Source organism: Xenopus laevis, chromosome 1L, assembly GCF_017654675.1.
Source record: "Xenopus laevis strain J_2021 chromosome 1L, Xenopus_laevis_v10.1, whole genome shotgun sequence".
Classification (NCBI taxonomy): Eukaryota; Metazoa; Chordata; class Amphibia; order Anura; family Pipidae; genus Xenopus; species Xenopus laevis.
Genome location: NC_054371.1, coordinates 183198635 through 183342813, shown reverse-complemented (window position 1 = coordinate 183342813; position 144179 = coordinate 183198635). Strand labels below are relative to the sequence as shown.

Below are 144179 nucleotides of genomic sequence, written 5' to 3'. Positions count from 1 at the left end.
GTCATGTATGTAACTTCCGTATAAACCTAGATAGAGTGTGGGAGGCAGCAGATTTTGAATGCAAAGTGCAGTTTATTATCTTGACTGAAGGACATTTACTAAAGAAGAGAACAAACATTCAAAAGGCTCAACCATTTATGACTTATCATATTATTACTGCCCCAGAAGATGTGGATCCCAGACCAGACTCTTCGTGTCAGTTTTACTCACCCTGGCATTCTAATGGATGGGTGGTTTGTTGGAATGAAAGTGAGCCTGACAACAGATAGATATATAATATTCTTATACAATACGAGTTTTCTACCAAAAAATAAAAGGGAATATGTCAGGACTGCAAAAGCATCATTACTAAAGAACTAAGAAGGAAACTGTTACTGGGAAACAGGCCAAAAAGAGCTAATAAAAGCTATAGTCTGAATTCAAACACAAGTCAGGGAAGGCAGCAATTGTCAGGTACAGTTGCAGGTAGGAGCCTATGTGTTTTTTTATGTGATGTTTCCATGTTAGGTGCTTAAAGAGGAAACAAGAATGCATAACTGTGCATGCTAAATGTTTTAATTAGTAATTATAATGAGACAGACTGAAAATGAAGTCCAAGTTACAGAATTAGAGGATACAACCCATGAGACAAGTCCATATAACAAGCCAGTATCTGAAGCAAACAGCAGGCTGAAACAAGTTAGAATAATCAGGAAAGTGGTCTAGGCAAGAAGCAAGAAATATAAGTCTGTGCAATTAGGCGAAGGGTTAAAATCCAGGAGATCAAATATGAAGGATAGGCAGCAGAAACCCAGGAACAGGGGAAAAATGGCTTAGTGATCCAGTACTAGGAGACAGGAAGGAATTGGCTTAAATAGGTTCAGGAGCTGGTGTAAACAAGCAGATGTTTTATAGTGAAGCAAATTATAACCACACATGTCAGGGTTCAAACCCTGATGAGTCCTGACTAGGGATGGGCGAATTTTTTTGACATCCATAGACTTTAATGGGCGTCTGCAACATTTTGTCAGCGGTGAATTTTTGGCAAAACCAAACGAGTCAAATTCGCCCATCCCTAGTCCTGACAGCAATAAGGATAAGTCAACAGACCAGAAAGAACTGTTATATATTGCAGTCAGCAACTTAAAGGAATTGTTCAGTGTAAAAATAAAAACTGGGTAAATAGATAGGCTGTGCAAAATAAGAAATGTTTCTAATATAGTTAGTTAGCCAAAAATGTAATGTATAAAGGCTGGAGTGATTTGATGTATAACATGTCAGTCAGATCACTATTTCCTGCTTTTCAGCTCTCTTGGTTTACACTGACTGGTTACCCTGGTTACCAGGCAGTAACCAATGAGAGACTAGAGGGGGGGCCACATGGGTCATATCTGTTGTAATCTGAGCTGAATGCTGAGAATCAATTACAAACTCACTGAACAGAAATTTACCATATGGCCCCCCTTCAAGTCACTGACTAACTCAGAGTTATAGAGCTGAAAAGCAGGAAGTTGGATTCTGGCTGTTTTATTAGACATCTGTTCACTCCAGCCTGTATATATATTACATTTTTGGCTAACTAACTATTTTAGAAACATTTTTTTTTGCACAGACTATCTATTTACCCATTTTTTATTTTCACACTGAACTATTCCTTTAACGCAGAATAGATCTGCAATTGGACAACCTGTTGGCATAAGTGGGGCCTCAATATTTTAATATGTAATGTATACCAAATGTATCTTAAACACATCCATGTCATATTGCCTCATTTGGTGAAAATGTTTTTGTCCTCACAATAAATACTGATATTAAGGGACAGATTTATTAAGGGTTGAATAGAAAATTCGAATTCAAATTTTACATTTTTTTTATGGTCAATACTCTCAAATTCAACTAGGAAATTAGCCAAACTTGATTTGAGTTTTTTTACGCCACCTAAAGTCTGACAATTACTGTATAAGTCAATGGGAGAGGTGCAATTACCAATCTGTAGTTGTTTGTAGCCTTCCTGACATTCGAGTTTTTTTCAGAGAAAAAACTAGAATCGAGTTTGACCGAATTCGATTCTAATTTGGTTTAAGATATTCGCTTTTCATTATAAATAATCAAATATTTGAATTTCGCGTAAAATCGAATTCATGTGAGTTAAAAAAAACTCACATGAATTTGAAATTTGAATATTAATAAATGTGCCTTCCAAGTACAAATATTGATTAAATATGATTGTCTGTAATAATGTAGAATTTATTTGTATTATTACTTGAAATATCTAGATTTATGGGTAATCACTGGTGAAATGACTACAACTCTGCCTTTATTCAGCATTCATTCTTTTGACTTAATACATTGGTAAAATAAGGCCTTTTGTTTACAACAGGATATCAGTGGGCCAATTATAAATATTATCAAAGGCCAGCATTTAACACCACCGGCAGTGTGGGCTAAAATGAAATGTCAGTCACAGTCTATAAAATTTCATAGAGAATTGTGTCAGGGTTGTCACTTATCAACAATAATATTTACTTTGTGTATTGAGCTGCAAGCAAAGCAAGTAATAAGCCATCCAAACACAAATAGCTTTCTCGTGGAAGGCAAGGAAAACAAGAAATGATTTTTATGCTGACAACATGCTGTGCAATTCAACAAGCCTACTTATAGCAATTCCAAAACTCATAACTCACAATAATGGGTTTGGATACTTATTGGGTCTTGATGACATTTAAATGATGGCCTAAATGTGCAATAATTTCTTTAACAACAACAATAACACACAAAAACATTGAATATGTAAATACCTGTGTTAAAAACGCTTATGTGGTTATATTTAACATTATAGCAAACAGATGTATAAACAACACTTGCTTTTGTATAACAACACTATTTCCGTAAAAATAACTACACCACAGATGATGAAAGTTATCATTAATAGTGTAGTAATAGGATTGTGTAGATATCCCTTACTCAAGTGATCTAGTTTTCATAAAACTACTTATATGAAAAGTTTAGGCCTTATATTTTCTGATTATGTTGGCTTTGAAAAAGCCAACATCTTGATCTACTAGTTCAGCTCGTTCTTATTCTTATTATTATTATGTTGGCTTTGAAAAAGCCAACATCTTGATCTACTAGTTATTATTATTAGCGCCCCCCGGTTTTCTAAACGCTACTCCTCCTACAGTTTTAGGGGTACAAGCGCCAAACTTTCCACACCTATTCGCCTTATAGCAAAGTACGTTGCTTGTGCTTTAGTAAGCGATCCCACCCACTGCGCCCGTGCGGCGGACCACCGAAGACGCCGTTTTTCGTATTGACTTTGACAGGGAAAATTTTCAAATCGCTGCCGTTCATACAGTTTTGAAGCTACACTCCCCAAACTCGGACCGCATATTGTTGGTGCCACCCTGAATAAAAATATGTATTTTGGGGGGGCACCCCAAAGTGGGCGGAGCTACCAACAGCCAATGAAATTTTAGCAATTTTCTAAACTCCTCCCAGAGTTTTAAGAGTACAATTATGAAACTTTGCACACTTGTTGGGCTCATACCCGAATAGGTTGCTTGTGCTCTGTTAAGCAATCCCACCCTCCGTGGCCCTGTGGCGGCCCCCCAAACACCCCATTTTTTCCCATAGACTTTCATTGGCAAATTTGAAACTTTTGCCACTCGTACAGCATTAAAGTTACACTCACCAAACTTGGGTCACTTAGTCATGGGGTCAACCTGAAAAGTTCTGTCACATTTTGGGGACTCCAAAAAGTGGGCGGAGCAACAAACAGCCAATCAGATTTTCCCTATTGACTTCAATGAGAAAATGTCAAACACTGTCATTCCCACAGTGTTAAAGCCAGAGACCCAAAACTTGGCACCATGGGTCACTGGGGTTAAAATTTGGAAAAGTGGGCAGAGTCTACCACAGCCAATCAAATATTAGCCATTTGTTTCAATGGGAAAAGTTAAAGCTGTCGCCGCTCTTAGATTGTTCATGGGAGGGTCCTCAAACTTGGCACAGTTGGTCCCTGGAGGACCGGGATCAAAATCTGGAAAAGTGGGTGGAGCCAAAAACAACCAATCAGATTTCTTTGATGATTTAAATGGGAAAAATTAAAATTGCTGCCATTTGCACGTTATTGATGTCATGGACCTCGAATATCACAAATGTGGTCACCTGGTGTTTGCACTTCAAAGTTAGGAAAAGTGGGTGGAGCCACCAACAACCAATCAAATGTCATTCATTGATTTTCAATAGAAAAACATAAAATTGCTGCCATTTTTACATGTTAAATGTCATGATTCCGAAACCTTAAAGTGTTAGTCACTTGGTGACTCTGGTTCAGAATTAGGAAAATATAGGGGGTGGGGCAACAACAGCCAATCGGATTTCAGCCATTGACCTTAATGAAAAACGCCAAATTGCTGCTATTATTACGGCGTCCATGCCAAGTGTCCCAAACTCTGCACAATTACTCACTGGGTGACTGTGGTCAAAATTTAGGAAAAGTGGGCGGAGCCAATAACAGCCAATCAGATTTTACCTATTGACTTCAATGTAAAAGTTTCAAATACTGCCATTCTCACAGTTTTAAAGCCAGAGGCCCCAAACTTGGTACAAATCATGACTGGGTGACTGGGGTTAAAATCCGGAAAACTGGGTGGAGCTTAAAACAGCCAATCAAATGTTACCTATTGCTAATCAATGTCAATATATAAGTTGCTGCCATTCTTTCACAGTTAATGGCAGGGACATCAAACTTGGCACAGTCGGTCACAGGGGGACTGGGATTCAAATTTTAAAAGTGGGTGGAGCCAAAAACAGCCAATCAGGTTTTTGGATTGATTTTAATGGTACTATTTGATCTGCTTCCATTTACACCGTTTTAAACCAGATTCTACCAACTTTGTGTACTCTCTATGCACCAGGGGCGACTGGCCCCAACACCTCTTGCGTTTCAAAGCCAACATCTTGTGGTTTCTTCAGAAACGACACCATCTAGTTTTATTTGTTGTCTTATCTCTCCAACACTTCTTGAATAAATAAACAGGCTACAGAGTTGTAATATAACAGAACAAAGACATTTCAGACACTGAAAGAACTTGAGCTAGAATAAATATTTGTATTTACATCTATACCATCTGTTGTTCTATAAGTTGTTCTCTCCTGTACTTTTATATTTAAGTTAATATCAGCTGTGTTACTTTGAAACAGTGATTAAATACTTTGTAAAGTTGCCAAAAAAGGACAATTGCATATGAGCAAGTAACAGTAAAGACACATATTTGTAAAGGTCTCTTGTTACACCATCTGTTGTTTTATACAGTGTTTTCTCTTGCACTTTTATATTTAATTTAATACAAACTGGATTACTTTGCAGAAGTGATTAAATACTGTGGGAAGAGACTGAATTAATGGCAGAAAAAACATTTTATATTTATATTATTTTATATTTATATAGTTTATATCAATTTAATGAATGCAGGTCTACACATCTCCCATAGTGTCCATTTAAAGAAAAAAATTCTGATATTAACAGTTTCTTTTTTCTTTGTTATAATGTAAATCTACCTTTTACTTGATCCTAACTAAGCTGCCAAAATCCATCAGTTAACAGCTATCCAGAGGCTGACTGGATAGCTGTTAACTGAGATGATTGGCAACTCTTCTGTGCAGCCCTGACGTGGGGTCATCTACAGTATTAATACTGGGCAAATTATCCTGTGGGCGGTAACCCATGGCAAATCATGGCAAACCCATGGCAAATCATTCATTGCATTCATTACTCTACCTGCAGCTGGCTTAAAAAAAGCCAGTCTTTAATTGGATGCCATGGACTATTATGTATGGACACATTTTCCCAGTGTTGATAAATCAGCACCCAAACTCTTATTTGTCTATATCGGTTATAGAGAGTGAAAAAAAGGAGTTTGTAATATTAATATATATTGTTTTCAGCATGTAAATAACTTGCTAAAATATTTTGAGAAAATTGTTGATCTTTGGTGATCTTTAGTGATGGGCAAATTTATTCGCCAGGCGGGCAATTCCCACGATTCGCAGTCGGCGAATAAATTCGCAAAACCGCTGTGAAAATGCAGTTTTTTTGGATGCCGGAGCATTTTCGCCAGCAAATGTGCGCCGGCGTTATAAACGCCCCAAATTCGCCCATCACTATTGTTCTTTACTTATTTTGAACTTTTATAATTTCAAACTTAATTCTAAATTATTTTACTATAATCTTCTTGGATCTTAGTATCTGCTCAGTATAATTATCTGAAAAAATGATTACGTTTTTGTGTTCGCAGATGATGCTTTTTTTTATCAATGACCCAAAACAATCAATATAACAAATATTTGATTTTTTTGGGATTATTTTCTGGGCTTGTTATAAATCCTGGAAAATCAGAAGGTATGACTATATTTGACAATATCCTACAAGATATGCTTAAATCAATAGATGTTAACAAAACTAAAGATTGAATTAAGTACTTGGGCGTTATTCTTTCAGCTGACATATAGATTCTATTATCTAAACTATCCTATCCTCCATGTTCTAAATGGATAAATCTTCCACTGAATCTCATGAGGAGCGTAACTTTCTGATTTAGCTTTTCTAAATAAATTTACCGCTGTTGCTTAAACACAAAGATGTTAAAGAACTATCTATTTTAAACAATTTTATTTGAAAAGGCAGAAAGAAACAGATTTCATTAGAAAATTAAAACAACCTAAATGTTTTAGTGGACTTAATATTCCAGATCCTAGAATATTGATTGTTGCAGACCTTTTGAGAAATTTTATAGATTGGTTATCAGGTATGGATCAATTCACAAATTCTATAATTGAACCATACCTTGATAAGAAAGTAAATGTACAGTGTATTAGCGTGTCTTCGTGGAGAAAACAAAATTTGGAAATAAAACAAAATCCTCTGTATAGAAACACTATTATTACATGAAAATTATTATAAACAATATAATGGCAATTATTAATATACTAATTTACCCCCTTTACAAGCCAATTCAGAATTGATAGCTTCTTTTGGATACCCTTTATATTGTCATGTAAAGCAAACTTATCATGGCAGTCTCTTAAACTTAAATATGCCCTTTAAATTTAAATATGCCCTTTCAGATGGTGATAAATTATCTTATTACCAATTTAGATGGTATTATAAATCATTACCAAATCCAACATGGCTATCTTTAAAACAGCATTCCAAAACTCCAGCTATTGTTAATAAAAGAAATGAAACTAGTAATTTATGGTCTCAGAATACTTACCCTAGTTCTTTTTTTGGAAGACATGACACAGGAATATCCACTTCATACATTTGGCCTACAAAATCTTGAATAAAACTAGAGGTCAAAGTGTAGTCATTTGCCCTAAATTATTGAGTCCTAATACTGATATTTTTCATTTTATATGGTCATGTGCTACAATTATCCACCTATGGTTAGGAATTATTATTATATATCTATTAAGTCTTTCAATGAATATTAGTAAATCTTTTACATTTACTAGGAAAAAATAAAAAACAAATTCAATTAAATTATTCCAACTTCTCTAATTAAAAGGTAATTTTTTATATATTGGATCAGTCTATTACCCCCCCAAAAAAAATGTTGGTGTTTTTACTTACCTGTGTAGCGCTATAATAAATTGAGTGGCACCGTCTCTATTATGAGCTAACTTTCAAATAGAATTGTGCCAAAGATGAGACCTTTTTCTTAGGTGTAAGCCCTCGCAACGGTGTGGAGGCAGGGGGTAGTGTAACTGTAACAATGTGCTTATGTACAAAATTGGGCAGAAGTGGTTCTTTTACGCTTAACCAGGAACTGAGTTTTTTTACACGACAATCCACAATGGAGTACAGAGAACATATAGCATAAAGGACAGCAATATCCTCACAGCACCAAAGAACAGCTTGATCCCTGCAGGCAAGGGAAGAGTTAAAGGAACAGTAACACCAAAAAATGTAAGTGTTTTAAAGTAATGAAAATATCATGTACTGTTGCCCTGCACTGGTAAAACTGATGTGTTTGCTTCAGAAATGCTACTATAGTTCATATAAACAAGCTGCTGTGGAGCAATGGTGGAAATTGAAAAACGGCTATATGGCACAGGTTAACTAATGGATAACAGATAACACCATTAGACAGACAGAGCTTATCTGCTATCTGCTGTGTAACTTGAGCCTTTTCTCATTTGAATGGCTGCCCCCATTGCCACACAGCAGCTTATTTATATAAGCAATAGTAGTGTTTCTGAAGCAAACACATCAGTTTTACCAGTGCAGGGCAACACTGCATTATATTTTCATTACTTTACATTTTTATTTTTTGACGTTACTGTTCCTTTAAAGCTGTAGTTAAGCAGCAATTGAGAATGTACCCCAGCTTTCTGCCTGTGTCCTAAGTGGAACCTAGGGGACATTCTACCATCCATAAGTCTATGCACTTAGTCCCTACTTCTGGGTTATTAGTACCTGGGATCTTAATGCCTTTGATAGATATAACCTATCTATCACTCCTAGAGTGATCTATGATAGAGTATAGCTATCCACTTTACTAGGGCCGAAGCACCTAGGTTCCACTACCCATTCACTTCCTGCCTGTTGGGTAAGGGCTAAAGCAATGGACTCAGACCACATGGTTACCTAGACCTTTATATTATAGCAAAGTGTCATCTACAGTACACTGTGAGAACATCATGGGCTTACATAAGCAGAGCATGGACACAGGTCCATATTAGGACCAATTTAGTTGTCTAAAACCTTTAGGATGTGCCTGGCAATATTATGTGAGGGTGTCGAAATTCATCACATCCCTACACCTGTATCAGCTATTTTCATTTGAGATATACTGTAGTAACAATACATTCAGGAACGATTACATGGCAAAATGGTCTCCCTACTTTAAATCTCTGTGTAACAAAGACAAAGAACACACTTCTTGTCTGAGATTTAATTGTTAATGCACAGAGAGTTCTTGTTTCTTTTTAGTTTTCTTTTAGTTGTTTTACACAGCTTGTACTAATTTGCACAACTTGTATTTACTGACACATGTAGTAGGATCACACATGGTTGTATTGTTCTTGATTTATTGTGGTTTAATATAATGCCAATAAAAATGACTGAAAAGAAATGCAAGTATTGTAATGTAAGATTTTGAAGAAATATGAAACACATTGAAAATAAAATAAGGTATCTATACTAGAATTACATTTCCAGGAAACCTGTAAGATTGCTAATATTTTACTTATTAAGGAAGAACAGCCTTTGACAAAGCAAAGTTTTTCAGACTAAAGACGGTCATTTAAAAATGCTTTCCAGAAATTTTGTTGAGGACTACTTAGGTTGTCTCTTTGACAAGCATACAAATGAGCTGCATTGCTATTTTTTTTTCATTTTGAGTATTGTGTCGTGATCTTCTGACTCTTGTTAATTGACTCTCTTGCACAGAGTATTGATTGCTATTTGCCTGGAGAGGTATTTTCATTTGATTCTAATTCTGGCTTTTAAAAAACACTTCCTATGCTTTAATCAATTGATTGACACATTGTTAATCTTTCAGTAGTCTACTTGCATCTTAAAAGATTTTTGTACAGTTAAAAAATCTCCCTGATCATTTCTGTTAGCAACATTCAATACAGAATATGGTCCATTTATTTGTATGTGCTAAAGTCATATCTAAAATAGTTAAAAGTCATTGAATCAGATATTTGTGCTTTCCATTAATTCATACAAAAAAGTGCCATATGAAAAACAGAGAATTTACTAGCTAACAGTGTGTTATAAACAGTCACACTTTCCTGTGTTCGTATAACAGTTGCTACAGAGGTATGTATTACAGGCTACATGCATATGGTAGGCTACATTCAAGGGTTTTTTTCAGAACTGGCTGGTTTGAGTCTGAGCATTTCACACTTATTATTTTCCAGTTCTCTGTAAATTCATGTTGCTGATGAAGCCGGCCAAAGGTGAGCATTGATCCCCAACATTAAGCCCCAGAATAGCAACCATTCCATGCTCAGCGAAATGAAATGCACTAATACAAATGATCAATTTTGTTATGTGTTGGGTAAACAATTCATGTGTTCCTTTATTCTTTGTATAATCATGTATGCCTTCTTATGTGTCATAAGGGATTAAATAGCTGAGTTCATTTCTAAAGAAGAAGTAAAGCCTAAAAACATTATGGTCAAAATTCTGTATTATATTTACTAAATCTACTGGACCAGTTCAGGCATTCAGCAGCCCTAGAATAGTAATGCTCCATTATTTCGAATCTGTCTACAGCAGATGACTATGTTTGATATAAATAGGCAAGCAGAGTCATGTTGATCTCTGAGCACTACCCATTATTGAAAGCGCAGAATCCCTCATTTATAGTGATGGGCGAATTTGCGCTGTTTCGCTTCACCAAAAAATTCGCAAATTTTGCGCGAAATGGTGAAACATTCGCGAAACGGCGCCGGCGTCTAGTTTTTGACACTGGCGCCCGTTTTTGACGTCGGAGCCCGTTTTTTGACGCCGGCACCCATTTTTGACGCAAATTTTCGCGGGCGTTTCGCAAATTTATTCACTGGCGGCGAATCGCGCAAATTCACCGCAAATTCCCGCCTGGCGAATAAATTCACCCATCACTACTCATTTAACAATAGAGCATGGTAAGGGAAGGCATGACTTTAAGGCGGTCATTGGTAAACCCTGGCCACATTTTCACCTGGGCAGGAATCTGTGTCAACCAATATTCATCCTGCAACCACCTAAAAAAACGTAATCCCTAATTGGTTGCTATGGGTAACTGCCCAGGCGAAAATGTTCTGGGGTGCTGGAAAATGGTTCCTACAAGTACAAGAATATCATGGTTTCCTTTACAGTAGAATCATGTATGTCTATTTAAGGAAAACATCTACAGTATATTTGCTTTTAGAAGTTCAAATAATGTTTATGCACCTTTAAAATTCAAGGTCAAATTAAAATGTTACTGTAATAAGAAACATACCGAATATTTTAACCATTTGAAGATGTGTGTAGCCTTCATGATGCTCAGATTTTTTTTGGTGTTTTTTGCTAGAAAACTTGATCTATTCATTTGATTCGCATTTTTCACTGATAACTCCATTGATTTGGGTATTCCAGTTCCCCCCCCCCAGATTGCATTGATTCGAGTTTTTAACATTCAAGTTTTTTCATAAATAAGCAAACAAATTTTTGAAAAAAGTTTTGAGTTTTTCAGGTTATAAAAACCTCATAAACTCGACCTTTGATAAATAACCCCCAAAATATGTGTATATTTACAGCCCTTAGGAAGAATATCAGTTACAACCAGCACTAGTGCTTAGCAGGTCAACAGGCATTCATATCCCTGAGCCTATCCAACAGAGTGCCTATGCTGGAAATTTACACCAGGGCATTAAAACTTTCTAGCTGCTCCATTAATTGCAAAACCCTATCTCTCGCGCCTAAATAAAGCATATCAACTCAAACATATCTATTCTAGAAATTGACACCAGATCATTAAAACTTTCTAGCTGCTCCATTAATTGCCAAAACCCTATCTCTCACACCTAAATAGAGCATATCAACTCAAACATATCACAGCACAATGCAACCTGATGGAACATAAAGTAACTATCCAGTATTACATCTTTTTGCTTTAATAAGACTGAATTAAAACAAGGTTCATTTCATAGTTAATTTCATAGATTCACATAAAACAATGTTGCACATATGAACCTGACAGAAATTAAAACAATGAAACACAACATAACATAATAAATAGTAAAATATGAAATGTGGAATTAGGCTATTGGAGTCAGTTCTTTTTGGCTCCAAGGATTTGTCAAGACCTGGTGATATTTTTTAGTTTCTATCATGTAGTTCTAATACACACAATTTCTTGTACTTTGCACATACTGTCACCTGAAATTTGAAATTTGATATTTACAGACTGCCTGTTTGCTACTGTATCTCCTCCTGCATAGAACAGTGCCCCCTGAAACTGAACCTCTCTAAAGCACAATTCATTATGTTTCCACCATATCTACCCCTTAGAATATAGGCTCAGTCAATAACATCACCTTTCAATGAACCACACAGGCATGCTGCCTAGAAATGTTCTTAGTCTTCCATCTGTCTTTATACCAAACATCCAAATCCATGCCAAATCATGTCACTTTCATTTGCGCAACATAGTGCTGGGCCAAGTCGGCTGGGCACCCTAGGCAACCTCCCCCCAGGTCGCCCACCCTCATGCGTACACACCAATAAGCTTGTGCGCATGCACGGGCCAGCGCATGTGCTGAAGATGAGTATGTGTGCAAGTTCCAAAGATACGTATTTTTATTCTTCAACGATTGTTTTTATATTATTGTAAGATCCCTGTTTGTTATAATTGTGTAACTTGCTGGTGCTATTTAAAAAAAATTATGAAAACAATAATGATGATGACTGATATCTATATTAGTGTTTTTACTTGAACCTTTGGATTCATTAAGAATATCTGTTTAGTAAGTGGCCTTGATTGTTTCACTGGGGACAGTTAAATACTGCATGTCACTTCTTTTAAGCAAACCACACAAAACATGGATGTACTTCTAAATTATAGAAAGCTGAAAATCATGAAATTACTTAGAGCAATCCTAATTATTGCTAAATGCATATAATCCATCCACTGGCTTTTGAGCATTGTTACAGTTCTTGAACTCTAAATAATTGAAAGAATGCTGAACTGGGTTATATCGCCCATGGTATGTTGTAAGTCAGCACCAGGTTTATGGCTTGTTTGAGCTATTCCCCTATCTTTGTAAATGTTTCATAAACAGCCTTTATGCTTCAATTCCTGAATGCAATCCTGTTAATGGATTTCTTTTACTACATTAGCTTAAAAATATATTTCAATATAAATCTTAGAGTAGTTGTGTAGGAAATTTTAGATTAAATAAACAAATACATTTCTCTTAAATCAGCTATTATAGGCTTGAAGGATAATTGAGAGATCAGTGAGACACAGTTTCAGCTTGAGCAGAAAGGTTATTGATGTGCATGTTGTATCTTATAATCTTCCTTCTTGTAGCCATCAGCATGTATCACCGAGCACAAAAAGGGAATTCCTAGTTCATTTTCTGTTCATTTTCTGCACATTTCTATATTTTTGTGTTGTGAACTGAAAGCACCTTTTCTTTTTTTTTACAGTGACAGAACATTTTCTAGGACGAGGTGTCCCAAGATATTATCACAGGATGCCATTTACTTACTCATGCAAATGATGTTTTAATCTCAATGTTTGTTCCTTTATTCCTATTTCTTCTATCCTGTTCTAAAAGCAATATTGCTTTTATTTTATTTATCTCACCAAAAGTAAAATAAAATTATGGAAATGTCTTTATCATGGTAAAATAACTAACTAACTAACCCTGCCCAGATACAGTTTCGTATCTCTTATACTCTATGTAGTGACATGGGTTAAGAACATTGCCAACCTATCAACCTTTTGATAGAAACCTTATTCACACATTTTTGTTATTGGCCCTTAAATTTAGTGACCACTTCCTGGCACACTTTAATATAGCAATTGAAAGGGCATAATTTTCCTCTTTAGCCTCCATCTTCTGACCTAGAGACGGGGACCCTGTGAATGAAATTTAGGCATATTATAGGACTAGCATTTGTTAGGTGTAGGTTCTTAAAACAGAAAGAATCCAAGGAAAAATTAGAAGTGCAGCTTTATACTTTGTAGCTAGAAGTAGGTGTTCAGTATTACTGGCCTAAAGTACACACGGTACTCAATAGGCATTCAGGCTTAGCTCCCTGAACAATTTCTACTGCAGGGATCCAGACCACTAACTGGTAGCCTTAAAGGGGTGTTCTCACAGCTGGTCCTGGTCTTAAAGTCATTAGGCTCCAGGCCAACAGTTACCAACCAAGCATCTCCACAGTGGTGGCATGAAATCTTTCCCATGCCTGTATCTGACAACAATAATACTGATCTGTGAGCTACACAGCTGGTCAAGAAAGTCCAATGTGACCTATGTTTTACCATCACTAGCTGAACAAGGAACTTTTAACCAAGATTGTCTTTCTACCCATTATTATATGGGAGATACTAATCTTTGTATCCATTATCATATGGGAGAAAATCCAATATTTCTCCACATGTTGGACAAATATAGTATAATGCAGTGAAGTTGGAAGCTGATGAAAGGCTGTTGAAAGGCTGTTGAAAGGCTGTTGAAGTAGCTGTGGTCAAATTTGATTTTGCAAAAGATTTTTAATAGTGGTACACACTGACATATAATTATGTACAGTCAAATGCATGGTTTGGACAAATCTAATTTAAATATTAGATAAGATACTCTGTCTATAAATATAATATTATGCATTTATTGGTAGCGCGAAAATTCACGTCAATTTCCGATTTTCACAATATTTTCGTGAAAACGTTCGAATTGCTAGATTTTTTCGTGAAAACGTTTGAATTTTACGAATTCTTCGTGACTTTTCTGATTTCCCAGAATTTCTCGAATTTTTCACCGTTTTGCGAATTTTGAGGGAAATTCACGATTTTTTTGGCGAATCAAAACGGGAGGGATTCGCCCATCACTATTTATTGGGTTATATAATAAAAGGTACTATGTTTGCCTAGATACAGTAACCCATAGCAACTATTCAGCAAGTTTACTGATCACCTATTTAAAGTAAACATTTTATTGATTGCATTTGGGGTTAGACGCTAAAATATTTATGGTATGATGAACAAAACTGCACAACTTTTCAGAGCGCAATACATTGGAGTCTATGAGCATCTTTTAACATGGTGAAACCTGGTGAAAAAGTTCTTTGTACCCATAATTTGACTATGTTTAGTGAACCGTTGCCAGTCAGAAGTAGTTTAAAGCAGCACGATGTTGGCTTGGATTAACGGGGTGTCGATTCACAGATAAACTATTTTTTATAAAGCATTGGCAAGATACCAACTACAGTCACCAGTTTAGTTTTAGTCATAAATACACAAAAAGGACATTATGGAATTAGAGAGAATACAGACAAGGGCAACAAAGCTATTACAGTGTATGGAGGTGTCGGAATATAGACTGGCCTTCTTAAGGCTGTATACAGTGGGAAGAGTAATTCAAGGTTGATATGATAACTTTGTATCAATATATATATGGGGACCCTGCAAGTTGCTATCTGTATGCTGCTATTGACAGATAATGTAGCTGTACTCTTCAGCTGTTTCATAGTCAGAATATGAAAATAAATATATTTGCACCCAATGACTATCCTTTTCATTTAAAAATGATGGCTTAATCACACTATATTATATATATATATATATATATATATATATATATATATATATATATATATATATATATATATATATATATATATATACATATATATATATATATTTGTCTTTCTCCCAAGAGCCATTTGGGCTTATTCATTATGGTCAAATCCCAGTCTAAAGTACCAAAGAAACACATTGAGCCTAAAAAAACAGTTGGGAAAAAAAACCAGGAGATATAAGTTATAAATAAAACAAAAACCTTTAATAAGCATTTAAAATGTTGCTGTTACAAAGACTAGGAAACTGAAATGCTGAAATATAAGAAGGGTAATTTCATTTGACCACATATACAAAATCAATAAATCAATAACATAAAAAGCAGAACAGGTTTAGGATCCATCATTTGAATAAGTGAAAAAAAGCCATCATTTTTATGTACACATTAGTGAATGTTTTGCAAAATAGTCAGACTTTCTATAATTGCAAAGAGTTGCTTTAACTGATGGACCATTGTAATATTAGTTAATGTAGTTGCCACAGCCAGTTGGTGCAGTTCTGTTGTTTTTATTAAACAAGCTGTCAGGATCTATAATTCACACATCATTAACTGCTTCATTAAAACTGTACAGGCCTGGAGGGCCTTAACTAGTTGAAACAATCTTAAGAACAGAAAAATAATCTTTTCCTGGAATGTGTGTAATGTGTCTCCAACACTCTGTCACAGGGATCACAGTTTTAGAGTATATGTTAAGGATTTAATTTGTGCAAATATATGATAAACCTCCAAGTTCAAAGTTGTAAAAATATCAAATGTTTTCAAATGAAGAGCAACGATGCCAGAAATGTGCTATGTTGCTACCCTTATCACATATTAAAAAACACAACACCCCACACATCTGACTACTATATAATAATTATATATTCGCCAGGCACTGTGTACCTTGAAAGCGGCAATAATTCTTTATCAGCTGCTTGCATACAAAAGCATTGTATTGTAATAAAAAAATAAACTATACACATTTTGATTTATTCTAGAAATGTTCTCCATAATTTCGCACCACCCCAGAACCTTTAAAATCAATGGGTACACTGAGAAATGATTGCATTAAAAGGGGTGCAATAGCAATGAGCAAATGTTTTCTCATTTGATTTAAATTTAGTGGCAAAAATGTTTACTAGTTTGCGCTACAATTCCTCCAGCTGTTTTGTTTCCCCAGAAAAAAGAAGCATGTTTTCACACAGGGGAAAAAATTTTGCGAAGAAAGATACATTAACGCCAATGCATTTAACACAAGAAAAAACTGCCCTTTGACTCCAAAGCATATAACTCTTGAATTTGAATTAGGCTTTCAAAATCACATTTGTACAATATTTATTAAGTGCAGAAATATTTTGGAATTTAAAAGTTGCCAAGGTCGTGTGAAAGTAAAATGAGAGCTGTCTATGGCAAATTTAAAATGTCTTCAAATTTTTCAACCATTGAAAACAATGGTACAAATTAGAGGTATTCTATATATAATTTTTTTCAAAATTATATTAAATCAAATTTTTTACATTCTGTTTTTTTTTTAAACAAGAAATCATTCACGTTTGATAAAAATTGGAGTTTGATATGAATTTTGATCAATACGCCTTCCAGGGTACAGAGTGTGCCTAGCACACCCTGCCCCCCTCCCCCCCCCCAGCGTGAAAATACTTGCCTTTTCTGCCTACCTCTAATTCCATCACTGGGGAGAACATAGCAAATGGGCCAGGGTTGAACCCAAGACCTCCAGCATTGCAAGGAAGAAGCATTAAGTAGTGATAATCAATGGGGCTCATTTATCAACACTGGGCAAATATGCCCATGGGCAGTTACCAATAGCAACCAACCAGTGAGTAGCTTTTTGAAACCAGCTGCAAGTAGAACAATGAATGCAGCAATCTGATTGGTTGCCATGGGTTACTGCCCATGGGCAAATTTGCCCAGTGTTGATAAATGAACCCCAGTAGAGTCATCATACTGTAAGGCACCATTGGACGCAGCAGCGTCTTTGCCTGTGCGCAGGTGTAGGGGTGTGCAGACTTCTGTGCACTCTCTGTGTTTGTTACCTGTGCGCGTGTCCGTTTATTTAGATCCCCGCCCACCGCGTCAGACGCGCACATGCTATGTTTGACGATCAGCGTCATCACACTGCACCCTGATGGTTGGTGCCAAAATCGTCCTTTTAAATAGACGTCTAAGGAAGTAAATGGCGCTTGGTTATTTTCCTGCCTTTGTGATCCTGAACCTTCATCTCACTGAATTCAATCTGGCCCATTATGTGAAAAGGCATACAGTGTAAAACTGGAAACAAACTGTTACCCATTACATTGTAGACACAATCCAACCAATTTATGCCAAGGGAAACAAAGCCGCATTAAAGAACCTTAATTGCCTTTAGTCAATGAGACCTTAACTTAGACCTGAACAAGTAAACAAGCTGGCTCAAGTACAAAACAACAAAACGTCCTACTTGAATTTCCTTAGGTAGAATTATCCTGAAATGACCATAGGTTGATGAAAGTTTATTTTTGTCTGTGGAGTATTCTTTGGCTGAGGCAACACCCACTAGTATCAATAAATGCAGTCATGCATGCAACAACCTCAAATATTCATATATTCCATCAACTAGTTAAAGGGAACATGTCACACTAGACATAGAAAGCTGTATAATAAAAGTCCTTTTTAAATTAAACATGTAACCCAGATTATTTTCTATTAATACAGCTATGCCCATTATAAAGGTATTTAAAAATCTCAGCTGCCTTAAGCATAGAGATGGGGCAGACAATAAGTTTCACTTTCCATTTAGTACTTTGTAGATGTCATTGCATTCCTCACATTCCCCCTCCCTCCTAACCATCTAATTGTGTAGCCAGTGCATGGGTATAGGCACCAGGTGTCCCATGCTGGTAAATAAACAAGATTTTGGCATCAGACAAGCTTGCTTTAATAACAGTTACCACAAAATTGCAGCTGTCTGCATTCTGTGACTGTGTATTTCCAAGACCGAAGGAAACAAAATTTATATAATTTATATAGTGTAAGTTTATTTTGCTCGACTAACACAATAGAAAATAATTAAGATTTTTTTTTTCTTACTGTGACAGGTCCCCTTAAAAAGAAAAAAATGTATATTTCCCAAATACAGCATACAAAATTCTGTAGCTGGACTTCTATATATACAGTATATCTGCCACAGTTTAGAAAAAAGGTTGTCTTGAATGCTTTGAATAAAGTAGCGGTACCCCAATTATTTTAACATTTATGAAAAAGTCTTTATTCCTTCTTAAATATAAATTAATATATTCATTCTAACACTTGATTGTATAATCCTGTTGGTCAAAGTCACAATTGCAATTAACTTCAAATGATTGAGTATTTTTAAGGAATCTTATTAATATGTAATAGCTATACTTTCAAGATTAACGAAAGATTCCAGGTTTTAAAGGATGTTTTGAAACTGGTGACATGGGCATGAACTGAACTGCACAGTATTCTGGGACTAGAACAGGACTTTCCTGTGATAGCCTTGAACATATTTAAACAAAGACCCATTGATTCTGTGTGCTGACATCTCTAGAGAATGCAAGATTTACAGTTCGCCCATTAAAACATTTGTGCATCAGGCCCCATCTATGTCGCACATCCCCTTTCCCTACAGTAAACTGGGGCTTTTATTTCTATGTTGAACCAAACCTATATTTACAGAAATCTATGAATCCTGCTCTTTGCATTACATCAAATTGCATTTTAAGCCTCATTATTATTCCAATTTATTTCTGAGACTTAAATTACCAAACCACATGCTCTCAATAGTCCTTTAATGTATTTCACTCTGAATCATATATTTCACAATTACCTATGCAAAGACATGTTAAAGCAAATGCATAAACAGAAGACTGCAATTCAAACCAATCACTCAGCTGTTCTTGTGCCTTCTAACCTCAAATCATTTTATTTAAACTGGCTTTGTTGATATAAGGGCAAGGGCTGCTTCACACATTGGCGCTGTGTTGTAACTACAGTGCTTAAAATAGAATTAGTTCACTCCTATTTTAACTATGTTTCCTCTTCTTAAAATAACAAAATAAAACTTAATCTGAAGTGACAGTATGTAGTTTAACAAATATTTAATAAAATAAAACTAATGTTATATATAATATATAAACACGCACAATATATTTATCCTGCTTAGTGCAATCTTCCATTGAGCTGGTGTGTGTACCCTCTGTGTTGATTATTTTTTGTGAGTAATTTTTAAATGTTATGTATAATTAACATAGAATTAGTGTGTATTGCCTTCAAGATGAATTTAAGGTGAACTTTACATAACAGGGATACAGAAAATGCACTTTTTTAAATCCAGAATGGGCATAATGGGCCAATCCAGCACGGGCTACTGGAAGAGGCAGCCTTAAATAACCCCACTTGGGCTATTACCTGCAGCTGTGTTGTGGATGTGGGCTAGGGAACACAGAAGAAAGATTCATTGATATAATCTGCCACTTTTGTGGTTGCATTGCCTCCTGCAGGAGGAGCAGTGGCCATTATGTAGCAGGCTCTGGTTCTAGACTACAGAACTCCTGAAATGCATGCTTCTAGTCTTCTTGGGGGGGGGGCAGTGTTCAAAGCCATTGTCTGGCAATCCTTATACAATCTCCTCATCATAAGCAAAACAAGAAAATGAAAAAAGGAAAAGTAACAAAATCTGTCATATGAGCTGCAACCCCCTTAGTCATCACACAGGGTCCCTGCATGTTTACCTGCCACAATGCGTCCCCCTGGGCATTACTTCTATACCATCACTTAGGGGGTCATTTATCAAAGGTCAAATTTTAGAGTAATATGAATTTTTTAAAATTTTATTCACAATTTTAATGGTGTGTTATTTATGAAAAAATTCTAATAGTCCCGACCTGAAAACTCAACTTGAATTCAAATCAAATTTGAATCAAGTTTTCCTCAAAAAAAAAACCCTCAAGTTTTGCTCATCAAATTTTGTAATGCGCAACATTTTTTTTTCTCCCATTGGAGTCTATGGGGCATCATTTTCAAACCGAAACTTGGCAAAAATGTTGTTCATCGCTACTATTAAAACCTTCAAGGTGACCTCTGCCATTGACTTCTTCATGAACTGGCAGGTTTAAGGTGGAGAATTGTCGAATTAGAACTGTTTTCAGGGTCGAGGTGTGATACATCGCACATTCAATGTCAAATTCGAGTTGGTTGTTTGAAATTCGAATTTGTGAGTTTTGTAAGGGTAAGGGCTTATGGTGATGCACCAGGTTCTTATGAACATAAGACAGCCCATGTGTGAGAAACAACTGTTGTGGGGAACCATGCATCACCATGCATCTGAAGGTGGGAAGTATATGACCCTTATTCAGGAAGTGCTTAGCCACTGGTTCTAAAGCCTTGCTTTCCTTGAGGGCTTTACTAATGATTAACTGGTGATTGCCAATGGGCTCCTTGACCATCATAACAATCTTTGCCAACATAGTATAGGCTACATGTACAGTAATGATATAAATCACATAAGAGGATGTGCAACCCAACTTGTGATTGATCTGGCCCACTTAGTAAGCATCTACATGTTGTGCAGATGGGCACCTGTAGCAGCCCTTTTTCTGTGCTGAAACCCTGCTTGTGTTAGTAATAATTTACCCTTTAAAGTACATTTTTTATCAAAATTTCAGGTTTCTATCTCTCCTATATCCCATTATAGGTGCATGGGCAATGATTGGAGACTCATCCAAGTTAATCACGAACCAACTGCATTTCACTTTATTGGCACTCTATTCCTAGTAGACGTGAGCTCTAAAGCTGGCCATAGATGCAAAGATCCGATCGTACGAATCATCGTACGATCGGACATTCCCATCTCCCGACCCGCCACTAACCATTCAGATCAAAGTCTTATCAGTCAGATTAGTTAAAGAACAGATCAGCAATGTTCTGCCCCTGACAGCAATCGTACGATATCTATGTCCAACCAAAGCTAGTGACAGTCTCCCACTGAAAATCGTACGATCAGATCTTTGCGTCTATGGCCAGCTTAAGAGTAATAACAGTAACTCATGAGGTACCCCAGATTATGGTTTCTAAATAAAGTCTCTTAGCAATCAACTATTACATGTTTGTATGGGATAAACCCTCGTTAGGGGTTAATACGTAAATGATTCTGCTAGCTGTGACATTATCTTATCTCTGTAACAGGCATAGTCCAGTAAAACAATTGAGCTTCCCTTCAGAAATAATCACCAAACTGTCATTATTTTACAGGGTTCTAATAGCCTCCCTTTCTGCCTGTGAGAGATTGGGAACAGTATAGACTTTACATGGTAATGAGTTAGCCTCCATATTAAACGACCAGTAAAATCTATTTTTTTTTTTTTTTTAAAAAAAAATTTGTTTCTACTTAACGAAAAAAAAACCCAACCAAGGCAGTTTAAACTTTAAATTCGCAAAGTCCCTGGCTATCTCCTAAAGAAGGCAGGGAGGAGAAATCAAGCACTGCTCAATGGATCGTTGCCGTGTCGCCATTTCTGAAGAGGAGCACAAGCAGAGAATCGGTAAGTAATTTTTTAATAAAAACTTTGCGAATTAAAAATGAAAACTGTCTTGGTGGTTTTTAAAAAAAATAAAAATTGATGTTACTGGTCTTTTAAGTACCTTACTCAAGGTGCAGACTAGTGATGGGCGAATTTGTCCCATTTCGCCGTGAAATTCGCAAAACCGGTGACATTTGACACGCATTTAAATCAATGGGCGTTCGTTAATGTCTAAATTGAATTTTCACTGCAAATTCACAAATGCATTCACTAGCGTCAGAACACGGAAATTTGTTGTGAATTCGCGCCTGGCGAATAAATTCGCCCATCAATAGTGCAGATGGCTGTAGGTGTATTAGGTGGGTCAAAATGGCTCTTGCCCTTAAAGAGAGGATAATCCTATACTGTTGTGTCACTGAAGTGTTCTTTCAATCCTCTAACCTAAAAAATGTCAACCAATAGGTCAAATGTATGAATTTGGGGTTTTTTGGTGAGGCACAAATGATAAACCTTTTTTGGTAGAGAGATTTCACCAGAAGAGAGGACATTTTTGCTTAAAGGAAAACTATACCCCCAAACAGTGTGGGTTTCTATAAATATATATTCATTAAACAGCTTATATGTAAAACATTCATAAAAATATACTTTTTTGATAGTATGTGCCATTGGCTAATCCTACATAGAAAATTGCCATTTTAAGTATTAAGGGTCGTCCCACTGGGATTATACAATTCACAGTGCACACAAACAAACTAAGGGCACACATACTTGCATAGTCACATCAGCCAATTCTGTCAGTTCTGTCGTTTACTCCCATACTTCCTGTTACAGTTAGAGCTACAGAATTTCTGGTCAGGTGATATCTGAGGCAGCACACAGATCATCACAAAATGGTGGCTTAAGGTAAGAGATGTAAATGGGCAATATTTACTGATCACAAAGTTAAGTTCACAGTTCAGGTGTGTCTGGAATGTAGTGGGAGGGCAGGCAGTGAGTTGAGGAGTCTGATCGATTGTGGAAAAAAGCTTTCGCGCAGCCTGCTTGTTCGGGCTTTAATGCTGCGAAAGCGTCTGCCGGATGGGAGCAGCGTGAATAGTCTGTGTGAGGGGTGTGTGGAGTCCAGTGCAATGCAGGAGGCCTTTCTTGCACAGCGCTTGTGGAAGATGTCCTGCAGTGATGGAAGAGCCACTCCAATGATGTTGCCAGCAGCTCTGACAGTCCGCTGTAGACTTTTCCGGTCAGCAGAGCTGGCACTACTGTACCAGATGGAGATGCAGCTCGTCAGGACACTCTCTATGGTGCCCCTGTAGAACACTGTGAGGGAACAGCACTCCATCTTTTGTGTTCAACCCAGGTGCACGGTAAGGAAATCCATATGTTTATGTAAAAACGGCGTGACCTTTCTCAAGGCCTTGAGAACATCACGTCGGTTTTACATTTAAATATAATTACCATTTGATCATGAAAAAACCCCGGAGTTGCTGGTATTTATATATATATATATATATATATATATACATATTCTTTAATGGTTCACTTAATATTATGTAAAGTATCTATTGGTTAAGTATTTATTATAGGAGTATATTTCCTTTAGATTAAAATTTTTAATTTAAAAATTACACTTTCTTGGCCCTGAGTTGTTTTCAGGGCCAGATTTATATAGCGGGCACCCCTAGGCCCACTCATGTTCGATGCCCCTGTCCCCTCCCCTTTGTTCATGCAAATTTTCATCATCGGGACTGGTGCAGTGCAGATTGGTCCACAGGAAATTTAAAAAAATAATTTTCTCTCCAGTGCATCCCTAGTGTTTTTGAACCATTGTGGGTGTTGTTGGGCAGCATGCCACTGCTAAAATCCTACCAGTTGGTGGACTTTCCACAAATCTGGGGATGGTTGTTTTCCACTTGGAATTGTAGCACTCTCCTCCATCTAGTGTATCTTTGCCTTCTTTTTCTTTCTTTTTTTCTTTTTTGTAATGTGTAATCCCAGTCAACCTTTTATTAATATCCAAGCATAAGGGGTGGGTCTGAAATAGAAGTCAGGAATTCAAGTGTGCTAAGTAATGCAATATTCTAAATAAGATAAATACTGAAACACAGTAAAGGAATATATAATTGATAAAGGCCCCGGTGAGGGCCAAAACGTTGAGTATGAAATAAAAAAAATTCTCAGTTTATAGTCCCTGTATGCAACAGCATTTCCTTAATTTTTTTCTATAAATTATTCTGTTAGCACCAGGGCCCAGAACAAGGATTTAGTGTGTGAACAAGGTTTATACAAGTTTTATACATGGCTGGAGTCAAATGTTGGTCTGAGCAAGTTAAAAATTTTAAATAACCAAAAATAAAACCTAATTAAATAAAACCTAAAAGCCTTAAATTGAATCCATTCAGCCCTTTTTTTTTCCCAACTTTCTATATGATAATAATACTTTAAATATTTGCAGGCTGTTTGAAATGGGTTCACAATGTTTTTCTATAATTGAATTATATGGTCACTCAGGTGGCAGTAGCTGTAAGCAAGGATTTACAATTCCTTTACAAAGTCTAGTGCCTGTTTTCCTATAATTAAATCACTGACCAACAGCATGTGAATAATTCAGCTGGGAGGATATTTCAATACCAATACAAACTGTGAGGCACATTTAACAAGATTTTAACTGGGGAATTCTGACTTTCACGAAAATTTTTCTAACATTCAGGAAATTGTTTAATTAACTGACACGTTGAGAGGTAAATTCATCAATGGTCGAATTTTAAATTTTTTAAAACTCTAATAAATTTGTTTTTCCTTGAAATTCGATTGGGGAGTTATTTATTTAAAAAATCAAACATCTAAAACTCTTACGAATTTTACTGCCCCGAAAACTCAGATCAAATTCAATTCAAATTTGACCAAACTTGAAATGAGCCTTTTCTCTGAAAAAAACTGTCAGGATGGCTACTAACATTTTTAAATTGGTCATTGGACCTCTCCCATTGACAGTACATGAATTCTGCAGGTTTTAGGTGGCAAATAGTCAAATTCTAATTCTTAAAAGGCCAGAATTAAATCTCAAAATCGAATTTGAATTTTAGATGCCAAAGTTTTACAGTAGAGTTTTTTTATAAATTTGTTGCACTTATTAAATATGAAATATTTGAATTTAATAAACCATAACTCTAATTAATACATTTTAGAACAGTAGTTATTCGGGAGTTATTTATTAAAATCTAAATGTTGAAATCTTTAAAAATTCTTTTTCTTTTCACAAAAAAATTTAAAATTTCGAGGACAAAACTAGATTTTTTGACATTTATTATACCCCGTTGCAAAAAGCCTGAATCCAAAAATCTGTCATCCCAGACCTGTCAAGGTCCTGTATAAATCAATGGAGAGGCACCTATTTCAATTCAAAGTTTTCGTTTTTGCGATGGGTTTTAGCAGAAAATCAGACTTTTTTTGGGAAAAAAATCAAAAAATTGGAGTAATTCAGGAAAAAGCCAGAAAAAATTGAGCAATTCTTGAAAAAGCCTTAAAAATTTGAGCGATTTGGGTTTTTGCTTGATTTTATCTAGTTTTTCTGTGATCTGATTAAATTCAGTTGTTTTATTAATAAACAAGTCATGGTTTTTTTAATAAAAAATTTGATAAATTCGGATTTTTGTAAATAACCCCCATAACGGTAAACATTTTAATGTGAATGTTGATTCAGCCTCTACATTATGGGGCCGATTCATCAAGAGTCGAATATCGAGGATTAATTAACCCTCGATATTCGACTAGGAACTAAAATCCTTCGACTTCGAATATCGAAGTCGAAGGATTTAGCGCAAATGCTGCGATCGAACGATCGAAGGATAATTCCTTCGATCGAACGATTAAATCCTTCGAATCGAACGATTCGAAGGATTTTAATCCAACGATCGAAGGAATATCCTTCGATCAAAAAAACTTAGGCAAGCCTATGGGGACCTTCCCCATAGGCTAACATTGACTTCGGTAGCTTTTAGCTGCCGAAGTAGGGGGTCGAAGTTTTTTTTAAAGAGGCAGTACTTCGAGTATCAAATGGTCGAATAGTCGAACGATTTTTAGTTCGAATCCTTCGATTCGTAGTCGTAGTCGAAGTAGCCCATTCGATGGTCGAAGTAGCCCAAAAAACACTTCGAAATTCGAAGTTTTTTTACTTCGAATCCTTCACTCGAGCTTCATGAATCGGCCCCTAACTGTAGTTCTTAAGATCACAATAGCCTTAAATGTTATACTTGTTTAAGAAATCATCCAAGCTACTCTAAAAGGCATTAATAGAGTCTGCCATCACAATATCAGGACATTCCAAAACCTCACTGACACAGTTAACAAGCAACTCTTTGAAACCATGGAAGGTAGTTGTGCATGTTTATTGCAGTAATATTTACTTCTTTTTGTTTTGTAAACAGGTCACTTGAATGGCTAGAAATGTTGTACATTTTATTTTGGACGTCTGTACCAGCCCAATGCAACCACAGCCCTTTAGCAGTGCAGATTTGCAACTCCAAAGTAGCTCCCATATTCTTTTCTGCTGATTCATTGCACATGCTCTGTGCTACAGTCCACTGAGCATGTGAGTGTCGCAGACACTTTCCAAGATGGTGACCCACCCTGTGACAAGTTTGAAGTCCTGGATCATTGCTGCTATTAAGAAGCTGAAAATTTATGTTGGTGCAATAAGCTCAGTATATAAAATTTGGTGTTTTTAGTAAAAATTTATTTTTAGGATTTATTTATCCTTGAAGAAAGACATCTGTCATTATTAGAAATAAAACAAGTTTCTTTGTCTAAGAATATGTTATTAGTTATATTGTTTGAAAAGAACAAACTCCCTTTAATCACTGGTATAATATTCCAATGAAAGGGAATATAATTAAATGCCATGTTCAACATTGTCCATATACAGTATAAAACATCAGAATAAAAAAAAGTGTATTTAGACCTTTGTTGGAATATAAAGACTCAATAAAGGTACAGCTGTGACTCGAAAAAGATTATTTTAACTTTGTAACAATTACCTTATTCATTAATTATTTTATGAAATTACCTTTCCTAAAATAGTTCTCTTCTGCATGCTGAAAGACAGATCTTTTTATTCTACAGTGCTTGAGATTTTTACAATAACTGGCACAAGAAAGAAGAAAGGTATCATGTTATCTCCAAAATAAACTCCTGCTATGTTAATGGATAAAACCTCTTTACTGATACCCTCATAGCACCAACAATGGCACTAGTCATGACTGAAAACATTTTGTGGACAATTTTACATAAAATGTTGCAGAAATTGATTAGTGCCAATAGGAAAATTAAATTACATTATGGTTAAGGTTCTTTAATAGCATATCCATTGCCCTACTTTGTTAGAGAAGCTGGTTTGCACTATGCTATTCTACAACTGTACAACATAAGAAAGTCTTCTATGCTCTAATTTATTCCAAACACAGTACTTGGACAGTGACTTAGGTAGAAGGGAAAGGGTTTCAATCCTATTGTGGAAAGCAAGTGGTTGGTAATCATAATATCTACAATCTTTTTCAGGCTCAACAGACCTTGTGTTTTTCCAGTCACCAGACTTTACTTTAAAAAAGTTTGCTCATTCCAGTTCATCACCATTAAACTATCTGTTCTTGTGCTCTGCTTAAGATCTATTTTAAAGACAACCAAAAATTGCTGGTTCAGGAGGGGTGCTTGTGCTATACTGGGTCCCTAGCAATTCAAAGTTCTTCCATCTTGCATACTATCCATAGAAGTTGATAGATTGCGGTGGGGATATTTTAAAGAGAATATATATCACTTCAGGTTACAGTGGCATATTTATAACAAAAACAAACAATCAGTTGCTTATTTACTGACATTAAAATTCAAAGGGCACAACGTAGGATGAAACTGTGGCAACATCACCAAGATCCAAATTTTACTCATTGGTAAAAAGGTAAAAGGTTGCTTAATAGGGTCGTTAACATGTGCCCCAATGTAAAACATATTGGCGTGCGCCCATGTTTTGCACCTACTCTGCACTTTGTAAATGAGCCCATCTTAAGAATCTTTTCATATTTAGTGACATTTATCAAAAAATATATATCTGAGCTCACTATTTATTCTAAAAGGCTTAGTTTAAATTTAGATGTGTCCAGAGACGTTCAGTGTATACTGTATATATTTATGAACATTAACTGACTTAACTCTGATGAAAGCTGTAAAGACACTTTAGAAATTTTTACAATGTCTGTCTAGGAGTCTAGGAAAACATGAACGTTTTGAAACTATACATGTGCTATTGTTGTGAATTAATTTTTATAATTTATTGTCATTTTTTTATTTTTCATAAAGCTCATTAATTAAAATGTGTGCTGAAATTCTGTGGACAAGAACACTGAATTGTGTGAAAAACACAGTTAACTGCACTTCTTTTTGCGCTTAGCCTCATTAAGAAAATAAAATGAATTTTAATTAGCAAAAGGCTTTCAACTATAAAAAGAAAGCAGTTAGGTAGAAAATATTAGCCACTCTTTAGTGGAATGTATAAAGTAAACCCACCAGGACATATGAAAAACAAATTTATATCATTCCCTGACCCAAGCAAGCTTAAAATCTACAGTCCCTATTTCATTCACACACACAAAGGCAAATTTTTATCAGGAGTCACTTAACTTGCCTGTATGTTGTTGGATTTGGGATAAACCCAAAGCAGACATGGGAGAACATACTTATTACTATTTACTAATGTGTAAGAAAAAAAAAATATTTTATTATTGTATAACTGTAGTAAAATGAGTGGCACTTGTACTCTCACTATGAACTTTACCCCAATATTTGCTACAGATGAGACCTCTGATTTTTATGGGGTGAGCCAATGCAACAGTGTGAAGGCACTGTAATCAGTGGTATTTTAAAAGAATGGGCACCAGTGCTCCTTTGAACAATAACCAAACTGATTTATCAGACCAGGTCCATGTAGGAGTATATACCATTGATACAGAGCTGAATGATGGAGTAGCCAGGTACATACAATGACCAATGGCAAAGAAATCCCTCCAATATATCTTGATAGTTGGGTGTATGCAGTGGAACCAGGTGGGAGTCAATCTAGTCCCTGTAACCTTTATCTGGTTCCCTGAGTAGGCAACAATGCCCTTGAGATCCTTTCTAATACACCTTGGTGGAGCCAAGAGCTGCTCATGTAGGCAGCCCTTTGCTGGCTTTCTCTCCTAGAGAGATTTGGGATTGGATTTAGCTGCCTTTTGCTAGCACTGGACTAATGAAGGCTAACAGTGACTCCAATCCACTGAGAGGAGTCTCTTTCAAAGACCTCTGGCAAAAATCCCTGAGACCGCATGGCTTTTTTCAGTATATATAATTACACAGTGCCATTTAGTGACCAAACTTAGGATAGCTAGGGGTCATGCTGTGAGCCAAGAAGGGAAGAATTACTATCTCTATCTGTATATTCTGATTATTAATGAGTCTTGCTGTATCGGCTTCTGACAGATATTATTTAAATTGTGCTCTTTTGATCATTTATGACGATCCCTAAGCAGCCCAGACCACACTGAGCATGTGCAAAGTTTTGATCTTGCAAAGATGTTTAACAAAGTTACAAGATGAGAGCCCCCACTTTTATTTGTGATCTACTGTAAAATCTTCATGTAGCTTTCTCAATGGAAGGGGTTGCTAGTTTAGCATGTAGATTGTGAATATAGACTAGCCAATCAAGTTTCTAATATATTGAAAATACCAATTATAGAATGTATTATACGCCATTAATTATGAGGATATCCATATAACTGTCCATTATAATTCTTTTTATAACAGTATTAACATAAAATCTAAATTGCCAACAATAAATCACATTTTATTAAATATAATTTAAGGATGATGAGAAAAACACTTTTAAATTCAAAATGGATTTCGAATAAAAAAAAATCTACATTGAGTTCTAAGTACTTTTTATTAAAACAAATCCATCTGGTTTTCTGTAAGAACAATTCATTATTCAAATTACCACCCAGGCCATGCCCTCTTTTGTACCGTACTTGAAGATATCTTGAATGTGCTCTAATATGGTTTATAAAAACTGCCATAGCTAGATTGAAAATGTTGTATAACATGCTAGACTTTAGCGTTTTCTAAACTACTGTATATCCTCCAATATCTAGACCTATAAAAATTATACATATAATATATATATACTGTATATATATATATATATATGATCACTAATGCATGGGCCAACATGGGTATGGGATGTTGCTACAGTGCAGACCCGTTATAGTCTCAAGTGTGACATTCAGAACATAATGCAAAATAAAAATACATTGTTATAAAATTGAACATAATAAGAGTAATTTACCACTGCTCAAGAAATGTGCTAAGGGGCACAAATGTGCATTCACCACAAATTCGCGCCTGCTGAATTCCATCACTAATGCCTCACCCTTTCACTTATCATGAATAGAGTACTGACTGGCTTAGCCGGTGCCACATTCTTTCGGAAGAGGCAAGTCTCTGTGCTTCAAAACACCTCTGTGGAAATACCTCTGTAAAAACACCTGCATTGTACTTTGTCTATGAAATTGTGCCTTGAAGCCTTGGTATTTCTATATTTCAGATGATACTTAGGGCCTTTATACATAGGGATTTGTACCTGTTGTCAGGCAGGAGTAAACTTCCCCATTTTTCTTCTTGGGGACTGTACCTATAGGACAGCACTGAAACATCAAATACAGATAAATAAGTTGAATGTTGTAGTTTATACATGTTCTGTATTTCAGTGTGTTCCAGTGGATAAATTGAGTAGTGATGGGCGAATTTATTCGGCAAGCGCGAATTCAGGGCAAATTTGCGGCGAATTCCCGCCAGGAATTAAATTTGCGAAATCGACTTGAAAAATCGCCGGCATAAAAAAAATGGACGTCGGTGCAGTTTCGCTAATTTTTTCCTGGAAATTCGCAAATTTTTCGGCGAAGCAATATGCCCCAAATTCGCCCTGCACTAAAATTGACCATAAAAAAGAATGGAGTAAGTTAATATAGGGGATTGCAGATATGAATGCTTGTGCATAAGGGCTCTCGCTCGAACTATCCATATTTTGTTTGTTTATTTTTGGAACTGTTTGCAGTAAAATAAACAACCACAAACAAATTTGTTGGCCCCTTTCTGTTCCAAAACTTGCACACCGTTTCTATGGGACTTGCGCTGGGAAATCAGAAAATAATTTTACTGCAAGTTAGAAACTCAACACAAATATCTGATTGGCTGCTATGGAGTATTGCACTAATACCCAGTATTTCTATGTGAACCCAGTTGTGTCAGAGCAGAATGAGAAGTTAGAATTAAATAGTTTTTTTCACAATTGCTTTACCTTTCTGTGCTGTGCTCCTGGTCCTTGCTGTACCTGCTACTGACCCAACCCGAGGGACATACTATGATAAGCAAATATCCACTGCCTGATTTTATTTCATGTCCGAAAATGATTTGATTTAAAAAACTAAAATTCAATATATACTGTAGTTTTACTGAGCACTCCATCAAATCCAATCACATCAAAACCTGTAATATCATAGTCTCTGGATATTTATCTATTTAGTATAACATTTAAGAGGGTGAACATCTGTTCTGAAAAAGCAAAATGTCTAAGCCAAGACCCTGAAACCGTGTGTGAACATTTGATTACTTACTTTCCCTCCTAATCAATAATTGTTATAATTAAAATGGATAGCTTCAGTAGCATGACAAAGGACTGCAGCCAGAATCCTGATTGTGTACTTGGCTCAAAGAGCTAGGCAGCAGTACTGTAGAACACTTATTTTCCAATTTGTCTTTAGATGTGTGCAAATTGCTTTAGCTGAATCCAGCTGATTTAGACCTTGCCTGGAGGTGCAATAGATTAATTGGAAGCCGCACATTCATCGCATACAGAATGGACTACGTAATTGGTGAAATCTGTTAGAGCCAGTTATAAAATAAGTAAGTAGCGCTGCCATTTTCTTGCCCTTTTATTACATTTTATTAAATAAACAAAATAAACAGAACAATTGCATAAAGGAGCAAATATTGTCCTGATTTTTTAAATAAGAAAAACTGTATTTTTCATGAAAAAAAAAACCACATTTCAATATATTTTCCAAATGAATGCATGAAATACATTAAAACTGTAAATATTGCTAATGAAGACAGGATCACCCATTAAGCAAAACATTTCCTTTGTAGGATTTTTGTGTTAAAATTTGCTAAAGTGTTATATAGAAACCATTTTTGACAGAGGGAACTAATTGAAGGGATTCGTCTTGCCTATTGACACATCCACATAGTGCCTTATAATCCACATAACTAGAAAACTGAATAGAGTAAAATGTCTTCATTGAATCTCATTTAATAGATGTGGGTTTTGTGAGGTCATCCCTTTAACATTGGCCATATAAATACTCATTTAATATGATTAATTATCATATCATTTAATCCATGTGTATTGAGTGGATATAGAGAAAGGTATACAGTCTGTAATACAAATGGAAAATATATGGAATGTATCAATGTAGCATGAGGATGTTATATGTGCCTAGTTTGAATGGAAGGATTGAGCAAGATGGCACAATTGTTTATTTTAGTATAGACCATCGGTTTCTTTTTATAAGAAACAGCAGCTGATTTAACTTAACTTTTAATATGTTATAGAATGGCCAATTCTAAGCAACTTTTCAATTAGTTATCATTATTTATTTTTTATAGTTTTTCAATTATTTCCCTTTTTCTTTTGACTCTTTCTGGGGGTCACCGACCCCATCTAGAAATAATTGCTCTGTAAGGCTACATATTTATTGTTATTGCTACTTTTTCTTACTCATCTTTCCATTCAGACCCTCTCCTATTCATATTCAAGTTGTGAAGCTGGAACTATAACCATTTGCCAGTCTATTTTTTCTGAATGTTTTTGCTACAATCTAATCTCTATATAACACCTTAGGTGTTATTTACAAGCCTGAGGGCCGCAAGTGAAAAAGCAATAAAAGGAGCATAAACATTAGGAGATGCAGGCCAGCCCTGTCCTTGGCCAGCTATGAGTACAGGGCCCCATGCTGGCCGTGCTGCCTTCTTCTCCTTTCACATGTAAATGATGCATATTAGTGGTGGGAAAGGGGTGGGAGGTAAGGACGCCTACATGTCAAAACTCTAATTTCATCATTATCATCATCATCATCATCATCATTTATTTATATGGTGCCAGAAAGTTTTGCCTGTGCAACTATTTTTGTCACAGGTCACAGAATAGTAATTCCAGCAAGAATCAAGCTTAGAGTTAGCATGGTACTTATAAAAAGATACATAATATCTAGAATGAAACATGTTTAAAGTCAAAAGGCGATTTTTTTTCTATGGCATTAAGGTGGACAAGTCAATACTTTTCAAAGAGGACATAGAGTAATCGTCAAGGAAATTGCCACATGTTCCATTCATTTCTATTCAGCAATAATGACCTTTTTGGCAGGCAAAATATTGATGTCTAAAGTAATGTCCAGTGCTACATATTTTTTGTGAGGTTATGACAGGAGGATCAGAAATTACATACTGGTTCAAATATCTGGTTATAGATATAGAATTAAACATAATAAACAATATTCTACTTCATGATTGTCCAAATATTGGATTTGTGATTGTGATTTGCCAATAGATCTTGAGCTGGTAACCAGAAGCTCAATTTATTTGCATCAGGATCTTCTATTCTTCTATTACATCAGCCTCCTCCTCCTCAATTACATTAGGGGGTCTATAACATACTCCTACAATTGTTCTAACAGAACCTACTCCTTTATATTAGCTTTTAACTCCTACCAAAATGTCTTGAAAAGTGGGAGAGTGACATTTTGTGTTATGCAATGATGTAATAACTTCAGCCTTGATCTGGTTATTCACCAAATCCAAACATTAGATAATGCTAATCTCATGACAAATTCCAGATTTGACCTTCACTTTTGTTTTGTTCAAAACATGTGCAAAGAGATACCAATAGAGTCTTTCTTTCAGCAAAACCATTTTGGTGTTTAGTCTTCTCATGCTTAACCACCAAAGCTTATGTTAGCTCCAAACATAACTTTAAAAAATGTTTTTTGTAATCTTTTTTTTAATCCAGGTAAAGATGAAAAAGTCAAAGCCAGAGAATTCTATAATTTCTATACAAATCAATAAGCAGTTTTATTACACACATGGGAAAGTTAATTTATGTCTTGTAAAGAAAGTCATTAGCTGTGCTATTAATAAAAGCACATTCATCACATGTGTACTTTAGGCAATTACCACAGCCTATGGTTATATTAATTTACTAAGACTGGGGAAATCTACTTATTTACGGAACATGTTTGACCCTGTTAGCTAATAATGACACAATTATATGTATGCTTTTAAGAGATGGTTCATTATGATTGTATTGGTTATTCAGGCATTCAGTATATTAATACCTGAAAGGTGAGATTACTTGCTCTTGAATACATTTACTGTGAAAAAAATCCTATGATGCACATAAACGTAATTATTTAGCTCAGTTGTTGCTGAAATCTGTAATGGCAGCCTTGGTTGGCTGGTAGTAATAATATGTCTCTACCAGAATAATAGCATGTTACGCATCAGTTGTATGTTTTATTTATGCTCAGTGTTAAATATACAGACTGAAGACAATGAGGAAAGACAATATCCTAACCATTTGAAGGTGAATAATGTGAATAATGAGATATTGATGTAGCCAGATGACTACATTCAACTACTGAATGCAGTTAAGCCTAATCAGGCTCTGAACCTAGTTATAACCTTAGCTATGAAATATCAAGCCCATATTTCAAAAGCAGAATATCTTCCCTATATTTTACAACGGGTGGGGGAGGAATAACAGCATGTTACCCCTGAATAACGAACCTTGGATTTCTCATCTGTTGTGTATGTTATACACACAAGAAAACATTACAGGTTTATTACTTACCTATGTTGTATGAAATGCATGTCGAAGACAACAAAAAGTCTTGACCTCCTATAGAGAGGTATAATCTTTTTTAATGCTTCCTCACCATAGTACAACATGAGTAAATGGTTTTAAACCATCCAATATTACTTTTTCAGCTTTGGAATAAACAACAATCCATTCCTACTTCTCCACAAATACTTAAAATAATAATAAAGTAAAATAAGTAGACTGGCTTTCAAAATATTGCATTGTTGCAATATTGCAATATTCATGAAACATATGTCTGAATAAACACTTTCTGCTTCTGCGCAGGGATTTATGGAACACAGCACTATCCTTCATTCATGTTGCATTTCATTGCATTCATTTCAGCAGGTGCACAAAAGTCTTTAGACAATGTTACTTGACCTGGATTTTTTCGTTGTTGGTAGCACCAGTAATGCTCTATTGAATTAGTGAGTTTACTAGTGTGAAGCTGGTTGTCAGGAGACCCTATAATCTAGCAAGGTAATTTAGCTTTCCAGAAATGCTCTTTGGGATTTTGTTCTAAAATCCAGAGAAATTGTATTTGTTAGAAAAAGAGATGTTATTTTCTCCATTATAAGCAAACCTTTGATGTACAGTGCCCAGCATAAATCTCACATATGAGCATATTGATTATTTGTCTAACCTGCACTACATGCTGTCTTTCTTTCATAGGGCTCAGAGGATTCCATTAAATGTGAATGTTTCAGATGCAGCATTACAAAACATTTTTTTTCCTGGTCTATATAATTCTGTTATTTAAGGGTCAGGCCACACAGGGCGTTTTGGGGAGATTTGGTCGACTGGCGACTAATCACCTCGTTTTTGCAGCGACCAATCTCCCCAAACGCCTTCCCTGAATATGCGCCGGCTACAATGAAAAAACACCGGCGCTAATCACACGCTGCGGTTCGTTTTCTGAAGTCGCCCGAAGTTGCCTCACGAGGAAGTGCTTTGCTTGGAAATCATATAATAAATCATTATCAGTGAAAGAACAAGGGGTCACGTTGGCTGTGTATATGCTCACATAACTACAATATTTAGATTTTTGCACAAAAGTCCCGGTGTCTTTTTGTGTATATGTATATGTATATATATATATATATATATCTATATATATATATATGTGTGTGTGTGTATGTGTGTATGTGTGTATGTGTGTATGTTTGTATGTGTGTATATGTGTATATGTGTATATATATTTCAAGCATGCTCAAAGAGCACTGCCATTGAACAAAAGTATATGGTAAAACATGGTCCTGAGAAGGTGTTTAGTTTGTACAGACCTCCTATATGAAACACCTAGCTATGAGGCAAAGGAATAATGTGTACCAGAAAAGCTTGAGAACCCACTTTGTATTAATTTCACTCAATGAGTGAGTGTCTACTTTATTTTATCAGTCTTTGTCATTTTAATTAGTTGTTATTGAAAACAAGGGACATAGAACGGTAAGGGTTTGAATAGAGATATAAAATAATTTACAGAATTGATGGGCTTCTGTGTAAATGTGTGAACACTCTATAAATAATAAAATATTATAATTATAGTTATTAAAAATGTAATATCATATCACCAATCAAAGCCCAGTGGAGCAATAAATGTTTAAAAATCATACTGACAGAAACACCCATATGTCCCTGCTCCTAGCACTGTATATTTTGCTGGAAAACACTATTTGGTGTGTACAAATAAAAATAATGTAAATTGCGAGAAATGCAAATGGCATGGACAATATTCAAGGCTGAAATTTATGGTTGCTTCTAAATACCCCTGTGGCTTCAGAATGGCTGATGGTATCTTAATGGACAGTCTTCACATTTATACTTTATTCAGTTTAGCTAGTAGTAAAATGCACAGAAGAGGGAGGATAAAGCAAATGGTTTACATATAAAGAGGTATTTAAAGCTAAAGTGCTATCTTGCATACCCAGTGTTTAGCATCCTAAATTACAGGCTAACGACAAGATGAAAACACCAAAATGAGAGACGGGGAACACAACTGTACAAAAACAACTTCTTTTATTCTGATTGCCAAATTATTTAAGGCAGGTATAAAAAGAAAGCATTCAATATACATCTTACATAAAATAAACTAGATTACAGCATAAAACAAGTAACCAGGCAATGGCATTAAAGTCTCTTCTCTAAAACTGGATAATTGTAAACATTAAAAAGACTGCAGTACTATTCAAGTAATAGAACAATCACAGATGTCATCTGGTATGCAGGATGTCAGATTATTTGTCATTCAAGATTAAAGAGACATTTTTAATATTCACATATGCTCGTTATTTACTTATTTTAACTTTTTACACTATGTACAATGCAGTTTTTTTGTGGTACTGGCAACCCCCTGCCCTCCATCAGGGATGTAGCGAACTGTTCGCCGGCGAACTAGTTCGCGCGAACTTCGACTGTTCGCGTCCGCTGCAAGTTCGTGAACGTCGCGCGACGTTCGCCAATAGGCGTTCGCGTCAAAATCGTTCGACCATTCGATCGCTAAAATCGAACGATTTTCGTTCGATTCGAACGAAAATCGTTCGATCGAACGATTAAAATCCTTCGATCGTTCGATTCGAACGATTTTCGGATGTTCGAAGTTCGCGAACAGTTCGCGAACTGTTCGCATTTTTTGCCGGTGTTCGCGAACGGCGTTCGCGAACACATACTCGGCGGTTCGCTACATCCCTACCCTCCATATGTATATTTTCACAATACACAATTACAATAAAACAAATTATTACAGTAACATTTTACACTGAAGCATCTTTACTGGAGGCACCAAATTGCTATCTACATTGTACCAAACTGTCTTCATTACAGTCTGTTTCTAATAGAGCCTAGGGCCAATATGGTTAGGATTTTCAAATCTCAGGCACATGGATACTTAACAATATTTACATTTTAAAGGGGAAGGGGGGATAATAATCAGCTATTTGTAAGTAAACACATCCCAACATGACAAATACACTTTGTAGTTACTGTGTGGTTTGCAATTTAGCAGCAGACTCTACATGTGTGCGAGCCTGGTTACCAATACAAAAAAGTAAAGAATATATATTTATTTATATATATTTATATATTTGTGTGCATGTAAATAGACGAACATACTGTTGTGTACATATATATTCATATATATGCTGTACTTGCACACAGACACCTAATTACAGGAACATGTTACTCTGTTATAAAAATCTGCAATTTACAAAAAAGAAAACAAAAAGAAACAGAATTTTCGCCTGCCATATAGGCATTTCAGATAAACACCATGGAACTGATGTCTGCAATAAAGAGCTCTCCCATGTGATCCAGTCACATGAATTAATGTACATTTTCAATATATTCATTCCCTGAAAGAGAGAGAGAGAAAGAGAAACGTTTTAGTATTTTTTTCCATTCTAAAACTACTACTAATCATCAATTTAGTGACTGTATAATAACATTTTTTGTATTAGTCAAAATCATTTCCTCTTTATTAAATCTCACTTGATCCATTTTCATTTACTAATGTGTATTCTCTAGAGATTAGAAGGCCAAAATGTCTTTCTATTAATCTCCAGAACTAGAAAGACTGCTGACAATTTATTTCACGTTATACATATGATAAATGGTTTTACTCATAAAACTGAGGATGATTCTTTAGGGGAGGGTTGGGAACCACTGACCATCTAAATGCTGTTGAGCTACAATTGAAAAAATATGAGGGGTTGCTGGGATTTACTTCATATTGCTGTGTGTTTGTTGTAGAATTTATAGCAATTCAGAGAGACTGTATATAGAGTAGAGAAAAACAGAAGCAAGGACATTTTCCTTTGCATTTCCCAAACACTGTTTACTATGCTCCTTCAGAGTCTCATTATGCCCCATCCTTTCCTGCATAAACACTTTGATGTGCAAGGCAGGAAACCCCAAGAAAGCTTATAGAATTAATAATGGATGGAGGGCACACCAAAATTTTCAAAAAATGATAAGAGGTGCAGAAACAAATGTTACCCCTACTGCCAAGAAAGCTGTCAGGAATTATTATATCTAATCTATTTATGCACTCTTTGTTCTTTACTATTGGGGTCTCATTGGTCGAAGTGCAATTCAGGTATACTACATGCCCTGGTTGGTTAATAGTCTGTGAATTCACTTGACCTACTCCTAGCAGAAATTTGGCCGCTGTTTTATAAATTCATTCTAGCATCCAAACAGCAAGCAGCTTTTTCTAAACAGCATGACTGTTATGACTATTTAAATGTTTGAGGCAGTAGGAGCACAAGAAAATCCAAAATAATGGCAAAGGCCATTAACCAATTTTTTTACAATTGATAGTATAACAAAAATCTATTTTAGGATGCAGTTGTTCACTTGGGGCAGATTTATTAAAATGTGAGTGTAGATCTTAATACCTGTACATACAAACTTACCTAAGATCTATTCATTCCTATGGGATTTTTAAAAGTGTATTTACCAACTGGTGAGGTTTAATTTTCACCCACAAATCTATAAATCCCATAGGAATGAATAGAACTTGGGTGAGTTGTATGTATTAAGCTCTAAACTTACAATTTGATAAAATTTACTAATCAACTTATCAATTTACTAGAAATAAGGAACCTGGGTTTTTAATATTAGATGCATACTTTGAAGTTGTGTATATTATTTAGAATATATAAACGTATGGTATCTTCTGCACAGTTTTAGAGTAAACTCATCTACCATAAAATAACAGAACTCCTAAAACAGTTCCATTAACCTTTATTAATATAGGAATTCTGCACAGCATATGTGTTTGACACAATGGGTGATGTTTCTGCTTGCAGGAGGAATGTAGGAATGTATATCACGCTGATTGTTTGACCATGGTATTCCTGCAAGTGATGCGATTTTAACATTATAATAGAGTAGAGTCAAGCAAAGACAATTTTTTCTAACTCTGACCCAAAGGTTTCATTCAAAACAGAAACATGATCAGATCAGCTTCATGTCAAAGTCAGTTAGTTCTAGTATCAAAATGGGCAGCTTGCTAAAGACAATATGATACAAAGGGCTCGGATAACAAAACAGTATCTTTCAGTGCAGTTGAAGTAAAACAGAGGTAATAAAAAATTAGGGATATTGTCATGATACAATTTATTAATATACTATTCTAAGCATGTGAAAGCATTTTTGCAAAAGTTTTCTGTTGCATGAGAAAAAGGATCTTCCTTTTATTTATAACATGCAATGATTTTAGTTTGTGGGCATTCTCATCTACCCTTTCATTCTAAATTTTTCAGATACATGACAATAAAAGGTAATAGCTTTGAGTACCAGGTAATACAAGACTTCCCATGGCAAGCAGATTAAATAGCCATCATTTTTTTAAAAACATATTGCTAATCTGCATACATATAAACCATTTAGGCACAAAAAATAGCTAGCTATTTTAATATAATGTCATAAAAATCTAAGTAAAATGTTCTAATATTCTAAATGTTTAAAAGACCCCTTACAAGAATCTTTCATTATGCAGTAACCAGCAATGCCATTATATTAGTAGATGTTTATATATGATTTGTGTTTCAATTAACACTACTTGCATATGGCAATATAGATATACCACTGCCAACTATTTTTGCATTTACTCAAACAAATTATAAAATAATACAAAGAGCTCACAAAATGCACACAGGGAACTTTTTAGCATTACATTTTACATAAAGTTCATAGGGATACACAATATTGCACGATGCATGCAGTGAGCATTGGACCTATTTTTATTTTGGGTATGAAATAAAATATATGAGGGTACAAAATAGGTTATTTGCCTGCTATTATTTAATCAAAGTTCAGCAGTATTTGTATATGTCCTTGGTAGCCTGGCTGGCATTCCTTTTTAACGATTACTACTATTGGATCAATTTTATTGGGTAGTATAAGAAGAATTCAATGCAACACATCCACGCTTATTCTTATTTCCATGAAAGTTGACACGGTGCAGTTGAAATGATAGAAATAGAACAGTTTGTGGATATAATCAAATAACACATCAATGAAATTGACTCCGTTGCAATTTTCCTCCCCATTGGTTTGGGCTTAGTGGGCTTGGTTAACTTTATAAAAAAATTGACAATACTGAAAAGTTCCATCATTCACACATCTCTGAATGTGCTTTTATGTCCATAGATGCACTCATTTACCTTCTTTGAGTAGGAAAGATACCGGTTGCAGATGCCTGAGCAGCCACCTGCTGAGTGGCAACAAGGGTAGCAGAGGTCAACCCTAAAGGAAAAGCCCCATGTGAGTACATTCCTCTGAATGCAGTACACATGCATCACAATTTGTGCTGCTTTAGATGTATACAGATCATATAGTGATAATATCCAAAAAGAAAAACATACAGAGAATTCACTGGGGTGGACTGTATGGAACTAATCTGTCAGATAAGGCACCTTTTTGTTTTTGGGCAAGGGCAAATGTGTGGCAAGTGTTCATATATTTATTAGAGAGTGCTAGTGAATCACAACAATATTTTTAAATTAGGGATTCCATAATAAAACAGATAAAAAAATAAGAAGAAAGAGCTAAACATAAGCTAAGATTTTCTCATAGTGTGGAGGCTTATTTATCAAAGTGGTTTTATAGGTTTTTTTTTAAACCAAGACTAAACTCACAAACTCTAAAACCATGTATATGATGACATTTATTAAAAGATCAGAATAAATAAATGATGCTGAATGATGAGCTAAAAATATGAATAGCTTGAAAACCTATAAAAACAATTTTCTAGTGAAAAAAAAAAGGTCCAATAGGATCAGCGCAGCTGCAATTGACTTCTATAGAACCTCACCAACATTTAAAGTTTTTGACATAGTTTTGTATTCATGGTTTTCATGGTTTTTACACTTAAATAAATCTTTTAGAGCGTTTTTTAAAAAAAAATAGGAAAACCACAATTTTTTAGAGATTCGTGGAAAAAAATGTAATTTGATTGTTATTAATGGGCCCCATATGGTTTCCTTGTTGGCTGGAAATATATAAATATAACTAGTATATGTATGATACAGGCAACCTGACCTGAACATAACGCAAGGTCTGTTACTACATTGTCATAGCAATTATAGCGTTTTTCTAAATTCCTTTTTACACACAAAGGGGTTTATTTCTCCACCAAGTTAATAATGTATATAATTATTGTCTCTCTTTAGCAAAAGATGCCCCTGACTTATGTCTTGGAAATGAGAAATGCGGGTGTGCAAGTTAACAAATGACTGCTAATGGATCCCAACAGATGTTCAAGAAAAAAATGCAATATATAAGTGTAAAGTAGAAATTGATTCCACATCGCAGCTATATCCGCGAGTAGCTTGTTTTCAGGGATAACCTATTGCTACACTCTTTTTCTATTAAAATACACACCTGCACTATAGACAAATATGCATGAAGAGGTTGAAAGCCCAATCAAGTACCAAACATATTTTGTCTAACAAGTGACAGCTTATCATAATTATAATTATTTCCCATTCACTTTTTTTTTATACCTTGAAATGGATCGTACTGTCCAGGTATTAGCGGATAGCCCACTCCAACATGTGTGTGGTGGTGGGTATGAAGGTGTCTCTGACCAAATGGGGAGTGACGATCTCTTTCTCTTTCGGTTTCCCGATCCCTTTCAGATGAGGGTTTTTCTGCCAGCTAGAAATTCAAAAAGAATTTTAGAATAAGTTAAACTACAAAAACTCATTTTTAGATACCTGTTAATAAAGAGAACAACTCATAGATGAATACCACAACAACTGCCACATTTTTACATAAAATACTATAAATATTAGTACATTAAATATTTGTGAGAAGCTAGTAGTATATGAGAATAACAAAAGCAGAAATAGGAACACAACATTAGAAGGGAAAATCTTTCAACATGCTAAGAAGAATGTGATTGTTAAAGTCGTATGAGCCAATGCCTCTAATTATGTGCATTACAATACTGTCTGAATATCACCAATTTGTGCAGCTATATACACCGTTGCTACTATCTGACTAGTTAAAACAAATACCAATAAAAAAAAGATGCACATCAGCACAAAGCTGTTGCTGTGTTACTGAAGATGATTATACACAAGCAATTCACACATACTGAGAAATGCGAAAGGAGTTCTAGGAAACTTACAGCAGGGGACTTGGTGCGGTACTGATTTGCATGTTGCTGAAGGAGATCTAGTGCTTTTGATTCAGATGCAGATTTTGAATTAATGCTGGGACTGGTGCTCGATTTCTCAGCTTCATCTCTCCCAGACACCTTCCCATAAACAGAATAATGAGGAAAGCCTGGAGACAAATAAGCTCCTACATTGAAACATAGAAATACAAATTAAAATTTGCTTTAAGGAAATAAACACAAGAGTTAATTAGGTGTTATTGCAAATGTGCTGTGTTTTTGTTTTCCTTTGAAGATTCAGCTATCACAACCGCCAAGATTTCTTATCTTATAAATGTAGAAAAAACACTAAATAACATTTGCCTGTTTTGTAAAACTTAATACAGCCTTATTACAGTGGAAGGTTACAATAACATGCTTTTATCTGAGTTTGGCTTAATTGTTCTTAAAGGGATACTGTCATAGGAAATTTTTTTTTTCCAAAATGAATCAGTTTATAGTGCTGCTCCAGCAGAATTCTGCACTGAAATCCATTTCTCAAAAGAGCAAACAGATTTTTTATATTCAATTTTAAAATCTGACATGGGGCTAGACATTTTGTCAATTTCCCAGCTGCCCCTGGTCATGTGACTTGTGCCTGCACTTTAGGAGAGAAATGCTTTCTGGCAGGCTGCTGTTTTTCCTTCTCAATGTAACTGAATGTGTCTCAGTGGGACATGGGTTTTTACTATTGAGTGCTGTTCTTAGATCTACCAGTCAGCTGTTATCTTGTGTTAGGGAGCTGCTATCTGGTTACCTTCCCATTGTTCTTTTGTTTGGCTGCTGGGGGGGGAGGGAGGGGGTGATATCACTCCAACTTGCAGTACAGCAGTAAAGAGTGATTGAAGTTTATCAGAGCACAAGTCACATGACTTGGTCAGATTTCAAAATTGAATATAAAAAAATCTGTTTGCTCTTTTGAGAAATGGATTTCAGTGCAGAATTCTGCTGGAGCAGCACTATAAACTGATGCATTTTGAAAAAAACATTTTTTCCCATGACAGTATCCCTTTAACAATCAAACTCGCACATGATGACATCGGTATTCATTGCTCAGATCTGAAACCATGACTGGGCACTGATTCCTAGTAGCCATCCATATGTGTGTGGCAAAACTGCATTTGGTCATCCAATGTGTGGTCAGTTCAACTTAGTTAAAGGCTAAATAACATTCAAATAAGGCTTTCTGAATACAACAGATCCCAACAGATCCATCGGCAGGACCCTCTGATGACAGAAGGCCCTTTACGGTGAATTTGGTAAATACAACATACATCATACATAACATGCTGGTTCAACTACTGCACCATAAAAGCAAATTATGACTCTTTCAGTACTTGTATAATTATTATTATTTCAATGTCTAATACTTGTGCCAAAGTTAGCAGAGTTCAATATAGTAATCACATTTTAACTTACCTGGATAGCCATGCATTAAAACTGGAGACACAGCCCGATATGCTGGGTGGTTTGGATCATACATCTGAGTATATGGGTAAGCATGTAAATACTGAATATAGGATTGATGCTGGCTCATTGGTGAAGAGACTGCAACCCGTGCATTCCTTGAGTCTTTCCAGTTTACTGGTGTTTTCCGATCATCATTCTTATTTTTTTCATCTACTGACTGAGAATCTGGACGTTTCACCTCCTTTTCTTCTTTCATGTTTTGTAATGCAGTTGTCATTGTGCTGTCTTTATTTGGAGTTCTGCAGACATTTTCTTCTTTTATTTTTTTCTCTCTTTCCAGTTCATCTGCTTTATGTTGTTCCAAGAACTTTGACTGATATACATAATTATGCCAAGATCTTGAATCAGAGTCCTTCAAACACACAAATGCATTATTAGAAACCCCAATTGCATTTTATATTTTGAATTGTACAGTTTAGATAAAGGTAGATATTACTGTAATAACAATTCAATATATCTGATACCATTCAATAATATTTGTCAGAGAAAAAGATAATCATTTAAAAAAAACAGATTATTTGGATAAAATGGAGTCTATGGGAGACAGCTATTCCATAATTCTGAGCTTTCTGAATAACAGATATCTGGATATCAAACCTGTATAATATGATTGCCATTATTGCTGCCTGGATTTAAACCACTGTAACAGTGTGCAATATTTTTCTAAGAATGCATGAACCCCCGCCCCTATAGACTTTATATGGCCCTCAAATTAATTTTGTCTTAGACAAGCCTAGGTTAACATATTATTCTAACTGATTTGTACAAGAGTGAGTAACTTATGAGAGTATGAATTAACTATTCTTAATATGAGGTATGTTGACAGACAAGACAGGCCATTATATACCATCTTATTTCAATGTTGGGGAGGCCTATTTATCAAAGGTTGAATTTCAAAATCCATGTGAGTTTTTTTTAACTCTTATTAATTTGAATATACTTGAACATTTGATTGGGTGGTTATTTAAGAACAAAATTGAATATCTAAAACGCAAACAAATATTACCGACCCGAAAACTTGAATTGAATTTGAATCGAATTAGCCTAAACTAAGGCTGTCAGGAAGGCTATAAACATCTTCAAATGGGTCACTGGACCTCTTCCATTGACATATACATGGACTAGGCAGATAGTCAAATTCAAATTATTCCGAGGGTAAAGGTTTGATAAATCTCAAAATTCGAATTTGAATTAAAAAATCGAAAAGAGTTTGAATAATTCACAATTTCGACTTTGAGAGTTTTGACCAAAAAAAAACCATTTGAATTTACTATTTGACCCTTATTAATCTGCCCCTTAGTGTCTCTGAAACGTATTGTGTTCTTACCTGCTTAAATCTCATAGTGGGATCTACCCCTGTTTGTTTCATTGAGTCCATAACAGATTTCATTTCTACGGCTTCTTTTATTAGCTGGTGGTTTTCCATTTGCTTTGCTTTAAAGCTGTCACACTGAAGTTGCTGATGATTAGGCAAAACTTGTGATTTCATAGGCTCGTCTGTTCTGTTTCCATTGCCCATTTTGGAAATACTTTTACTTGGTTCTGGTATAGAAGGTGGTTTTGAGATAGTAGCTGATGGAGCGGTTTTCAACTTGTTGTCATCTTTTCCACACTCCTTGGAAACATTATCAGATTTCCTTTCACATTCTCTATTAGTTTGGGAAATTTTTTGTTCAGCCATTCTTTGATCTTCATAGTATTTCTCATATTGTTGTCGGTAGGCAGGGTTTGATGCAATTAAAGACTTTTGATCCATATAAAGCCCATAGGCATATTGTCCATAGTAAAGTGACTGGGCGAGTGCAGGGTGCCTTTGTGTAATAACAGACTGATGTTGAGAAGGAATATTATTGGAAATAACTTCATTTTTCTTACAATCTAAAATGTCTATTTTATCTTTCTTTTCTAATTCATCTTCTGAATCTTTCTTGAGTTTCAACACTTGTGAAGGACTGTTATTTACAGACAAATTATTGGCAACCTGGCCAGAATGCACATAGCTTGGAGAATAATAAGGATCATAACCATGGTAATAAGGAGAATGAGGTTCTTTTGCTTGGGATGATTGTGCCATGGATGTAGAATGCCCTTTAACTATGTTATCTTTATTACAAATAATTTCTGAAGGGGAACTTGTCTTTGACCTTTGTCCCTCAGACCTGCTGTCAGAGCCCCCATCGTCAGCAGCATCTGAAATATCAGAATATGCAGGGCTGTTAGTTTTGGCAGCAGAGCTATCTCCACCATTTTGTGTCAACACATGCAGTGGTGAAATAGAAGATTGTCCATTTATCACAGTGCTGCATTCTACCCTTGAGGCACTTCCAATGGAGGGGCTTGGTGAATTGTCGGTAAATGTATATACCTTATCTGCCTCTGCTTTTATACTAGCCATTCGACTTTCTTGAGCATCTGATATTCCATTAACAAGCACTTCATTTTTATTCACATGTTCTTTTATAAACTGGCTAGACAAATCCTTTCCTACTGCTTTCATGTCTTCTCCTTTAGACACTTTTGAGTCTGCTTTTGGGCTCACCGCCTCTTTACTTTCTTTTTCTCTCTGTTTCCTTTTTTCCTTTTTCTTTTTGTCTTTGAGCGATGTGAGTGAAGGATTTACAGTGTTTGGCTCTCCCATAATTGTGGGCTTTGGTTGGATAGGTTTTAATGGAGGGCTCTTTGGCGTTGCCTGGACAACAGTTGTTGCTAATGAGGGTAATCCTGGTATTGTCCCTGTAGTAGTGTTTGTAAATGCTGTACCAGGGATTGCTATTAATTGAGGAGGGGTAGGGGCTGGAGCTGGAGCAATAGGCCTAGCTGTTTTGAGCTTTGAAATGTTTTTGTCAACTTTACAATTAGTGGCTTTTTTTACCTTTTCTTTTTCAGTTAAATTTTTCTTGTCAATAAGTCCTTCTGCTTCCAGCTTTGGCATTTCTACAGTTAAGCTGCTGTCTATTACAGAACCATTTTCCAGTGTAGCTGCCATGTTTGAAATCACAGGAAGGTTATTTAGTTCAACATTTAGACCTTTCTTTTTACCAGAATGTTTCCCAGATTTTGAACTATTAATTTGATTAGGACTATTGCTTGCCACATCTCTTTTGCCCTTTGGTGTCCCAGGTGTACCTTGTAAACCAGGTGACATAGGTGCTTTTAACTGATCCAAACTTGTGCTTGACTCATTGCATTCAAGTGCCACATTGCTTAGTGCTTCTTCACAGTCAGAAACTTTGTCCTCACTATCCTGTTCAAACTCCAGTTTATTTTCAGGGTCTAAATGTGCATGTGCCTGATGATAGCGTAGCCCATTGATGTGCTTGTACTTTTTGTTGCAGTTTGGATGAGGGCAGTCTATTAAAACTGGAGAAGAGCAGCCTTGGTCCAAAAAAGTAGTTTCACCTTTCCCTTGTGGGGTTGTTGGAGTGCTTCGGGAATTGGTTCGGACTCTTTTTCCAGGCTTGTTATCCTCAGAGCTTGAATTCAGATCCAGCTCCATTTGAGGCTTGTTTTTTCTTTTGCCTGCAGGAGAAGGGCTTGCCTTCACATCCTCAATAGCACAATTTGGGGGAGTTCTGCGTCCACTTGCATTAATGTATCCCCGTCTCCCTTTACCATTTGCACCACCCCTGTTTTTATTTTGAAGTCCTCTTGTTTCTGTAAAATTTGCATCACTGCCTGGTGCTGCAGCTGCTGTGGTATTTGCTGCTGATCTTGCTCGCTTCCCTCGGCCACGACCTCCACGCATTTCAAAGTCACTTGTTGGCGAATCACAAAATCTGCATAGAAAGAGGCAGTTTTTACCCATATTGCATATAAAATATTACTATTAGTCAAAGGAATTAAAAACAAATCAGTTTATGTAAATTTTAGAGATTTAATTGCTGCTCACCTTGGAGGAGCCCAGTCATGCTTTGTACAGTCCAACAAAGTCCCCACATATGTCTTATTTCGCCATGTAACATTCACAACTAGAACACCTGGAAATACATAAAAACATCAATTCAGTTCATATATTTTCTCCACTTTGAAAAAATTGGGAGATTCAGTTAAATTTGTTTTTAATAGCTGTGGTCGGCATCCTTCCTCTTTTGGTTTTAGTGACCTCAAGTTAAAACCCACAGGAAAGTGTGTGTGTATGCACAATCAAGATAAAACTGACAGCAGGAAATTATTTTTGCCATGTAGTCCTGTAAAACAAAACACCTTTTAATGCTGCCGTTACTATACCTGGCATCAATTGCTAAGAAAGCCAGCAGAAAATAAAAATCATCAGTTTGTATAGATTAAACCAGAAAATAACAAAAAATACAACATGCCTTAAAGCAAATGTTTAAGCTTGTAGCTACAAACTCTAACTTAGATTGTAAGTAGTGATGGGCGAATAAATTCGCCTGGCACGGATTTGTGGCAAATTTACACTGTAGAGTAAATCTTTACATTGCTGCATGTACAAATAGTGCTTCATAAATACTGTACACTTATTTACAAAGCAAAAGGAAAAACAAATTATCAAATGTATTTTCATATAAATCCATTGAGTTGTTTTACCTTATAGCACATACAGGAAATATAAATTATTATTATTATTATTACTAGAATTAAAAGCAATTCTTGGGTCATCATTTGGAACTGGAATGTTATTAACGGTTGCATATTGAAAAGGCAATTGCCATTTATGTCAGTGACAGTTGATGTCAGACATTTCACCTTTAATACGTTGTTGGACAATACTTTGTTCTTATTCTCACTGGATGGGTTTACCTGAGAAACATGAGCATACACAATGAACAATACTCATTGCTTGAGCAGCCATTCCCAGTGAACCTGAACCCAAATTTGAGCATCTTTCCCCTCATATTTAAAGGCACTCTGACCGTAAAAAAAAATATTTTCTTAATTGTACTATACTTGCTATTTCTAGACGCAAATTTTAATTTTAATGTAATGATAGTTTTCCTGTAACCTTTACCAACATAGTCACTCCTTTATATATCAATAGAATAGTTGTTTAGTCGAATGTTACTGCCATTTGAGATCCAGATGCAGTAAACAGCTATGTAGCAAATTCTCTGGGTGCAGCTCATATGTATAATTAAAACTGGTTGAAAGGAAACATAAAAGAAACAACAAGCTCACCATTCAAAGACTAATAAAATTAAAAACAGGAAAGTCTGCTCAAGTACTTAAAACAAGTCCCCAGTGAAAACCCTTTGCCATTTCCTTTCCCTAGTGTGTTTTCAGTTCTCCAACATAAGGCAACAAGAAATTGGCAAATGTTTGCTCCTAAAAGCAGTGATGAATAGATGAATGTAAAGAACAATCAATGCTTGGTGACAGCTAAGAGAAAGCTTTATGCATGCACCATTTCCCAATTTTGTCAAAATAGTAAACGCATTTTACTTGCTTTTCAGGAAGCTGGAAGAACAAGGTATTTAAAATATAAGTAGAAGAAGCAGTCTAACAGGATATGAAATGTAAAGCTTTTGAGGTCTTATTTTGAGCTGATTGCCTTTTTAGTCATTATTTTTTTACAGCTGACTGCATTCACTTAGGTGCAACCCTCTGACACATATACAACAATTGTTTGTTACATACAGTAGGCGCATGATGTGAGCTTGTAGGTTGAAAGTGGCATAGAGCATGGGATTTCTATCTTGGTCAGTGAGTGAATTGAGAATTGCACATTTGCACCAAATGTATGGCATATGAATACAAGTGCTCTATAGTCCTATAAGAGCTGGATGCAATTTTATATGCAAACAGTCAGAACAACTGCTCTATATCAAAGCTATCAAACTTGCATTGGCTGTTGTATACATGGTTTATTAATCCATCAATTAGCAATTAGCTTTGAACAGGCTATGAGTTTGAAAAAAAGGCAATGGTCTGATTGGTTGCTATAATAATAGCACTGGTACCAATCAGCCTTTTTATTTTGGCAACAGTTAAAATTGCTAATTTCTACAAAGAAATTGGATGGAGATCATTTACAATCTAAATGAATGGCTTTAGAAGTCTTCTGGGGACTTTGAAAAACTAATCGATCCAAGTGCCATCCAGCCGGTGATTTAGATTCTAGCCAGCGGGGAGGCAGTTCGTGGAGATTAGCCACCCGAAGAAGAGGCGGGCGACTGAATCTCCATGAATCTTCCTGTGTGCCTCTGCCTTCAAGAAAATGTGTAGGCTTTATTTAACATCAAAAGGTACTGTAAGGTGGAGTGAGGTGTGAAAAAACGAAATTTTCCAGGGTGTGTGTGTATGTGTAGTAACTGTGTCATGCAGGATCACTTTTATCAGTGAGGATTGCTAGCCTTCAACTGGTTGTAGTAGGATAGAAACGCATGACTATACATTGTTCCCACCATTGATCTGTACAAATAGGGAATGAAAGCACCCTTAAGTATTGCTTTCTAGAAAGCATGGCTTTTATATAGGTGCCGTTTTTAAGATTATGCCCCTTTTAGGGAAAGAGTATGGATATATATTTATATATATGTTTTTTTCTGAACTCAAAAGTAAAGGCGGAGCTTTGTTTAGACAGCTTTTAGTTTTTACAGCTACTAAAGTTTTTAAAAAATTTAAATTAATTATAAGCCATGTTAAAACAATATTTTTTTCTTAATTTGCCTTTACTTGTCCTTATATATTTATTTATTTGTAAGGGTGGGAGGGGGATTTGGATATGCATTATGTGATTGTGGCTGTGACAGTCAGGGGTCAAATCACAATCAGTGACCATCAAGCAATAGCAGTTCATTTCATCCTAGACTTTTTATAAATTATACCTAAAAAATGTCCACCTTGTAATAATTGTAAATTGTAAAAATTTGTACACATTTCCTTGAAAACTATTTCAGGAAGGACAAATTGTTGTGGTTTTGAAAAATGATGTGACAGTTTAAAGGACATAGTACTTAAAGGAGAAGTAAAGTCAAAAATCAAATAAAGCTCTAACTGCTGACCATGAAATAAAAGTATCCTTACCAGTAAGCATTCCCTCATTCGTTTTTCTACTAAGGTTTGTGCTGTCATCGTTTTTGAAAAAAGCTCAAAGCTGTATATGGAAGCATTCCCTGGCTGCAATCTAAAAACGAGTCCTATTAGGGCACACGCATGCGCAATCATTCACAGCAGTGCCCTGCACATGCGCATGAGTATATTGTGGCTTTCCTTTGAAGAGCTGACGTTGCAGGCACGTGATTTAGCCTTTCCTCATTCCTGACCTCTGCCCCCGCCTGCTTTCACTCAACCGCCAATCGTGATGCTTCTTCCCTGTTGAAGCTTACATGCTCCTGCGCTCACTCCGGTTTTAATTTACAGCTTGGCAGTGAGCACAGGAGCTAAGCAACGGAGGTCAGCTAAATATTCCCAGCGTTTTGGTCTGTCTGACAGAGGTCTGTCTAAATACATGTCTAATAAAAGGAAAACAGCTCAAATTAAAAAGAAGCCTTTATTTTAACTTTGTTTTAATGCCTCCTTGTTTAGAGGCTGTCGGTCTGAAATGAGGCGCATGCGCAGTACAGTAGAGGCGGAAGTGAGGTGCCGAATGGAAAATGGCGGCGCCAAAGTTTGAACGGTGGAGAAACTAACGAACAAGGGTACACAAAGCCACTACTAAATAGACACTTTTTAATATGGCGTTTCAGGAGGGGGGCTGCTGGTAAACAGAAAGAAATAGGTATCGTTTTTTAACTTTACTTCTCCTTTAAACCACAGATACAGATGTGCACATTACTTAAACATAAACTGCAACAGAAAACTTTGTGCTGGCAAACTCAGTCTATGAAGAATAATTACACCGGTCGACTAAAAGGTTTTGCAAAATTTAGTCAACTTGTATTATTCCAAAATCGATGTAAAAATCAATGTTTTGACCTACAGATAGAATGTAAAAGAAACAACGTGTGGTGCAATACTTGTGCAGTAGACTATTTTCATCACTAGATGTTAAAGGTTGTTATATATATTTTTTTTAATTTAAACAACTCTTCTGTCTGGTTCCAAAACTACTACTTTAAGAGTCCTGGGTCCAGTTTTGTCTAAAATAATATCTGACTGTATTCAGTATTTTATTGCCCTTGTTTAGTTTTATGCAGCTGTTTCAGTATCCTTCCTTAGGTTGACTGACTTCTTGTTAAACTGATCCCTTTGTTTGTATAGATAGGGAAATTAAACTTTAAAAATACCTGAGATGCAAATATAATTAAAAAAAAGTCAAATTCCCTTTAAAGAAAATATAAACCCAGTTACAAAATGGGCACGTTTAATCTCCAAATCCACACTTTATTTTAAAATAAACATTGAAATTTGAAAAAGTGAAAGTCACAACTGCTGCTAAATATATGCATTTCTGAATGATAAGAATGAATATAATTTACTATTCCCATTTTTGGTGAACATTGCTGATATCTTGAAAGGTGTTATCACCTTATAATGGTCTTGCAGAAATGCCTCTAAAATATGAAGACAAAAAGTTGGCTATAAAGAAATTGTGCCAGGTGACCAGAAACAAAATTACAGATTTTTTTAAGAGCTCCACTGCTGAGCCAAATGTTTGAAGAATCCCTTTAAGCACATCCTGTAATCAAACCATCTGGAACACAGATCTGTGATTAGTCACCCTGAACATTGAGCTTTATCTGAACAAATAATGAACTGCAATGAAGCTCAGGAGATAGGGCATTGCTACAAAAAGAAACATAATGAAACACTTTATGCCCTAGTGAGTTGTTGCTACTACAGTCATAAACCTTTGAGACACATTTCTCTGGTGTTAATGTACTAAACACAGATTAAAAGGGTAGAAATTGGTGGTTTAGTTATGTCTGCCCTGCAGGTGATTGGGCTGAGTTGATTGCTATCTTTTTTTTGTTGTTGTCGTTGTTTAAATACCCCCCCCCTAATTGAATTCACCCAACCAGAGATAGTTTTTTTATATTAATGATCACTGAAAACATGGGTTGCTTCCCTATATGCACATAATCAAGATGCATTGTAAAAATAAGGAGACGAAAAGACAATACACAGCTTGACTTGCCAGGCTTTATGCATTTCAAGCAAAAAAGAAAAGAAAAAGGAAAACAGATCTTTGAAGACCTTCTCTGAAAGTAGCACACAGAGAGAAGGCAATGAAAAGCATAACGCAGACTTAGCTTTCCCCTGGGCCTGCCTGCTCTTAATCACAAAAGAACCTATCACCACCTCAATCGCTGTCGCATCCCCCGCAGCCTTTGTTCTGAAGCCTGATGAGCTGTATTGATTTGGGGAAATCATTCAGCTTCTTGGAAAACTAGACTCAAGCTTATTCACTACCATCTATTTCTTCCTACTGAAAAGACAGTTGGTCAATATTCAGTTGACTGGTCAGCTAAAAGCATCACTTGCTGCGTTCCTATTTTTCTTGCTTCCATAGTAACTGTATCCTTCCCTAGATGACATAAATTACATTGTGTCAAATGGCAATGTGGCTTGGTGGATAAGAAGCAGTACATTCTAAAGCACATGTCAATTTATGGTTGTTTATGTCTTACTTAATAAAATGTATTATTTCTAGGTAGCATCAACGCAACCACTTTAACTTGCTATTTTGACGAGTAGTAGAAAACAAGCTTAATATTTATCAAGGATATCATATTTATTTCCAGTGTGCCCACAATGCGATATGTAAAATATATATAACAATAATAAATATTGTCTTTGTATCAAAGTCCAAGTCCCAGCAGAATCATTAATGAAAACATTATGCTTCCTTATGTGATAGTGTAGAATATCAAATATAGGAATATTTCTTTTATCCACAACAGTTTCAGATCTTTAATAGAAAAAAATATATGGCATACAACAAGGTGAGTATTAAACACAGTGTCTTGCCCACACAATGCCACTTTGTTTCTAATTACCCAACAAACCATTACATTCAATGGGAGTTTATCTAATTGTCAGCCCATACAATTTAGATGCAATTCTGGACAGAAAGCAGGGACAGTGAGATTGACTGGGGAGCACTTTGAGGCTTTTTATGACATGGAGAATTGTTGGTAGACCGAAAGCATACAAATTGACTCATGAGAGAATCCTCCAACAAAACATGTTATCCACAATCCAACAAAACATTGGGTTGGAATTTGACACATTAATTTCCCTGCACTATATGTAGCTAGTCTCCAACCATGGCATGTAACCTTGATATTACATGTGATCCATTGTGGATATAATGTCACATGTTAAAGAATGATCAATATCTGTCCAGCTTTTATATACACAATGAATCCTTGGGTGAAAGATTTTGCAATATACAATATATTTGCTCTATAAAAAATTACAGCACGCGGTAGCTTTTTCTGCTGCAGTGCTGTGTAAGGCCTGGCTTGGAGCTTCTACTGCAGAAATAGGGGGAAAGGGGTTCTGCATGTACCCTGTTGTCTCAAAAGCATACAAGGAATGAATTGCAAAGCTATTAATTTGCTCTTCATAATTACAGAATCTTCAATGCTAAATATTCTCAAACGCCCTTCCTATGAGTGAACAGTCATGAAAACATGAAAAGCAGGCTAAAAAGTAAAGTGGAATTGATTTGCTATTTCCGATTTATGGAAATTGATTGCCTGGAAAGTTTTGCAGGCAATTCCGCTTCAGAACAGGAAAAGTCGCCAGCGTTTTTGGAACTTTAATGCATTTTCGGCACACAGGATATGATGTAAGTGACAGAAGATTGAGGAAGATCTAGCTGCTTTTTAGCACTTCACCTGGTCTGAGGTGGCAAAGTCAACTCTAGCGAAAGAGGTAACGTTCAGTACAGTAAATCTGCCCCATGGCATCCAAAAACACTAATAACAAATAACATTTTAGTTTGCACTTCAAAGCAAATGTATACACAATATAAAATGGTTCTTTCACATCTGAAAACAGTACATTTAAGTACATAAAGTATGTAATAAACTCGTTTCTACACTATCTCTCTATAACATCTTCTACATTTATTTTTAGGTTTCCTTGCACAATGCACAGAGCATGCAGAAATGATTCATTATCAGTGTTTGAACAGTTTCTTCCTCTTGTTTGTGGAAGTCATTTAGCAATCAGGCAACAAAACATTTCTTATTCTTTCAGATGTCTTACAGAGAACGAGATCAATGCTTCCAGCTAAAATAAAACCCTTTGGGATCGAGAAGCAAAGAAATAGAAAACCTTAGTGCAGCCCAGAGAAGTGATCAGAGCCACATTTTATTGTTATAAGGAAACAAGATGGTGTTGCAGTCAGAGTCTTGCAGATGGAATCTTATTGAGAGAAGGCATGATAAATTCTTACTAATCTCCACACATGTCCAACAATAACCTCATGTTTCTCCTGAGCAATAAAAACGGTAACAAAGGTGAAATCTGCAATCTTCGCTTTTTCCTACAATGAATGATTATATGAAGGTGTGAAAGAGATTTTTTTTTCTATGACACTGCAGAAGAAGATGTTGCAAAGCAGGCAGTATTCTGTGCTAGAGCAAAAGCTGTTATCTATTCACGCTGTGCTGGAGAGTGTGGAAAGCAGTCTCATAAATTATGATGTTTTAGTTATAGTCAAAGCATTTATTTGCTTCTGTGCCAGCAATAGGTCCTTTTCATCTTTTCCTACCAGGCCCTTGAGAACACATTCCTAAACCTCTGCTGGCAGCCAGCTGAGGCCTCAGAAAATCCTAATAAGCAATTCTTTAAAGAAGTGAAACTGTTTTCACTAGAAATAATAATTCTCCCATTATATCGGTAGATGGAAATTCAGGGACATTGAAATGTACTGGAAAAAATAGAATAGACAAAATATACTTAACACAGGCTGACTCAAAAGGTAATGGACAATAACCCTACCGTGCACCCTAATAGAAAGAAAAGGAAAAACATGTTAGCAAGGGGCAAAGTATGTTATTTTTTAAAGTATTGGTATTTTACAAATAGCTTTAAAAACTATGAAAATGAGTAATGTATATTGGAAAGTGGCTTAAAATTATGGTTTCTTTCATGGGGAGGCCCATTTATTAAAGATCGAATTTTAGTGGTATTAGAGCTTTTTGAAAAACCTCTAAAAGTCTGAACAGTTTAAAAAAAGTACAATAGGATCAGCACAGCCCTCACTGATTCTTCGAGTGCTTTTACTTGGATAAGTTTTGCATTAGAGTTTTTTGTGGTTTTCTTTTTATCTCTTGCTACAGAAGACAGCAATGCTAGAAGTCAGTTAAACAGCAAATAAAACGTTAGAGTCACTTTTTAATTGTTGTTTTCCAGAGCTTTCATAGTCATACAAATTAGCAATTACAACTGTATCACATTTCCTTGAATATAAAAATACAAAGATAAATAACTTGTAGATACTTAACAACATTCCATTTGACCACAGAATCCATTTTTAGACCTGCAGGATTTCTCCTATTGAGAATGTCAAGTTGCCAAACACTTTGTCATTTTTCTGTTACTATTGCATATAGTCCCCAGAGGCAGTACTGCTTGCAAAATTCATTTGCATCATTTATAGTATGGTTTAGTTTGTCATATATCATAGACATTTCTGCAAGTTATGGCTGTGCTGCCTCTTTAGCATCATAGTCGTTTTGAAAGTGTTTTAGATTCTGTAAAGGCAAATCTTTAAAGCTAAAGAAACTCACATTTAAATTACTTTATGTATGTAAACATTTTTAGCAATAGTTTGTAAGATGCATGATGATTGCGTTTATGGATGTGCACACAAATTTCTTGTAGAAAGCAGTTGAGTAGCTTAGCAATCCAACTGAATATTCAAGACTAAAAGAAAAAAGCATTTCCACTTGTTTGTGTGTTGCAACATCAAAATGCCTCATGTGTCATAGCCTAAAGGTGTCCATACACTGTAAGATTCACAAAACAAGCAAATCTTTCCTCGGACAGGCCTACCTTGGGTGGAAATATGATAATTTGGCCCTAGGGCCAAGTTATTGCATTACAATGAAAGGGACCGATGACTGCATTAATGAGCCAATGTGGCCCTCGATCCGACAGATAAATCAAGCCTGCCCAATCAAGATTGGGACAACTTTTGGCCAGAAATCATTTGGGAAGGCCTGTTGGAGGACCACATGCATGGGCAGATAAGCTGCTGGATCAGTCTAAAGGACCGGAATCTTAAATCTGTCTGTGTATAGGGCCCTTTAGTGGCTGACAAAATCTTTCCAGACAAAACAATATGTGTAAGGAAAAATGTCATATCCAATAGTTGCAAAGTTGACCAGAGACAAATCACTTCTTGTTTGGGCTACTAATCTCCACGAACTGCCTTCTCGTCGGCTAGAATGTAAATCGCCAGTGGGATGGCACTCGAAACGCTTCGGTTTTCCGAAGTTTCCGAAGTTTCCTCGTGAGGCAACTCCAGAAAACAAAGCGTTCCGAGTGCCATCCCACTGGTAATTTACATGGCTCAGATCGCGTCAACTTTCCTCGGAAACAAAACAAAGCTTTCCGAATTCCATCAAGCTGGTGATTTACATTATAGCCGGCGGGAAGCAGTTTGGGGAGATTAGTTGCCTGAAGAAGAAGCGATTTGTCGCTGGGCGACTAATCTCCTGAAATAGCAGAGTGGGTCTCTGCTCTTAGGGCTTTTAAGATAAAACAATGTTGACTTGTCCTTTAAAATGAATGCTCCCCAATGCCTTTTTGCTAAACAATACACACCTTCAAGCTTTGGTCCTGTACAAAGTGTGGAATATAAATTTATCACCTTGAAAAACCCATTCCAAAAATTTGCTTACAGACCCCATCTATTTCCACACAGAACTGTGATTGTAACTGGTTGTGTTGAGTAAACAAATACAGAGCAACCAGTAAATGGCATGGCACAGATATCATTTTGCTCAGTAGATGTATTACAACCTGGAAACAGAGGAAGCAGACCCTGTGGCTGCAGGTGGACCCAGATGGTTTTGAGTCCCCATGATGTCATAATTCATATACAATTTCAATAAATATTGGTAAAACAGTTAACCTCTAGACATTTTGAGGACCTGAAAAATAATTTACTGTTAGGCCCAGTAATATCTAGTTATGCCACTGATTATGACAGCTAATGAGGGTAATGGAAGCACTGCCAATAGACCATAGTCAGAGACTGCACATTTTTGCCTAACAATTGTAGTGTAACGCATGGTGCTTTATACCGCAGTCAGTCAGAAGCCATCTGTGGAATGAGACATTCTACTGGTTGATACAGGAAAGGCCTCCTTATATCTAACAGAATTTGCATGCCTCGTCTAAGAACATTGACCCACAAAACCAATAAATGAGAGCATAATGAGGGAATAATCGAAATGGTTCCTTATAAGTCTTTTCTTCTAAGTCTTCTTCTAACAAGTTCTTTTAGACCACAGAACTAATGGGGGGAAAAAGTGAAGGCATTTAACCATTTACATGCCAGACAATGTAGCATCATTGGCACTGACACCAAATATAAACTTGCTTTTCTTTGATGTAAGCTGTCTAGCTACTCCATTCTAGCAACACACAGGTTTGTGATTCTGGGTGCGAGAACTTTGAACCTTGCCCCATACATCAGAACTGAGGCTGATAATGTTTCAGTCTTGTTAAATATGCTTAGTGAAACATGTGGTATTGCGGTTTCTGAGATACAGCAGAATAATCAAAGAGTATTCAGTTAATATTGAGTCGATCAAAATGGAGTCAACCAGAAGCCATGGAATTGTTGATTTTCAGTGATTATTGAAATGAAATGAAAGAAAAGCACCTTTTTTAACTTATCTAATGATAAAGATAAAAAAGCAAGTGCAAAATATAAACCAAACATTTGCAAATGGCTGGTGATTAAACTATGATTACTATGTTATTATTGGAATATCATTTCTAAAATAAACTTTGTTTCTGTCTTTAATCTAGCATATAATTACAGTACATGGGGTGAAAAGGTGGCTGAGTAAATATTATCTTTACCCTACACAACAAAGCTACTTGAAAGCTAATAGACTGCTGACAAGGAAATACAAAAACTGTATAAATGTATGGTATATTTCCCCCATGAATATGTAGGCACCAACTTTTCTGATAGATGCATTTCGTGCACTTATTTTAATGTAATTTATTACCCATAACATGTTTATCTATAATAAGCACTTTACTAGAAGATAATCTGTAACCCTGAGTGACACATGGAATCGTCTCAGAAAAAGCTGGAGCATGATTGCTTTGCTCTGGGGACTGCAATGTAGCTGCCAATCAATCAAAAGCTCTGACAGCCTCTACAGCCTTGTTCCATTAGGCCTAACACAAACTCCAGGGTTTCCATTCATATTATTTCCTTTTTACTCTTGTGAAGTTAATGCAGGTCCAAGGTTTCAATAACTAAACTCTGCAAGAATATAATCTTCTTATTTTGCATTGACTGCCCCCCCTATTCCTTCCCTCCATAGAAAGAAAAAGCCATGGGTGTTCTCTAAAACCCTCATGTGGGAAAATAAAACATACAAGGACAAATGCAATCTTTCATTCATTCAATCTTTTCATTCAGTTTCATTAATAGCAGTCTCCTAATGGATACTATTATCTTCAAAAACATACGTTAATACAGTAGGGATGGGCAGCCTTCGGATACTAGGTTGTAGTATAAGAACACTTAAAATTGACTCCTATTTACTCCCTATAAATATAAAATATATTCAGTTTGTTTCAGACACAACAGTGATACCAAATCTTTTTCAGAGGTCTCAAATCAAACTGTTGTTACACCCAAATATCCTAGCAAGCTGGTTTTGGGTATTTTACATTACAGTAGCTGGAGAGCAGCAGTTTTACCCAAACATACATGGCCACAATTCTTTGGTAACCAAGAATGACAATCTCCTTCTTTGCCTATTTATAAGCAACTATGCAGTGTGCTGGACAAGAATGAACTTGTAGCCATAACAATTGAACTTTTCTCAAGGCTAGAGTGACCTGGAGACAATCAAATCACTATAATGTTAACATGACAATTGTAAAAGAGTGCAATGTGTTTATGTTTAATCAAGTTCATGCCCAGTATCTTAGGGGAACCCTGTATCTAGATATATCACTGAACCAGACAGTAGCTACAGGGTTCCCACAGTGGCACAGTTGTGTCAAAAACATATGGTGTGTCACTTGCATACAGAATGCTGGAAATGACACCAACCAGACTTAGAAAAATTGCAACACAATTGCATCTGATATATGTTGAATTGCAAATGTAGTTTTGCTAATATGAACTCATTGGCCACAACTGTGGCATGCATAATGCTCCCTGGTGACTGCAAAGATGCTGGAAGTCTGGAAAAACACTCCATTATGGAAAAAACTCAGCAATTGTGCAAGCAAGGACTTAATCCAATGGTGAAGGAATACATGTAAGTAGGGATGCACGGAATCCAGGATTCAGCCTATTTCAGATTCGGATTCGGCCGAATCCTTTTGCCCTTCCTACCCCTAATTTGCATATGCAAATTACGATTCGGATTCGTTTTTGTATTCTGCCGAATTTTTTGCAAAGAATTTGAGGGTTCGGCCAAATCCAAAATAGTGGATTTAGTGCGTCCCTACACGTAAGCAAGCAAGGAAAACTTGCCATCATTAGCAGAAATGGATATGACACAAGAATGCAAAGAAAAGCAAGCCCAAGGCAATGAAAAAATGAACAAGACAGAAAACATATATATTTTAAACCCTGGTGCGCTTAAAGCATGCCATGGGCTTATCATACTGCAGAATTGGCTATGCCTCAAAACGCTTTTTACGTTAGACAGCAGTGAGAATACTTCAGTCTCCTTTTATTAAATCCCTGGGCACTAAGGCTTTGGTTTTCAGCTGTCACTCAGCACATTATTTCACTTAAAACTAAGATAAAGTACATTCATAAATCTTGCTTTAAAGGGAACTAAGCTGGATTGCTTTGCAAAGCCCCTTTCTTTCCCCACTGTTCATTATGTGTCACAAAAATAAGGCGCAACATAGAAAAAGCTAAAAACATACATGCGCTCGCATGTGCGCAAAGACATTGCTTCTTTTCCACTCATATCGCCAGCTAGTCTTGTTTTACTATGCTGCTTTTGTTTCAGAATAAGTAAAAGAAACTATTTTAAAGCCATATATATCTCTTTTCAATCAAATGAGACTTAGAGCAGCTGCTTATGTTGCATTATTCTCTACATATGAATGAGTTCTTTGTAAAACAAATAACTTAAAAGAAAAAAGATCTTAAGCAGATGCTACTGAAATACATAGTAACTGGATGCACTTGGACATTTCTGTTGCTCAGCTGACAGACACTGATTTAAACTGTTAACAGTCAAGCTCACGTTACCTCTCTGCCTTCCCCCTACACACTTATATAAAAATATATATAGTTTTATGTTCCTATCACACATCAGAATCCCATATTCCTAATAACATGTTAGCTGGTGCAATGGCTAATGTAAAATAGATTGAAATTCACAGCTGAGTTGGCTCCTGATAACCTTTTATGTTTACTAATATTTTCTTTCAGTACATTTTAGTACAAGTTTGACATGGGCAAGGTAAACATAATATTTATTGGCAATATATCTGTTGGCTTGTTGCCTCATGCCTTCATACAAGCCAAGGATTTAAAACCTATGTTCTTTCCACTGTAGCTACACATTACAAAGTGTTTTAATTATATAAGAAGTTTAGATTAGCAATAAGCATATTGCATGTTAAAGTTTACCACCTGCACATGTCCCTAACCAGCTGTTCCTATGTCTGATTGAGTCTTGAATTCTGGGCCATTTTTATTACTTCTTAGACCCATCCAACCCCTTTTATAAAGTCACTAAGTGGAGAAAAAAAACCAAAGCTAACTTTAGAATACATAATCATTACTGTCTGGCCCTAAACAGCCCTAAGCCACACATGGGGTTCACTTTTTTACCCTAATCCTCACAACCAATGGTTACTGCAGGCTTTGGGTCTACCATTAGTGTAGACTAAAAATAAAAGGTTGCAGATAATAAAACATAGGATTTAGCGGAGGCCTCATGTTTTCATTATTGGCCCCCAGAGACTAAGCATTTTAACTCTATATGAAAAAAACTTGAACAAGAGAATAATCAGATTTAGATTTTGGAGCAAGGAAGGAGTTTACTTCTCTTTTAAGTAAATGACAGACATGGTGCTTCGTCATTAGGCTACAAAACACACACCACCACCTCCTGCAGCTCCATTTGACTTGAATGTGATTTAAAGACTGAAAATGGCATTTTAAAGCTTTTCTAGTTGAAGTCAATGGGGGCTGTAAGAGGTGATTTGTAACATTGTCAGCTCAGGTGTAAAGTGCCCCATGAGCCTTCAGAATTCAGATATTTTCTTTAAAGGCAAACCAACATATAAGTGTACACTGTATTACAATTACATTTATACAAAACCCTTTCATATTTTTCTGTGAATGTCTTCGAATGTTAGTATTCCTTTAACTACATTACTTTGACACCATTTTGCAAGATATAAAAATACAGTGTCATTATTTGCCTCTAAAAAGAACATGTGTTTCATATGAACAGATTCCATCACAATAAACAAGGCCAGAACTGTATAGAATCTCCACATCCATCACCATACATACACATTGATTCGCTTTAGCAAGTTGCTGAAAGATTTGGCTCTCAAAAAAATACAGTATACTGTATTTCTTTACTTCGCTCAGACATGTAATGAGGAGTGTAATGATTCATTTCCTACAAACTGTATCTGGTATGATAAAAGGTAAGCAATAAATGTTTTGAAAAAGCATCTATGCTAGAATGAATACTGAAGAATACCTCTGTAAAATACAGTATATAGTAGGACGAAAATCTTTTCAATACAAAACAGGCATTGTTTGCCAATAATTATTTTATTTGCCTATCCATGAGTGACAGATGTAATTTAGATCTTTTGGTGTTACTGACCCCATAGCTGCAGATAAATACATGTCAAAACACATTTGTTGTTTTCTACTGATATATATTGATACCAAATAATTGGTTGTTTCTTTTTCAAACTACAACAGGTGTTTTTACTGTTCATAGAAGGGTAACACAATGGTCAGCACTACTACCTTTGAGTTTTGGGGTCCTAGGTTGGATAATAAGAGACACAGGCAAGAGAATAAGGGACACAGTTACTTAATGGTGAAGGTTATAATTTTGAGTATTTTTACCAAAAATCAAAGTTTGCCACAAACTCTCCATTTACTAAAAGGAACGTATGACGAATTTTTGGAGAATCAAAATCTCATTGGTGAACATTCACATCTTTTCGCCTGGCAAAAATTCAGTGTGAAATTTAGAATACTCACCGATTTGCTATAAGCAATAATAATAAATAATAAATAATAATAATAATAAATATTCACCAAGAGAAATGTCTAAACAGCCACTTTTGCATCTCATTATGAAACATCATCTCCTCCATGCTAATATCCAACCTATGTCTTTTCTTTATACAGTAAATTCCCTAGAAACTTATTCCCACTACAAAAAATATTATTAGTGATACAATTAGTGACTATTTACAGAGAATGTCTGAAAATTTGTATGTCTGTATGTATGTATAACTTTATTTGTAAAGTGCTGTTAAGGAGCCGCAGCGCTGTACAGTGCAAATTTGCTCTGGCTCCTGATAAAACTCACCATGGTGTGCATTTATGTGATAGCGACCTTATATTGTAAAACCTGCTGGGGCAGAGACTTATGTAAACAATGAACACTCTTTATATATAAAGGATAAAAAATTAGCCATAAATATGTACCTAAATAACAGTAAAAGGTATTTAACAAACCACAGCTAAGCAGGGGGCATTGTGTCCGTTAAACCCATGACAACAGTACAAACTACAGTTTCTTAACACTCAAAGCCACACACAGCTCTTTCATTATTAATTACCATTTGTCAGTTTGTTGATTTAATCTGTAATGCCTGACTGACTTGGTTCATGAGGAAGTGAAATAGCAGTTTACCTTGATAGGCTGCCTAGATCACACGGTGCAATGTAGCAGCAAGACTGACAGTCACTGATTACAACCACAAGGTTGTAACGGAAACATAAGCCTGGGTTTCTTTTTTCAAAACAAAATTTAATAATTAATAAAAATACGTACCAACTAATTAAGGAGAAAAATGTGCCTCTACTTACTCAAAGGGAAAACATGTTATTGCAGAAGCAAGGATACATATCAAAATAATTTTGTTAGATGTAGACATTTTGTATTTATTATTGGATAGGCCAGTGAACATGAACACACACAAACAAAGCAAACAAATAGGTTTGAAACTCACGCCACAGTTAAATAGTGCCATAAATGAAACCGTCACAGCATCTTTAATTTTCCTATTATTATATTTTTCAGGGGGTTTGTAGTTATTTGTCCCTCAGCGGCTTTGTTATGTTAAATTTAGAAAATATATGAGCAGTGTACTAACTTATTCTTAATTACTGAAACAGCCACTAAACTACATCAGCTGAATGATTACCCTCATAGAGAGAAACAAGTGCCATGCTGTGATCTCACTCTGGGGCTTTAGAGCAATGCTGATAAGGGCAAGTAGTGTAAGGGAGGGGGGAGGAATAACACAGTCAGCCCATGAATCAGCCGATGATATTTTATTGCTTTATTATTTCTATAAATTAACTTACTAAAATCACAACTACAGAAATGTATTAGTATCATGTTAAATGCTAAGAAAAAAATGGTCACAGAGAACAATGAATGTAGAGGTTTGTATGGTAGGATTATGACAGTCTGAGAGAATGTTCACTCCCTTTGTTCAGTTGAAGCCTTGTGGGCATCCATTCATGTAAATGTAGAGCAATTAAACCGGTGATGCTAACACAAGGCGTTTTACAACAAGCATGACAATGGTTGTGTACAGAACATGGATAATGGAAGCGTTTATCTGGACAGACTACACCTCTTCTGTTGGACAATGAGGGAAGAGAACAGATGTCTCAGATAGACTTTTTTTCCTGTAATTTCAGGAATAGCAAATCTGCATTACCACACAATTTGCCATGGAGAAGATAAAAAAATTGCTCTTTTGTTAACAACACTACAGCTGCATTGCAAAGGGTTTACTGTAAAATACTATTAATCCATCAACTCCTTATCAACTCTTAGGTCATTCGGTCTCTATTTACAATATTCTTGCAGTTACTTTCCTACTTAATCCTCCTTTCTCCTTTATCTTCCTGGAAAATTTGGTTACCATAGTTTCTGTGTCACGCTGAGACTTGATCTGTAGAGCTGCTATTAAGCTGCTGATAACAGTGTTTCTGCTGCAATTTATGAGAAATGTCAGTTGAAGGCACAGTGAATTGTACACACTATATTTTCCCAGCTGGAGATAGCCGTGAATAGTAAGAAAAACATGAATACACATTCACTGTAGTCTAGAAAAGGCAGTTTCTTACTTTAGTCGGGTGGTCTTGATTTAAAAAAAAAAAGAATAAAAAATAAGGATCACATTGTGAACCTGATTATCCTATTAATTTATACTGTATTGAAGATTGCTATTCTAGATTTTCACCTTTAGTCCACACTGGGCGTTTTGGGGAGATTTGGTCGCCTGGTGACTAATCGCCTCATTTTTGCGGTGACCAATGTCCCCAAACGCCTTTCACGACTCTGCGCCAGCTAAAATGAAAAAACGCCGGCGGCACGCGGCGGTTCATTTTCCAAAGTCACCTGAAGTTGCCCCACGAGGAAACTTCGGACGACTTTGGAAAACAAATCGCCACGTGTGATTAGCGCCGGCGGTTTTAATTTTAGCCGGCGCAGAGTCAGGGAAGGCGTTAGGGGAGATTGGTCACCGCAAAAAGAGGCGATTAGTCGCCAGTCGACCAAATCTCCCCAAAACACCCAGTGTGGCCTGACCCTTAAATAACATGTCACTAGTTGGTTAACTACTTAAAAGGGAAACAAAACAAACAGTTATGTTATTTTATTACGTTTGCAATAGGTTTTAACCCTTTCCCTGCCAGCCGTTTTGTCCTAGATGCGAACATCTACTGCCAAGCAGTTTTTAGATATTTTGCACTCTTTCACTTTAAGGGCCTTTCCTGGGGTGGTCTTTTAGTTAACCCAGGAAAACAATATATTGTTTTTTTCAGGACAACCTGAACTTTCACAATATGCAAGAATTTTGGTGTAATTCTACTTCTCTAAAAAAATATTGGATTCTAAGTGTCAAATAAAATGAAAAAAATCATGTTGCACGAAGAACAATCACATATATCAGAAACATCATTCATTTTACGTACGAGAACACAGCTGATTTAGAAAGGTCTATGTCTCCTGAACGCGACAATACCAAATATATATAGTTTTATGGAGATTTCTCACTTGTATAGCTCAAAATCTACAAGCAGTACACAACCAAATTTCCAAAGCAACACTCCCCAAACGGCATACTTTTGATTTCAAGGCCAAACATTCCACTAACAGTAGGTTTACCCAAGAAAACTACCCATTACTAGAAAGAACAGATTCTGGTGAATCAAAAATGGGTAGAAATATCTTTGTACTCCAAACCACCAAGTTGCAATTGTTTCCTAAAGTTATAGTGTTTTATAGAAATTGGTGAATTTTTTGAAAAATGACCTCAAAGCTTCCACTCTACAGCAACATATCTCCCACACATCATTAGGTATCAATGTAAAACACCCCAAATATAAAATCCTGGGTCCACTGAACAGTTTGATGCCCAATATGAATAGATGTACCCAAGCACGTGGCATAGGAGGCCCCAAAAGGAAGACCCCCCGTTTGTTCTGTAATTTCAGATACTGCAAAATCAACACATTTACATCGTTTTGGGGGGCGGCAAAGGTAGAAAACAGTACGTTCACCCCAGAAAACCATATATTTTCGGAAAGTACACATTCCCCTGAATCTAAATTGGGTATGCATGTCTTTCTACGCCAAAGTACCAAGCCGCAAATCATTCCTAAATTTGGTGATTTTGGGGACATTTCCAAAAATGACTTCAAAATTTCGACCCTGCAGCATCGTATTACCCACATACTTTTAGGTATCAAGACAAATCACCCCAAATATGAAAGCCTGGGGTCCTCTGAACAGTTTGATGCCCAATATGTATAGGTGTACCCAAGCACGTGGCGTATAGGGGCCCCAAAACGAAGACCCCCATATGGTCTGTCATTTCAGGTACTGCAAAATCAACACATTTACATTGTTTTGAGGGGGGCAAATGTAGAAAAAAGTAAGTTCACCCCAGAAAACCATATATTTTCGGAAAGTACACATTCCCACGGATCTAAATTGGGTATGCATGTCTTTGTACTCCAAAGTACCAAGCCGCAAACCATTCCTAAATTTGGTGATTTTGGGGACATTTCCAAAAATGACTTCAAAATTTCGACCCTGCAGCATCGTATTACCCACATACTTTTAGGTATCAAGACAAATCACCCCAAATATGAAAGCCTGGGGTCCTCTGAACAGTTTGATGCCCAATATGTATAGGTGTACCCAAGCATGTGGCATATAGGGGCCCTAAAAGGAAGACCCCCATATAGTCTGACATTTCAGGTACTGCAAAATCAACACATTTACATCGTTAGGGGGGGGGGCAAAAGTAGAAAACAGTAAGTTCACCCCAGAAAACCATATATTTTCGGAAAGTACACATTCCAACGAATCCAAATTGGGTATGCATGTCTTTCTACGCCAAAGTACCAAGCCGCAAACCATTCCTAAATTTGGTGCTTTAGGTGACATTTCCAAAAATCACCTCAAAATATCTACCCTGCAGCATCGTATTACCCACATACTTTTAGGTATCAAGACAAATCACCCCAAATATGAAAGCCTAGGGTCCTCTGAACAGTTTGATGCCCGATATGTATAGGTGTACCCAAGCACGTGGCATACAGGGGCCCCAAAAGGAAGACCCCCATATAGTCTGTCATTTCAGGTACTGCAAAATCAACACATTTACATCGATTTGGGGGGGGCAAAAGTAGAAAACAGTAAGTTCACCCCAGAAAACCATATATTTTCGGAAAGTACACATTCCAACGAATCCAAATTGGGTATGCATGTCTTTCTACGCCAAAGTACCAAGCCGCAAATCATTCCTAAATTTGGTGATTTAGGTGACATTTCCAAAAATCACCTCAAAATATCTACCCTGCAGCATCTTATTACACACATACTTTTAGGTATCAAGACAAATCACCCCAAATATGAAAGCCTAGGGTCCTCTGAACAGTTTGATGCCCAATATGTATAGGTGCACCCAAGCATGTGGCATATAGGGGCCCTAAAATGAAGACCCCCATATAGTCTGTCATTTCAGGTACTGCAAAATCAACACATTTACATCGATTTGGGGGGGGCAAAAGTAGAAAACAGTAAGTTCACCCCAGAAAACCATATATTTTCGGAAAGTACACATTCCAACGAATCCAAATTGGGTATGCATGTCTTTCTACGCCAAAGTACCAAGCCGCAAATCATTCCTAAATTTGGTGATTTAGGTGACATTTCCAAAAATCACCTCAAAATATCTACCCTGCAGCATCGTATTACACACATACTTTTAGGTATCAAGACAAATCACCCCAAATATGAAAGCCTAGGGTCCTCTGAACAGTTTGATGCCCAATATGTATAGGTGTACCCAAGCATGTGGCATATAGGGGCCCTAAAATGAAGACCCCCATATAGTCTGTCATTTCAGGTACTGCAAAATCAACACATTTACATCGATTTGGGGGGGGCAAAAGTAGAAAACAGTAAGTTCACCCCAGAAAACCATATATTTTCGGAAAGTACACATTCCAACGAATCCAAATTGGGTATGCATGTCTTTCTACGCCAAAGTACCAAGCCGCAAATCATTCCTAAATTTGGTGATTTAGGTGACATTTCCAAAAATCACCTCAAAATATCTACTCTGCAGCATCGTATTACCCACATACTTTTAGGTATCAAGAGAAATCATCCCAAATATGAAAGCCTAGGGTCCTCTGAACAGTTTGATGCCCAATATGTATAGGTGTACCCAAGCACGTGGCATATAGGGGCCCTAAAAGGAAGACCCCCCCTTGTATGTTCTGTCATTTCAGGTACTGCAAAATCAACACATTTACATCGTTTTGGGGGGGGCAAAGGTAGCAAAAAGTAAGTTCACCCCAGAAAACCATATATTTTCGGAAAGTACACATTCCCACGAATCTAAATTGGGTATGCATGTCTTTCTACTACAAAGTACCAAGCCGCAAACCATTCCTAAATTTGGTGATTTTGGGGACATTTCCAAAAATGACTTCAAAATTTCGACCCTGCAGCATCGTATTACCCACATACTTTTAGGTATCAAGACAAATCACCCCAAATATGAAAGCCTGGGGTCCTCTGAACAGTTTGATGCCCAATATGTATAGGTGTACCCAAGCACGTGGCGTATAGGGCCCCAAAACGAAGACCCCCATATGGTCTGTCATTTCAGGTACTGCAAAATCAACACATTTACATTGTTTTGAGGGGGGCAAATGTAGAAAAAAGTAAGTTCACCCCAGAAAACCATATATTTTCGGAAAGTACACATTCCCACGGATCTAAATTGGGTATGCATGTCTTTGTACTCCAAAGTACCAAGCCGCAAACCATTCCTAAATTTGGTGATTTTGGGGACATTTCCAAAAATGACTTCAAAATTTCGACCCTGCAGCATCGTATTACCCACATACTTTTAGGTATCAAGACAAATCACCCCAAATATGAAAGCCTGGGGTCCTCTGAACAGTTTGATGCCCAATATGTATAGGTGTACCCAAGCACGTGGCGTATAGGGGCCCCAAAACGAAGACCCCCATATGGTCTGTCATTTCAGGTACTGCAAAATCAACACATTTACATTGTTTTGAGGGGGGAAAATGTAGAAAAAAGTAAGTTCACCCCAGAAAACCATATATTTTCGGAAAGTACACATTCCCACGGATCTAAATTGGGTATGCATGTCTTTGTACTCCAAAGTACCAAGCCGCAAACCATTCCTAAATTTGGTGATTTTGGGGACATTTCCAAAAATGACTTCAAAATTTCGACCCTGCAGCATTGTATTACCCACATACTTTTAGGTATCAAGACAAATCACCCCAAATATGAAAGCCTGGGGTCCTCTGAACAGTTTGATGCCCAATATGTATAGGTGTACCCAAGCACGTGGCGTATAGGGGCCCCAAAACAAAGACCCCCATATGGTCTGTCATTTCAGGTACTGCAAAATCAACACATTTACATTGTTTTGGGGGGGGCAAAGGTAGAAAAAAGTGCGTTCACCCCATAAAACCATATATTTTTGGAAAGTACACATTCCTGCGAATCCAAATTGGGTATGCATGTCTTTGTACTCCAAAGTACCAAGTCGCAAGCCTTTCCTAAATTTGGCGATAAAAGCAACTGTTTTTACATTTCTGAAAATCGCCTAAAAATATTGCAATTGGCCGCATTTATCTCACCCAATTTCTTACATACAATTGTAAAACACCATAAATATTGATGCCAAGGGTCTACTGAACAGTTTGATGCCCAATATGCATAGATATACCAAGGCAGCTGGCATGTGCGGACCCCAAATAAAAATAGTGAATATGAGTTTTCTCCGCTGCCCATTCGCCTTCTGTGAACATAGACCCTTGACTTCATATTATTTGCCTCAAGACCCTCCTAACAGCAATGACCCCCCAAAACCATACATTTTTGGAAAGTACACATTCTGCCGATTCCAACAAAGATAACGACGTCTTTCTACACGAAACTACCAAACTGCAAAAGCTTTTCTAAACATATAGGTTTTTACAACATTTCTGAAAATCGCCTAAAAATGTTGCAGTTTGCCGCATTTATCGGACACAATGTTTTACGTACAAAGAAAAATCTCTCTAAATATGGACGTCAGAGGTCTAATAAATAGTTTGATGCCCAATATGTATAGATTTACCAAAGTATGTGTTGTGTATGGACCCCAAATGAAAAACGTAACTATGAATTTTCACGCTAGCCAACTAAGCTGCAGAAAAGAGAACCCTAACTGTACGTTATGTGCCGTAAGACCCCCAAACTGTAAAAAGACCCCCAGAAACCCATATATTTTTGGAAAGCACATATTTTGGCGGATCAAACTAAGTAAAATCTATCTTTCTATACCAAAGCACCAAACAGCAAAACGATACTAAAGATACATAGGGAACAATAATGCAGGGATAAAATTGCAATAAAACCACAAAAATAGCGTAAATCAATGAAATAACAAAATAATTGTTCTGACAGCGTAATTAGTGGCCGAAATCGATTATCCAATAGTCACGCTGCCAAAATAACACGTTTTTAGGCAAAAAAAACAAAAGATAACAGTATAATGAATTCGTAAAAAAAAAAAAAAACACCTGTTTGTGTATACATATTTGTGCACTAATAAAAGTTATCTGAGTGTGCAAATACATGTAAATAAGTGTAAATAAGTGTAAATAACTGTACAAAAGGGACCAAGTGTGCTAAAATTAAAAAAAAAAAATTTAAAAAAATTCCAATCTTTACTAAAATGCATAAATGTACTGTAAGTATGTGTAGGTGCAGGTAAGTGTGTAAAAAAACGTGCACTTACCGTTTTTGGAGCAGGAGAATCGCTGTCTTCTTTGGAGGAGTCCTGGCAGCGTGTCTGCAGAGTTGCTGCGCAGCAGGAAGTGCGTGGGCGGCTCTGCAGGCAGGAAGAAGGTGAGTGTAGTAGCAGACGCTCCATGCGATGCGTCTGCTACTTTGAAGTCGGATCTGCGACAATCGAGTCGCAGATCCGACTTGACAGCCCCCCAGCCTCGTTGCCTAGGGGGCTGTCTTCTCTCCCCACTCTCTGCGGAGGCGGCAAAAGCCGCCGAAGCAGAGAGAGCGCTCAGCTGCTAAAGAACGTACAATGTACGTTCTTGGCAGCCTGAGCATTTGCCTGCCAGCACGTACGCCGTACGTGCTTGGCAGGCAAAGGGTTAAAATATAAAAACTGAACGCTTACACACACCCATATGGATGGAAATCAAGAATACCATTAGCCATTGAGGTAAGAAACTGTAATGCTATTAGGTGAAGATATTATACTTTTTTTGGCCTGAATTCTTACATATGTCAAATACTTTAATGTGTAAAAAACATTGTCCTATAAGATACTGTAAAAAAGAAATTCCCAGACAAAACAAGAGGCCTTTTATTTTGACTGGAAATCATTTTCTTATTTTAGTAATTTGCTTAAAATACTCAAGGGAAGAATGTGAACTCTTTCTTTACACAACATTTATGGAACCAAAGTCATAAACTCACACAATTCAGAGTTGGTATGGCACATTGCAGCATCTATTAAACAAGCACATTTTTTCCAGGAAACGGAGGATTAACTTCCCTTCAGACCTTACAGGAAAGCTCTTGCAAACAGGGGAAAGTAGAATGGTTACTTAGCTGTTTAAATGAAAACATACTGAGCTGTGGCAAGCAGCCAGAGGAACGATTTCAGATCTGTTATCCCATCTGGTTGGCTTGTAAGCTATTGGAATATACAACCTAATATCTGATTTAGAAACAAATACTGACTAGGACTCATAAAAGCCAGACTTCTTGGTGTGCTGTTTATTATGACTATATAGCTTGCGATCCATAGAGCACAGTCTTCCAGCAGTTGCAAGGAACTTAAGCATTGTCCAAAGTACCTCAGTAATAGAACCAAAAAAAGTGCACTATGTTATTATGGGCTTCAGCCAAAAAGCTCTCACAGATCAAGCAACAAGTCTTATATTTTGATCACTCTCTTAGCAAACCAAACATTGCCCTCAATGCAGCGGTTTGCAGCCTCAGCATATTCTAATTGAGTGCAGACTTTTCACTTCTATGTGAAAGAAACAAAAGTAAGAATTACATGGTGTTTGTGATAGCTCAGTTGCTTACACATCTGTTACTGATGGTTTAGCTTGGGGGCTTGAAAGTATTACCTAAGTTCAGCACATTTTAAAAAGGTATTGGAGATTAAGGCTAGCAAAGTGAAGAAGTAATTACATGACACTAGATTAAAAATAACCTTAAAATGGTTATTTGGAGGAGTTCAATACAATGTGTTGAATAATATACAACACATAAAACACTTTCTCTCTCACAAACAACAATATAATAACAACTGAAGCTGAATGCAGAGTGTTTTTGAAAGAAAAGCCTCACAGCAGGGCTTCCCACCCCCACTGAGAATTCTACATGGGAGGGACGTCAACATGCAGCCCCCAACATGAATGCTGTAGGCCAGTTGAGAAAACAGTTTGAGCTCTAACCTCAGTGTTTAGATGCTAAGTGTGTCACATTGTATGGGCAGAAATTGTGTTTTGAAAGATTTTTTTTGTAAATAAAAAAGCTATGCAACCCAACATTAATGATAACTAAATATTAATTTTTAAGAATGAATGAATGAACCTGCCACAACCTTTGTGATTAACAAAATAAATTATCTTCTGTTCTGAGATGTTGACATCCTCCTATGAAAACAAAACCACTCGCCTGAATACTATCTCTATCTGCAATGCTTTACCCAGCCCACAATATGCATATCTATATAGGACAGACACGGATCAGGTACTGCAACATTTAAAAGTACAGAACACATTTTAAAGGAAATGTGAAATAATGTGTTTAACAAATTAATAGGATTGCTTGCTTATCAGAGGATTATGCTTAGAGATTTAGGTTTCTAAGCTGGTCAGCTATTTCAGATTGCAATACCTTTTAGTTTTAAGACACCTCCTTCGTCATCAACCACTTTTGCTATGAAGAAACCTGAAGGTGAATTTTGGAATATAAACCAGTCATCGTCAGCCATAGTCACATCTGCCATCTGATCATGTTTTGTTTAACTATGTTTAAAGTAAAATATGGATCACTGCCAACGAGCTATCGGTTCACTTTTTAACAGAACATCTGACATTTTGCATTAGTATCGTGAAAGAGTTCTGAGAGGTTTTCTGAACCAAACTATAAACTCTATAGCCTCAGAAATGCCAAAAAATACAGGTGACATTAAGTGTCATGAATGATCATGATGATACTCAGTGACTAAATGCCCTGAAATGCCATGAGCTAAATTCTTTATACTCCAGTTGTCTGTATATTAGAAATGCATTTTAAGGTCCATAAATGAACAAGCCTCATATTTTTTATCCAATTTTCTGTTGACATTAACATGTTCTAAAAGGAGTGCTAATAGATGATGCCTGTCAGTCTACTAATGTGAGTAGTGTATGTGGATTCTTTAAATATATATACTGTATATATATATATATATATATATATATATATATATATATATATATATATATATATATATATATATATATATATAGATTTGCTCATAAGGATCCGCACACCAAAATTATTTCATCAAAACAAAGGCCCTAATGTGGGCCGAAACGTCGGATCTATGTACCGAATAAAGCACTGATTTTTGATGAAATAATTTTGGTGTGCGGATCCTTATGAGCAAATCTCTATATGAATTTTTGGACCCTGCACCCACAAGAATTACACTAAGTCCGGTCTACAGAGTGCGGTCGTTTCACACAGATTATATATATATATATATATATATATATATATATATATATATATATATATATATATATATATATATATATATATATATATATTTATAGTATTTCCATGCATACAGAACTCATTATTACTATTTAATATTGGAATACTTACACCAACTCTAAACAGCTCTAAATCCTCAAACTTCAACAGCTCCAACCTTACAGTTGTTATTCAGTTAAAGCTCCTTATTCCCTGCATTTGGGAATGCAGTTTGGACAGCCCTGATCTTTAGAATTCTACCTGCGAGTATGCCTAGAATGTTTTGTGGTGGGGGTTACACTTACTACAAAATGCAATTCATTTCTTTATTGCCAGTATCAATAATAGAACCAAATCTGCCCCACTATAAGTAATATAAGGATTCAGTAATAAATGCATGGGCTATAGTCTGTGGCAATGGCAATAGCACACAGGGCAATTTCATGCTTGAACAAGCACATTTAGGCGATTCTCATAAAAGGTAATGGTAATGGTAATCATGGTTTCAATAGCTTTATTTATACACATGGAATACAACTACTTAAATAATGCAAAGAATCAAACTCGAACGCACTATAAAAAAAAATATATATATATATATATATAGTGAAAAAGGATTGCGGCACTCACAGGGTTTTAGTGAAAAAACAAAAAATGTTTTATTATTAAGCCTCAACGTTTCGATCCCCCACAGGGATCTTCGTCAGGAGCAAAAACAAACAAATGTTTGTTTGTTTTTGCTCCTGACGAAGATCCCTGTGGGGGGATCGAAACGTTGATGCTTAATAATGAAACATTTTTTGTTTTTTCACTAAAACCCTGTGAGTGCCGCAATCCTTTTTCACTGCTTATTTCCCATGCTGGCACCCAGGTATTAATTTTGTCTACAGAGTGCACCATTCCTTTGGTTATATATATATATATATATATATATATATATATATATATATATATATAAAGATGTTCAGGGTGTCCGCACTTAATTTAATATTCAGTGATAACAGATCAGCACACTCATAATAGTGAATGAAGTGTATTTTAAGGAAAATATCTAAGGATGGAATAAACAGCTTCCAAGGTAGTGATTTCAAAATGCAAGTACTTTTTTTATTTAGCAGTGCTAAATAAAGAAAGCACTTTCAGTTTGAAATCACCGCCTTTGAAGCTGTTTATTCCCTTGGGAGTGTAACACAAACTGCTGGAATCTACAGCTGGAAGAATTTTGGAAGTAATACGCTGGTACCAGAAAAACTATGTCTTACCTTCAACTGAAGTGTATTTTATTGGTAACACAGCATTGTATCCAATGTTTCGTCCCAATAAAAAAGAAAAAAGAAATATATATATATATATATATATATATATATATATTTAAAAGTAAACTTAAAATTCAACTCTTTACTTTTTATATGATATGCTCTAGCATTAGATATCACATGCACAGCACACTGAAACTAGTCTAAACATATGCTTCTTTTTTCCCAGAAGGAAAATAGCAGCTAAAACAGACTGTGACAGGTCGAGTAACAGGTCTAATTTCATAGTAACCACCTCTAGAGTATTATATTCCCAAGAACAGACCTCTGACAACAGCAGGCATTAGATTTAGTGGAGGTCAGGGGAACCCTTCAAATGATATGTTTCATCGTACTGCACAGTTCCTTAAGCATTCATGTTCCCTGTGCCTGTATAGTAAGAGGCTGATGCACAGCTCAGAGCACACATTCTGTTTAGAACACCCTTGGCCCAGATTCAAAAGCATTTTAATTAGCAGTAAACAACTCATTTACATAACTTCAAACAGTGATTAGTTTTTGCACAGATGAAGTTGAATAGGCACAACAGCAGTTACCATCTGAAAGTTGATCAGAAAGCAGAAATATCTAATTCAATACTTAGACTTAAAAAATAGCCAGAACATTATTAACAGGACAACTGCCAGGTAAAGCTTTGATTTTAGATTGAATGTTAGGAATCAAATCATGTTAAACTTAGTAAGAAAAACAAAATCCTTTATTAGAGAAAACTGAGCATATTAGGAAATGCCAGGTGGACAAAGACTATTCCTTTCATTTATAATCCCAGGAAATCTGAATTCATATAGTTATGCAAAGCCATGTGTGCCCCAAATGTTACAGATGAAATGTCATGGAAATTCTTGCATGCATCTGTGAACAATTTTGCAGAGTACTTTTCCGTGCCAATGTACTTTAAAAATGGAATAGATCAAAAAGGAAGGAAACCCAAAACATCCTCTGACAATTTTGCATTTCAGTTGAAGAATATACTGTAAATTCTTTCCAAGCCAGACAATTTCATTCTCGACCTAGTTAGATGCCATTTTTTTTTTAAATAAGCTGTTTGAGATATGGTAAGCTATTCATTAAGTTTTAAACCCCCTTCTTACTTAGAAAACCATGGCATCATAATAACAACCCCAGAATGCCACACAGATAACATGATATTATGAATTAAATGAGAAATCTCCTTTATAGTGGAAAAAAGGGTAGGGTTTTCAGGCTTGAGAGACTAAATGCAATATGAACAGGGAGCACTTCAGTTTTGTAAATAGGATTGTTCTTGCAAGGGGGTAATTCAAGGAATGCCATAAACGAAGTTTATTCAGTTGATGAAATATTCCTTATAATGGAAAGGCTTTTTGTTCAACACGGTAAACACAACCTCTCCCAGCAGTAGTTTGCAGAAGATAATAGTCAAAGCAAAAGGTTAAACCACTATTTTATTATACTTTTCTTGTAAAGGTGCAGGATTTCTCAATGCATAATGCTTGAATATTGTATCCAAGACACTATTTCTTGTGCAGATTGATTTCACAAGAACTGCCAGTTAACACAATGTACAAGCATGTTATAACTTGCATACTTTTTTTAAACAAAATCATAAAAAGATACCATATGACCTTTCTGTATTCTTTTTCATGCATTGTAATGGAAATAGAAATAGTAGAGAGATTATACTACTGCTCTGGGCTTCTCTATGATGTAGACTATTTTTTTCTAATGCTCCACTATTCCTATTTTCTTTTTTATTCTAATTGACAAAGCCTATTTTCACTATTCAAGACTTTCCATCATGTAGATTAGAAACTGCCAGGTTAAACTATTTATAAAAAATCACATTGGGAATAAAGTCCTAAAATTGGCACTCCTGGTCAACTGTCATTCCGCTTTACTAGTAGTGGAACAAAGCAGAATTTGGAAAGCCAGAAAACCATTTACCATTTAGGATTTACTAATATTTTATATAAAGACAGAACACAACACGGTACAACTAGCATATCTTAATATCATATTTCACATTGTGAAATGTGCCACTTTTTCTATGGAAGGACCTATTATGTGTCATACTAATTAACCATATCATTAATCCACTTACAGATGAAGCCACTTGGATTTGTGAGTTAAATGCGTCATGACTCAGAGTTAATTGAAGAAACTGTGTTATCTAAAGTTATCTTATCTCATTTAATGCATTTAACCTTTTCATTAGCATACCAAAGCACCATTGTTCACAATGGTGAATGCTTTAATTAGATGGGATGTTGTGACACAGTTTTCTGTGTTAAATGAGATAAATGGGATATCTGTGTTTAGTTATTCTGTGTCAAACAGACAAACCATAATGGCTGCATCTGTATAAAAAATGCTTTCCAGGAATAAGTTAGTAGCTTGGTTCAACACACCTCTACTGGGATACGGGAACTATAATGAAGTCAGAACATTATATAATTAATCTATTAAGTTTGATACATTTGCATTTAAATATATATTGAAATTGTTCAAATAATTTAATATCATTTTTCTCAAACAACATACCTTCTTCCGTTTCGTGCCAGACAATTCCTTCTAAATTAACACTGGTTCCAGGTTCACAAGGTCCAAGGCATTCAGGTTCTGTTACAACTCCAGCATCACAGGTATTAACACCCACTGAACGAGTTCGCACCAACAGCTGTTCCACTGGGGCCGCAATAGTTGTTGAAGATGAAGAAAAGTAGGAAGGCTGAATCTGAGGGGAAATGCTGCTATGGACTGGTGGTGGTGGTGGGGCAGGCACTGTAAATAGGGGATCGACCTGGGAAAAAAAGATTTGCTTCGATTACGATACATATCAGGGTCACACTGTATCACATTGTATCCATTGTATAATTTCCAGTTTTGAACATGTCCTGGACATATTTTTATTAAAAAACCTATACAGGTATTGAACCTGTTATCCGGGATGATCGACAACGAATCTTTCTGTAATTTGGATCTTCATACCTCAAGTCTACTAGAAAATCATGTAAACATTAAATAAACCCAATAGGGATTAATTATATCTTAGTTTGGGTAAAGTACAAGATACAGCTTTATTATTACAGAGAAAAAGGAAATAATTTGGATAAAATGTAGTCTATAGGAAACAGCCTTTCAGTAATTTGGAGATTTGTGGATAATGGATATATATACAGTATATATATATAAATATATTATAAGTATATTTTATGGGGAGGTGACTCTCTCCTTAAATGCCTGCTCTCCCAAACCCCGCTTAATGGTGTCTTTGGAAGAGATCATGCTAAAAAAAGAGAAAAGCAGGTATGGTCTTTCTCCCCCCAAAGATAATACTTTCTTCTCACTTGTATAGGACTGACGTATGGACACTGCCTTGACGGGGCGCATCAGCTTATGCATACTTTGTACAAACTTTGTAACTAAAAGTGTCTTTATATATATATATATATATATATAATCCATCCTGGTGCACTCACAAAGCTTTCTGCATCAACTGCCTGGGTGCTGGTCTAACACCAGTATTACTTACAAATATCAAAGAACCGCACTCCAGAAACTTTATAAGTGAAAAAAATTAAAGTGATTTATTTCAATGTTTCAGCTCCTTTACTTGGGCTGTCATCAGGATGTGAATCATAACATACAGTATTACTCCTTTTAAAGTGAACAAAATGTTGTCAAACCATGAGGAATGACGTCATCAGTGCGTGCCACCATTAAAATCTACCCTACCAGTGTAATATATATATATATATATATATATATATATATATATATATATATATATATATATATATATATAGATAGATAGATAGATAGATAGATAGATATACTGTATGTATACTTTTTATTGTTAAAAGGATTGGAAGGTCAAGAAATTTTCATAGCATACAGTTAACAAAAACATAGTCTCTAGTTCTATGTGTTAAATTCCCCACATGGGTGAATTTCTATGGACCAGACACTTTTATTTGGTCATGGTCACACACAATAGGCATATATCACTGACTTGATAGGTCAGCTGTTGATCTGGATGACTTTCTTTGAAAAATCAGGAAAAGACTAGATGCTTCTATTTTTGTTAGCTGATGACCTGTAACATGCACTATTAGGGCATTTTATCAGCCCCGAGGGACCTGAGTGATACAATATCAGCGGTCATCTAAATTAGGTGTGGATCACTAATTTGCTTGGTGTTTGGGAAGCTTTCATTTATCAAAATGTGTGCCAATTAAAATGGGTCAAGGCAAAATTTGGAATAATTTTGGGACACTGTGATTTTGGGGAATGTTTATCTGAAATCTTGGCTTTATCACAAGTATTCATTTGTTATGTTTCCTCTAAAAACAAGTGAAATTAAATAGTTTGGCACAGTCCAGTAGCAGGATTGTTAATCCTTGCAAAATACAGTGTGCTAAACTGCTTTGTGTCTACTACAGTTTCTTATGTTTATGTCAGAAAATTCCTTTAATGTGTATTGGACTGTGTTTAGTGTCTGTGTGTATGTGTGACTTTTTACATCAGGGTGTAACAAATCTTGCAACCCAATGAAGAGCGGTGATTATGCTGTGTTTATCCACAGCAAAGTTTAGTGATGGATAGATGAAACCTAAATTCTTTCTTTATTAAAACATCCATACCTGGTAAACATGTATTTAAAAATTCAGTTGTCAATCATATATTACTTTCACGTTTCATTCTGTACTTTCTAGATGTCACTGCACTCATCACATTCCCCCTCTCTACTCATTGGAAAATATGCATGGGTCTAGATATTGTCTAAATATGCATGGCTATATGTGTCAGGTCCCCCATTCTGGCACATAAACAAGATTTTGGCATGATGCAAAGTTTGTCTTAATAACAGTGTTCACAAAATGACTGCTGCCTGTTTGCTGTGATTGTTAATTCCAAGACCGAAGGAAAAAAGATTTAAATAATTTACATAGTGTAAATAAAGTTTATTTTGCTTGGCAAACATGATAGAAAATAATTTGAAAGTATTTTTTAGGGTGCCATGTCCCCTTTACAAAATACAGTTTTTCAAACACTATTTATAAATGTTTTTTTGTTTTTTTAAATTCTGTTTTTTGATATTTATATTTCCCTTTGAAATGTTACTACTATAAATAGAATCTTGCACTACTAAGATTAAGATTAGATTTAGATTTTGTAAAATTATCCCTTTTATATTCTTTAAAGATTCAATCATGTAGTAAGACTAGGTCTTAGTTAGGCAGTAAGTCACTTGGGGGGTTATTTATCAAGGTCTGAATTTATCTCAATATCGGCTGCTACAAACTCCATGTTTTTATATTCGGGCTTTTTAGCCCTCGGCATTTAATAAATTCCGAAAAATTCGTGATTTTTTTAAAAGTCAGATTTTATAAAAAAAAAACATAAATTTTTCTGATTTTGGGGAATTTCGGGTATTCGGCGCTTAGTAGCTAACCCCCTTAGACTCTTGGATGCCACTGTTGGCATTCAGGGTTATTGCACAACAATGCATGCTAGATATCACCAGACATTGCATTGGACACAAATACACATCTTGCTAATAAATACACAACTAACTAATAGCTACAAAGATTATGTTAGTTGTTGGTTTTCAGTGATGAACAAAATCTATGAAAGCAAAATAAAGTCGATGGGGGTCATCGCGTGGCAGGGGGAGGAACATAGGTGTCCCCAATACTGCCCCCTAACTTGCACATTATTCAGACTCACAAATTAGGGCATGGTAGAGGACATGGAGACCTGGTCTAAAAGCAGATGAACACAATATTCCCAGATCACCTTGCAGACAATTAACAGTTGTGCAGCTTCCCAGGCACAGCAAACACATTTTACTAATGACATTGCCTTTGCTTTATGGCTGTAGAGTGGAACAGCAGCACAATATTCAGGGAAAAGTGATCTCAGGTGTTTTCACTGCTGTCCTTTAAAATTAACCATTATTTTTATATTTCACAAAACAAAATAACAAAGTAGTAGGAATGCAACAAATACAAGTTAAACAGTTGTTTGTGGCACTATTTCAAACCAGAATTTAATACAAAGGAAAACAATACAGCTTTTTCTTTCAGTACCTCATTATTTTAAGTTGACGACTGCCAGGTGTTGATGTGCACTGAGAACTAGCCAGAACATAGAACCAGAGCACTATTATGCTGGGAAAATAGCTGATGTCCCACTGTCTAAAACCATGCTCATGTACTGTAACTGGTTCAGCTCCAAGCTGAGTGTTTGGTCATAGCTCATTTTAGTATAAATATTATTTTAAGAAATTCTACATTTATTGAGAGGAAAACTAAATGCTCTGGAGTATAACCTGCAGATGGGTCATTGTGGGACTTACTAAAGCAATGTATTCTTTATGTGAGTGATTATATACAAGAACAGGTAGTTATTTTTGGGACAATGGCAGACAGGGTGATTCTGTACTTATATGTGTGTACTGGGTTTTGAAATGTATGATAATGAGATTATTGCTTCCCTCCAAGGGCAGAACAATTAGGACATTTTGTAGCCTAAGTGGTCTCCATGTGAGCAGATGGGTGACAAAATGCGCAGAATTGCCCCCCCCCCCCGTTCATTTCCATTGCATTCATCAGGCCCCATGGGTTCACTTGTAGGTCTGGTGATGTTCATGGAAAATAAGGAAGTCACTGCAGTAGTGAGTGTACCCACAGGTCTAGGTGACTGCCATTTAAATGAAATGGGGGCAATTTGAACATTTTGTCTGTTTACTCAACTGAATAGCTTTGTGATGTCCTGAACTGCCCTCTGCCATTCCCAACCTCGGGGAATTAAAATAATTTTGGTAGAACCATCATTATCATCATTATAGGCCATAATGGACTAGAGGAATCCCTTTGTAAACAAATATGCTGCAAGAGTATACTACATTACAAATATTTTAGAATTAACTAAATATATAGGTCATAGAAGGTGACAAAATAATAAAAAGCTTATAGCTCTATTATATCAAGGTAAGTATATATAGATTAAAGCCTTAGAAGAATCGATACTGCAGTTTAACAATGATGATTTTTAAGCAACACTGATTTAGCTGCAGGATAACACTGAGGTCTAATTATTAGTAGTCAGACAACAGTTATGTGAGCACATCAATTATGAGACACTGCCAAAAGCCCTCAAGATCTAAAAGATTAACAGACAATCATTCACTTTACAAGCTTGCATCATAAAGAATATAAAGAAAGAAAGGGGGTTATGAGAAGGCTTGGCTGTATAATTCACACTCTAAAACAAGTTACTCCCACTTTTCCACTTTCAGGAATGAAGCCCTTGTATAGAAATGACGCACTGCCAGATTGCACTAAAACCATTCACTGGGCCATAAGTGGAGGCAATTATATTAAACTGAAATTTTTTTTCAGGTATCTGAAAGAAGAGCGACATCTAAAAGTTGTACAAATTAGAAGTAAAAATATTGATATAGTTGTAATCTGCTAGGTGGAAGAGGCGGCAGAAGCATTCACAGCCTTATTTTAAGGACCTCTTACTAAAAAAAAAATTCTTAGAAAACTTACTTAAAAAGTAGGGCTAAAACAAATATTGTTTAAAAAAACACAGCAAGAAAAACACCTGAGATCATCCTGGTGCCATTGCATGTACACCCCACACAGAAAAAAAACAACCGCACTTAAAGTAATCATTGTGTTTTCTCAGATCCACAACCATTCTTCTTCTTTCATTTTGTTTAAAGTATGCAGTTCAACAAAACTGACAAGCCCTTCTTGCAATAATTGGTGTACAATTGCTGGGAGTAACTAGGCTTATCTGGTTCCACTCAGACAGCATAAACAAATCAACGCACTGCCCAACCCCCACGCCTTTTATTTTAAGACTCACAGAAGGCTTAGATGTAGTGTCCTTGCAATTCATTACTAATGCCTCCCTGGTAGAAAGAGGGAGTGATGTCACAACAGGCACAAAATCTAAAGCCAGACACTCATTTCCTGTACCTCAGCACCCTATTCTTTAACCTTTTTGTCCTTAGCAGTTGGCTACCAACTTGGTTTTAATCTGTAAACAAATGATTTGCTTTACAATTAGACTATCCATTTCTTTTTCTTCTTCATTTTTTTTGTAGTTGCTTGGCGGTCATCCAATCTACAAGCTCATAGTTTTTTCTATTATTTAATACTCATGATGGTTAAAGGGCAATAAGCTCATTTAGACTTTATAAAACTGTAAGCCATCAACAAAAGCATTTAAAGCTTCTTAGAAGCACTGTGGCTTTTGCCTGCAGAATTAATAATGTAAAAAGAAAGAAATGTACTTGGTTTGGTAAAGTGCTTTGTAGTTACTCTGTCAATTACTGCAAATTGCACACTACGCTTATGCTACTTGAACTATAAAAATCTATTGGGTATTTTTGAAGGGTGTGAAGAAACAACACATTCAGAGTGAAGACTGCACTCGTCGAGCAAATAGCATTTTAGATGGGATTATTTTTTTCTCTAAAAGGGGATGCACATGCATATTTAAAGCAGGATTTTGTTGGAAGGTTTTTGCATCAAGATATGTTTAAATAAACCACATGCATTGTATACATTGCATGATATAAGTGGGATTTCATCTTTGAAAAAGAAAAATGAATTTAGCTTAATTATAGGGTAGAATGGAAAACTCAAAACTTTCATGATAGAAAGTGTACTGAAACAATTTTTTAAACAGAACTCCATACCAACACAACCAAGATAAAAAAAAAGGTTTTACACATATAATTAAATAATGCTGCATCTATAAGTTCTATACTGTATGGCTATCCAGTTTTAAAAAAAATAAAAGAATGAGTATACTAGTGGAAAGCTGAGGGCCCTCTGTAAAAGGTTGGTAACGCCAAGAGAATCTTCAGCACAGCCTGTTCAAATGATTGGGTACTTCTTTCCATGAACTTGCAATGGTAAAAACATATCTTGAGGCAAGCAAGTAATAGGCCTTACAGACCATTCAGTGATGTAGCCTATACATTCTTAGACTGAGTCATCTGTATTTTCCTCACAGGTACTATTCAGCTGACTCTACTAACATATGTCTAGGCAGAGAAAGGGAAGAATGGAAGTTCTATAGATGACAGTTTCTCTTACTATGGGTAATTAGTTTATTATTTTAGTCAGCTATTGGACAACTGTATAATATTTAATACAGTTTTCCTAAACATGTGCAATGATTTATATGTGTATGTATATCTGTGTGAAAGTGGGTCTATAAATTCTTTTAAACATCACACCCATTGTCTTTAGCCTTATGCAAACTCTACAACTTGTATATGCCTGATATCATTGTGTGTAGGTGTAAATTGCTACATCTTGTGTTTGTAAAGTTCTTCACAAAAAATGGCGCTATATAAATAGTAACAGTACAACTAATTCCCAGCAGTTTAATATTATCCCCATGTATAAACACTTTCTTGACTGCCAGGAACACCTTTTAGGAAAGTTTTTAGTAGCTGATAAATTTATCAGTTCATCAGAATGTGTTTTACTGCTTTGAGCATACAAATTATTCTGTTCTAAGGAGTGATAGCAGCAGCACTATTATCAGCTGTTCAAGTTCTTGCTTCCCAGTGAATAGAATTAGTTTCCACACTGGAATGAAAATAAATTGTTAAAACTGAAGTAATGTTTTATCTAGCCTTAGCTGTCATTGCTACTCATTGATTACAAAAGGTTGATAAATATTATTTCAGCTTAGTGTTTCAAAATACCAGCCCACACACTGGTCCTCAATGGCATTTAACTTTTTTTTTTTAAAAAAAACCCTAAATCTAACCAAATGAAGCAGACAGATAAATCGTAGCACTTTTATACTGATGGGAAGGTGTCTAATATGCAGAGCGCTGAAGCATCCCCCAAGTTCAAAATGCATAAGAAATACTGAATGAGATGACATGTGTGTAGTGTCACAACCACACCCAACTTACACTCCCAATGACTTTACAAAATAGATTCTGAAAGTTTTTGTGATATCTCATACAGTATACCATTTTGACACACCCAATGAAATAAAAAGTACCATTACAAGGAACTTGGAAACCACTATGACATTCAAATATTTCAGCCCAGAAAATCTGAAATTCATCTCATGAGTCTCAATCAAGATAAATTTAAAGAGCAGAATGCAGTATTCTATTTTAATTTCAGTGCTATGGACCATAATTTGATGACAATTCCTCATGAATTATAATACAAACCAAATGTGTTCTGTGATTGGCAAGACAGGGTATTGTTAAGGTTTAGTATTTTACCTTTTGTAAGGGTACAATACATATTGTATAGGTCTTCTGTGTGTAATTGCTAATGATATTAGTTATAAATATGACTGCTAAGCTTCAATAGGGATTTACACATGCATATTTAGATTCTGTATTGCCACATTTAAAAAATAGCCCAGGATATATTTTCACTAGCATGGTAATTTGTTATTTTAAAGTGGACCTGTCACCCAGACACAAAAATCTGTATAATAAAAGTCCTTTTCAAATTAAACATGAAATCCAATTTCTATTTTTCATTAAAGCATTCATAGCTGTTCTAAGCTCATTTAAAAGTGTCAGCTGTCAATCAAATATTGTCTGCCACTCCTCTATGCCATGGGCATAGAGGCGGGGCAGACAATTACTTTCACTTTCCATTTAGCACTTCCTAGATGTCACTGCCCTCCCCACATTCCCCCATTCACTTTACCATTTAATTCTGTAGCCAGGGCATGGGGATGGACATCAGGTCCCACATTCTCGTGCACAAATAAGATTCTGAGATGATGCAAGGCTTGCCTTTATAACAGTGTCCACAAAATGGCTCCTGCCTGCTTGCTATAATTTTGAATTCCCAGACTGAAGGAAACAAGATTCAAATAATTTATATAGTGTAATTAAAGTTCATTTTGCTTGACTGATGTGATAAAATAGGATTTTGAATAATTCTTTTGGGTGACGGGTCCCCTTTAACCTCAAAAAGTGGTTAGGAGTAAATTGTTGGTTTTAAATTGTTTTCCGTTTCTTTCATGCTGGAGGTCAAGCTCCCAGTTGGTCGTTGCCATGGAAAGCTCTTTGATTTCCTTTCGCTTACTACTGAGTTTATTTTGCAATGTTTGAATTTAATGGGCTTGATGAAGAGAATAAAATAGGACTCAGAGTTCATTTAACTATGCAGTAAAGTATTGGAGCCTAAGTCTCAAGGACAAAGCATGAGAGTTTCCACGTTTGACAATGAATAGAGGTGATAATCAACAATAGTTCTTCAACAGAACCTGTTATGTTAAATAAAAAAAAAGAATGGCTCAACAATATAGTCACAGATTAGCACTATCGAACTCACATTCTGAGTTCTAAGTGGAAGCCAATGAACTTTTATGGCTCCACATAGTCAAACTTTTTTTTTAATCTTCTATGTATGTCATCATTTTGGTATGATCCTGTTTGAAAACAAAACATATTGGAAAAACAACCTACAATTTTGTATGATATTATAAGGTGTAATTTAACTGTAGTAAATGTTAAGATATATTAACACTTGGAAATAACTAGGACTTTTTTTGACTAGCAAAACCCTAGGGGGATGAAATGAATCTTGGACTGCAATGACTGTAAATGAAGCTGGATACAAATCTAAAAAGGTTGGTAATTCAAAACATGCATTTGCCAGATTATGTCCATTAAGGAAACTATCTGCAATATCCTTCCTTAGTGCATTATCTGAGCAATAAATCAGTATTATCATTGTATTCTGCCAGGTAAGAATCCTTTGATCTAGATACTGCATAAAGATTTGTACTTGAATTATGCATGAATGATACAGTTTAATCAAGTTGATGATAGGAAGGCTCTGTCGGTACAAAAGCATTTGAAGTCATGTCAACATCTGAGAGTTGCATCCACAGCAAAGAAATACGACATGGAAGTCACTTGAAAGCAACTGAGGACTTTCACGGAAAACAGACTCAAAGCACCCAAAATATAAATATTCGAAAGAATTAATTTGTGTAAGAGAAGTGCGTGCAAGTAAAATGTTAGTTATAATGCCGACATTTTCAGTTACATTTTGCAACTAATTGGAAGCAGATTAGGATTTCGCCTCAGGGGAACATTGTCAAACTAGGAGCTAGAGCAAATGAAGAAAGAGGTGAAAGTATCCTGAAGAGCTGACAGATTTACAGTGCTCAAGGCAATAAAAGGGTACTAGATGAAAATGAATATGCTTCACTGTACTGTATGCAGTTCTGTCAGTCACATCTGAGTAATAACAGCATACAGCTAGGAAACAATGACTTAACTCAAAGAGCCAGGGAGGAGGGTATGGGGGCAGGGGAACATCTGCTTGTGAAGCAAAATGAATTCGTTGCAATCCAAACCTATTTGTAAGCATCACAAAACAGAGATAGCATACAACACATTAACAAAATAAGATTTGGTTTATAAATGAAATTAAGAAGAAAAGAAGGAAATGCTTTGAGACATCCAGCACCAATTAAAGAGTGATATTTTTGCAACAGATGTAGACTAAATTTATTACCATAAACAGCCGTGTTATCGTAATGGTTTATCTGATCTTATGGGCCAAATGTATTTTGAATTACCTTTATTGCAGTAATACTAATAAAAATCTGTATAAAACTACAAAAAAGCTCTGCAGTTACACGAGTCTGCAAGGGGATTCATCTGCAAGGGGATTTTACTGGGAACAAGTTACGATCCTGCCTTTGTTATGTTGAATAATCTATGTAAAACATTCATGGTTTCTACTCTTCTCACAAAAAAAGCACTAGCTTTAAGATCTGATTTTATCAGAGATTGTGCTGGCAAGAAAATGAATCCCAGGCAGAACACACAACAAGAAAAGTGCTGCAGCACTGCAGTTATAAGACTATAATAAAGCCCAGATTTGATAGCATTATCCATGTAGTGCGGTGAACCACATACAAACAAATAGTTCTGTATGAAGAATGAGAACCAAAAGACCAAACCCTTCCAATTCAAACATCATTATTGCTTTTTAACATAAGCCATCCAGAAATATCCAGCCAAGAAGGTAAAAGGAAATCCAAAAATAATTTGGTCTAGCTGTATACTTTGTAAAATGAGCCTGCAAGTTGCTAAATAGAGTACTACTCTGTTAACCCTTCTACACCTCTATTGTTTGTCTTAGAGGTTCAACAGAGAGGCCAAGAGTTCAATATTCTTTGAAAATCAAATCATTAGTAGTGCAAAGCCAAATAAAAAGCATGTAGAGGACATCATTTAAATACACACATGTCTTTTGCAGGAGGTTGTACAATGATATAACTGCACAGCAAAGCAATCCTCTGTTTTTGGGATAGCAGTTATTTAATCTGTTGGTTACATATTTCTTATGTGTTTTGTAAAAGGTCCCATACATTATTATGTTAGGCTGCTAGGACAGAAATATTGTCAAAGGCAGAATCAATACATTTTTGCTACAATGTACATGTAAGTCCCCTTATAAAATTGGAATCTTTTTTCATGAAGCCTCACCAGTTCCTATAATATTGCTTATGTACAGATGGATTCATCCACCCTTTTGTGTGTTGCATGTACCATTTTTCAAAGCATTTACCTCATCCTATCAATCTCCCTCCATTATTATTGACTCTACCCTCTTGATTTTTTATCATTGGTTTGCAATTTAAACATTTCACACCAGATAGTTCTAAGACTTTCACTATGAGTGATTAGCAATGTGCCTGCCATTTTACCTTCCCTTTATTCTTCTTCCTTATTAACCTTGCTATTATTTCTACTTTATTGTTAATAAACTTCTACCCATAAGAAGTTACATATTTTTATGTGGTAGATTTGGTCTTTTAATGAAAGAAATGCTATAGTAATGCAATATATACGGTTTCAAAATGTACCTATATAAAATTCAACATATTAAATGAAATTCAACGTGGCCTTCCTGTAATTTGGAATTTTCTAGACAATGGGTTTCCACATACCTGTATCTGCTTGCATGCATGCTTGTTTTCTATAGGTAACTAGACTTACAGCAAACTTTGCGCCTTTGTTTTATATTGTACATAAGATATTATTTGAAAAAAAATGAGGGGGGTAAGGGTCACACTGTCATACACGTATCTACGCAATCTGTGCCCACCATATAAACATATTTGTAAGCGCAATTCTCATTTGTTCTTTTTTAATCCACATCTGCTCAAGACATGCATTAGCTACAAGGCTTCCTTTGTCTGGACACTTTTGCTTATGTTGGAAGTGCCACAAATGTGCAACAAGCACAGGGTGCAGAGTGCATTTTTCACTGAAGATTGGATAGGCACAGGTGCTAAGTGATTGGTGCCTGAGGGGATGCACTTTTGCCCCTTTTAGCAAAGCAGCACTTCCACCTAATAATAGTAACTGAACTCTATAATATGAAAATGGAGCAAGTGAGGAATTGAGAATGTTCCAAGTCTATGATGCAAAGAACTAATAAATAACGAAACTGCAATAATAAAAAATGAATACATTTTAATGTAATTATAATGTTAAAGTATTTAATCTGTTTAGATGCTGTTGTAGATTAGGGTTTTTCATTTTCCTGTGTTGTAGAAAATTATTGAAAAAGCAGTGTCCTTTATAATAACATAACAATAATGAAAAATACTTCCAACTAGAGATTGCAAAATGAGTGCTTCCTAGGCAGATGGGTATATGTTTAAATCTGATTTGTGAAACATCCATTATTAATAGGCAAAATGCTTGCCACCCTCTTATTGGATTCATATTATAATGGCAGTGTTTATAGCTGAATAGAATTGCATTCATGTATTGAGATGCAAAGCATACTGTTCCAATTACCAAGACTACCAAGTGTGAAGGGAGGCGCAATCAGCGTGGCTGATTGTTAACAATAGAGGGAACGACATAACATTTTCAGAGGTGGAAAACGATGTAGATCTGCAATCCAAACTTGAAGTTCCTTAGAACACTACACTCACAGGGTAATTGGGACACCAAAAGAATCATATTTTTGTTGTTTCTACTTCACAAACAAAAAAAAAAAGAAATCAACAATGGAACAAGAGCGTGCCAAAACATTAGTATTTTATAAAGAAGGTTTTAAACATTTATTAAATACATGAAAGTTGTTTTTTTATGAACCTTAAACAGAATAATAGTAGTCTTGCAAGCCTTATCTGCCAATTAACATGGGTTAATTAATGCAGTAATCCATGCTAATGGCTATAGTAAGTGGAGGCTCCAGACAGCATGACATAATCCTTCAGAGTGACCCTTTTGGGTGCTTCTAAAATGATTCCTTCTATATTCGAATATTAAAATGTCGGTCATTTTCCAAAAATCTCCACTGTATAAAATGGCACCACATATAAAAGGCAATATGGATTAATACTCTAATATATTGAAGAAGAAGAAGTGCCCTGTCTCTCAGACTGTATCTCAGACAGGAGACCTTGTTAGTCTTCTTGTTACCAGCTTACTTGTGGCCAAACATGGATGTTTTTATTGCTGTAAAGCACTTTAAATCTTATGGAAGAATTGCAATCTATAAATATTTAAGACTATATAAGATATAAAATCTTATATTTAAGATATAAAATCTATCTGTTTTGTTTTTATGCCTTACTAAACCAAATATGTCAAACAACAAAAATATATATATATATTTGCATTTTATTGAAAAGATTAATTTAAGTAAAATCATGTTGCTGGTAAAATAGCCAATAACAACACCACACGGGTCTTCCTTGTAATAGTTCAGGGATTTGTAATTCATTTGCTAGAACAATGACAATCCCTCCCTGCAGCTTAACCATTAACATGTCTGTTGCCTGTCAGACCACTCAGAGATAATGTCATTTATCTCAGGGTGGCACAAGACCAGTCATTAGCTTCAATAAAAGACCTTAAACAAAGGCCACATGATGTTTTCCTTTTCATGGTTTGAGAGCTGGCTGGTCACAGTTGTAATGGATGAATGACTTACATTTCAAGCAGCTGAATACCCTCCTCCTCCTCCTCGAAGAAAAGGGGGGGAGGGGAGAGTCCAGTAACATTACAATTTTAAGTAGTTGTTTAGCCACTTTCTAGACCACAACACTATACATTACTTTTACTGTGACTGGTGAATCGCATGTAAATATTTTGCGCGGTAAAGAACCCCGGATTATGCCAAAATATAATATAAAATGTAGTACTAAAGGAATTCTCAATGTATTTACACACAGAGGTGTAATCTATAGAGCTGAAAGGTGAAAATATGCCCCAATACAACAAGAAATTGTGAATAATATGAGGCTCCTGTGGTTCAACAAAAACATCTACATTAAGTCAAAGTGATAAAGAGCAGATAGATTTATTGTATGTGAAAGCTATATGCATGTGAAATAAATTAAAACATAGTTCACAGTATGTAGCCTGCCTATTATTGTTTTTTTAAAGATTTATCTTATATCAATTACCCTCTGTTGCATTGCTTATAGTAATCATATTTCAGTAAGTACATTATGTTTCAATGTAAACCGTAATGTTGCTATGTGTGTGGCCATTAGGCAGCATGTCAAATTGATATATCTAAACAAATCTAAATAAAAAGAATTCTGAAATAAATATATTTTCTTCAGAAATATGAAGCTATACTCTCAATATACACATTTCCTGCCATTTTTACTATGCCAAATTTTTTTATGGATATATTTTTCATCTATGGAATCTATTAGGGAATACAAGGAACTTTATTTTCATGTCTTAAGGCCACAAGAAAAACTTGAAGACAAACAAATGAAAAAATCAATGTTGATTTATGCAAGCTTATTAAACACCATGTACAAGGTCTATAAAGTGAGATTATGACTAATCACATGCGCCTAACTAAACCGAGACAAGTATAGATACAAGTTACATGATTGTACTGTACATTATTAGCCAATTTGTCCACGGAATACAATTCTACCATTTCATTATCCTATCTATATTGCAGTTTAAAATCTGCAAAAACACAAAAGAGATAATATTGCAAACTATCACTGACAGTTGCTAAGGACCATTTGCTCAGGAGATGTTAATACTTGTCATTTATGGCATCAATAGGGGTTGAGTTTAGATTGAGTTGGATGAATTTGATAATATGGGTGGGTTTTATTAATAAAATAATAATTGGAGAGTTTGAGGTTTGTCATCTATAAAAATAACATCATCAATAAAACTATAAAAAGACACTTCAAAAGTCTACTGTTCTGGTCAAAACTGGAACAAGTGGCTGCATCATTTTAAACTTAAATTACCAATTTTAGGATTATTTCACACAAGTTAATTTGTCCTGGTTTTGTTAGCAAGATGCCTTTGGAAATGCAATTTTATCCCACAGACTGGACTTGGTTTCAGGTGATAATCACACCTATGTTCCAGACCCTCAGGCTATTTCCATTTCTTAGTATGTGAAGTCATCTGCAATGCATTTAGTAGTTGTAACTAAATAAATAAATAGCAATTTGTGACATTACACTTACAAATGAAGCTTTGTGGAAAACAATCAATATTTATTTTGAAATCACTATTGTCTGTCTTTTTTGTTTCTCTATTTTGTCTTTTTCTGTAGCAAAATTGTGCATTTGCCTACAGAGAATGTGCAGAAACACACAATGTTTCAAACCCCTAATTTTAAATTTGCTCACGCCCTTATTCTATGTATGCAAACTATGTTGCTGAGAATAACCCCTTTGTACTGCAAAGTCAACACTCCACTGGAAAACAAATGCACAGTGCAACAAAAGCTCAAAGCAGCCAAATACAATATAAAACACATTAACAACTACTGATTATGTCAATATGATGCAGGAAATTTCTAATGGCTAAATGTGAGATATTAGGGTTGGCCCTTTAAATGGCTTCCTTTGGTTAAAGGCTTTGTTCCTACTTGTTCCTATGTAGACTCGGGCATTTAAACTAGACATTCAACATCCTTTATAGCCTGTTTCAATAAACTAAATTGGACAGATCATCAAATAAATCAACACTGTGCTACATCAACTACTACATAGCAGAATGGAGTCTTTAGCTTGATCCATTAATAACTACACTCAGGTTGGACTGAAACCATGACAGATAGCATGAATAAAAGCTTAATTAATTTTATGTTTGTAGAACAAGTTTTTATTTCATTCTATATCATTCCCTTAATGTTGATGACATAGGACGGATTATAATAGTGTGTGTGTGTGTAGATACATATATATTTATTTATTTATTTTTTCCCCAATTAATGTTTAAGTGCCAATTCAGCAGTGCAGTTGTAGCTAGATATACTCCAAACATCCTAGATAAAATATCAAAGAATGTAATAGTGTTAGTAAGCAGAGCAAAGAAAGGAAAATATTTGCTGAAGACAACCAGTAAAGAAACTATTGTCATCGGAAATGTTGCTTTACCCTTTGAATGCCAATGTGTCTTTCTTAGAAAAATGCTCTGCATAGCAATTGAATTACAATTGAGTTAATATCTAAAGCCATAAAAATGTAACAATGAACAAATATATAATTCCTTCACATTTTATCTCTGAAGCTGCATTGTAAAAGGAATTATTAAACCAGCCAAGGAAACCACAGCATACTAATCTTTGTTGCCATGACAGCAGCCTTTTGAGATACTGAAATGTACAGATTGCTAGCTAAACAAAATTGTTGAATGTGAACATTTGGCTGAAAGATTAAAAGGCTAAAGGGGACACAAAGGAGTAGAACCTCCCACATTCCAGGAAACTACTGAATCCAGTCGAAAAGAACTGACTCCTTAACCAGTGCTATTATGATCAGTGGATTAGGGCAATTTATTTGGACAGTTAAGACTGATTAAGAAATTACAGATAGAAAGCTATTGTTGACAGTTGAAATTCTACTTTAGCAAAGGTAAACTATGAGCATGTAGTACCAGTACATTTGATGTAGTATTATTATTATTATTAATATTATTATTATTATTGCTATTATTAAGAATCCATGTTTTTATTACATCTTATACAATTGTATTTAATGCAAAAATGTTAATGTACAGCAATCAGTAAAAAAGAAGGCTAAGACATGATCTCATTACTTTGAAATATAACATGAAATTATAATATACTGTATAATATATAGGGATGCACCGAATCCACTATTTGGGATTCGGCCGAATCCACGAATCCTTCATGAAAGATTCGGCTGAATACCGAACCGAATCCGGATCCTAATTTGCATATGCAAATTAGGGTCAGGGAAGGGAAAAGTGAAAAAAAAATCTTCTCTTGTGACGAAAAGTCACATGACTCCCCTACACGCCCCAATTTACATATGCAAATTCAGATTTGGTTCGGCCAGACACAAGGATTTGGCCGAATCCTGCTGAAAAAGGCCGAATCCTGGCCGAATCCTGAACCGAATCCTGGATTCGGTGAATTCCTAATAATATATATAGTAAAGCTGAGGTACTGGATTGACAATGTGATTCTAATAAACCAATGGGCTGAGTTGTATCAAGACTGGTTGACAAAATATATTGTAAAAACAATGAAGGATGCATAAGGTTTCCAGCATTTCATCTAGAAAATCTGAGGGGTAAAAGAAAAGGGAATGAGATAAAACAGAGTTCACTGCCTGTAGAATGCATTTGACCTTTAATTATCAATCAACAAAAGCATTAGTTCCCCAGAGAAACCTTACGCCCTCTGGATAACTGCTAGTATAAAAAACTGCCTCAATGAGCAGCAAGAATGGCCATTCTAAATAACCAGTCCTAACATTTGATTTGCTCATGTGCTTTCAAGCTACTTAGCATTCGAGCAGTTTCAGACAGACTGGTTTAAATCAAAGGGAGGCCAAGAACAGTGCTATCTTGCATTTCTCAAAAAAGCACTCCAGTTACAGGGGAGGATAAAAAGGAAAATTTTCACTAATGTGTCACCAATGCAAGATACATAAAGACACTTCCCCCAACCATGGCAAACAACAGATTATTGTAACCATGTCATTCCTCATTGGTTGTTTATACTATAGCCTGTTGTGCAAACAGAGCTGGCTGTTACATGTAATAAAGATTATGGGGGGAGGGTAATACAGTAGCTACATTAACCCTTCAGGTGTTGAACATGATTTTCCTCCGTAAGCTTAACGGTATTATCCCAACAATAGCTGATACAAGAAACACAGTCATAGGAAATATGTATATTTTTATACAACAGAATTGTAAGCCACTGTCACCCAGAAAAATACATAGCTGGAAACAAAGGTATATGACATTTGCCAAAACAATTCGTTCTGAATGATATACAAGAAGTTAATGAAGAATCCCTGATTTATCTAAACGGTGCATTAGTTACAAACATGTGCCTCACCTTTTAACTGACTTTACCCTGCAGGAAATGTAGGAAGGTAAGAGAGGTCAAAGTTTAACATACTTAAATTCCCTTCGGCAAGGAAAATATCAAAACATGATCACTTCAGGAATGTGATTTGCAGCAAGAAGAGAACTTGGAAAACATTAGCTTAACAGAATCAGCAGGTTAATGATTGTTTTTACTTACTTTTTCAGTTTTTAATTTCTTATTTCGCCTATGGCTTTCTTCTTCATCATCATCATCATCTTCTTTTTTAACCAGTGCTGTGTTCCCCATAATCCCTGAATCAACTGTACTCTTTGCCATCTCTCCAGCCAAACTATTGCCACAGTGAAAAGGACTGCCATTCCCAGAGGCCTTTCCACTTCCAAATCCATACAAATGCACAACAGCTTGGCTATTCACTCCAGTGTTTGCATGCGCAAGGTCATACAACTTATTACTGTTGTCCTTTCTTGATTTTCCAGAATCCTTATCCCTTTTTGAGCCCCTAGTGCTCTGACTTTTCCCTCCTCCTGTTTTTTCATCTTTCAAAGTTTTATTACATGAAGTGTTTCCATTAAGGCCAGCTCCACCACTATTGTGGCCCAGTGTTGCACTCATGCCAACTGTGGATGCCACTTCTCCAAGGCGTCCAGCCTCTTGCTGTCGTTTGGCAGCCCCAACACCAATCTCAGGAATTCCATAAAAAGATGCAGAAGCCAAAGACTTATTAACATCCCTTGAAGTTTTACTCCTTTTCACTTTTGATTTGCTAGTGTCTTTGTGGCTGTTCCCTTGAGGGCCAGATGATTGCTGTTGAACAGAAGCAAATTTGAGGCTGTCAGCTAATGAAGAGGAGGTAGAGTTAACTGCTCCACTTGATGCCAAGCCATGGCCACTGTCCTTGGAAGTGCAGCTGCTACTTGTTGAATTACTCATCTCAAATTTCTGTCTGTCCTTCTCCAAATCAGCATCCAAATCTATAATCAAATTTCCCACACCGATTTCCCAGTCATCACCACTGTCATAGGCATCAACTGCGTTTGTATCTACACTTTTCCCTGCAGTAGAAATGCTTATTGACATCCTGAAGATGAGACGTGTGGCATTAAATTCCAAAGGAAATGCGTTTGAGAAAATGGGAACATTCGTTTATCTTCAATGTTTATCTCAAAAAGAAAAAAAAAATTAAATCAATGAAATCCAAATCATTGACCCAAAGTATTCCAAAAATAGATGCTGATTGTCTTTGTCTTGGGAGATTTTGACCCCCAATAAATGTTCAATAATTTTTCTTTAGTTCAATTACACCTCCTGTGGGGAGGGAGAGAAATAGGTAGGTTTTACAAGATGGTAAAGCTCAAATGAAGTGCTAGTCAGGTTAAATTCTACAATTTTTAAAATGTATCTCAGATAACATAATTTTCTTACTTATTGATATTTGGAAAAAAAATAAACACACATACAATTTAAAAAATAATTAAAGATCATAAAGCTGTGGAGGAAATATATTCTATACCATTTGTGGTGCTTTGAAAATGTTAAAATCCGATGTCCTAAAAGGGGTCAAAAAATGCAAAGTGGTCATGCAGAGGAGAATTGTGTGTTAAATATAGCACAACAGTCTGTACCGGAAACTGATTAAGACATACACTTTAAGTGATCTGCACCAAGGTGGCCTCAGTGACCACAAATGAGCCAGTGTTTGACAAAGATGAGTTAAGGGAATTTTACAGGGACAAGCATCAAGCCAACATCAGCATGACTATAACAAACAGATACATCGCTTACCTTACTCCTGTTTTGTCTTTTTAGCTATTAAGGCCACCAACTCAAAGTCCTTTAACCACCTAGTTTCAATAAAAGCTCCGTGCCTCATTTTACACCACCAGTGATCAAGCAGACCGCAAGTCATGTGTATCTAAGATAAAGGGTAAACGTGCCATTGAAAAGATCCCCTGTTACTAAAACATCTGAATGCTCTTTCCTCTTTCTTGTGAGTCTTCCCTTCTTTCAGTTTTACAGCTGGAGATTATGTTTCACACAGAAGACACAGAGGGGGGAAATGGTTCATCCTTTCCAAAATACAATGTTAGCCAGGCAGGGGGAAAAAAATGTTTAAAAAAAATAAAATGAAAAAAGTTTTTCTTTCTGTGTGTATGTGTCTCCTTCCAACTACTTCAGTCACGTCTCTCCTTAAAACAGAGATTTCACAGCCATCCTGATCAGTTAAGTAATGATCCCAATGAACAAACCTACAGGCGTCCGGTTGTAACAAGACAGAATGTGCTAACATCGGGATAAATTAGTGAAAGGAGAGAGAGAGAGAGAGAGAGAGAGAGAGAGAAGAGAGAAGGACTGAAACTCTGGTCTGGATTCAGCTCTTTGCTTAGTCAGGAAGTGGCATTTCCCACACCCTCCCCCATCCACCAGTTTTCCTGACAAATCTGGTTTCTTGAATAACACTTGAAGGGAAAAGAGGAGGAGGGGGTTGTGGGTTGGAACAGTGATGAATCTGTGATCTGATAAACCTATTATCAAAACATTTTTAAGTGTGACGTTCAGTCTTGAAAGGGATGTGAACCTTTTCCTCTGCACACTGCCTTGTGCCTATGCTGCATAGGAGAGAGAAAAAAAATCCTCTGTGCTTTAAGTGTCCGTACGCAATGCCTAACCCAGTAATCACTCTGACAAATGTATTACAGTGTTGCTCCAAGGGAAGGAAATGTTAAAATGTATTTGTATTTTGTTCTCTGTCAACACAACTACATTACTCTTGCCTATGTGTGTGTGTATGTGTGTGCCTGTGTGTGTGCTAGCCAAATGATCTCTGAGCATGCTTAGTATTTTTAATTAGCTGGCATTCCCAGCTAAAAAGCTGTAATGAATTGTTGATGGATTGGAAGGCTGGAGTGGTTTGTCAGAAGTGTAAGATGAGGTGTGGGGGAAGGGAGGATCAGCAACAACCATCTCTATAAAAGCAGCTATATTGTTGCAGCTCAACCTTTTCCATCACGTGAGGATCAAGAACTCAATTGCTTGTCGTGACGTGAGAACAAAAAAATGGGTGACAAGGAAAACAACACACACACGCAGAAAAAAAAACCCCTCATCTTTAACAGAAGAAAAACCTTCAGTGCTTCTACTCTCCCTTATTTCCCTGGTGCAACTATTCCGTGTGAATGCAAAGCATTTCTTTCTGCAGATGTAGATCTGGGACTGGGGATAAAAAAAAAAGAGCAGAAAAACGTGTTTCGCATGCACAGGGGAATGGTGCATGTGGGTTTATAGAGAAATGCTGTGTGTTTTGTAATAAAGCAGAACATTCAGTCCGTCGCCACCTGAAAAATTCATCTTCAACCTGTAAATGAATAGGGGGGTGGAGTGGGGGTTGAAGAGTGTGGATAAACTTTGCCTTTGCTTCCACCAAAGCCTTCTGCAATGAACTCAATTTAAAATCTGCTTTTGAAATGTTAATTGCACATAATCCCTGTGTAAGCACTATTTGAACTGAGCTCATTTTTATAGGTTCAGTATTATAGTGACAGAGGAGGGGGGGGCTGCGGTATTTAACTTGCAGCACAAGGTAGGCTAGAGAAATAGCACTGACTGGGTGAAATGGCTAATGCAGGGATAGGCAGCATTTCTGGACTACAGCTTCTATCTATCTATCTATCTATCTATCTAATATCTCTTCACTCTTTTCACCCATAAGTGCTCTAAAACAAGCATTTCTTTATGAACATAACATAAATCATAATCATCTTGTCACAGCATTGCACACAACTATACTTACGATCAGATAGGATAAAGATGACCTTTGCTTCTAAGCGCTTTTTATGGTGCAGTTTTTTTTTACACCTATTTTGTGTTAATTTTTCTTCCTGTGCATAATAGAAGCCAATAATTCAATGCCTGGGCTTCTTCCTAATAAAAAGGCCATCAATACAACTCGCTGGGCGCCTACTTACAATGGTGAGAAATCAGAACTGAAAAAGAGAGAGGGAGAATTGAGCTCTGTCTCTACCTGAAAGGACTTTTCTTTGTTCCAAATGCCCTTTCGCATACATCCAATCAGAGGGGAGCATTTGTGGAACTGGGCTTGCTGATTGGATGCATGTTTCTTTAGCTTGAGTGGGGGAGGTAATGGGAGAACAGCAGAGAGCCCTCTGTATACACATAATAAACACACAGGCAAGTAAGCGAGAAAGCTGAGCCTTTAGAAAAAAAAAAAAAACCTTGCAGCACTAGACTCATCATGTTCCTAACTGAATTAGTAACAGTTTAACACACAAATCTGCTGAACACAAAAGCGCCTGCCTGAATACAGTACTGAACACAAGCAATTAACTAAAAGAAGTGGAATGTGCAATAATTTTGGCCTACACATTAAAAATAGAGGTTAAATAAGTAACAGGACCTGCACACATTACATTATTTCTCTTGCGTAGATCAAATGCACTCAGTGGCACACTATATAACAGAGAGCGGTTTCCATTGGCAACCAAAATATTTGACTAAAGCAGCATACTAATTAGGCATGCTATTCAAATTGATCATGGGAGACGTTCCAGCCTTAAAAGATTTTCAGTGTTGAAAATCACCATGATGAAAAAAAAAATAAGGGAATTCATTATTAAGCCTCCTTCAGTTATTTTAATTTACTAATCATTCTGTTTCAGTGCGGACTTTATACGTTTATTGAAATGTTATGCAATTGCAGTGTGGTGGTCGAATGCTAAAATGCAAGTAGCAAAATGTTTCAAGATATGTGTAAAAAAAAAACAATTGCTTTCATAGATTTAGACAATAATTGTCAGCCAACTAGATGAAAAGCCTCTATATTCACCAGGTAAAATAAAGGGCTGATTGCCCTCTGTGGATATCTGTGTTGCTTGTTTCATTCTCCATCCCCTGTCATTTATTCTGTTTCCTTTAATAGCATTGTAAAACCTTGCATAAATTATACACTAGTGTGAGACAGATGAGTGTGAGGGTTTGCCACAATCATCTTAAGCTCAAAGATATGGGTTATGGACATTTCTCCAGATGAGTTGTTGCCACGGTAAATAAATAGCATTAAAAAACCAAAATCCTCACTAATCTTTTCCATTGCAGCCTGCATTACAACTGCCTACCATTAATGTGGGGCAATTCCACGTAAAGCAAATGCCCAGAACTCCTCAGTGTGCCTCAGGCTTTCCTCTTCAGGCAGCTCATCCTGCAAGAAAGCATGAAATATGGTTTTAGTCCAAAACTCAATTTAAGGTTGTGTTTCAATTGTATTTTTGTGCCAGAAAATATTTACTACCATACACATAAATACAATACTTTAAAATGCCCAAAAAGGCTCATGATTGCGTCCATGAGAATGCTATTATAACAACACTATGGGTGCATTTCACAGAATTCGCATATATAACATTGTCAATACAGGCATAGGATTGTTATCCACAAAGCCAGTTCTGAATTATGGAAAGGCCATCTCCCATAGACTCCATTTTAATCTAATAATGCAAACTTTTTGAAAATATTATTTTCCCGGTAATAATAAGACAGTGCCTTGTACCTGATCCCAACTAAGATATAATTAATCCTTATTAGAGACAAAGCAATCATATTTGGTTTATTTAAAAATTAAATATTTTTTCAGTAGACTGGATAATAGGTCCCATACCAGTAATAGTCATGTTGTTCTTATACCTAGCTACTAACCCAAAATTGAGGCATCCATGTTTACAGGAGTTAAATAAAATAAATCTCTACATGCTTAATAAAACAGTCTATAAAATACCACTTTTTTTGTACATCCTTATCGTCGACAACGTTCTGCATTTCAAGGCATTAGGTGATCATAAAACAGTGCCTAATGTTAATGCTACATAATGTAGCACATGTGTTTCAAACTGAAATCCTAGCATCTAGGGATGGTTTTACAAAAAATTTAATTTTTGCATACCTACTAAAAATGTTCTTAAAAGTGTTTGGATTGGCACATTTATCAAAGCCAAATAATGTATCAATCTGTTAAAATAAGATCAACAGCTTTGAATGATTCATTGTTAATAAAATCTTGGTAAAGAAAAATACTGAACGTAAATAAATCTGGCCCATAGAACTGAAATGTTTATAAAAAATAACCAATTTTTAAAATTATTTTATCTTCCTTTATGGTTTCATCATCACATCATTATATTAAACAGTTTTTACCTAGTCTCCAAAGACTACGTGATCAAGAGTAGCTGGTTACAGTAAAAAACAATTTCCACATTTGTCTATGAGATAATAAAATTCCCTTTATAATGATGAACAGGAAACTTATGTTCTCTTTTTAGAACTGATCATAAGATGAAACACTTGTGCAAGTGTTTTGTTATCTGTACAATGACACAGACATTAGATAAGACACCGGTTTCATACACATGTAATATCATTCAGTCATTTTCAGAATAAAAGTCATACCACTATAAACTCTAAACAACAGACTCCTATACCAACTGCAAATACTCATACATAACAAATCTGTGATTATTTTGCAAGCCCCACTCAAGCAGATCATCCATTAAACAGACACAGGAACAGACTAATCTTTTGACAGCTGACCAAATTGCCAGATAACTGGGGGACTAAAGTAGCCAATTTGTCCAGGACGGCATACACAGGTCATTGCAATCATCTACCGAATGAATTCACAGACATGTCTGATTGAAAAATGTTTTACTAAGAAGGATTCAAGGCATACTTTCTGCTTGTTTTAGAGTTACATATATGTATGTGTGTATGTATAACTTTATTTGTAAAGCACTGTTAATGAGTATTAGAGCTGTACAATGCATAAAAGTACAATGTATAAAAGTACAGACAGGGAGGACACGTCAGACAATATATACAATAAATACATGCAGTACACAGAGCTCATATAAGGATGCAGAGCTAAATATCTATGTAATTAGAGACACAGTAGGAAGGAGGTCCCTGCCCCATTGAGCTTATAGTCCAAGCGGGTTATTTATTAAAGTCTGAATGCAAAAAGCACAACAAATTACTTTTTACTATAAAATTCGAACTTTTAGTGGTCAAAAAAACTTAAATTTTTTCGAGATCTATTATACCCCCAGGATGAAAAAATTAAGAATCCATAAATCCTCCATCTCAGACCTGCCGAGGTTGCATATAAGTCAGTGGGAGAAGTCCCAATCCTATTTGGAAGTTTCTGTGATCTGCACTGGAATTAGCTCAAAATCCAACTATTTCAGACTTTTCAGGCAAAAACCCCAAAAATTCAGACTTTTTGGGAAAAAACCTGAAAAAATAAAGCAAATCTGAAAAAAAATGTATGGTTCTGATTTTTGCGCTGTTTTATCAAGTTTTTCCCCAATTCGATTAAATTGTGCTTTTCAAATAATAAATAAGGTCAAATCGTGATTCTAGTTTGCTCTGACTTTTTAAAATAAAATTATCAGAAAAATTTGGATTTTGATAAATAACCCCCCAAGTGTTGGAATTGTTGGAACAGTTTGAATGAAATTGCCTTAACTGGATCACATCATCTTCTTGTGTACTGCCAGCTTATTTGTTGATGGTCATAAACATCTTATAATTATAGATTCTATGACATGTTTGTAAGATGTGATTACATTAGAAAACAATGTGGTGATACAGCATTCTTCTGGTTTTTATTCTACTTCTCCTTCCTCCTTTTTTTACTCTATTCTAAGACTACCAGAAAATTCTAATTATTTACCATGGATCTTTTGTGCATAGTATAGCATAAGGTTATGCAATCCAAGTGTCATACTTTGCAGAAATAAATCGTTAGCTTCCTGTCATTAGAAGACATTCAGTCTGACGCTGAGGAATTAACAGCATGCATTTTCTTAAGTACATTTTACATTTTAGGCCATGTACTCATAGAAGGTCAATGACCTATGAAAGGGGCTGTTTAAAAATAACAATAAAACAGAATTTCTCCAGAAAGGGGAAATAGTTCTAGCTTTAAGCCGGTCTAGCTTTAAGCATCTAAAAAGTAGGCTTTAGTTAATGTTAAACTTCAAACTAAATTCTTTTACAAACTACTGTATTCTATCAGCAGCAGAAATAACTTTTTATGGGCAGAAAAATAATAATCACTCTTTAGCATGGCAGGATTTCTCAAATATAGGGATGGGTGATTTTTTCATCTTGTTTCACTGCAGAAATGACACCCATAGACTTGTATGGTGGTGTGGGACAACAAAAAAAGACGGGCGTCAAAAATTTTTTTCGCAGTATTTCTTTGTCGCCCATAGACTTTAATGGGCGTAGGTGACATTTTGCCGGTGGAAAATTTTTGTCAAATCGAAACCGGTCAAATTCAGCCATACCTACTCAAATATTTTTTTTTACAAATAATGTAAAAAATAGGCAGCCATCTCAGGTCATTTTGCCTGGTCATGTGCTTTCAGAAAGAGCCAGCACTTTAGGATGGAACTGCTTTCTGGCAGGCTGTTGTTTCTCCTACTCAATATACAGTAACTGAATGTGTCTCAGTGGGGCCTGGATTTTTACTATTGAGCGCTATTCTTAGATCTACCAGGCAGCTGTTATCTTGTGTTAGGGAGCTGCTATCTGGTTACTCAGAGAAAACGCCAGCACCAATGTACTCGTGGCACTTCGATTTCCGAAGTTGCCTCACGAGCAAACTTCGTGCGACTTCAGAAATCAAAGTGCCGCGAGTGCATTGTCACTGGCGTTTTCTCATTATAGCAGGCAAAAACATGTTTTCTCATGACAGTATCCCTTTAAATAGAATGTTATTTGAATATGAATGTAAAACCAGCCTAACAACAGTTATATGCATGTTTCGTCTGGCATTTTAGCTGAAATGCAATACACTACTATTTTAAGTAATTTGATTCTAAATCAGTCTCATCTAAAAATGAGTCCTTGAGGCAGGGTTTGAGTCCTTGAGGCAGGGTTCCCTTGTTCTCAAATGTCACAACCCCACAGCCTGCTGATTTGTTACTCCAAAAAAGTGGAGGAGATATAATAATAAAAGTTTTTGATTATAGCATCCACTTACACGCATGGGATCTGTTATCCGGAAACCCGTTCCATTCCATTTTAAACAGTTAATTCTCATTTTTAAAAATGATTTCCCTTTTCTCTGTAATAATAAAACAGTACCTTCTACTTGATCCCAACCAAGACATAATTAATTTTTATTGGAGGCTGAACAATCCTATTGGGTTTATTTAATGTTTAAATATTTTTTTTTGTAGATTTAAGGTATGGAGATGCAAATTACAGAAAGACTCCTTATCTGGAAAATCCCAGGTCCAGAGCATTCTGGATAATAGGTCCCATACCTGTACCTGTAATACAATCATAATTAATTTTGAAATGGACCTCTGATCATTCTCTTCCCCTGCTATATAGAAAGCTAGAATCCTGTGGTGATATACATGGTATATTCCCTTAGGGCCAGGGATGCCTAAAGGTGAAGACACGGAACTACTACTAGCGGCTACAAAACGCCAGAAAATACCCTGCCAAAGGCAATACTGAAAATTTTATCTGCTAAAACATACATAGGGCCAGATTCAATTCAGTGAGAAAAAGTTATCTCATTGTTTATCATATGAAAAGTCATGGATGAGATTCAACTTGAGGGGAAAAACTTTTCTCCTAGCTTAGTTTAAATTTTTTCCCATAGACTTCAATAGACTTTTCACATGATAAGCCATGCGATGGATTGATTCGCATCTCAAATTGAATCTTGTCCATGAGTTTTCACGTGATAAACCTTTTTATGTAGCCATGACAATTAGCTGCTAGAAGCTCTATGTGTCCTTACCCTAATGGGACACATGGCACAAAGGCCAATATCAGGAAGAGCTTTTTAGTAGCTCATACGGCATTGCAAAGTTAACCTTAACAGCCTCCATTGCATACAAAGCCTAAAAAGGCTTGTTAGACAGTTGTGTCTGACATATAATTGTAAGATTGCTTTCAGGTGATTGTGATAGCTGGCAGTGTAAGGAGATTGTGGATGATAAGGCACAGCCCCTAAGTTACTAATATATATCAGTGCCCTAAATACAACTGAAATTATTAAAGGAACTAAACGTTACACTTGACAGCAATCCTATAGTACATGGTAATGATCTCTAGGGACACATTAACACTTACTTGGTCAAGCACTCATTTACGGACGATATAGTCCTCAATTATTATCTTAGCGCCTATTATTGGCATACACATGCACATGAGACCATCTCTGTATCACAACCAGCAAAAAGCACAATACTTTCAAACTAAAGCACTTCTTTTTGTGTTGCGTATGGTTAACAATTCAATTTGCAGATAGAAAAAGCAGCAGAGACTTGGCATAATAAACACCAAAGGTCAGCAAGCAGAAGCTATAGTAGACTATAGATGTCACAAATGAGAGCAATATACACAGTTGCATTTGCCAAGTACTGCTCATATGTTATTCCTTGGAGTTAATAGTTCTGTTAGAATTTAATAGGCAGTCTAAAGTTATGAGAAGTATTAGTCAAAGAACACAAGTAACACACTGCTGTCTTTAGGGAGATAAATGCTCTTTCCATTTTTTAGGAATGGTCAGCGTATTCTTTGAAAAAGTTCAATGTAGTCCAACATGTTTAGTCATATATTAATACAAGTATTAGTTTTAAATATATTTAAATATATGCAGCAATATGCAGCCAACCCCAGTTGTAATTTAGTTTGGTAATGTTATGAACACTGTCCTTAATGGAAAACTATACCCTCGAACTATGTAGGTCTCTATACATGAAATAAGCAGAAAGTTCTCTGCACTGCCTTAGTTAACTAGAAATGCATCAAATCCTCTTCCGGGTATACCGATATCCCGACATCCATTAAAAATGAGGAGAGAACTCCAGGGTAACAAAATGCTGTGGTTGTGTTTATTCAAGACTACTACACGACATGTTTCAGTCTTACATACCTTTATACAATTTTATAGTATAAAACAGCTCATATGTAAAACCCTTCTTCTTCTAAATAAACCATTTTCATAAAAATGTACTTTTAGTAGTATGTGCCATTGTGTAATCCTAAAAAGAAAACTGCCATTTTTAGTACTAAGGGTCATCCATATGATTTGCAGTGCACACAAACATGTTAGGTCACTTGAGACAATTAATGGACAAAGTTCTGTCTGTTACTCCCATACTTCTTCCTGTTACAATTAGAGCTGCATTATTTCTGCTCAGGTGATCTCCAAGGGAACATAGAGAATATCTATGTGATGGATATCTGGTGGATCAAGGCAACAGATGTAAAGAGGCAATATCTACTTATATACAGTATATATATATATATATATATATATATATATATATATATATATATATATATATATATATATATATATATATATATATATATTCCAGTTTGGTAAGATTCTTTAATAAGCCACTTAATATGATATAATCTGTTAGTTAAATATTCTGTCTGGGGGTATAGATTTCCTTTAATCTCTATATGTGTACAACAGTGGTCCTGTTTATCAAAGGTGGGGTTCAGGTAGCAGGTGAAGGAATTAACATAAAATAAAAGATTTTGTAGGTGTCTACTTTTTGGAAACGAAAGTCAAGCAGAAGTTACTATTTATTAGGAACAGTTTTGTTAATTGTAAAACTATATAGAGTAGTTGCTGTTTAAGGATAATTCACCATGTTTAAGGATAATTCATAGTGTTACTTTCCAGAAGTACAATGTGTTGGAGGAAGCATATCTTGGGAACATATAAGGGTAGATTTACAAAAGACTGACTCATGGGGATTTATCTTCTGCTTTGAGGCCAAATATTTTCTTACAGCAAGAGAGGAATTCATCCAGGGGGAATTTCTCACCCTTTAATAAATCCAGGTCACAGAAAACTCATCTTGTCACACAAGGTCATAAACCTCTAGTGATTCAGCATCAACGTGCAATGGAAATACAGGACATCATCAATGGCAGTACAAAGGTTTGTCAGCTGGACCACCCACTGCACATGTTCTGCCCCCACTACAAGGTGACAACTTCTTACGTGACACATGCCCTGTCTGACGTAAATATCTATTTCAAACAGAAATTATGTTTATCCATCCAATTCCTCTTAATAAATACATTATTATATAGACTAAAACTCATTAAAACTCAGTGTTGATAGGGGCTGTACGTTTTTATATATATATATTAACAGTTGTTGTTGGTTGGGTTTAGCTGATCTGAATGTGGCTTTATTTTACTACTGTTATAATATTCTAAATACTGTTTGTCTATAAAGCAAGAGCTTATGCCAGCAGAACATTAATACACTATTTTCCATTAAAGGAGGACTTTATTTGCCTCCATCCACTCTTCCCATCAATTACTGTGAAACTCTATAATCAATGTCAACTCTACATCCGCATTTACTGTGAAAAAATGTGAGCCTTTAAAATTCAGCAGAATAAAAGAATCCTTTCACTAACATCTGTAGAGACAGTCCTGAAAAGTCAAGAACAAATTACAGAGGTCCCATGTGTATAAAGTATAATAACATTACTCCAGCTCCTAAAATGTGTCCACAAATTTTGTTTGAATAAGATTAAAAACACTTTGTGATGATTACTGTCTTAATATGGAGTAAAGCAGCTGTGTGACTGGAGAATCAATAATATTAATTTTAAAACACCACACACTGTAAGAGAAGATTGCTTTAGAGAAATTCAGAATTTCAACATCAAATAAAAATGAAATGCTCGAGAAGAGGAATGTAGCTCTCAAATAGCAGCCAGGACTTTTATTAGTAAGGGCATCATGATATATTCTGATTGGTTGATATCTTTAAAAGTCTGTGCATTATGTTTCCAGTATTTTGCACTTATTTTTAAATTCATATAAGCAAAAAGAATTTAATTAGTTGCTACGTTTTTCTCATTATAAGAAATCTGGCCTTTTATGAAGTGAAGTGAATATGCATTTGCAAATGAAATCATTTACAAAAAGGGAATGGCAGTCCATTCCATTGCTTCACTTTGTAACATTTTTACTTGTGACAATATGCATATGAAAGGAAAGACAAGTAGGGATAGAAATGCACTGTCGCTTTAAGATTGTTGAGTACTGGGGCAGAAAGAAACCACTGGCAGTCACTTTGTTATTACAATGCCTCCTTTTAAAGAGAGGATTAGACATGCCTTAGTATTGTGCAATATTCACTGCTGTCTTCAACAAGTATGTTAAGAAAATAAAAATCACAATAAAAAAAGTTTTGTTAGCCTGATCTGCACAGATAGTCCTATCTGTTTATTTGCTCTGTGCAAAGTAACAAAAATAACAATAGCTCTTGTGTAGCTTCTACCCTTTCTCTCTTTTCAACGCGCAGGATTTCCAAAGCATGCTTAGCGAGTTGAGGCATTTAAAAGATCAGACTTTGGCTGTTGAATGAAAGGATACTGTATGCGTGACTCGCATACCAAATGGAAATCTGCCTTCAAAGTCTATTTTACTGTCTAATTATATATCTATACACACTTGCAACAGAGCTGACTATTGCAAACAGTATGAAAAGAAATAAAAGTTGATGCAATTTCCATGGTTTGTCATAACCTCAGAAAGTGTGCTGTTCATTCGACTACAAAAAGTGCAGCTGCGAGGTCTAGATAAGGACCTCATAATTGTTTTCCTTTTAATTATTACTTTATAAAGACATTACACCTCTTGTGTAAAATAAGAAATTACCATCCATTCAGTATTTAGAATTTTATTTTTAAAACAGATAGCTGCTTTTCAATTCAAGAAACGTTCTTCTGTGTATCTCTTGTAGCATAGAATGTGTGTTGGATTAAAATTGCTTTTCCAAAGGCCTTTTTTATTCTTTTTTTCTTTCTAGCAACACATTATGTGGCTATAGGAGAGATAAAAGAAAATGCAAAACATGGTAGAATCCATAGCAGCAATATTCTAATCAGCTGAAATACAATGACTCAGTAGGTAATTTGCATCTGGGTTCTTAGATGAATGCAAATTTTAAGTATGAGAAGGGATACATTTAAATATTGGTGGCTAGTTCACAGCGGTAAAATCATACTGTTTACTGTTATTATGTTTTGCATGCAAAGGCCTTGAATGTTTCTTATTGTCTGACAGAGTATGCTCAGAAAACTTCATTTAAGCAGGAGAACATATCTTGGGTAAAGTGATGTATGAGAATTGATCACTAAATGCTTTAGGGCAATATCAAGGTTATGTCCTCTTAGGGTTTCTATTTTCACACAATCTTTAAAAATTGCTATCACCTGCCCAACATTTTTTCTTTTGATTCCGGAGTGGAATTTAGGCAGTAGCTCATATATAGCTATATATTGTCAGAGTACTTGTTTCTGCATGCATGGTATAATTGCATATTTATATTACCATGGTATGATTTCTGTGTATTCAAGCATTAAAGTGCTATTGTCTGTCATACGCACATTTTTCATTGAAATGAATGGTAAGAAACTGCCAGCAGACAGGTTTGAGAGGAACACAGTTATTGCCTTTGTACCATTGCCTAAAGATGGCTTTACCATTTTAGACAGTTTCCTTTGAACAGTATAACAACTTAAGTCATTCTCAAAAAAATGTTCTTTGATGCAAAATAAACACTCACAATGTAACGGCCAACATCTAGCAGTGCCACTAGACACTCTGTTTGGCTCATTTATCAACACTGGGCAAATTTGCCATAGTCAGTAACCCAGAGCAAGTGATCAGTAACTAGCTTTCTTCAACCAGCTGCAGCTGCAATGAATGCAACCATTTCATGGGTTGCCGTGGGTTTTTGCCCATGGCCAAATTTGCCCAGTGTTGATAAATGACTCCCAGTGTATCCTCTTGGGCCCTGTAAAAGAGGGAAATATGAGGCCCCTTGTAACCAACTGGACAGTACTAAATATAGATTGACATGATCATTGCCCTCTATATGTCCATCATGTACTCTATGCAAAGAATTCCTTCAAACCATGGATTATAAATGCAGAATATGTTGGTTAATAAGCACCCTGCTTATTACCCTATAAATAATTTGTTAATTAAAGCTGAGGATGACTTTGGGGACATCAGATCCATATGTTCAGATTGAGCACACATGTAGATAGACCAGACTTATAGACACATACAAGAGGTCCTCTGCACTCAACCCATTATCAATATATTTAAGACAGAGACATTTTGAGCATACTGCTACTGAAAAATGCCTTACCCTTTAAAAAAACAGGGATTGTTTGTCCATATATTGCAATATATTTAAGCTGGCCAACTACGTCAAAGTCATCCCATATCTGGCCAGTCCTATGCTCAATTTTATCTGATTCATTAAGAATTCTATTGCTTAATTATACAATTAACAAAGGGACTAAGTTTTAACTGCAACTTACTAGCTGCTTTCAAAGTAAAACTCCCAAACTTGGCTGCCCTTTTATTAGACACCAGTGGGATCACCTGACTATAGTTGGGAAGGGTGGGAGCTACGTACAACATGGAGCTGGTCACTGCTCCTGTATAAACTATAACAAACAAGGGAAAGTTGTGCTCACCACTAATTTTTAAAATTAAATATATTGCAATATATGGACAAACAATCGCTGTTTTGTTTAAAGGGTAAGGCATTTTTCAGTAGCAGTATGCACAAAATGTCTCTGTCTTAAATATATTGATAATGGGTTGAGTGCAGAGGACTCTTGTATGTGTCTATATGTATTTTGTGGTCACAGCCTCATTGCACCCCCGCCTAATGTTTATTATTTAAAAATAAGTGGTGAGCACAACTTTCCCTTGTTTGTGATAGACCAGAGTTATCCATCTGATCAACCTGATCAGTCTGGAGCTAGCCAATGACACCTTATATACACATCCAGAAGAATCACTGGGTATCTCTGTCTCAGTTCCTGTTTAAAACAGTATTTATTGTCAAGGAAGGTTTAAAAAGAACTTAAGAACTGATGAATAAAGTATGAAATAATCATGCTATTTATGATCATCATTAGAGAAGAAATTCTGGAAGGCTGGAGGTCAGTTTTAGAGATGTTACTCAAGGATGTTCTACCAGCAACCCACAAGTTGCTGAACTATGACTTTTGCTAATTAGAAGGTACATTCTGAGAGCTATAGATAGAAAATACACAATTTCAATCTGTACTTATAGCTAATGGGCCCTTCTTGCCTAAAGTTGGCTTTTTTACACTGCACTATATAATGCATTTTATATTAAGCTATTAAAAAAATCCCTTTGCATTTTTTTATTCAAACCTTGTAGATATACAATAAGGATCAACTTGTAGAATTACATTCCTTTTAAAATGATGTGGTCTCCGGCTTGTGTAATTATGCAATCTCTTTTTCTGCCTGTTAGATGCTAATAGTAGAGCAAGCAGCATGCTATTGTTAAAGTATTTGCCTTTGGCAAATACTGATAGAGTGAGAAAAACGTCAGAAAGGTCATACTCACTACTGAGCTATTATGGCAGACATTGTTTACTGGAATTTTTGCATGCATGATATAGGAAAATAGATAAGTGTGTCCCAAAATGCTTAGGTTAAGATCAGCTCATGTGGCGTAAGCCTTAAAGTTTGGGATTTTGGGACGATTTAATCTAAAATTTTGATAACCTGCATTATCTGAAAAGTTAATTACAGTTAATTCACCAGTGCTTTAAAGACACGTGACATAAAGGGTTCAGATTCAGTTTATATGGGTATTCATGATTCATCCAAAGATAAATCCTGCTGTGCTGTGCAGAAATTTTGATGGCAACATTTCGCTGCAGTTTTTGAAAATTTGTTGATTGCAAATTGCTGAATTTCGCCACAAATCCTTGCCTGGCAAACAATATTCACTAATCTCTAATTCCAGAATTTAGCCCGTGTGTGGCTGGAGGCCCAAAATGCTTATCCGTTTTTCCTGCTTCTACTATATGTGGTATTTTTTGGCTTCCCAAGAACAGGCCAAACACCCCCAAGGCATTCCACTTACCATGCGCTGTTGTCTGTGGAGAGTAGTTTGTTATGCCAGGTTACATAGTTACATAGTTACATAGTTAAATTGGGTTGAAAAAAGTCCATCAAGTTCAACCCCTCCAAATGAAAACCCAGCATCCATACACACACCCTTCCCTACTTTTAATTAAATTCTATATACCCATACCTATACTAACTATAGAGTTTAGTATCACAATAGCCTTTGATATTATGTCTGTCCAAAAAATCATCCAAGCCATTCTTAAAGGCATTAACTGAATCAGCCATCACAACATCACCCGGCAGTGCATTCCACAACCTCACTGTCCTGACTGTGAAGAACCCCCTACGTTGCTTCAAATGAAAGTTCTTTTCTTCTAGTCTAAAGGGGTGGCCTCTGGTACGGTGATCCACTTTATGGGTAAAAAGGTCCCCTGCTACTTGTCTATAATGTCCTCTAATGTACTTGTAAAGTATAATTATGTCCCCTCGCAAGCGCCTTTTTTCCAGAGAAAACAACCCCAACCTTAACAGTCTACCCTCATAATTTAAGTTTTCCATCCCTCTAACCATTTTAGTTGCACTTAGTCTCTGCACTCTCTCCAGCTCATTTATATCCCTCTTAAGGACTGGAGTCCAAAACTGCACTGCATACTCCAGATGAGGCCTATAAAGAGGCATAATTATGTTTTTATCCCTTGAGTTAATGCCCTTTTTTATGCAAGACAGAACTTTATTTGCTTTAGTAGCCACAGAATGACACTGCCCAGAATTAGACAACTTGTTATCTACAAAAACCCTAGATCTTTCTCATTTAAGTAAACTCCCAAAACACTGCCATTTAGTGTATAACTTGCATTTATATTATTTTTGCCAAAGTGCATAACCTTGCATTTATCAACATTGAACCTCATTTTCCAGTTTGCTGCCCAGTTTTCCAACTTAGACAAATCACTCTGCAAAGTGACAGCATCCTGCATGGAACCTATAGTTCAGCACAATTTAGTATCATCTGCAAAAATAGAAACAGTACTTTCAATGCCCACCTCCAGGTCATTAATAAACAAGTTGAAATGCAAGGGACCTAGTACAGAGCCCTGCGGTACTCCACTAACAACACTGGTCCAATTAGAAAATGTTCCATTTACCACCACTCTTTGTAGTCTATCTTTTAGCCAGTTCTCTATCCAGGTACAAATGTTCCAGGCCAACATTCCTTAATTTAACCAGTGACCTTTTGTGTGGCACTGTATCAAGCCATGAATGGTTGTTATGCTAGGATGCATAGCCTTGGTAGGTCCTCTCTAAAACTTTTCTTTCTATTGTCAGTTCAGCTGCAAGTTTCTTTCTAATTACTAAATAGCACATGATAATCAACAGTCCTAAAAACTTGCATGTATCACCAATGTGTCAATTCAACCTGCTGTGATGAATTGTGTGTGTAAGGAACAAAATACAAGGTGACCTGTTCTATATCCTGGAATTAACACTTACCTTCTGAAAGAGGTGTTACTTCCAGTATTTCCTACAAACATAACAATCTTGCATCCAGTGGATCACATGCTAATAGTATTGGTGCCATGCACATCATTGGTGCACTAAAAAATGTCATTCTCACTAAGAAAAATCTGCACTGCAACTTGTGTGCAATTTACCATAATTATTGTAATATCATTGCAGCATAACTGCACCAGAAAATTTGTGGAATTAAAAAAAAAAAAACAGCAGGGCCAAAATCTCTATTAATACAATTTTAAGAACATGCTGATAAATATCCTCTTGAAGAGTCATGATGAACAAATACACAATAACCAAGATCACCATCTAGTTTGGAGCATTCTGGATAACGGTTTTCTGGATAACTTATCTCGTACCTGTAATTATTAAAATGAGTAAAGTTTTCTAAATATAGGCAATAAAAGTAATTGAAAGATGAGGCTATCAGTAGCTGGAAGTTCACATTTGTGATGTTTTCCCACAAACACAATGGAGCTTGACTCTAAAGAAAAACATTTAACCTGTTTTGCAGAGCCACAGAGGTTGTGTGACATTTCTTATTATGGGATGTCTGAAGGGCATAATACAGGGATCAGATTAAAGTCTAACAAGCCATGAATGGACACCTTTGTTCTCACTAGTTAAACTCTGCATAAATCAGACTTACCTTTGTGTCAGGATTTGATTATAATGTTTTATTTAAATATTGTTATAGGATGCTATTTTTACATGTTTTGAAAATATTAAAAATAAGAAAAGTAGAAAAAAGAAGGACAGTATATCGGAGGCCATGGAAGTTAATGCATTTATAGATTAGATTACATCATGGGTGGGTATATGGCCTATGTTATGGTTATTAAAATTAATTCCTCTGAGACCAGAACAGGCAGTCTGCAAATTAAACCTTCTTTTTGATATTGCTTCAGTCATTACAAGTGCAAATTATCCCCTGGACTGTTGCTTCTCACAGCCATTTCCCTTTTCCCAGGTGGTGACATCAATCACAGTCCCTCATAGCTACCCACTTCCTACCCAGTCACTGGGCTAAAATATGTATGGAGTAATGTACCCCTTTTGTAAAATACAAGGATATTATAAGTCACCAAGTAGTTAATGATCATATAAAGGAAAAGGCCGAACACATGTTTCAGAGTCATGTGATGCAAATTAAATGGATAAACAGCTCTTTACAAATTACATCACTAAGCAACAAGGTTCTTATATATTAAATATATTGTTGATATTTCAAATACATTAAATCAAGAAAAAATATTAAATAAGGAAAAATAAATATAAAAAATGGACACACTATAAAAATAGAAGTATAGAGGATGCCCAATCAGTATTTTATGGCAGTAAGGTTGTCCCCTACCAAGGGGAGGTGATGACTGATGTGTTGGGTGAGAATAAATATAAGATAGAAAGGTTATGTGTAATTATAATAAGTGCATAAAATAAATAACAAGTGATCAAGAAAGTTATCTGTCCCTTAGTTCTAGGTCAAAGAAGTTTATTACCCTAATTGGATAAGCAGATGAGTGTCCTACATTCATTTTTGCTCACTTTTTCTGGAAATAGCCATCATCTTCCAAAATCCATGTTCTTAAGCACCAACCAAGTGCTTTGAGATGGACATTAATAGAGTACAGACAGCTGCACAGCTTGCCACATTAAGTAGAATCATGTAAAAAGGACGCATTAATATTCCAACGTTTAATTACAAGAAGTACTTCAAAAGAAGAATGAAATCCTGTGCATTGTTATTATTCATTATATCTGGGTATTTGAACGTTTCCATTAAAGCTTATTTATTAGTAGTGTAGGGCTAGGAAATATTTCTCCTTGTGCTTAACGCATGACATGGCAAAGAATTCAAAAAAACAGAATCATTTACATTTGTAATAAGCTAATAGTTAACATTACATACACAGTAACTTAACTAGAGGGGGGCGGGCCCTGGTGCGTGAAGCGCAGCCTGGCCCCCCGTCCCCCTCCGTATGTAATTTTCGGACTGCATTTTAGTGGCGCGCGGGCTGCCGGGGGGCCCTGAGGGGGTGCGGGCCCTGGCCCGCTCGCACCGCCTGATCCCCAGGTAGTTCTGCCACTGTACATACATAATAAAAACATTGGACATGCATGCAGGGGATTTTGTGTTTGTGGAGGGGGTGTGTTTAAGAACTAGGGATTTACCGAATCCACTATTTTGAATTCACCGAACCCCCAATACTTCATGAAAGATTCAGCCAAAAACCGAATGGAATCTGAACCCTAATTTGCATATGCAAATCAGGTATAGAAAAATAGCAGAACACGGCTAAAAATTTTTTTACTTTCCTGTTTTCTGATGAAAAGTCACGTGATTTTAAGGATTCGGATTTGGTTCAACTGGGCACAAGGATTTGTCAGAATCCAAATCCTGCTGAAAAAAAATTCACTGAGAAAAAAAATTGGCAAGAAACAAAACCGCAAGATAACCCGCCCATTCACTTCAATGCATATGGAGTGGAGAAAAATGCCCATCGACTTTTAACGCATTTCGAGTGAGAAAAAACTTGATAAAAAAATGCCCATTGACTTGCAATACAATTGGATTGAGAAAAAATACTCACCCATTATATATTTTGCTACAAAAAAGTTGGCGTTACAAAAATGTCTCCAATAGAATTATACAACGTTTCACAACTTTTTCAGCAGTTTTGCAAATTTTTCAGCGTAGCAAAATGGGGCAGTTTGCTCATCACTAATGGCTGGCAGTTCCATGTATTTTTTTAACATATCCTGTAAGCAGTTGGAATTTTAAAAATGTAAAACTTAAAAAAAAAACAATAATTGTGTTAATATTTATTATTGTAATGGGAGCCATATTTGCTTTACAGATTAAACAAACAAATGGAATTCATTTGACATATCTATCATACACACTAAGTGGATACATTATTCACATACAACAGCCCAGTTTTAATGTGAAAAGTCTCATTTGATGTGAAAGAAACACAGCGCAAATAGTACCATGTTTTTATACTACAGCTTTGATAGCATGAGTTCAGACCTACTATTGTAAAAAGGCCACAAATAATGTGGGGGTCAGATTTTCACCTCTGGTTTATACACATATTATGAGTTACTGGAGAGTGTGTCAGAGAAAAGGGTGTGGTTGTGTTCATAAATCATTTTATGAGATAAGGGTCATAAAGTTCAACACACCAGCAGTTGGGGGGGTAGGGGAGTATTAGCTCTAAAGTAGCCTAAAAAAGCACAGGCAGTAAATAAAGCCCTGTCTGGAATGGAACGCAAGGGGGGGGGGGGTCTATTGTTTTTAAACATTTACCTATAGTTTTAGGACTGAAAAAGGTTTAAACAAAGAAACACTTCCCTGCTAAATCTTTAAAAAATGTGCTGATTTATTAGGCTTCCTATCTTATGAAAACAGGACAAATGTTTTCCAGCTGTTTCCAGCTGTAATTTTACAGATAGAAGTTGACAGTAATCTCTTACAATCACCCCACTGCACCCTGTATTAAGTCATCAGTCCTTTAGTAATATGGTTTCGTTGCTCCTTTCAAAAAGTAATGGACAGAAGGACTATATTGTGAAAGGGTCAATCAATATAAAATAGTGAAGGATTATTTGGTTCTCTTTGGATTCCTATTTGCCATTGCCTGTCTCTTTGTCCTAATGTCTTTGACTGACTTCTTTATAATATGCCATTTCAGAATACATTCTAACAAACAGAAAAAAATGGCCATTCTTTCTGAATTGCACCAAGATGTCTTTACGAAAAAGCTGCTGGCAGGCCCAAGACACAAGGGACCTTCAAATAATGAGCTCCAGATTCAGATGTACTGTATTTGTGATTGTTTGCTGTTACACAAATATGATGGATTTCTGTTTAACCTCCTCTGCCTCAGAAACCTTACATCAGAATATATGCTCCTGAGTGCCTTTCAGCATATTTGTGGCTCTTCATAATGTATCAGTATTCTTGAAATGTTTCCAGGTGACATTTGTCCCGCACAGGACATTTAGTAAATTTTGCTTATGCCTTAGTATACTGTACATTTAATTTTTTTAAGAGAAATAAAAAGTCTGACAAGGCTATTTAGGAACGTATTTCTATTATGCCACAGTAAGGTTTAAATAAATCATTGGCAATAGTGTAACCAAAGCAAACTGGCAAAATCAGCAAATAAGACAGCTACAAAACAACAGGAAAAAAGAAGGACAGTCTGTGCCTCCTTATGATCATGTTTGAAGCAACTGAACCATGAATGCACCATGGTGTTCTGTCTAAAGGTTATGTCTGGTAATTAATCTACTTGAAATAACTTAAGAAACAGCATATAAACATACTTTAATAGCTAAACCCTTTTCTATTATGCTAGTTATTGAATGTCACAATCTAGATATAACACTTTGCACTTCATGAATCAGATGTAATGCCTCACCAGCTATATAAAGCATTTCTCTATAGCATATCATTCTACCTTTATTGAATACAGATGTGTGTATGTATTTAATTAGGAGCCTTAGCTGAGGCCACCACAGTGCTGAGGAAATGTGTATCCACTTGTTATCCCAATGAATCAGCTCTGCAGAGTGAAAAGTAAGCTCTGAATTACTTAGGAACACTTGCAGCAGGTCTTTCCTTGACACGGCTATTATGTTCCAAATTATGGGATAATGAGTGTTCCTGGTGAAATTTATATTTATCCAAACATTATTTGAAAAGATGTATTTATGCTAAAGCTCTTAGTATGCCATTTTCCTCATTACTTCCTGATTTTTTTTTTTTTTTTTTTATTCTGAGTCTTTTAATTGTCACATGTTACTATATTGAAACATATCAATGATTCCATGCTGTGATAAAACTTGGAATGCTGAATTACCCTTTGTTAAACCTCGTGACTTTGGGCTAGTCACTTTAGGTGGCCATACATACACAGTACTTGAGCTAATTTTAGTGTGAGAATGGGCTTCTTAGAGCAGTGATCCCCAACCAGGGGCTCATGAGCAACATGTCGTTCATAATCCTCACCAATCCATTGGATGTTGCTCCCAGTGACCCTTAAAGCAGGTATTTACTTTTGAATGTGTCTCACCGGTAAATGAGGTTGGGGATTCTTACCTTAGGGGCAGGTTGTAATTGCCAAACTCTATTCTGTGCTGGAATGAGTTACTTGCAGATCTGGGTGTGTCAGGGGCAATGTTTATCTGAATAGATCAAGCAGTGTTATTTGGGTATATTTTTACAGAACAAATAATAGTCAGTGGTTTGGCTCCAACAGTTAGCCTCATTTGCTAATGATTTGGATAAATCAGCATGTGTACTACATTAAATATCCTTGCAGCCATCTGCAAATCTTTTAAGATTGGAAAGAAACAAGACCATTTTTGTACTTTATGAGGGCAGATTTTGTGGACCATCCTGGGTGTTTTAGAGCATTTGTTGAATTTAGCTTTGTGTTGACTTAAATCTGATGTGGTGATATTTATTATTTTGCTGTGTAACTTCATACAATGTTACCTTCGGGTTCCAAAATTTTGTACACTTGGATGGTTATGCCGCTTGGATGAACCAGTTATTTAGACTGTAAGGGGCAGAGACTATTCTGTTTAAAGTGCTACCAATTAGATAATTCTATTTATGCTAAAACATTAAGATGTTAACGCTTCTTGGCAATGGCCACCTTCATGACCCATACAATTTTTAATCACCCTTTAGCTCATAACCAGGTTACATAAAAATGTTATTGCTTCAAGAAGAGGACATAAGCATTCCCTCCAGATCTTATCCTTATTGGTATTCAGGTTTCAACCCCCCTCCCGCAAATTCATTGATTTAGACAGCCCTGGGCCATTGGGAACCTTTGTCATAATGTTTACTGTCTTCTTTGTCATCTTAACTGTTATTAATTTGTTAAGACACATAAAATAATGCAATTCATGTATTGTTTTCTGCGTTAAGACTCCACTCTAAAACATTTAAATACATGCAGCATGATATAATATATTTTATATGTTGATGTAAATGGGATGTTTTAATTATTAATCCATTATCAACAGCTGCATGCACAAGCAACAAACTATTACACTGAAAACCTTAGTGGCACCCTAAGAGACTTAAGAAACATTTTTTTTTCCAATACAAATTGTTTCTAATAATCTCAGGTTGAGAAATGCTTGATTGATCCGACTAAAGTGATAGCATTCAGTTTCTTTGCTGTGCTTTCTACAAAGAGGACAATGCCCTCAGTGATAGCTTCCTTTAACAACATTAAAATATTTTGTTACAGTGCTTTCTGTCTGTTAGTAAATGTCTAATTTCAGATCCGCCTCACATGCTTTCTTTACAGGGTTTAAAGTACATGATTAATCTTGACTTGACTTAATACTGTTAGGAATGTGGCAATGACCTCAGCTGAACACTGGCATAGTGATTAATGTTACATGAACTGGGATACGGTTTTACCCTGGATCCTGAATAAACACAGACATGCAGTATTCTGTTTCAGACTGTTGCTCACTTGAAAATGTATCATGGTTGCAAAGAGTAATGTTTCAGATGCAATAAACAATTTTAGAGGAAACATAGCCCGCCTCGTTAAAAAAATATTGTTTCAGTCTAAAGTCCAAGTGATCATAAAAGATAGATGATGCATTAATGAACCAAGGCAAAGGAAAGACGGGCCTGTTTTAGAAATAGCTTGTGATTCTGTTTTATCACAGAGTTACTTACTGCTTCTTAAAGAAAGATCATAAACAAAATAAAAAATGATAAACTATATTAGTGGCATCACCAATGGAAGTTTTACAGGACTTGTTTTTACAGTGTTGGAGGTTATATAGAAATACATTATTTTATTTTTCTCCTATGTTTTGGGCCTCTTATATTATATAGTAAATAAAGTACCCCGTCTTATAAAATATAAATTATAGAGTTATAAGTTACAGAGGAGTTCCATGACCATATGAAACACTGTGTTTTTTATACAGGTCATGGAGCTCTGAGGTGACTTCTGATATCCTCATGCAACAGGGGGTACTTTATTTATTATAATACACACGTTTCAGTGAGTCATGTGACAGAAATGCCATCACTAAGCTTCGATAATTAACAGATGACATCACTAAGCACCATTTATAAGGATATAATTTAAAGGATATTCATAGCTCTTGTGTAATATATATATATATATATATATATATATATATATATATATATATATATATATATATATATATATATACACACACAAAAGCTATGAATATCTTGTAAATGATATCCTTAGAAACGGTGAGTTCTGATGTCATCAGTTATAAATGGTGAGGATATTAGAAGTCACCTCGGAGGTCCATGACCTGTATAAAAATACTCGGCCTTTGGCCTTGTGTTTTCATATGGTCATGAAATTCCTCGGTAACTTATAATATCCTTAAAATTTACAAGAGGGAGTACTTTATTCAATATATATATATATAGGGCAAGATTATGTTAAAATAATGATGTCATAAGCTGAAGTCTATGGCCTTTTGGAAGGCTTGGGGCTATAAAATTCTCTTCAAGGACCACACATGGTCTACATATAGACATCCCTGTCTAAATGTAGTTAGCTACATTACACAACCCACTACAGTCACACTCCTGCCTTCATCATTTTTAACCCCCAAAGCAGACCAGAGCTAATTGATACTTTCTTACTAGGGACTTGATTAGACTTTGCCCATGTAAGTTTAAAACCTTAAAGTGGTTTGGCAAATGGAGATAAAATAGTTATTAGGCTGCAGCTTCACTGTGTACAGTTTTCTGTTAAAATATTCTGGTAAAACAAGGGTTAAAATTATTTTTAGCTAAACTTGAGTGTATTACATACCGGCTGTACAGCTATTAATGGAAATAAAAAGGCAGTTTTCCTCTTGGTTTTTGAAATGTGTAAATGCTTCATACAAAACATTAATGAGTACTTTCTTACCAACCAAAGAAATTAGCCAAGCCCTACAATTGAATTTGTCTTTGCACAATTGTTCCAAGAATAGAATAATGTGTTTGACACAGTGAGCAAAGGCAAAGCAGCCAAAGTTCAGTGTTTCACTAAGAAGTTCCCACTGAAACAATGGCATTGTTGTTTTGCATTGAGATATGATGGCTTGCAGGATATTTTACCTCAATTCCTTCCATATAATTTCTTGCTCTACTAAAATGTTTCAAGTACACATTAGCATGAAACATACTGCCACTTTAATTTCCCAAAGTGTGATTCAATGCCTTATTATAATAATTTATAGTGTTTATATTATATTGTTATTATAATAACTTAAGTGTTTATATTGTTTGAAGCCTACACTACCAGCATGTGTATCATTCATTATCAAGTACAATCTCCTACTGGTGAAAAAAGTAGCCTGTAGACCTCACCATGGATACTGCAGTGAATGTATTCTATTTAAGTCTATCTCCGTTTCAGAGTACAACTTAACTAGTAAAACACAGAGAGAAAAAAACAACCTCCTCAATTAGTATATTTTTTTTTTATATTTTAAACTCATTATTGAAACAGCTGTTGAAAGGTCATTTCATAAAAACACACAGTATTAAAATAAATGTATTCTCTTAGGAACATGTATTGGTTAGTGAAATAATAGTGTTTCTTTGTGATATAGTGGGGCCACTTCCTGCTTATTTCGAAGTACCCACAACTTTTTGGTCCCAAATAGCACGTCCCCAACTGTCAAAAAATTCCTAATCACTAAATTGGACATTCATTGTTAAATAGACATACTCCCCATTTTAAAACTCATCATCTAGAAAAATATTTTATAATTGCATGTTCCCAGTCACTGCCCCAAAGTGACCAGTGTCACAATCAATTATTAGGGTTTGCTTGGATTTTTGAGCAGGTTCAAACTGTCAAGTACTATAAAATAAATATTTGACTTAGTGTGGCATTGCACAGACTGATATTTAACTAACCAATTAGTCCATGGGTTGAACGGTTGCATATTATGCTATTTGGGCATTCCCACGACGAGACAGAATTTTTTTGTTCTTCTGGAATGATGGATATACAAGTAATTAAGAGATGTGAACTGAAGGGGCAAGTAGATGTGGCTATTCACACTTTTGCATCAGTAAATGCCCAATAGACGAACCATAAAATGCATTACCAGATGAAATTTTAGGTTTGGGTAGACTGACTATGATCTGTTGAAACTGCCTTCCATGTGGTGTCAGAAATCTCGTTCAGCAGACAGCGATACAGCAGGAATATCTTGTTAAAAAGCTTCCACAATCCACTACCTTTCAGAATAAAATTGAAACTAATTACCGTGAAATTCAAAGCAGTTCATAACTCTGCCCACCCTACACCTCTGAACTCATCTCTGCATACTAACACAGCTGCTTACTACGCTCCTCTACTGACCTTTTCCTCAACTTTTCTCTCATTACCTGTTCACATGCTGGCATTCAAGGCTTTGTAAGGGCTGTACCCCTCCCCTGGAATTCTCTCCCACAGTCTTTCTGACTTTCTCCCAAACTTTCTGCTTTCAAAAGATCTCTTAAAACACACTTATTTAGAGAAGCCTACCCTCAATCTGTTTTGCTACCAAATGCAATACCATATGCTACATCTCTGATCTTGCTTATTTTTGATCTTGCCCACTCCCACACCTTGTGTCTCATTCTCTTCCCATTTTAGAATGTAAGCTGTTTTGCACAGGGCCTTCTTCACCTTTTGTATTGGTACTGGTTGATATGTATGTAACTGTATGTTCTATGTATGTAATTTGTGTGATTTCTTTGTACAAACACATTTATTTTATAGAGCTGCACAATATGTTTTCACTCTAAAAATACATAATAATAATAATAATAATAATAATAATAATAATAATAATAATCATCATTGCAGTTCTCTTCTTTCCTTAATAGACTATTCCTACAAAAACCCTTCACCCTTCTTCCCATAATGTAATTAATTTTAACCTTCTACACAAGTGTAGTTGTCTCCTGTTACTGTGTAACATGCTAATACTGTATAACTAAATGCTGGTGATGATGTTTGTGAACCTCTCCCCCATTCACTACTTCCTTTTATCTTAAAGTTCTTGAGTGGCTTGTGTCTAACTAGCTGATCTGTTTTCTTTCTGAAAACTGTCTGCTTGACCCCTACAGGGCTTCTCTCCACAGCACTCCACAGAAGCTCTTACACAACTCACCCATGACCTGGTCACTGCCAAATTGAGCACTGACTGTGCCTCAAAGATTTTAGTGATCTCCCTAGGTCTTTCTGCAGATTGTGACACTTTTAATCATTGCTCTCTTTTGGTTTTCTTTTCCTTAAAGTTTTTGTTGATACAAGTTAACATTTTTTTATCTACAGATAAATTATAAAATGCTGAAAGTATCTTCATAAATTATACTTATGTCATGTTCAGGACTGACCATTGTAGCTATGCATTATTTTCTTCTTAAAATTATACTGTCATGGGAAAACATGTTTTTTTCATGTATCCCAGCTGCCCCCAGTCATGTGACTTGTGCTCTGATAAACTTCAGTCACTCTTTACTGCTGTACTGAAAGTTGGAGTGATATCACCCCCCTCCCTTTTTCCCCCAGCAGCCTAACAACAGAACAACGGAAGGTAACGAGATAACAGCTCCCTAACACAAGATAACAGCTGCATGGTAGATCTAAGAACAACACTCAATAGTAAAAGCCAAGTCCCACTGAGACTGATTTAGTTACATTAAGTAGGAGAAACAACAGCCTGCCAGAAAGTAGTTCCATCCTAAAGTGCAGGCACAAGTCAAATGATTGGGGCAGCTGGCAAATTGACAATATGTCTAGCCCCATGTCAGATTTCAAACTTGAATATAAAAACATCTGTTTGCTCTTTTGAGAAATGGATTTCAGTGCAGAATTCTGCTGGAGCAGCACTATTAACTGATGCATTTTGAAAAAAAAACATGTTTTCCCATGACAGTATCCCCTTAACTTGTTTTACTTCCCATTTCAGATTGTACTGTAAGTTTATACGAGTAAAGGTGGCCGTACACAAGCACATTTAAGTAGCCAATTCGGCCCCTTCTGACTGATTTGGCAGGCTTATCTGCCTGTGCATTGGGCCCTCTAATGTGCCTACCCAACCAATATCTGGCCTTAAATTAAGCAGATGCACATTGGGCAGGCATGATTTTTTTCTTGATCAGCCCGATATTACCCACCTCATAGTGGCTATATTGGTGAAAGATCTGCTTATTTTTTTTATAAAGTATGTCCTTCTTTAGGATGAGGTGACCATTGACCAGCTGAAACATTAAATCTGACTGACTAATCAGAATAAGACTGTGCAGTAAGCAGACTGGCTAAAAACATTGTTGTATGTATGGGATCTAATATGTTTGAACCAACATAAGCAATCATGCAGTCCCATTAATTATCAGAAGGAAGAAAGATGATCCTGAGAAAACATATTGAAAATAATTCACTGAGCTGGGTGCTAACTTGTATCAGTGTAGGGCCATACAGTCCAAAGAAATTTAAAACGTTATCCTGGTTATTAAAATGATATTAAGATTTTTTTTGTCAGTAAGCATATCAGTATAAATATAGTAAACATGCTGTTGATTTACTCTTTTGAGTGTTATTTGAAAAAGAACAGAATTAGAACATATAAAAATATCATCTTTGTTTCTAGTTATACTGCCCATGTTAAAATTTGAGTAAAAAAACAAGCAAGAATAAATTAATTTATTATCTTTTAATAAACTTTGTGAATTAGCTAGTAATGTTCATATTTATGCAGATAGACATCTGTTAGGTATTTATTTTTCAACCAAGCACAAAATGTTGTTTCAGAAGTTAGGTCTTCAGTGGATGGTGACATAGCTAATATGAGATGACCTAGACATGTTTTGCTTGGTGATTTGACATGAACCACAGTCATTGTTTGTCAAACACACATTCTAAGGCTCACTTTTCTAACAGCATGTGAGACCCTGGGGTAGGCATTGTTCATTAAAAATGTTCACTTATTTAAACAACAAAGGCAAGGCTTTAATGTGGAATTCCAACACAGACAATTAAAAACAAAGGTCTTTCAGTTACATAAACCCATGCAGACAAATGCTGTGCCATTGCCATTAACTTATTTGACTCTACAGAAAGCCTGTTTGTTTTCATTTCTAAATAGTATGTAGGAATATGCAGCAATGTTTTTGTCATATTGGATATGCAAACAAGAGGATAAAACATAAAGCCTTTATTGAGTTTTAGAATGTACCATTTGTAAATGAGAAATATGCCCAATGTGAATTGCATTTCAATTTATACACATAGAAGCATGTGAGTCATGAGCTTATAAATATGCTGGGCTGTATCTATTATAGCCTGTGTATGCATTTGCATTGCAAATAAATTTCATTCAACCTTCTCAGTGCTGAAGGACTTGAGTTAAATTCATTGCAAGTCAATGCAGCGCTCATTTACACATGCTGAAATGGGAGTTGTTTTTCAAACAACATTCTTTGTTGTCAGCATTTCCAAAACACCTGAATTAATTTCACAAATAACCCTTCGGCCCCCACAGAACGGATAACTAATTGTCAAGTTGAGAGTCTCACTGGAATTCCTTACACCTCAACCTTTGTTTTTCTGTGAATCATCAGACTTTTTCTTTGTCTGGAATACAAACAGAAGAACCAGAAAGATTAGGGTGAGGTGAGCTAAAAGTCCACCGATGTACATTAAAAACAGTGAAACAATTGCAGAAAGTATTCGTATGCCTCAGGCTTCACCAATATGGTCAGATTTAATTATTGAACATTATGGAATGGTCAAGCAATTTATAATGGTCATAGGTATGTCTTACCCCAAAAATGTATCTGCAGCAAATCAAATTGGCGAAATAAATGATACTGGGCCAATCTTCCTAGAAGTGTCATATGGCTTTAATCAATAGCAATTTATTTTTCAATGTGTAATCAAATCCACTGGAAAGAACATTGCCCATAGTCTACTGTTAAATTCTATATATCAGACAAGGCAATTCTGAAGGATTCATGCCCTGGAAGGCATGGATAATTCTAAATATCAATGTATTAAAATTCCTATGAAAATCAATTGGAATTCTTCAGGAAGCCTTCTGAATACTGCTTTTCATGTCATAAATCTGCCCAAAAGTAATGCCCCAGGAAAAAAAAATAAGATCAGAGATTTTTAAACTGGTACATGTTTCTCTCCAGGACATATGGAGAGGATTTTTTACCCATCCCCCTGTAGATGCATCTTTCATCCACACACTGCTGTGTATGATATCTTTATTTTTATATACTCACACCCATTATTAAGGGGTCTATTTACTAACATTTGAATCTCCTTTTTTTACTTATCATTTTTTTCTCTAAAAATTTGTGTTTTTAAAAATCCCTCACTCAAAAATATGAGATTTAGGAAGTGTAAAAAACACGGAAAACTCTAATGCAAAACAGTTGAAGTCCCATAGAAGTCACTGGGAGCTGTGCTGATCCTATTGGACCTTTCTTTTTAGCCATTTAGACTTTTAGAGGTTTTTGGATTTTGTTCTGCTAGTAATTGTCTGAAAAACTCTAAGTTTTACAGGTATTTTTTTCAGCACATTTATCATTTTGTTCAGGTCTTACTTTTTATATTCGGATATTTAAATGACTTTAATTGCATTTGTGGAGAGAAAAAATTAGTTTAATCATGGATTCAAGAATATCACAATAATTCAACCTGTACAAAATGGGCTTCTAAGTATTATATAAACTAAATGGCCCACTCCATAGAAAGAGTTGAACAGTCATGGAGTGGATATGGCTCAGTTGGCTCAATGCCGTTATCCCACGGTTAGTTGTTTACATGGAGTCTAACAGCTGGAAAGTACTTAATTTCTCAGATTTTTTGGGGGAGGAGGTGGATGGTAGCAAAAACTAATTTTTACCTACAAATAGGGTTTCCACCTGGCCAGTATTTTACTGCCCTAACACAGTTTGCAAAGATTAGAAGTCAGCACTCATCCATAGGATATATTAGATGAAGATGCAAGTCTTTGGTGGCCACTTCCACCTATTCTGTAGACAAAATCGATGAGTAGACACAAGCTTGAGAAAAGACGATTGTGAGCCTGAAACGTCGCTATTGTTTTTCTGTCCAAAATAAAGCCCTTTTGGAATAAAGTCTTTTTAAGAAATAATTCATGAAATCGTCAATTTTGTCTAACACAGTTTGCAACAGGCAAAATATAGCAAAAACAGTTGCGTGACTCCATACTAATGAAAGGATACAACGGTGAAGGAAAAAAATAGCAGGCTAGTAAGGTTTTGTGGTTGCGCTGGTAGATGTTGGTACACTGCAATTAAAATAATTAAGATTGTGTTTTTTTTAAACTTTAAGCTTACTTCTACCACTTTTTTCTGGTTTACAGGCTGGATAATGGCTTCATTGTCACAGGCATGAATCATTAGCTGACACCAATACTAACTGCTCGACAACTGGTGTTTATCAGATTGTCTGGAAGTTGTTAAGCAGGTTGTGGGGGAAGGGTTGTGCTTCTGGACTGTTGTTTAACACATAAAGCAGCCCAGCTCAAGCCATCATTTAGGCTGTGACATAAAACAACCATGTTTGTGTTAGGTATATGTTGATGTTTGTTTACTCATTAGAAGGTGTCTAGCAGCATGAAACCATTAAAAATATATCAGTCATTCAACGAATTCTGAAAACATATATATATATCTATATATGTCATTTGGCTTGAGAAAGGGCACATAGTTTGTCCAATACGTCGCTTTGTGATGTTCTGAATTTTAATACACTTTTTGCATCAATCGAGTGCTGCTTCATTCATTCCTATGGTTATAATACGAGGAGATGAGACGGCGTCTCCTAGGGAGCGAGCACCGAGATTTCCACTGACACGCTGAAGAGAGTGCTGGGGCATACTCCATTATTGTATATATATATATATATATATATATATATATATATATATATATATATATATAGTCATATGGTACACCGGCACTCACCCTCACTGGATCAAATCCCGGGTGCTCCTCAAAAGGAAATAGATAAATGTAGTCAGGAGCACTCACGGGTATAGTGATTAAGAAGTATCTTTTTATTAGAGTATTACAAACTCTCCCACATCAGATGTGGGAGAGTTTGTAATACTCTAATAAAAAGATACTTCTTAATCACTATACCCGTGAGTGCTCCTGACTACATTTATTTATTTATATATATATATATATATATATATATTTTTTTTTTATTATTATTTTTTTTAATTTATTTATTTATTTATTTTTCTCTTTTTTCCGCCTGCAAAAAATATATTTGGACAAACAGTGTTATTTCGAAATATTGTTATTTGATTTTTTTGCTTCATGAAAAACAGTCTATATGTGTTGTATTTGTGCAAAACCTTATAAGAAAAGGTGTGTATCAAGCCAATCTACACTGGGTAAGTGAAGCGTAACAGTATTGTAAGGGCTTATTGAGAATTCTATGGGGTAAAGGTGACAAACAGTTGCCAGTTACAAGCAGATTATATGATTGCAGGTTTGAAAAAGAAACTCCCAGATTTAGGCTAGGGGCAGACAAGTCAGATCTCAGCCAGGCCGAAAATCAGCTTATTCACTGCTGCCCTTCTGCCTGCACCTAATCGGATGTTTCCGGGTGCAGGCAGAAGGGCAGCAGTGTATAAGCTGTGTAAAATGCAAAATCTTGTGTTATTTTGTTGAAATCCACCATGTCTGCCTGCAGCTAGGGTTGCCACCTGTCCAGTATTTTACCGGTCTGGCCGGTAAAAACGATGGCTGATTCCAATGTTATTAATAGGGAAAAAAGATAAATATATAGGAAGGCCGGTATTTTTTTCCAGAAAAGGTGGCAACCCTACCTGCAGCCGAGCAGAGATAATGTTTCCAGGTGTAGGCGCAGTGGGCAGAAGGGCAGCAGCAGCTAAGGCCAACTTGTCTGGCCCTAGCCTTATACTTCTAGGACGATACGGATACTAATAAATGTATAAAACTCATCACACACAGAATGATTTGGTTCAGCAATTTCTGGTTATGCTGGTCAAACATGCACATATCTTTTCATTTGTTTCCGTTTACCACTGAAATTTATGAACATTTGTAACCTCTGGTACAGTTTCAGGAAAGTTTATTACCCAAAGTTTGGTTTGTTAATCAAAAACAAGGCGACATACATATGGAGTCATCAGTTGCACTTTCCCCATCATCTAACTGTTCCTATTAAGGCAGAACAGCCTCAATTCTTTCAGCTCTGTTTAGTTTTACAGTTAAACTGGATGGTAAAATATGCCAGTAAATTGACAAAAACATGTCCAGTTGGCATCATTTGCAAGTTCATTTGGGAACTTATATTTGAACAGGAGTTCACATACATGATTCTAGGCTAACTTATTTTATTACATTATTTTTATTTTATGGCAGACAATACAGACTAGAAATTTTTGTACATACCATCCAAAAACACATATATGTTTGGCAAAGATTCTTTTTTTTCTGTGAGGCCCATTCCGGTTTAAATTGTGGGTAGAAACACAGGTACATAATAAAAAAAAAACACCAACATGGTATGGACAATTCCTACTTTATAGCTATGGCTGGCAATCTGCATGCACCATATTGGCTAACAGCCTGGTTTAGCATTACATTAGTTTTATACTGGTGTCTATTAGTTTCCAATACTTTTATGTTCCAAGAGGAAGAATCGCTGTTCTGCCCCAACAGTTAATCACTTTAAAGATGAGCCATTGCCTTCAGGCTGTTGGGAGCAACATCAAAGTGCGTGAGCCTCTAGTTGGACAGCCATGGTCTAAAACCAAAATAATAAGACACTTGGGGTCTCTAAGCTGCCAAAGTGGAAAACCTGCATTTCACATCAAAGTTAAAAGATCTCATGTACAACTGTACACTTTGCTTTTACAAACATGTTGGACAATGCTTAGTGGAAAGTGTAGCATCACACCTTGTTTCTCATACCTTCCCCTTCTTTTAAATTGTAAGCTGTACTGAACTGGGCCTCTTTATATCTTGTGTCAATACATTAAGTATGTTTATGTGTTTGAAGTGTACACCCTTCTAGGCCCTTTATAGTTATGAGTTAATAATAAAATGTTACAGTGCTTTTGTTCACTAGGCTGCAGGGCAATTGAAAGGAGAATTCCCATCCTATTTTATTCTGTAACCCTTGTATTGTAAAGGGCGGTGTAACTTGCTGGAGCCATATAAATAAATGATGATGTTTCTTTTGGTGGAATTATTTGAACATCTGTCCTGATCTGTACTTAAAGGAGAAGGAAAGTTCTGTTATACTTGGGTGTGCCAAAAAGTTAGGCACCCCCACGTGATTGCATTTACTTACTGGAAACCCTGGGCAGCTGCACTTATCAGGAGAAAACTGCACCGGCCCATGATTCTTCCAGCGAGCACCACAGAATGATTGTCTTCTGGCTTCTTCTTTTTTCTTGCGGCTGTGCATGCACAGTATGGCAAAACTTCAAACTTTAATGAAAAAGCAGGCAATTTCATTCTACTGAGCATGTGTCTTTCTTTGAAGAAAGAAGAAGAAGGAAAATGATCGCTCCGTGATGCTCGCTGGAAGAATCCCTGGACTTGTGCGGTTTTCTCCTGATTTGTGCACCAGCCTGGGGTTTCAGGTAAGTACATGCAATCCCTCGGGGGTCCCTAACTTTTGGCACCCTAAGTACAAAGACCTTTCCTTCTCTTTTAAATTGGAAAGCCAGATCTTGTTTGTATAATAGTTATACAAGAAACCAACAATAGAGATGGTAATTACAAGACCCAGTGGGGCAGAAGTAATCTTAGAGTATTACTTACTTAACCTGTGCCTGTTGGGGGTTGGGGTTAGTACTATACATCAGGAACATCTATCTCAAGATCTTCACGATAAATGAACTCTCATATGCTACTGATACACCTCACACCCAAGAGGGACCTGTATCCTATGCAGCACCAGCAGGCATTGGCACAACTCTTTGTTCTTTATTCTACATATCCAAATAATTGGGCCTACAGGTGACAAACACATAGCTCAGGGGGCAAAGTACATTAAGGGGCCCATTTACTTAGTTCGAGTGAAGGAATAGAAGAAAAAAAACTTTGAATTTCGAATGTTTTTTTTGGCTACTTCAACCATCACATTGGCTACTTCGACTACGACTTTGAATCGAACGATTCAAAGTAAAAATTGTTCGACTATTCGACCAAGATAGTCGAAGTACTGTCTCTTTAAAAAAAACTTCGACCCCCTACTTTGCCACCTAAAACCTACAGAGGTTCAATGTTAGAAGGTCCCCATAGGCTTTCTAACAATTTTTAGGTCGAAGAAAACTCGTTTGATCGATGGATTAAAATCCTTCAAATCAAACGATTCGAAGGATTTAATCGTTAGATCTAACTATTTGCGCTAAATCCTTCGAATCCTTCGGATTTACATTCGGCAGTCTTATATCGAGGGTTAATTAACCCTTGATATTGACCCTATGTAAATCTGCCCCTATATGTCAGTTTGCATTTGTTTCAGCATTTTGCATCATGCCCCTCATACTGTTTGGGTTATTGCACGGAACTCTAGTGTTGTGAAACAGTAGAACTCATGGGATGCATACAGACTATATGCAAATCAAATCAGTGAATGATAAATGCTGCCTATGTTTTCCACATTAATGTATTTTTCATTTCATCTCATGGTGGCAATCACTGGATTAATAAAGGCTCTTTTCATCCTCTTAAAAGCAACTGGATCATCAATCATTTCTTGTTGTGCTCCAATGGCACTGTGAAAAAAGATCAAGGGAGCACGGTAACTTAGCACACAGCCAAGAGCTAGAAAATATCCACTGCGACCTAATTATTAGTTTACTGTATACGAATTGTTTTGGATGGAAAGACCATTTTGATAACAAAATGTCCCAAATATAAGGAAATATTCACAGTCGTATTCTGTTTTATTGTGTTCTCCATGGGGCCTCTCCAGAGTGAATATTCCATGTGCGTGATTTTGAATCAAACAATATTTTAACCCAAGCCCTTTTAGTTGCCATAATAATGGCCATTTAACTGCAGTGTAAAGTCTAACCCCCATGGGACTTACATCCTGTAGGTCTGTAACATCCTCCCTTCGGCTTTCAGATGGAGCCTAATAAACTGCTTCCAGTACAAGCTTCTCTTTTTTTTTTCTCACAGAGGGTCAGTGACCTCTCACTCGTCTTAGAAATCACACAATTACAAGATCAAACAGCCTTTATGTGTGATTGACTGACACCCAATCATTAAAAACCTGTTTTGGGGATATTTCTATTTATTTTCAACACCTACTCTGCCCATTTCTGCATAACTGAAGGAACCTGCCTAAAATGTGAAATAGTATGGACAAAAATTCTATATGAGAGCTTTTTAGTATATTATTTCATAAAATGTGTATTACCATAGCAATATTGAATGTTTATATATGATATAATAGAAGTCATCAGCATGGGCTGAAGTTCAAACAAGAATGCCACACATTCCTGAATATCCATGTTCCTCGAACACAAACCAAAGAGCTAATTTCCTTACAATGCACATACTTGCAATTATGTAGTAACCCATACCAACCAATAAAAGTATCGTTTTTATTGTTTTTTTCCTGCAGCTGTCTAATTTCTCTAATTACTGATTGGCTGCTATGAGTTACTGTCCAGGTGCAAAAATGCTTAGGGCTAATAAATGAACCCTGCTTGTGGTTTTTATACTTCCCTTCCCCTTTTAGATTGTAAGCTTTAATGAGCAGGACCCTCTGTATTGTTCTTTATTTGTATGTAATCTCTATGTCTATATGTATATACCCTTTTCCAAATTGGGTATCTCGCAGAATATGTTGGCACTTGATAAATACTTAAATAATATAATAAAATAATAATATATAAATAAGTAATAAAACAATACATGGATAGCATTTCACAATCCTGTTTGCTGCTCTCCAGAAAAAGAGGAAATAGTACAGTTCATATCAGCATAAATCATTGTGTCATTATATAGGAAAGTCCCTTGTATTCCTTGATCATTAACAATAAGAAGAACAATTTACAGAATAAGAGTAAGCCATTCATTTAACTTTAATGACCTCTTTTGCAAACATTCCTTTGGGCTTGCAGTTCTGCCAACCGCAAAGGTAAGGGGATTTTAAATTATTTAATAGACCAGTAACGCCAAAAAACAGAGAATGCTATATAAACATTTATAGATCATATCGGTGTCTCCAGCAACTGCAAATGAAATATTTATTGTCAGCAACAGTGTTGTTTTATATCAGAAATGTTTTTTATATTATAAATGAGAGGCACGAATAGCAGTTGACTTAAATACTTAAATACTAAAACCACTGTATTTTAAAATGGCATCTTATCTGTTATGCAAATGTTGGTCTTTTGAAGGCCTTGCTGCTTACATGGAAGTTTATTTATAAGGTAAGGGTTGTGACACATGGGCAGATTCGGGAAAATTTAGTCGCCTGGCGACTAATCTCCTCTTCTTCTGGGTGAAATCTCCCCAAACTACCTGTGTGTGTCTTCCGGTCCGCTATAATGAAAAGTTGCCTGTGCTAAAGCACACGCTGCGCTTCATTTTCCGAAGTTGCGCAAAGTTTCCCCATCAACTTCAGAAAATGAAGCGCCGCATGTGCTTTAGCGCAGCTGACTTTTCATTATAGTGGACGGGAAGACACTCGAAGGCAGTTCGGGGAGATTGTCGCCCAGAAGAAGAGGCGATTAGTCGCCAGGTGACTAATCTCCCGAATCTGCCCGTGTCACAGCCCTAAGGGCACTCAGGGCTGTGCCTTGGCTTTTCTCTGGCTGCATTTTATCAGCAGGTGGAAAGAAACTGATATGTTCCCATAGCCCAGTGTGGCATTCACCTTAAGTGTTATGTAAATGATTAATGGCAGATATTTTAGGGACAAGTCTACAAAATGCAAATTGCTGGGCTGCACTGACTGCAAACTGTACAACCCTTCTAAAGGAGTTTCTGATTCTAGACATGAGAAGCTTCAAAGCACTTTTGGTGACTTTCCCTGTGTGTATATTGCTTCCCATAGGACTTTATCACTACATCAACACCACTGTCATATTCTTACAGTAATGACCACCCAAGGTTTAAAGGGAATGCTCACCAAAGTGGTTGGACAAAAATCACTCCTTGTCTTCACATTTTAAATCAAAGTATACACTTCCATAGCATTAATCCTACTGGCTGCCAATAAGATTAATACTATGCAGGTGCCAGGCATGTTCAGTGTTCATCTGACACCATTGGACAAAAGCACTCATGGAGCCCTTTCCTTTAGGTCCTTTCCTGTGGACTTAAAAGTCATTTAAATACAGTATCGATTTCATTGCAGAAAGGTGGCATCCCCTCATTTTAGGTTTTTTAAGTTTTTAAGTTTAAATATTTTGTGGTCCAAACAATATAACGCATAATACATTTCCCAGATTTAACATTTTCCTCGATTTTACACCATTTTTTTACTAGTCCCCTGAAAAATTTAAAATGGGGGTTCTATTGAAAACGTGTGTAAACATACAGAAATAAATGACATAATGACAGCTGCTGTTGCCACTCCTGTAGTGAAACCATTGTGTTCTAAAGCAGTGTAGAAACGTAAGGAGAAAATAACACATTTTAAGCCCACCATCCACATATTGTTTAATGGCATTTAATGCTGGTATTTAAAGTTGTGTAGAGCCTAAGATGTGTTTAACCCTCCCTCTGCAGCCAAGCCACTAAAAAATAATTGAAGGTTACAGGCATTACATTTGGATTCATGAGCACAGATTGAAATCCCCCTCCCCCATTCTCTTCACTGGGATCATGCTGTTAACCATAAAAAGATCAGATTTTTCCCTGAGCATGTGTTTCTGTGCTTGCAGACTGGCTGTGGCTACAACTGCAGTCCCTGAGAAATATTTGTTCAACACAGATGTATCTAAAGTTACTGTAAAAGGAAAGATCAGAATAAAAATTGTGAACATTGTTATCCATTGCTAACCATGTGCTTTGAACAGAGAATGCAGCATTGTCGTGTGCTCAATAGCATGTTAGGAAAAGCAAAACGTTATTGCAGCTGAGATTCTGTTGAAACATTGCTATTGTTATCCTTTACTAAAAGTAGCATTACCTATGCACACATTTATTATGCTGTGTAAAAAAAACGGAGGGATAATACACCACACATCCAAAAAAATGTAAAAACAGCATACGTGTTTTTTCTTAGAGTGACTTCCATCGGAAGCAATGTAAAATAGCGGCGTTCCATGGCAGAAAATTACACACCCCGTGTGATATTTTACACAAGCTTTTTACACCATTTTTTCGGCAAATTTAGTTTTATACTGCATAATAAATTTGCCCCAGAGAGTAATGGTATGAATGGCAACGTATAAGGCAAGCAGAATTTACAGATCAGCTGGTCGAAAAACAGACATCTGATTGGTTGCTATGGGTTGCTACATGGAGGCAAAAGTAAGAATACCTTATGGTATTACTGTGTAGGTCAGCAACTGTTTTGCTCACCCTGGGTCATGGAGATGATCCCCCCCAAAACCTATTACTTTAATAATGAAAAAAATTTAATTCTAAGCAACTTTACAATCTACGTTCATTATTTGGGACTGTATTTGCAACTTAAAGTATTATTTGTCTATCCCTTTATGTTCTCTAAATATGTCACACTCTAAATATGTAACACCCAAAACAGCATAGCAGAAGTCATCTCTCCTTCAGTAGGGTCAGTTTCAAAGTGTAGGGCAGTGTGCAAAGTTTAAAAACTGGCAAAATCCACCGTGTTTTGCACTTTGCTTCCTACCCAGCACTTGAAAATTGCACCAGGCCCAGTGCACAAAAACAAAAAGCTGAGACCTATGTTTGCCCTGCTGTGTTCAAGAGAAGCACGTAGGCGGAAAGCAGGGTCAGACTAGGGGTTCAGGGCCCCCCGGGGCTGTCACTTAAGGGGCCCCCACAACTCCTCAGGGGCATCTCAGCTAGTACCTGCCGCCGTTAATTGTCTCCCCCCCTCGCATAACTTTGACTTCTTTCCTTAGCGCCCGTGATTGGGGGAAGGTCAGGGGGAGCACTACAAATGCACACAGTCTTTGGCAGGTGTGGGTCTGGGTCGGTGGGGCCCACTGGGTTTTTTCCTGTTGCCCGTAGCAACCAATCAGCAATTAGATTTAAAAACAGTCACAAAAACAAAAGCAAAGATCTGATGGGCTATGGGCGGCATCATCTGTAAATTGTGTCTTCTGTATTAATGAATATGCCCCTTAGTCAGAGCTAGGAGAGTAGAGAATATTAGATAGATACTGCTTTATAGCACTTACATTTATAAACACATTTAAAATCTTTGATAAAGATGAATGCATATTGGAAAGTTGTTTAGAATTCTATTTATGATTTTTCAGGGAGATTTTTCTGCCTAGTCACAAAGGTTGTTGTGGCTGTAGGGAAATATCATGTAATAGCAGATGTAGCCTGGATATTCCTGATCTAACCCTCTGATTTATAGATAAATATGAATGCAGTGCCTACAATTGATTTGGCATTAAGGATGTCAGCTCCACATGCACTACATATTCTCTTTCATGCATTTAAATATTTTATTTGCAGTTCAGTGCATCAGCATAACTGAAATTCCTCAGCAATCTCCGTTTTACATCTGAAAGCATTTTTGTATTCCATGCTAACAGCATTTTGATATGATTTTTTTTTCCTCCCCTGTTTCCTTAACTGCCCAAGCTGTTTGGCTATGTCTGAATTGCTGATGTCGGAGCTTTTGCTGGCAGCTTGCCCAGACAGCAGCTCTCCTGTAGATTCCAGTTTCTCCAGGAGCTGCTTGCCTTCAGCATAATAGGCCACATTGAAAGCAGCAAGTCATTTTGGCCGACAAGGTCAGAGTGCCTTTCATTCCTGCAATAATCAACCAGTGTAGCTCTTCTTCAGACTCAGGGAGAGAGAAGATAGAGGTCAAAAGAGCAATTAGATTTCACATTGACTCCGAGAAAAGCTTAGAAGACAAGATCAAGAGAAAGAAGGAAAGAAAGGGGGAAAAGACATACATTCTTCTTTCATTACCTATCTATTCTCATTTATAAAAAAAGGTGCAAAACCTTTGCAGTGCACAGAGAATCAAATGAACACGCACCTTATTAAACAAGACGAAAAGTGTGTAAACCTAAAGACATGATGTCCAATCAATACTACTGAAAAAGGCTAATCATTACAAAAAAAATGGTGACCCATCCCCCCCCTCGCAGAACAAGTAATTGTGTTATATTCCCCCTGCAATCAATTGCAGTCCACACATTAGCACACCGTTATTTATTTAGAATTAAGTCAGCCATTTGGAGAATATAATTTAGGTTGAAACATAAGTAATTTTTACTGGCATGTTGTTGTTATAAAACTACCTTTACTTGACCTTACATCTGCCAGGACTAATTACTTTTCAAGTGCTGGCCATTCCTGTAATCCATCTGGTAATTGTTATTACTATATAATTTGTCTGCAAATCTGCATCTCAGTAGCTTATTAGGCACATTAAGTTGATGGTTGGAAAAATGAGAGGAAGAAGAGAAAAAGAGAAAACGTATTTGTGCATGTTTTCCCAAGTCTCATTGATTAGTAAGAAAATCCAAACCCCCTTCTTTCACTATATTTGCACAGAATAAAAAGTCATTTGAAATGCTGCTGTAGAAGCATAGGTTCCATTAATAAGTCACTGCTAATAAAATCTAATATAACCATGGCTTTTATATTGGCTCCTTGTTCTGTTACAAATGAAGAAGCAGAATTTTTTATGGGAGGTGACACAATATGTCAGTGTCATACTTTACACTGAACAAAAGGTCTTTTTCTCATGAACCACTTCAGAAAGACATCATTTTCATTTCCAAGCAATTTTATTTCCTTCAGTTTGCTGCAGCAGCAAATACCTGTGAGATCAAGGCTTCGAAAAAGAGGAAATTATTTGTTTTCTCTTTAAAAAGGGTTAAACGGTATTAATTTTGGGAGGTTTTAGTTCTGTTTTTTTTTAATTTTACAAACAGGATATATAAAATAACATGATAAAGTCGTAAAACCACTCAAGACAAACCCCCTTCAAAAGATCACAATCTGCTACTAGCTCTCACTATATTTCATGTTCTTCCAGGTGTAGTCTTGGTAGAACTCTAACTCATAATTCGTAAATGCCAAAAAATCCAGCCACCACTGGCATAACTATAGAGGAAGAAGACCACACGGCTGCTGGGGGCCCAGGGAACAGGGGGGCCAGGACTGCAGGTCTGCTTCCTCCTCCATAGAAGTTCTCTTACCTTTTCCAACGCAAGCATTTGGGGAGCAGGGGACATGAGTTTGGAGGGAGGGAATGCCAGGCCAGAGCAGCAGTGCACAGGGTCCCGTTAAGTTTTTTGCAGGGGAACCCCAGGTATCTCCCACTGCATATACAAGATACTCACAGCCATGGATCTGCTATTGCTGAAGACATTGTTTCTTCTAATGCATGTCACATGTTCTACAACTCTATCTTTCATTCTCCTAGATGTTTTTCCCACATATGGACGTCCACATACACAGGAGGCTAAAAATATAACAGTAACTGTCTTACAATTCACATATGTTTTACACTTATATTCCTTCCCTGTAGTAGTTCTTTTAAAGGTTTTAGACACATTCATAAAGTTACATGCTTTGCATATTTTGGCTCCACATCTATAAGTTCCATAGTACTTAAGCCATTTGGAAGATCCATCCTTATCCGGAAGCATACTCAGAGATACATAGTTTGCTATAGTTCAACTTCTCCAATAGGAGAACAACAGTTTCCACACATTTACTACCGGATTCAAATCTATCAATTTCCATTCTTTTTTTTATACATATTGTATCATAACCCCTAGTAGATAGTCTTTCCCTAAAATCATTTGCACCTCTGTGGAAGGCAACCCAAGTGGAGCAAATCCTTCTCAAACTGAGAAATTGTCCAATCGGGATACCCTCCCACTGAATACCCACTCTAATCTGACTACTAAAATGCACAATGATATCATGCTGGAATGATAATTCCCACAATTTACACAATTACAATCATGCAAAACCATCAAGTAACAATACTTGGCATTGAAAATGTATACACATATCTTCATGCCATTTGAATATAAACGGCATGCAATTAACTTAGTGGGGCTCATTTATAAACATTAGGTTAATTTGCACCTGGGCAGTAACCCTTGGCAACCAGTCAAAGGTTTGCTCTCCTTGTTCAACCTGCAGGTGGCTGAAGAAAAGTCAGTCACTGATTGGTTGCTACGGGATACTGCTCAGGTTCAAAGTTGCCATATTGTTTATAAATGAGCCCCAGTGAATGCAAAACATTGATGTATCACCAGAGCCCATCAGTCTGCCCTTCCATATCCTGAAGCAATATCCTCTAGTTTAGAGGATAATCTCACAATCAGGACTATGCTAACCACTTGCTACAGAGATGCTGCTTTAATCTGGAGTCCACCATCATTTTACTGAATGGTTTCCACACCAGTGAGCACCTTAAGGGTCAAACCATCCCACAAAGATACCTCTTCCCCCAGGAGACTATAAATAACTTCATCCTGTAAATATCCCTGCCCACCCCTTACTAAGTAACTAGTAACAACTAGTGTACGCCAGCCCTTAAAGATATACCAATATTTATTTAACATCCATTGTAACATTTCCTTTGCGTTCTATTTAGAGTTTTGCCATAAAAAGATTTGCCTGATGCTTTCACACTATCTATTTGATTACCCATGTTGCTCTATGAGGGATCTGCCATATTTATAATGCCTGCTTATTAATATCAGTAGTAAGGGATCTGTGACCAATAGTTTTCCATATGCCACACATATAAAGCACACAGAGTGAATTCTGCATTGGAATTTTACAGAAAATCTGCCACTGCATCCTCCAATATTGAATGGGAAACATGATAGTTCTGGTACTGCCCCTTTTTAGGCGCAAAAATGCAAATCTTTAGGGGGTTATTTATTATGTTCCGAATATCTGAAATTCAAATAATTCGTAGTTTTCGGACTAGAAAAAACTACAAAGTCTGATGGTCTTAAAAGTCTTACTTCGAAAATCCGGCATCTCAAAGCTCTCGAGGTCCTGTATAAGTCAATGGGGAAGGTCCCAGTGTCTGCGCTGCTGTCCATACTGATATCCAATAATTTTGTGAATTTTGGACCAAAAAGTCAGAAAACTCAGAAAAAGTCGTAGTATTTGTGAAAAATTCATACTTTTCCGGAAAAGCTCGGCAGTTATCGGATTTTTGTCTGACCCAGTTTTTTCAGACTTTTTTAATGATAAATAAGGTTAATTCGGGCAGTCCGAGTTAGTTGGATTTTTATGAAATACGTAGAAAAATGCGGACCTTGATAATTAACCTCCTTAAAGTTGAAAGTGAAAAAACAACATTGTCACACTTATGTGTCACCAGCATGCCTTAGTGTAAATATATTTTTCTGACAGTCAGGAATGTGTTTGACACAATTTTCAAAGCAGATCAAGGTGTGAATTCCTCAGAATGTGTTTGGTTGAAGCAGTAGAACTCCACTCTGTTTTGTGGATGTTAGAGCTTATTGGTAGGGCTGAGGTCTAACACCATATCAAATGGAGCAAGCATTTAATTGAAATAATTTAATTGCAAGTAATTTGGAGTTACATTGCAATTGGGAGTTTGCAAATTATAAATATCTGTTGAAAATGGGTTTTTAGAGTCAACCTTTGATGGTATTAACAGATCTCCTAAAAACAAATGACATTTGTTTACAATTTATAAGATATGGCAGGAACACTTTTTTAATATCACTCTAGTTAAAATAAATTATTTCTTGTTTCTTTCTTTAAAAACTTTTATTGAATTATTGATGTTTTTCTTAGAAAAATTAATATTGACATTTTTACCCACTTATTGAAGAATGCAATGTAAGTCATAAATGCAAATTATGCTTTGCATTTTAAATCTGTTTTAGAACCTGTAGCATATATTCCACCTGTAGGTAAAAAGTGTTCTTTAGTTGATACCATTATGCAGAAAATATAATAAAACACTTTACTTAAAAAATGTTTACTTTCCAAAAAGCCCAGTCGAAATTTTCAGTGTAATAAATGCTTAATGACCAATATTCTTAATTGGTCTTAATTTTTTTTCACTTTAAGACTTTTATCTCTTTCTCCAATTAGAATAAATAGACAATGCTTTATGATGACTAATACAAGAAAATATGTATGTAAAATAAGTTAAATGAATCTCCAGTAGAAGCTATTAGGGATGGGCGAATTTGACCCGTTTCGTTTCGCCAAAAATTCACCGCTGGCGAAATGTCGCCGGCACCCATTAAAGTCTATGGGCGTCAAAAAAATGTTGGCGTGCGTCTATTTATTTTGACGCACAACACCATACAAGTCTATGGGCGTCATTTTTTTGGCAAAACAAGGCGAAAAAATTCGCCCATACCTAGAAGCTATGTAAAACACCTCAGTTGCTTCTGCTTTACCCTTTTCCCTAGTGCTTAGTAATGCATTCCACTGCAAGTGAACATATAATTTAACATAGCCAATGCTTTGCTAACTGTATTCACTGCACCGCACAAATTGCTCAATGCAGGTGGGCTGCTACGCCTGGTAAATAAATACTCCTTTAATAAGGCTAATAAAAATGACAAGAAAGGTTTCATGAGAGGCAAGTAAAGCTTAGAAAATATTTTTATATTTACTTAATATTTCAAAACAAGTATAAAAGTACATTGATCCTACAGTATGTACAGTACAGTA

General features: G+C 36.1%; 1 protein-coding gene across 4 annotated transcripts; it reads right to left on the bottom strand.

The window, feature by feature from the left end:
• Positions 1-37898: 37898 nt before the first annotated feature.
• Positions 37899-100742, bottom strand: LOC108717283 (zinc finger protein 608). 4 transcript variants are annotated; one of them, XM_018264173.2, is made up of 10 exons: positions 100563-100742; positions 96971-98080; positions 78948-79206; positions 48357-48444; positions 45795-48243; positions 44417-44819; positions 42971-43146; positions 42342-42495; positions 41001-41082; positions 37899-38183 (listed from the first exon to the last, which is right to left on the bottom strand). In XM_018264173.2, the coding sequence occupies exons 2-10, from the start codon at positions 97850-97852 to the stop codon at positions 38177-38179; spliced, it is 4500 nt and encodes a 1499-aa protein (XP_018119662.1). In that variant the 5' UTR covers positions 97853-98080; positions 100563-100742; the 3' UTR covers positions 37899-38176. The 4 variants fall into 4 exon arrangements, with proteins under 4 accessions (XP_018119662.1, XP_018119661.1, XP_018119664.1 ...); XM_018264172.2 differs by lacking the exon at positions 100563-100742 and adding an exon at positions 98558-99553; XM_018264175.2 differs by lacking the exons at positions 41001-41082; positions 100563-100742 and adding an exon at positions 98558-99189.
• Between the last annotated feature and the right edge of the window lie 43437 nt (positions 100743-144179).

Bases quoted from the DNA above. Each gene is read 5' to 3' on its own strand.
- LOC108717283 (XM_018264173.2), bottom strand. From the start codon at position 97,852: ATGTCAATAAGCATTTCTACTGCAGGGAAAAGTGTAGATACAAACGCA. The intron at 42,496-42,970 runs GTAAGTTTCCTA...TTGAATTTCTAG, and splicing joins ACCGCACCAAGTCCCCTGCT to CTGGCAGAAAAACCCTCATC. The intron at 41,083-42,341 runs GTATAAAAAAAA...CTTTTCCTTTAG, and splicing joins ACAGTACGATCCATTTCAAG to GGTTGACCTCTGCTACCCTT.